General features: G+C 42.8%; 1 protein-coding gene and 1 non-coding gene across 3 annotated transcripts; one reads left to right on the forward strand and one right to left on the reverse strand.

The window, feature by feature from the left end:
- Nucleotides 1–12,141: 12,141 nt before the first annotated feature.
- KCNK10 (potassium two pore domain channel subfamily K member 10) lies at nt 12,142–101,679 on the reverse strand. Of its 2 annotated transcripts, XM_057731951.1 has the most exons (8): nt 101,547–101,679; nt 84,392–84,726; nt 61,293–61,410; nt 50,663–50,823; nt 21,366–21,552; nt 17,171–17,313; nt 14,716–15,339; nt 13,958–13,972 (listed from the first exon to the last, which is right to left on the reverse strand). In XM_057731951.1, exons 2-7 carry the CDS (start codon nt 84,614–84,616, stop codon nt 14,719–14,721), a joined length of 1,455 nt encoding a protein of 484 aa, XP_057587934.1. In that variant the 5' UTR covers nt 84,617–84,726; nt 101,547–101,679; the 3' UTR covers nt 13,958–13,972; nt 14,716–14,718. The 2 variants fall into 2 exon arrangements, with proteins under 2 accessions (XP_057587933.1, XP_057587934.1); XM_057731950.1 differs by having other exon boundaries at nt 12,142–15,339.
- TRNAQ-UUG (transfer RNA glutamine (anticodon UUG)) lies at nt 73,559–73,630 on the forward strand. Its single transcript has one exon. It is a non-coding gene; the product is annotated as a tRNA-Gln (tRNA).
- Nucleotides 101,680–136,160: the final 34,481 nt, after the last annotated feature.

The raw sequence follows: 136,160 nt of genomic DNA on the forward strand, positions 1-136,160 counted from the left end.
GTGGGTGGGTAGAATATGTGTGCCTGGGTAGGTCTGGAGCTCAGTTCTGTGACCTGGCTTGGCCATGAGGCTATCCGGATCCCTCTCTCTGCACAGGGGACACCAAGTTCTGCCCCCATCCACCTTCCTCTTTCCCTGAGGGAGCAGACAAACTCTGCTCAGCCCCACCCTCCCACCCACCCAGGCAGGAAGGGGATAGAAAACAGGAGCTTGGATGAGGGTGCTCTTCGCCTCTAGTTAGAGAAAGCCACCGACCCCGTCCCATTCCCAAAAAAGAGATTGTCCAGTCCGAGGCCCTGCACAGATATAAAGTGTTTCTAGCATAGGAATCTTCTACAAATCTTCTGTTCCTATCTTTGAAAAGAGATGATACAGGTTCAAAACAAGAAGATTCATTTAAGACAGAAGAAAAGTGTTTAGGTATGCAAGAAATACTGAAGCCCTTCATTTTCTGTAAATCAATATCATTTCAGTTTCAAGATCCATCCTACCAGGAATGTAGGAAATTTCTACTTGTGTTGATGGTTTGGGCTGGGATCCTGGGACCCTGCATCTGCCCACAGCGCCCCTGGCCCTTCCTGCAGGGCTGCCCCGGGACTCCTCTGCTGAAGCCCGTCATGCTGTGTCCCATCCCTTCTGTGTGGGACCCCAGATTTCTCTCTGCTCTGTCCCTAACCTAAGGAAATGTCTTTTGACTTGGGGAAGCCTCTTTCCCAACCCTGCATTCTGAGTCACTGTGCTTCCTGTTAAATGAAATCCTCCTGTGGGTCTGGCTTATGAAATAAAGAGGCAAGGAATCCCGTTGCCATTGTATTCCTCCCTGGAGGAAATGAAGCCAGGACCCAGGAGCTGCTCTCAATGTGAGACAAGAGGGAGGGGGAAACACAGGGAGAAGGGTGAGAAGCTGCTATACTGTGTGTTCCTCAGTCACACTTGCTTTCAGAAGGAGTTACAATTCCTGTTGTAATTGGTGACCGGTAGTGCTTATCTTCTGTTCTTCTTTTAAGTTTGGCTTAGAGTTTGTGATTTATTTCAGAAAAGGTGTTACAACGAAGTAATCATAAGTGAAGATTCATTTGTGGTATCCTCAGGACAAATGGATCAATCCTAAATATTATTATGTAGAATTATGACTGGGAGCCATTCATGTTCCCACGTTCCCTAACCAGTCCTATTATGCCTTCTTTAAGATGCCACCTCTTACAGGAAGACTGCTTTGATTGTCATAGTATATGCTGATCCCCACGCTCTCTGAATTCCTAGCACTTTTGTGGTAATTCCTTGTACTTTTGAACAGAATCACATACACTCTTACTATGGTTCTTCCTCCAACCAGATTGCAGGATTTTACTGCCCCACACCACATGGTACAGGGCCTCTTAACTACAACATGGGATCCTTGAAGGTAGTGTTTTGTGGTGCCCTGTCACTCTCCCAGGCCCTCACACAGAGCCAGGCTCCATAAATATTTATTAAATGAATGGATGGATGGATGGATGGATGGATGGATGGATTGTACAGTCTTAACCAGTTACCATCACCATTAGCTATTTCTTCTTTTCTCCCCCTCAACAATAATTCAGTGGAGAAATCGTTTCAAATTTACATTCACTCATGGAAAGAAAGGAATGTCCCATTACCTTCTTCTTTCTATGGAATCAGACAACTACAGAATGTTGTTTAAGGCAGAGATTACTGCTCCACATAAAATGCTGAAACTTAAAGCCATAGATTATGCTAGCATTATGTGTACTTTTATTTCATATATTTGCAACTTATGCTGTTGATTCCAGAATGTTGGAATTCTCCAAGGTTCTTCATTTCAAAACAAATTTCTGATTTACTGAGGCCTTGCACTTGTTCTGTGCCTTAGGTGTCTTCTGCAGATGATTCAGTTTTGAGTCATTCATATAGACAGTTTGTTGATAACAGATTACAATATTGGAAAACATTTTAATGTTATCATATTCCAAGTGAGGAAAAAAATCTTTATTTATGCTGAATGATTCCAAGTGATGAATCCATAAATGACCTTTAAAATTCATTTACTAAACATAACTCTTTCAAATGGGTTGTGCGAGACATTTTTTAAAAATTTTTTTAGTTTTAGATTCTTGTAAATTACATTCTTGTAAATTAGATTCTTGTATTTTTACATTTATTTCCTAGAACGAGTTATACATAAAGGCAATGTGTGTTGACATGTGTGCTATCTCAAATTCACACAGCCATGCACGCACTAGCTTTTTAAAACTGAACAGTTTTGTGTTAAGTTTGTGTGCACCACAGTTTCCTGTGGTTGATGTAAATTCATAGGAGTGACGAGGGAAAAGTTGCCATTGGGGTCAGTCTTCTGTCTCTAGACATCTTCCAAGATACTTTCCATTTGCCTGGACCACTACGCTTTGCCCTGGGCTCCCCTCCCCTCACAGGTTACATCCCTCCAACCTCCCCTCTAGCTCACCCCAGATTTGGGCTCTCCTCCTCTGTTCCTACACTCCATAGAGGCCCTTACTCAACACTGTGGTTTTGGATTTGCTATTTATCCAACAAATAGCTTTGGATTTCCTACCACGTTCCAGCCACTGTGTCAGGCCCATGAAAACAAGGAGGGAAAGAGATCTTCCTCTAGGGGCTCTCGATATGGGGAAGATAGACAGTTACACAAATGGAGTGACTGTTGTTACCAAGGGATCACTGGAAGGCCATGTAGTCCAGTCCTGAAAAGGCAAGGAATTTTCTAGGAAACTGATCCCCACAGCACAGTGCCCAAGAAATAGAGTACCCATGAGACCCCTCTGGGATTATTAGGGCTAACTGGGGAGGAATTTGAGGGGCTGGCACCACACCAGGCAGCAGGGAAAGGCCAGAGGAACACTGTTTTATAGCTGTTGCTATGATTTATCCCAATGAGGCCAAGCAGAAAGACCTTTTCAATAAAAATATCAATAAACAAATAATAAAAAGTTAAAAAATAAAATTAAAAAAATAAAAATATCATATTTAGGTACTCTGGGGTTCTCTAAAAAAGGCAAGTCCAATTTACTATCATTCTGGGAAATTCTTAATCTTCAACCAAGGTATCTTGTTAACCTGTCCCTGTTTTCTGAGTGACTGATGCTACTCAACTCTAAATGCTGTACTCGTATGAGAGGATGTGGGTGAACGATGCCTTAGTATTATTCCGAAAATAGTTCTGGCCTCATGGACACCATGAGAGAATCTCAGGGATGTAAGAAGGTCACTGGACAGTACTTGGAGAACTACTAACCTTGAGTATGGTCTTAAAATGGATTCTGAGAATGCATGTGGATTAATAGGGGAGGAATTCTATGACTGATGAAAATACCTGTCTTGGGCATAGATGTAAGGAGTGGGGGCACATTTGCCATATATTTGACATCCCCACAAAACATAATTTCATATTTCCTAAGGTCATAGACATTCAAACTGTATCTATAGTAATAAGATTGGTTTTAAAATAAATATTCCTGGGAAGAGAGGTCACGGCAGTGGTGCTTCACACCTGATTCAGCCATTCTCTCAGCTGCTCCAGATACTGAGGGCCTACAGGCACATCAGAGCTGGAGCCATGCCAAGTCCCAGACACACCTGAGGTAACAGCACTGCCTGCAGGTTTCAACTGTGCTGTTTGCCTTCCTGGGAAACCCCACACTCAACCCACCTTGGGTGACCACCATCTTAGGAAGAAAAAAAAGTGCCATTTGTGAGCTGCCCTTTGGAGAGGTCCACATGGCAAAGAACTGAGGGGGGCCTCTCATACACAGTCCTTGAGGAACTGAGGCCTTCAGTCCAACAGCCCTCGAAGAACTGAACCCTGCCTGCAACCATATAGGAGCTTGCAAGAAGATCCTCCCCCAGTGGAGCCTTCAGACCTGAAACCTGGGAGGATTTGCATGAGTTTTAAGAAGGAAGAACCTCAGGCCAAACACCCAGTGGGACAGGAACACAATCCTGCCCATCCAAAGTTGGGGGAAAATGAGATGACAAAAAAATATGTCACAGATGAAGGAACAAGGTAAAAAAATACAAGACCAAATGAATGAAGAGGAAATAGGAAAATTGCCTGAAAAAGAATTCAGAGTAATGATAGTAAAAGATGATCCAAAATCTCAATAACAAAATGGAGAAAATACTAGAAACAGTTAATAAAGACTCAGAAGAACTAAAGAGCAAACAAACAGTAATAGATAACAAAATAACCGAAATTAAAATTACTCTAGACAGTATAAACAGCAGATTAACTGAGGCAGAAGAACGAATAAGTGAGTTGGAAGATAGAATGGGGGAAATAACTGCCACAGAGCAGAAAAGAGAAAAAAGAATAAAAAGAATGGAAGATAGTCTCAGAGACCTTGGTGATAACATTAAGCGCACCAACATTCGAATCATAGGCATCCCAGAAGAAGAAGAAAAAAAGAAAGAGTCTGAGAAAATATTTGAAGAGGTTATAGTGGAAAACTTCCCCAACACAGGAAAGGAAATAATTAATCAAGTCCAAGAAGCACAGAGAGTCCCATACAGAATAAACCCAAGGAGAAATAAATCAAGGCACATATTAATCAAACTAATGACAATTAAACACAAAGAAAAAATATTAAAAGCAGCAAGAGAAAAGCAACAAATAACATAAGGGAAAACCCATAAGGATAACAGCTGACCTTTCTGCAGAAACTCTGCAGAAACTCTGCAGGCCAGAGGGAGTGGCAGGATATACTGAAAACCCTGAAAGAGAAAAACCTACAGCCAAGAATACTCTACCCAGCATGAATCTCATTCAGATTTGACAGAGAAATCAAAAGCTTTACAGACAAGCAAAAGTTAAGAGAATTCAGCACCACCAAACCAGTCTTACAACAATTGCTAAAGGAATTTTTCTAAGCAGGAAACACAAGAGGAGAAAAAGACCTACAAAAACAAACCCAAAACAATTAAGAAAATGGTAATAGGAACATACATGTCAATAATTACCTTAAATGTAAATGCATTAAATGCTCCAACCAAAAGACACAGACTGGTTGAATGGATACAAAACAAGACCCTTACAAATGCTGTCTACAAGAAACGCACTTCAGACCAAGGGACACATATAGACTGAAAGTAAGGGGATGGAAAAAGATATTCCATGCAAATGGAAGTCAAAAGAAAGCTGGCATAGGAATACTCATATCAGACAAATTGGATTTTAAAGTAAAGAATATTACAAGAGACAAGGCAGGACACTACATAATGATCAAGGGATCCATCCAAGAAGAACATACAACAATTGTAAATATCTATGCACCCAGCATAGAAGTATCTCAATACATAAGGCAAATGCCTAACAGCCATAAAAGGGGAAATCAACAGTAGCACAATAATCCTAGGAGACTTTAACACCCCACTTACATCAATGGACAAATCATCCAAACAGAAAATAAATAAGGAAACTCAAGCTTTAAATGACACATTAGACCATCTTGACTTAACTGATATTTATAGCACATTCCATCCAAAAACTACAGAACACACTTTCTTCTCAAGTGCACACAGAACATTCTCCAGGATAGATCACATCTTGGGTCACAAATCAAGCCTCAGTAAATTCAAGAAAATTGAAATTGTATCAAGCATTTTCTCTGACTACAACTCCATGAGACTAGATATCAACTACTTGAAAAGAACTGTAAAAAATACAAACACAGGGAGGCTAAACAATATGCTATTAAACAACCAAGAAATCACTAAAGAAATCAAAGAGGAAATCAAAAAATGCCTAGAAACAAATGACAATGAAAACACAACAACCCAAAACCTATGGGATGCAGCAAAAGCAGTTCTAAGAGGGAAGTTTATAGCAATACAGTCCTACCTCAAGAAACAAGAAAAATATTGAATAAACAACCTAAACTTACACCTAAAACAATTAGAGAAAGAAGAACAAAAAAAAACCCAAAGTGAGCAGAAGGAAAGAAATCATAAAGATCAGCTCAGAAATAAATGAAAAAGAAATGAAGGAAACAATTGCAAAGATCAATAAAATTAAAAGCTGATTCCTTGAGAAGATAAACAAAACTGATAAACCATTAGCCAGACTCATCAGGAAAAAAAGGGAGAAGACGCAAATCAACAGAATTAGAGATGAAAAAGAAGTAACAACGGACACTACAGAAATACAAAAGATCATGAGAGACTACTACAAGCAACTATATGCCAATAAATTGGATAACCTGGAAGAAATGGATAAACTCTTAGAAAAGTACAATCTTCCAAGACTGAACCAGGAAGAAATAGAAAATATGAACAGACCAATCACAAGTACGGAAATTGAGACTGTGATTAAAAATCTCCCAACAAACAAAAGCCCAGGGCCAGATGGAGTCACAGGCGAAATCTATAAAACATTTCGAGAAGAGCTAACACCTATCCTTCTCAAACTCTTCCAAAATATAGCAGAAGGAGGAACACTCCCAAACTCATTCTATGAGGCCACCATCACCCTGATACCAAAACCAGGAAAAGATGTAACAAAAAAAGAAAATTACAGGCCAATATCACTGATGAATATAGATGCAAAAATCCTCAACAAAATACCAGCTAACAGAACCCAACAGCACATTAAAAAGATCATACATCATGATCAAGTGGGGTTTATCCCTGGAATGCAAGGATTCTTCAGTATACGCAAATCAATCAATGTGATACATCATATTAACAAATTGAAGGATAAAAATCATATGATAATCTCAATAGATGCAGAAAAAGCTTTTGACAAAATTCAACATCCATTTATGATAAAAACTCTCCAGAAAATGGGCATAGAAGGAAATTACCTCAACATAAGAAAAGCCATATATGACAAACCAACAGCCAACATTGTTCTAAATGGTGAAAAAATGAAAGCATTCCTTCTAAGAACAGGAACAAGACAAAGGTGGCCACTCGCACCATTATTATTCCACATAGTTTTGAAAGTTTTAGCCACAGCAATCAGAGAAGAAAATGAAATAAAAGGAATCCAGATTAGAAAAGAAGAAGTAAAACTGTTACTCTTGCAGATGACATGATATTATACATAGAAAACCCTAAAGATGCTACCAGAAAACTGCTAGTACTAATCGATGAATTTAGTAAAGTAGCAGGATACAAAATTAATGCACAGAAATCTCTTGCATTCCTATACACTAACAATGAAAGAGCAGAAAGAGAAATTATGGAAACTCTCCCATTAACCCTTGCAACGAAAAGAATAAAATACCTAGGAATAAACCTGTCTAAGGAGGCAAAAGATCTGTATGCAGAAAACTATAAGACACTGATAAAAGAAATCAAAGACGATACAAACAGATGGAGGGACATACCATATTCTTGGAATGGAAGAATCAATATTGTGAAAATGACTGTACTACCCAAAGTAATTTAGAGATTCAATGCAATCCCTATCAAATTACCACTGGCATTTTTCACAGAACTAGAACAAGAAATCTTATGATCTGTATGGAAATGCAAAAGACCCCAAATAGCCAAAGCAATCTTGGGAAGGAAACACGGAGTTGGTGGAATTAGGCTTCCTGACTTCAAACTATACTACAAGGCCACAGTGATCAAGACAGCATGGTACTGGCATAAAAACAGAAAGGTAGATCAATGGAACAGAATAGAGAACTCAGAGGTAAACCCACACACATATGGGCACCTTATCTTTGACAAAGGAGGCAAAAATATACAATGGAAAAAAGACAGCCTCTTCAATAAGTGGTGCTGGGAAAACTGGACAGCTACATGTAAAATAATGAAATTAGAACACTTCCTAACACCATACACAAAAAAAAACTCAAAATGGATTAAAAACCTGCACGTAAGGCCGGACACTATAAAAATCCTAGAGGAAAACATAGGCAGAACACTCTATGACATACATCAAAGCAAGATCCTTTTTGACCCATCTCCTAGAATAATGGAAATAAAATCAAGAATAAACAAATGGGACCTAATGAAACTTAAAAGCTTTTGCACAACAAAAGAAACCATAAACAAGACAAGAAGACAACCCTCAGAATGGGAGAAAATACTTGCCAACGAAGCAACAGACAAAGGATTAATCTCCAAAATTTACAAGCAACTCATGGAGCTTAATACCAAAAAAGCAAATAACCCAATCCACAAATGGGCGGAAGACCTAAATAGACATTTCTCCAAAGAAGACATACAGATGGCTAACAAACACATGAAAAGATGCTCAACATCACTAATCATTAGAGAAATGCAAGTCAAAGCCACAATGAGGTATCACCTCACACCGGTCAGAATGGTCGTCATCAAAAAATCTAGAAACAGTAAATGCTGGAGAGGGTGTGGAGAAAAGGGAACCCTCCTGCACTGTTGGTGGGAATGTAAGCTGGTACAGCCACTATGGGAAACAGTTTGGAGGTTCTTTAAAAAACTAAAAATGGACCTACCATATGACCCAGTAATCCCACTCCTAGGCATATACCCAGAGAAAAGCATAATCCCAAAAGAAACATGTACCATAATGTTCATTGCAACACTCTTTACAATAGCCAGGACATGGAAGCAACCTAAATGCCCATCAACAGATGAATGGATAAAGAGGATGTGACACATACATACAATGGAATATTACTCAGCCATAAAAAGGAATGAAGTTGAACTATATGTAATGAGGTGGATGGACCTAGAGACTGTCATACAGAGCAAAGTAAGCCAGAAAGAGAAAAACAAATACCGTATGCTAACTCAAATATATGGAATCTGAAGAAATGGCGCCGATTCACGTGGGTTGGAAGCATCTTATTCTCTCTGAGCCTCAAAGTCTGCAACTACAAAAGGAAGAAACCCAACTTGTTTCGTTTGGAAGACCAAAGGGCACATTTGTAAACTGCTTAGCAGAGTACCTGGTGCGTAACAGGTGCTCAGAAATGGTGGGTGTTTTATCTCTACCCATCACGACAAGCGCAGGTTTGGTAGACACATAGCAAGAGCAAAACCAAACAGGGCTGGAAATGCAGGCACCCAAGGAGTTGTCCATTTTATATTGGCAGGTTTGTCACAATGCCCAAATTCAGTGATATGCTGTCCAACCCCAGCAACATGCAACCAAGATCAGATAAAAGTAGGAAGGTGAAAGTAAATGTGCAGTAACCATAGTGGGTTAAGACTCTTCTTCCTGGGTTGCTGTGGGCTCCCCTGCCTGCAAGACAATGAGTTTCCATCAGCTCTGCCCTGATGAATGCCAGCCAGGCAGGAAGCCTGTCCCCAGACGACCCGTGGTCCTGAGCGTACATAGTTCCCATCCCAGCCTCTGTGACCACATTTGGCCCCACAAAAGAAAGGAAAACAGGAGAGACATTGGATTGGGTCTTCCAGAAGGTCTTTGTTGCAATTTTCTCCATCATTAAAAAAAAATACATCATCAAATAAAGACAATAGCAGCACAGCTTATTGAAATGTTACAAGCAAAGTTGCTTTTGTACTTTTCCTAAGAACATTACGAAATTCCCTCCTCCCCCCACCCTGCATTATTTTCCGTAAAATGCCTTTTTTTTTTTAGAAAGCACCATGAAATCCTACAGAGAGAAAAATAGGTAAAACACCTTCACACATGGGTTTATCGTTGTCACGGGGTCCCCTGCCTGTGACTCTGGGATGGGTAAGAGGCCAGAGACTGGCATGTGCGTTGGTTTGCATATCGCTTCTAGGCACCACTGCAAGTTCTCACTTCAAGCTCCACACCCTGATGGCAGAGTGGAGGCTTCCCAGTTGTCCTGGACAGCAAAGACTGCTGTATACATGGAGTGGGCACGCTCTCGATGAGTTTTGTGGCTTTTGGGGTTTTTTGTAATGCACAGGGAACTATTTGAGATTTTTCACTTAAGAACTGAGAACAGAAAGATTCCAAAGCTCTTAGGCACCTGTGAAAACGATCATTTTCGGTAAAATCAGAGACACCTCTTACTTCTCATTGCCACTGCACTGACGTCACCTGACTTGGGGACCTCCCTCGGAGGACTGAGGTTTCCGTGGACTGTGGGCGGGGTGGTGAAGTACATACAAAGTAGCTGGTTCCCTGTGCAAGGATAGAGGACAATACTTTATTTACAGTCCTGGAATCAACAAGCTGTTCCAGAGTTTCCATACACAGAAATCACAGCACCCACGAATCCAAATTAAAGTCACCTTTGTTTCAGAGAGTTGCCATGTTTACCTCCTAAGGCCATTACTAACTAGCTCCCACACTCTACCACCAGGAGCTCCCTCTGCTCACGCAACCCCTGTCTTTGCACACAACTGCATCATAACCGTGAGAAAGAGTAACGCACACCGCCCCCCCCCCAAAAAAAAAATTAGTGGGATGCAGGAAGCAGAGACATGAAATGCAGTACTGGCTTTTTTTAATCTTTTTTTTTTTTTTTTAGAGAGTCTCTGCAACATTTGTATTTCTGTGCCTTTCCTATGGTCCAGAAACCACAGTACATATTGGAATGGTCTGCATTCTTACCAAACACAGTGAGTAAAATTCTGCCCTACCCAAATTCTGGCCACATTCTCACTAACCCCCAAAACCACGCATACAAATATATGAGCAGCATCAACTCAACCAGGAACTATCACCTCAAAGGGAGGTAAGGGTTGATTTGCTAATGTCTAGTACAGCTAGCACTTTCAACATGGAAGGGTCCCCACAGAACCCAAAGCAGCCATTTCCTGTGTGTGTGTGTGTGTGTGTGTGTGTGTGTGTGTGTGTGTGTGTGTGTGTGTGTGTAGGGGTCTGAGTAAGAAATATCTGTCTATTGTACATGAAGTCATAAAGTAATCAAAGGGCACCTTTACTACCATTGACTGCAAATAGCAACAGCTTACAATTCTTTAGTCTTAACACCATGCAAACAATACCCACATGGCATGAGTCCCCCAGGTGACAGTGTGCTATAAGGTGATGGAGTGAGCCTACACAGGGCACGGAACTAATCTGGACACCAGGCTCCCAAATACACCTGGTCTCCATCAGTCACCCAGAAAACAAATCCCAAAGGGCCAGAGACTAAGCTCTCATCTTCGCCTAAAATAAGTGAGGCCCATTAGTCAGTATTTACAAGTCCAGCTAATAATGTTCTTAGTAAGTTTAATTAACTTGTGGACCAGGGAGTGTTTGGTCAGAGAACCGCAGAACTAGAATGGACCTTAACGATTCTCTGTGTTCCACTCTCTTGATGTGCTGACGAGGTAACAGAGATGTAGGCAAGGGAAACCTCCAGATCATTTCAGCACTCAATTACCAGGAGAAACAATGGACACTGCCTACTGAAGACACTGCCCCTGTGCTCTACCCATTGTGCAAAGTCAACACGTTTTCTCCAGGTTGATGGTGGGGCAGGGAGTGCAGGTTGGAAGGGCAGGGCTGTGCTGATGCGTGTGTAGAATCTGTAGCAGCTTTGCCTTATCCATGCGAATTCTAGGCATTCCTTGGCTCCACCTTAAAAAGGTAACTTTCAAGCAATTCCAAAACAACTGGCCTCCCCCCAAATCTTAGCTTGTACACACAAAGCTGAGTCCAACCTCTTAGGCACTCTCAGCTTCTCCTCTGGAGCACATTATAGCTTGTCAAACACTCTGGCCACCTAACTAACGGATCAGTCTCCACGAAGGGAGCGCTCTTCTTCGATTTTACTCGTCAGGGCCTCAGCCCCATTTGTGCTCGGAACTCCCAGGCAAGGGCTATTTTCGATCCCTCAGTATTACTGTGATTTGACTCTTCTGGGGGAACGTCAGACAACGCTCTGTTCTGTTTGGTAAAGTGTGCAGCTTAGAGCTTTGAATTGTCTTATTCGAGCTGTATGCCGAGTTCCTGCAAGATAAGCAAGTAAAGTGCAAAAGCGTGCTTTCAAAGGGCATTTTTAACAATACAGAAAAGGTGCCACATAGAGCATTCCCAAAACTAAGATCAAAATAGTGTCCAATGAACATCTGCAAGGGCAACACGTTAGGCCATGTTTACACAAAGACTTCCTACCATGTTGGTAGTAAAGATCATCTTCCCACCTCCGTGTGCTGTGTCCACGAAACTAGAAAGACACACACTCACAAACACACTCACACTCACAAGGGTGCATGAACGGACACTGTAGCAACGTTGAAAGCAGACTTTGGTCAAGCAGACTTTGAATACCAGCTCTACCACCTTCTTGCTGTGTGCTCTTAGTAAGTTAGTCACTTAGCTTCCCTGAGCCTTCATATCATTATCTGTATAATGGGTTTGCAAACACTTCCCGCAGAGTGCTGCTGGGAGGTTTCAGTGAGCCCATGCCCATAAAGTGCCTCATCTAGTGCCTGGCCCACGGAAGCCACTAGATAAATGACAGGGAAGCCTCTTGGCCAGATCTGTCTATAGGGTCTAGAATTTTAACCCACTGTGATAAAGAAGGTACCGAGTAACGGGGGTGGAAACCGAAATGAATGAGATCCTTGGACAGTTTAATCAGGAAGCTTTTAACTTGACAATGAGAAAGTCCCGGTTACCTACCAATTTCTTAAAACACATTTTATGTCAGGCTGGAATGATCCCCATAGTAAGAACCAATGCCTACACACGCATATACATCGTCTCCGAAGTGTCTATTCATTACTATGTGGACACAGGATGTCACCAGTGAGCCATAGCCCCATGGAGGCATTAACCCAAACCTACCTCAGACAGGAGAGGCTGCATCAAACTTGATTCTTATCTGGTTCCTTCCAAAAGCAATGCCAAAACTTTAACTAGAGCCTAAAATGGGGAGGGGGGGCGGGGGCAGTAGACAAAGGGGATGACTACATGTGCTCTAGACAAGGCAAAGCTCTGCATTTTGAGGAAATGGGCAGGAAGAGGTCTGCCATGGTACCAGTAGTCAAGGATGTGGTAGGTATAATTTTCCCTGGAAGTCCAGAAAGCATCAGATGGTTTCCGGAAGTTTCTGCTAGTCCCATGATCTTCTGATAATTCCACTCTGTGTATTAGTTATGTGACATCCCCACCATGGCACTGAGCCTTGGAGGCCCACAACCAGCAACTTCCCAGTGTTGCCAGGTCCAAATGCTTAAGCATGTGGCACACATAGCTAAGTCTGAACCAATATAATGGCCAGCCAACTCTGAAAAAGGCCGAGGCACACACAGGATGCTTGGCCTAGTACATATTTTTCCCTTTCTGATCAAAATCCACTTTGACTCCTCCTCTCCAAACCTATGATTAGCCAGCCATTCCCCGACTTTCCTTCACCAAAGTTCCAACCTCATGGAGCAGTCATAATTATCACCACGTGTAGGTTACTGCTTGCCTAGAGACAATTGATCCTAATGGTGGTCCAATTTTAGTGACTAGCAGGTGCGAGTAAAGAAACGAGCAAAGGAAAAGGAGTAATGCTTTCAGAATAAAGGAACACCCAAACATAAAAGTGAAATCTTTCAAATACTTCTTTTAAGTGTTATTTTTTTTAAACGGCAATAATGGCACTTAAGCTGCAAGCAATGAAAACAATTCAATCTTCTTGTACAAGGGTTGGTTGAGGGATTCATTTTCCTTTTGTTTGCAGACAGCAAGATTGGACCTCGTGTCACTATGTCTACCCTAAGACACCCAAAGGGACAAGAAGCCCTGAGATGGAATGATGCCATGGTCCTCCCTGGTATGTCTCAGACATGCAGGATGTCTATTTTTATAAAAATTTAGGATCAGCTAGACAGAACAGCAAGCCACCGGCATCATGCAAGGCAATAGTTTTGGTATTTTTCCCCCTCTTATCAAAACAAATTGTAACAGAAGTTCCACTAGAAAAGTGAACATGAACATTTCAAAAACCAGTTTGTTTTCACCATTGCACCCACTGAGGAAAATGCATGATTTCTGCCTGTAACCATGCAGCGGCTGAGGTTGAGTTTTCACCAATGCTTGCAAGTTCGTTTGGACTACCTGCGCCTATGAGAAAGACAAAATTCAGTAGGCTTCTGTCATTGGTTAAGGTGATATCCACAGTGTGATGTGTTTTTTTATTTACTTTTTTTCTTCTGTAATGAGGAAAGCAATTGCACCTTTCATATGTGTGCTCTGATCTGCTTCCAACAAATCCCAGGTGCTCTCGGGTCCCAAGGACATTCATTTGGAGCTTAGAAACACTAGGTATGCACTGAACGGTTTGTATCAAAATTGGAGCTCAGAGCAACATTCCAAAATGTCCACTCTAACCCAAGTTACAAGAACCAGCTCACCCCCCCAATCCGGTCCCCTTCTGTGTGCGCACTTATCACTAACTGTAGGTTCCGGGAAATGACTCCGTGTAAAAGACACACCTGTTCCTTTCAGACGGCTGGTCTAAGGAATAGCTGCCCTTTTCAAGCCGCCAAAGCGGGGCGGCGCTGCACTGGGGCACAGCATCACCTGGACGTGCCCTTGACCTTTGCGGCCATGATCGCCTATGCCTGCGAAGGCTCCCTGGGTGTCCTGCGGTCGTGATCGAAAGTGAAGTCCTTGTTCTTTGATTCCTTTTGGCAGAGCAAGCTTTCCCAGTCGTTTATGGCACAGTGAAATATATTCTTCAATGCTATGTAATTTCGGACTAACGAGAAGTCTTGTTTTAAGGCACGTGTCTCAGGGTGAATATTAAAAACAAAACAAAACAAAAAACAAAACCCACAACGCTCGGTCAAGTCCAACGTCCTTACCGTTTAGTTTCTGTCTTCAAGTAATGCGTTGTTCTCACGCTCCCTGTCTTTGGTGTCCGTGGAGAACACCCCGTTCTCCACCTCGGCCTGCGGCTGGATGTAGTCAGTCAACATGGCCGTGCTGGAGTGGTCCGAGTTACACACCTTTTCCGTCTCCTCCTCTTTCTTCTCCTCATCCAGGGAGTAATTCCGGAAGGTCTTGTAGATCTTCTGAACGTCCTCGGGCAAGGTCTTTCTGATGTCCTTGTTTTTCCTCTTGGTGAGTCTGGAGGTGGACCCGAACTTGTTAATGATGTTGTCCTCAGAGGCCCCCTGCCCGTGTTTGTTGAGCTGCTCCGACCCCTGCAGGCGCAGGTTGTTGGGCCGGTTGTTGATGCTCTCCTGGGACGACGCCTTGAAGCGGCCCGTGTCCAGCGCGGCGAAGACGGAGCGCTTCTCGGGGGAGAGCATGTCGAGCGAGTGCGCCCTCTGGTCCAGGCCCAGGCGCCGGCGCTCCATGCTGCGGATGGTGGCCGCGCGCTGCAGCTTGTCGTGAATCTCCACGCTCAGCCGCCGCCGCGTCTCCCGGAACTCGGCCGTCACGTTGGCCTTCCACTCGGCCGCGTGCGCCTTGATTTCACCCACCTGGCGGAGAGACAGAACCACAACCGCGCGCTGAGACATTCTCCTCCGCCCCATCGTTTCCCCTACCCTCCATCCCCACCCGCGCCCGCAGCCCTCGGGTACCCCCGAGGGAAGGAGGCCAGGAGGTGGTGGTCGCGCATCCGCCCAGCGGGAGGTCCAGGATGCTACTTCTGCCCTCGCCCTTCCTGCCGCCTAGACACCCATCTCAGAATGGCTCGGGGAGGCACACGTGCTGGGGAACCTGACTGGAGGCTTGGGATCTGGAGACGGTGCCTGAAGGAGAGGCGTTTGGCATTCCGGGGCAGAGATCAATATTTGGATTTGGAAAGGCCTGAGTTCCCATTGTTTCTGGCCCCTTTCTAATGGTCTGGACCCATTTCTCCGGCATAATTCTGGGGCAGTCGTGTCTAGCTCACAGTGTTTTTCCTGTTATGTGAGGCAGACATGCGTCTAGCTCGGTCCTGGGCACCAAGCCGGTGTTCAGCAGGTCCTTTGCCCTTCCCTGTCCTTCCAAGACCTCTATCTGGGTAAGGTGACCCATCTGTCCCAGTTAGCCTGGGAATGTCCCAGTTTTAAAAGAAAAAGTCCTCAGTCCTGGGGACACTGGTCGAGACGGTCACCCTATATATGGGCCGTGCTATGGCCTTGTGCTACCTGGCTTACCCTGGTTCAAGAAGACCCTCCAGGGCACCTGGTAACCAAATTTCCCCAGTCAGGGTGGGGGAAGGGAGCGTGTTCTGCCAAAGCCCACAAAACATACTTCCTTAGAGTGACGTTTTCCGTGAGGACCAATACCAAATCTCTGGGCTCTTTTTCAGCAGGGCTATTAGTACAAGTCTCATGCTTTCCCCTACAGATGAGTAACTTGGATTTTTGCACTGAGGAACATCGGTATTTATGTTGCTGCTTTCTCTCTTATTATAGCTGATTTTCAGCAGGTCTGTTAGCTATCTGGGGAATCAGACCGGAGAATGCCTTGACATTGTTTATGCAAGCCAGGAACATTAAACCGTTGCACCCAGGAATGATACGGGAGATGTCTGCATTCAACAACGCTCTCCCGGCACCTTCCGCATTGAATGGCTGCATTCTGGGAAGGGAACAGTCACCCTTAAAGAGGCTGTCCCTCTTTCTGTTTCTTTGGGTTTTATCTGCTTTCCTTCTCTTTACTTTGCCCTCTTTCTTTCTTATCACTTTTCCTCTCTTTCCAGATGAACTACGTGGATTTAAAACAAAAAACAAAAAAAAACAAAATCTGTATCTTTCTTCCTTATGCCTTCCTTTTCTTGCCTCTGTGTAGGTTTCCATGCACATTTACTTGAGGAAGGAAAGGCTGTGTGCCCCTGGCCACAGAAATATACTTGTTTCTACAGATCTGACAACCAGGAGGGGGCATAAGTGAAAGGGACCCCTTAAGTTCACTTCTCCATGGCCAGCCATGGTTCAGTAACTTCAGTCCCACACAGAATTGAGAAAAATTCACATATTTGCTGATTGGGGGCAATTGCACACCTCCTCAACTATCATCTACCTCTGCTGACTATGCCTGGTTTTTTTTTTTCTTTTTTAAAAATAAGTTGTTATTTACTAGTCTTTCCAGGAGCTGTGGTGGGGAGTCATCAGATTTTCTCACCTGCCAAAAAAGGATCCAGAAATAACTGCTATTTCATTTAACGTGGCATTTAAAATGATTCAAGGATTCAAAACAAGGAAGCCTAGGAGCCTTCCTTTTAGTAGGACCCAGTCTAGCCCATAGAATAGAGACAGGTAATTCTTAACAGGAGCTAATCTGATCTCAGGAACATTCACAGAATCTGGAAGGGGGTCCTACCTCTTCTTTTGTCTTTTTGGACAGAACCCGTAGCCAATCTCCAATCATACTGAGGACAGCTGCAAAGTAGGCAAGGCCAACAAGGATCCAAAACCACACTAGGGGCTTATACCACTCCCGGTAATTGATGCCAGCATTTCCCCCTGAAAACAACCAAACGTTACTTTAACCAGGACCTAGCATATGGTCTTTGCAGAGCAAACATATTCCAGTCCACGTAGCAGAGATGTTGTCCGTCACCATCTAACAGTCAGCTATTAGGCCTGCTGTATACACGATGTGACATGGGTGGGAGGGCAAGGAAAAGACTTGTCTCTTGCCTAAAGGAGTCTGACCTGTGGCTTAACTTCCTTTGACTCTTGACCACTAACCGTAATACTTGTAACAAAAAATATGTTGGTGGCCAACTTGATCCACCTAGTCTAAACCTGAGCTTGACGATGAATGACTTGAATTAGAAGACAACAGAAAGTTCTTAAAAAAAAAAAAAAAAGGAAGCAAGAAGACAACAGAGCAGCCCCAGCTGTCAAGTCTTTCTTAAACTGCCTTAAATTTAATAAAAATAAAATCTCATTAAATAATCCCAAATGGTTTAGAACTCTTGGAACCATGTCTTTCTTAAGCACATATGCATTTACCAAGAGATGAGTAGATGTATGTAAGTAAAATTAGACTTAATGGTATTCCTGAGACTTGGACCCAAGCAATAGTGATTTAATGCTAACCAAGGGATGTTGTTTATGTGATGCTAATCCACAGGGTCAATTAGACTGAGTAATTAGAATTACCGTGGGCTAGAATGAAAAGGGACTTTCAAGGCCAGCTAGTTCAATCCCTTTATTTTACAAATAAGGATTACAGTAAAAATCCATCAAACCAAATTGACTAGTTGCCTGACTGCATTGACTGGCTGTTCCATTGAAAGGCCCAGTCATTTATTCCAAGTAATTAGCTTATTTATTCTAGGCCTCCTACACACACTGCCAAAGGTAGCCATGCAAAAGAGCTTCCAAGCCCAGCCCCCTCTCCTAAAGAAGTCAGGAATCTCCATGAAATAACTCTCAGCCTTGCTGTCACTCTGCGAGATGTCGTTGCCCAATGATGCAGGCAGGTGGCCATTTCTGACAGCCGACATTAGCCATGGATTGGTCATTATGGTACCACATGGTGAGTGATCACTGGGCTTTCCCACTGGGTCATGGTTATAGCCTCATCTAGCATCCTTGAATCCATACTGAGCTCTTATGGTATCAATAATACCTCCCAAAGGCAGCTGGGCAGGCACTGTGGCTTTTGGCTCTTTTCAGTGTGACCAAACCCACTTTGCAATGCAGCCCGAGAGGTCTCCACAGCTACCGCCACTTCTTAAAATCAGAATTCCAAAATTTTGCTAAAGGTCTGTGCGGCAGACCCCCCTCAGTTTGGTTTAGCTGCCTTGTTTTTCCCTTTCAGACAACTCTCCCCACTCAGCTTTCTCTAGGATACAGTTTGAGTTTCTGCAACATTAAGTGGGTTTTGAGGTTCATTTCATCTCTGCGCTAGGAGGGAAAACTCTGCAGCTTTCTCCTTGGAGCTATCTAAAAGTAAATATTTACCGTAACAAGTCACCATGACCCAAAAAAGACTGGCACTAGGGCACACTAGCGAACAAGGCTGTAAACGCCCTTCTGCCTGTTCCTTTATCCGCTGCTAGTCTGGATTTCAGAACTCAGTGTGTACTCCCAGTCAGGGTTCAAAATGCTTGTAATGCTGTTAGAGTGTCCTAAAGTGAGTCAGCCACAGAGTAAACCAGCACTTAATCCTGCACAGTGATTGATATTCTGATTATATTTCTGAACTGATGCCATGTCAAATCACAGCAACCATCAGCTCTTGTTAATGTATCTTTTTAAATGACGGGCATCCTTCCCTTTCGCTCTTAGAGTATTGCCAAAAGGTTGTGACGCGCTTCCAGTGTTCTAAGGCATGCATTCTTCAGAGTGGTCTATGTAAGCTCTGGAAACTGCAGCTTAGAAGGGCCTGGTCCAATTGCAGTCAGCAGCATGAATTATAGAAGACCCGAGTCTGCGGAGACTTCAGGACAAAGGCTCTGTAATCAGCAGTAAGTAAGGGAATTAAAACAGTGCTATGCAGGGAACAATGCTCAATATTCTGCAATAACCTAAATGGGAAAAGAATGAAAAAGAAAAGATATATGTATATGAATAACTGAATCACTTTGCTGCACACATGAAACTAGTACAACATTGTAAATCAACTATACTCCAATAAAAATTTTTAAAAATTAAAATTGTTCTAATTTTTTTTAAAAAAGAAAGGTACTCTGTGGGAAACTATTTACATGCACAACCACTGTTATCAAAAACCCATGCGAAAACATGTCGATGTTTCTCTCACCCAATTACAACAAAAATACTTTAAAACATTTTAAAAGTTCTATGTGTTTATCTGTAGATTTGGCCATTTGCTTCATTAAAATCTTCCATTGCTAAAGATCACTAAAAATAATAATAATAATAAAACAGTGCTATGCCTGTGACTGTGGAGGCCACACCCTTACCAGGTAAGGAAACATCAGGTCAAGTGCTCACAGCCCATGGTGGCTCATAAGGATAAAAAATTTAAGTCATAAGTGATTTTTAAAAATCTCACTAAATTAATTCCCAGTGCTGTGCTATTTATTTGTGCCCCAGATTAACAGATTGAACGGAGCGATTGGTTAGAGAGCAGGGTTTGCCACAAGTGTCCTCCAGAAGACAGTCCTCCAGACAGGCCAGTGTTTGCACAGGGGGCTCTGTGGCACAACAGAGTGCAAATGATGCTTTGGGGAACTTAGAGATGTTAGTGCAATAGCTCTAAACTGCAGCTGCCGCTACGTGTGTTTACCTGGGATTGGAACCTCAACTGAGTTTTCCCACAGTGCAGCTATAGGTGATGCTAAGGAACTGACTGGACAGTCGTTCCTCTTATTTTCCTCATTTCTCTGTGTGGTGTCTTTCCAGAGTTTCAGGCCTCTCATCAAACGGCATCAAGTGACCTCTTGGTCAAGTGGAGGAGATGCACAGTGGTTGAGCACTGTGCACAAGGAAAGATTGCTGGGTCCCAGGCCTCGGGCTCTCTGTAAACAATTTTTAATCACTTTGACTTTGCTGTTCTTAGTTCCTCACCAATAAAAAGGAAGAAAAAATTAAAACTATTTCTGCAAGTAGACTTCAGTCTTTATCTTCCCAGTTGGAATAGCTACAAAATCACTCCGGAATTAACCCAGAGACACCCATGCACCTGTTGACCAGCCTTCAACATCCTCTCCAGAATCTGCTGTTTTGCAGATTGCAGGAGAGGAGATCCCTGTCCTCTATAAATGTATAACTTATAATAGAGTTGTTTGGTCAGAGTGTTCACTTCTTGGAGTAGAAAATGATCAACTCTCTGACCACCTAGAACTATTCCATTAGGAAAGAGAACGATGGCCTCCTCCTCCTACTCCTGCCTTCCTACCACACTCAGAAAGCGGTATGTGTAAGAAGCCAGATCTCATCTCAGTTTTCATGCTTCCTGTCCCTTGATGAATCTGATGGTGGTTTTCTTTTGCTTCCTTAAGCACAGTTCATCGGCACTTGCTTTTACAATGAAGGCTACTGCTTCTATATACATTCATGCAGAATCCATTATAATGTTATATTACCTTGGAGCAGTTTTCAGCTCCTGGTAGTCACCTGGGTCTTAAGTCTTACATCTGGACATGCCCAGGACAACTTTTGCAGGGACAGTGGCTCCCACCTCAGCATCAGGAAGCTTAATCTGCAGGCCACTGCAGACTAAACTCTACCCTAATCTCTCCAGAGTTTCATATCTGCCACTTGCTAATATAGCGTTTATCAATGGATTCAAAGAACTTTAATACAATTCAGAAGTCCAAAACCCAAAGAGAAATTCATTCACTCATAGTTCATGTGGTGATGGGAACACTCTGCATCCTGGGGAGGGAGAGGCCGGCTTCCTCTCAAGGCAGCAGCCTGCTGCTGTTTACATCGCATAGGATCATGGGTTTGAAACAAGCCTGTGCACAGCAGCAGTGATGCTGAGCCTTTTTCATTTACTTCTCCCACATCTTTTCTCATGGTTTGGAAAAGCACTGCCAACAGAGTATTTTCCCCACCAGGGCCCCAGTGACTGGGATGCCCAGGGTGCTTACCTGCCACATAATCACCAAAGCCCACCGTGGTGAGAGTGACCACCACAAAGTAAATGGACTCCAGGGCCGTCCACCCCTCGATGTATTTGAAAATGACAGCAGGGATTGTCACAAACACAACACAGCCGGCCAAGATGAACAGGATAGTTGAGATGACCCGGATCTTGGTCTGACTCACTTGCTTTTTCTAAAGAACAGCAAAGAAGAAAGAAAGATAGGCAAGTCAGCTCCATCACCCTGTATTCAGAAGACAGAGGTAGAGAAAAAAAAACACCAGTGGCTCTGAACCTTTCTTCGGTCATGGGCAGCTCTGTGAGAATCTGATGAAAGCTGTGGACCCTCTCCTAGAGAAATGCACATTCAGAAGTTTTCAGGGGGTGTACGGGTCCTTGGACAAGAGACGCCACTTAGCTCGCGCCTGGAATGACCTTTGCGTGGTTCCCTGACTGCAGCCGGAAAGCTGATTCTAACTTCCTCTCTATTTCCCAAGAACGGCTTGCTGCCATTTCTCACATGGTGTCACTGACCCTGCATTGTTCTTTCCACAGTGGTGGTGATGGATCTGCACCGGCTTTCCCTTGTGTCAAAGGGAACATGCTGGAGAAAATGGCTCCTGAGACAAGAAGGTTAGGATGAGAAGAAAGACACAGCTAACCCCACCCTCATTTGTGACAGCCTCCAGCCAGCTATCTGTGTGCTTCTTCACCTTCCTGCCCCCTGCCAAGGTTGTACACCTATAACACATTTTTTCTTTTAAAACACGTGTTTGAGGCAGTGCTGTGCTCATTGTGTTTGTTGGCTGTATTACCAGCAAAGGACAAGACAGGAGTCCAAGTTGAATAACAGGCTCACTGTCTAAAATGGATAATAGGGGCTTCATCTCAAGTCAGCTTCTGAAGGAGTCAGTAGTTGGGAAGTGAAAATACATTTAGAATGGAAACTACACTGACATCAGGGCAAAAGAATCATGCCCATGCAGTCCAGAGGCAGGCTGGAGGCACACTGGTGTCCTATTGAATGACACTCAAGACAACACTGGCATTGCCTCTAAACTGAATAATCCCTTAAGGTCTTCTCAAAGCTCCCAATTTACCATTGGAGACTGTCATCAGGGCACCCTAGCACCCTTACTGAATCAAAGCCACATACTACCATAAATATACATTTAACACCAGAGTGCCTGGTCCTTTGTACATTGCCTAGATTGAGTTTCTGCAAAAGTACACATTTAGGTCAATCGACATGGAAATCCTTACCATGTGATCTATTTTCTAGTCATTGCCTTCCAGTAAATTAGAGGGCAGAGGACCTCCAGAGTTTCTGAGAGAACTTTGCATTCATATACTTCATTTTACAGATGCAAAAACACGCCAAAAGAGGTAAGGAACTTGCATAAACTGCTGCTAATTAGAGGCAGAGCCGAGATGAGAATTCTGGTGTGATTAACTCTCAGTCCAGTGCGCAGTGATGGAAACTGCTTTTCAAATTACTCAACAATTCACCAGTTCAAAGCTGCCAGAGTCCTCTCCTAAGGAAAGAAACCAGACTAACCTCCATGAAGAACAGGCCATCCTGTTTCCCCTCTGGGAAACAAGACTAAGAATAAAAACTTGTCACTGGGCAATCTTGTCACCGTCCAGGAATTTCTAAGCTTCCATCACGGCAGGGACACCTCAGCCATGTTTTCCAGGACAGATATGGTCAAGAGAGAATCTTCTACAATCAACCATTCAGCTCAATCAGGAAATGCTAGCCAAGGAAATGACTACGTCTCCAAGATAGGAAGGTTGATTACAATTCTGCTTCTCTTCCTCCCATTCCCCTCTTCTTCCCTCTGACTTACGGACACAAAATCAGTACCACCTCTTCACTGGAAAAATGCCAAGGGACAAAAGGGGTGGGGAGGCTGCTCTCCTCTGTAATAATGCCTCCAAACCATCAGTCCTACCTGCCTGGGGTCCTGAGTCCCAGGTATGTTCAATGTGGTGAAATGGAGTGGGCAGTTAAATGACTAGGAATAGCAGTAGTGGAGAATATTTATTTGCACAAATCTCCATCAGCACTATTTACACTTCAGTTCCTGGGTCAGTATACTCCGCTAAATATTCATAGTAAAAGCTAAAGACATACAATTCTTAAAAAAAAAAAAAGGAGTCAAATTCTCTAACTCCTCAGAGAGTACTCAGTATACAAAGTGGGGAGAGGAAAAAATAAACTGATCATGCTTTTATATCATTCCCTCCCCATCTCCTCAGAAAAGCCATCAGAAAGAAAAGATAATTTATTGGTATTGTTGATACTGCATATGAAAATACCATTTTTTCCACAAATGAAAGTACTGTGACAAGATAAATTACCTGAGAACCACAAGGAATGTTTTACCCATTTCAAGAATTTCCAAATTGGATATTATAGGACTTTGAGGGGGCAGTTAAGGCCCCTCTGAGAATCCAGGAACTTAGTTATTATTAGCCTAGTTTTGTTTGTAAACATGTACAAAAATCCAAAGCCCAAAAGGAGATTTTACCATAGATCATTAAGTCAATCTAATTGCTGGCAATGGGAACATCATTTTCCCCCTCAATAAATCGTCCTCCTCAGATGCATAATGAAATTAAAGGGAATTAAATGTTTGCGAGACACTCGTTAAGTCAGAAATGAGGATGTGAATGCAACTGCAATCCAAATGAGGTTGAGGTTGGCAAAGGAGAGCAGCACGTACGTAGGAAGCTGGAGACATTCCCAGGCTCCAGGCGGTGGGCAGGAGGGAAGACAGCACAGGACAGCATTTCTTGGGTAGCGGAGAGGGACATGCGTAACAGAGGCTAGATGGTGGAAGCTTAACTGCATTACCTGTTGGAGAGTTTATCTGCAAGGTAAACACTTCACCACTGTTCACTGCCCAAGCCAACCAATGTGTCCCTGGGCTGCTTCCTCCAGACATCCTAGGGTGATGCTCAGAGAATCCTTGGGGAATTTAGTCATCAGAGTATTTTAGGGACTTATGAAATCAAGTGTCTTGCAGGCGTGTGTGTGTGTAGGCGTATAAAACTGCATATACCCATACCTCACTATAAAAGGAAGAGATATGGGCGTAAGGTTTTGGCAATATCTGTTATTCTGGATACTCATGTTTTTGCTGCCCTCTAGACACTTTAAAAAAAAAAAAAAGACAGTTGCCTTAATTGAACATTTTAAACTAGCTTTCAAGCTGGAACCACAAACTCGTCATCCAGTGATCTTTGGGCTTCTTATCCCCAGTAGCTCTGCACCCATTCACTACTACTGTAAAATAATGGTTGAGAACTTGGTGTCTAGGGACAGCCTGCCTGAGACACATCCCATCCCCACTGCTAAATGACTGAGTGACCTTGGGCAAGTTTCTCAACTTCTCTGTGCACCAGTTTCTTCCTCTAAAAATGGAGATAAGAGAAACCACTCATAAGATTGTTTGGAAGATTAAGTGTGTAAAAACTCAGCACAGTGCCAGCTAAGTGCGCAATGATTGTTCAAGTCTTTCCTTAGATGCAGACAGTCCCCAATTTAACGCTGCCCTCTGCTACTGAGGAATGTTCCCTCACGTCTGGCTTAAGATAATCTTTGTCTAGCTTCTGGTGGTCACTGCTGGTTTTCCCTTCCTGGATACATTCTCTCATATAATTACCTCCTTTTCAATAAGAGGTTTTTCATTGTCCCTCAGTTCTTCTGTGCTGGCTGTGGATTGAGTTCTCAGACAGTCTCAGCTCCCAATCTTGGAAGCTTTTTTATTTGCCTTTCAATTAGTTTCCCCCCAGTTTTTCATCATCCTTCGGAAACTGACAAGAATTGCAGGTAATGTTTGCGTTGTCAGGAACCAGCTGCAGAGGGTCCCTAAAAGGCACGGCCCTTGCGTTCCTTGAACTGTATCCCCCCCACCTCCCCCACCACTTAAAGAGTCAAGCTGTGTTTCCACAGTGGGGTTGCTAGGCAAAATCCCATTGCTTATTTACCATTACATAGAGCAGCTAGCAAAAAGCTATGTGAGAGCCCAGATCTGACTGAGCTAATGTGTTTTAGGCTAACAAAATTATCTGGGAAGAGATGATTTGATACAATATTTGGGTAGAAGTGATAGAATAGTTGTATATATCTATCCAAATCTTGTTTTCACACTTTGTTGATTAGAATCGCTGGTGTGGTTTTCCCTTCTCCTTATGCAAATGGTATTATGCAAAACTATTTCCCGTGTCGGATTGGCACTCACTGTAGGAATTTTTGAGGAACTCAAACCCCACCTCCTGTAGAGTTCTTTTAGTTGTCAAAATTATGTGCAATTATTCCAAAGAACAAAATACACTTCATAAACAGGAGGCAGGGGAGCCAGCTCTACGAACTCCCCTTCGAGAGAGGATGTACGTGCCGACAATTCCACGGCATTTACTTGTCTCAGACCTCAGAGGGCTCAGCCACACATCCAATGCCCATTAAGCACAGTGGCCTTCCCGTGTTCACTTACTTCCACAATCTTAGCAAGCAAGTATATTTCTATTCACTTGTGGGCTATTTATTTTTTATTTTTTACCCCTCTCTAACATCTATTCTTCTTTTCACTTTTATATGATTTCTTAGAATTCTGAGATTAGCAATCCAGATTTTTGTGTCTGGCTGAGAAACTGTTTATTTGCCGTGATTTTTAGCCGGGACACTGGAGATTTTATTCCATAAAAAAGATACGGCAGTAAAAACCCTAGGACGGGAGCTAGACATGCAGAACTCTAGTTTATGGTTCAGTTTTGTTTTGTTGAAATGCAAACACATCACCATGGTAATACAACTGAACTGAGAATGATTTCTCAAAATGAAAAGATAATAGGAGCTGCCTCACAAAAGAGTTGACTCTATTTTCTGATATTATTATGTTGTCCACAAAGATTTCTTTTTTAAAAGTCCAGTTCCAACTAATGGTTTCAACATCACAACAACCATATAATACCAGCAATTCTATAAACTATGAGAAGAGCTTTTAAACACCATTTGCCTACAATCTCCAAGGCAGAGATACTATAAACACACATTAGTAAGAACCGTGCAGTAAAATCTCCATGGAGCCTACAGAAAATGTCCTACTCAAAAGCGGGATAGTATCCATACCAAAAAAAAAAAAGAAAGAAAAGAAAAAAAATGGATACCAATTATACAAATAGATAGTATCTACACACACACACACACACACACACAAGTTATATCGAGCATCTGACTCTGAGCCACACTGCAGCAGCCAAGAGATTTTTGGCCAGTTCAGTGCTTTGCTGGTATCACCATGCAAAGTTTTCGAAAAAGCTTGTGGTATATACAATTAAGTTGTTTTTATTGCTGAAATGCTAATATAGGTGCAGCTGGGATGGATAAAAACGAAAATCCAGAAATAATAAAAATTCTCAGCTGTTTCACTCCAGGAACACTTTAATTAAAATCTTTGAAAGTTTTCTGTTCGAAAATTCTGTGGCTTTTAACATTTGAAGATAAGACTCCATCGGAACACAAGATTTTGCACTCAAAATTCAACCAGGTGATGCATTCAGCACATAATTATTAAGAACCTTTTCCATGTCAGGGGTTGTTCTAGTTGCAAGGGACACAGCAGTTAGAAAAAAAGAGAAGCTTCCTCATGCACATAAACTTCCTCCTGCATCAAGTTGGCTAGGGCAGGGTGAGAACAGCCGAGTCGACGGCTTAAAACAGTCTTTGTGGCGCTGTCCATGGTGCCCAGACCTGGTCTGACCATTGCAGGCAAAGTTACTACCTAATGACATCCCAGTGATTGAAAGCATCACCTGGTAGAAAAGAAAGGAATATTCTTATAGCTATTATAAGCGGAACACAAAAGTGTGCCACCTGTAATAGATCTTTGAATCTGTGTTAGCTTAGAACTCAGAAACTATGTCCCAGAAATCAAAACAACACACAAGTGATCACACCAGGGTAGGAAACACCCAGCTGTAACCCTGGCTGAAGGACGATCTTTCTCTTTAACTGAGGTATGAAAGGCAAGCATGAGAAGGAGAGGAGGATGGGGACACCTCTTGATGAGCCACATTAACAGAATAACTCCTGGCAACCGTGATAGATGCCACACCCAGCTGCACACTTATCCAAATTCTAAATTCATTTAACCCAGATTTCAGCAGCAAAATGAACAATGTTCCCACCCAGAAATGCCCTCTCCACCATCATTCACACAAGCATAAAATAATAATGCTACAGTAACAATGCTACAGACAGCTGAAAGGTAGACTCACTTTTCTCCCTCCCTTGACTAACGAGGGTTCAAGGTCATTGTTCATTGGCCAAGCAGTCCACAATAGTCAAGACACAAGAGCCGCTGAGTAGAATAAATGTTCCTTCCCATCCCTGATGCTTTCTCCCTTGTTCTTGGGACTCCACTCACTGTAACACACAGATCTCTCTCCAGCCTCTGACTTGGATGCAAGAACTGAGAACTCAGCCTCTTCCTCTCTTCTTCCTTTTGGGAACAAGCTGCCCTCAAGAAGTACCCCCTTGTGATCTCCTAATTCTCAGGTTGTATCAGGAAACCCATTTTTCCACAGGTATAAGCCAAGTTCTCCCGTGTTGAGGGGACACAGTAACATTAGGTTTCAACCTGTCATCTCCTTTGTCTTATTTCTCAATTGGTACATACCTTGGGTGGCAAAGAGGGGATGCTATTTGGTTCTTTCAAAGACCCCAATCATCTCAACTCTGGTACCACGTTTGTTTGTTTTTTAATTTTGGCAATAGCTCAATAATTATTCCACTATTGGCAGGGAGAAGGAGGTCAGACCACATACTGTGGGGCAAGTTCTTTTCAGTGGAAGGCAAATTCCCTTCTTTAGATTATGGGCCTCACCAGGAACACATGTAACAAAAAGGGAAAAGAAAGAGTGAGATGACAGTGAGGTTCTTGCTAAGAATGCTCTCCTAAAGGAAGATGAGGAATGAGGAAAGTCATTACAGAAGACCAGTCCTGGCTGGAGCTGTCTAGGAGAGAAAAGAACCTTGTCCAGGGACTAGGGGGCAGGTTTGGTGGGGGTGAGGGTGGGGACCACTGATCATAATGCAGCCGCCTAATACATCTGCCCCACTGTGGCTTATCAAGAAGCTGTTTACTCTTTCTTGTCCTTCCTGGCATCTCTTAGCCATGTCACTGTTGGCTGGAACCAGCATCCAAGAGCACCCAGGAAGTCTGGGAGAGAAGAAAGCCTTCAAATGCCCTCACCTTGCGTAGGAGTAGCCCAGAGAGAAGGCATTTGTGAGCTTCTGGTGGGCTTCCTGGAATGACTGTTTACATGTCTAGGAATCAAGATAAGTGACAAACAAGCATATATTTTCTGTGCCCTTATTTATCTTGCCTAATGAAAGATTTGAAGAAAGCCCCCAAGGTCAGCCAGATTTACATCAACAGCGAAAAAGAACATCTGGATATTATTGAGTCAATAGCTGTAAAATTTCCTAGGTTTTATTGCGGAAGTGGTGAGCAACCCCCTTCCCAATGGTTACACCCTTTCTTTCCTTCTTTGTTTCTTTTTAGACAAATACTTTTTAATGAAAGTCCATGGGGATGCTCGTCCACATAAGACTATAAAGAATAATGAAATAAGCATTAAGAAGTCACATAGGGAAGAGATGTGTGAACTAGAAGAGGAAAAGGGCAGTGAGAAGCAAGAAAAATTAAGAAAGCCTTTGAGAAGGATGAGCATGACTGAGAAAAAGATTTCAGGTTATAGAAAGCAGAGATGGAACAATGGTTTGATAGTTCTGGGGAGGTATAAGAAGGCTTTCAGTTGGACTTGTACCACTCCGTTTGAGAGACAAAGAAAACAGAGAGAGAAAAGAAAGAGATTATGCTTGAACTTTCTAGTTAGACTGGAAACAGAGAAGTTTAAATAAGAAAGTCACCCAGAAATAAATCTAAAACTAGGAAGCTCTGCATTGAGAGAACTTGACAGAAGCATCCAGAACTGAGAAATTTTCTTTAGCAAATTTCCCAAGCTGTGAGTGAAGTCGAATTCTCTAACTTTTCTATTCTTTCACTTAATAAGCATTTATCAGGCACTACTCTCCATCAATTACACAGCTAAATCCCCGGGTGAGCAAAATAGAAGGACCCCCAGTCTCACAGAGCTAGTGGGGGCAAGACAAACATTAAACAATCACACCAGCAAACACGTCATCACAGCTTGAGAGATGTGCTATGAAAGGGAAAGAATTCTCTGAATGAGAGAGTATAATAGGAAGAACTGATGACATGGTTTGCCTGCTCTGTTCTCCCATATATATTGCCCATACATATGTAGTACCTCAAGATTCACCCACAGTAGTAAAGGGGGTTATTGCAAATGATTCAAGGCAGGAGACTGGTACTGGCGAGAAGCAACCCTGCAAGGAGGCCAAGGAGGTATTTCAATTGGTTCCTGCTCCTGACAAAGTTTTCATTGGTAGTTTCACAGCAGAGTCATCCACGGTGGGTATCTCAACATCCTGATAGATTTGTCCTCTTTGTATCTTACTCATATTTTATACCGCTGCCTCAAGGACGTTTCATGTTCCAAGTGTGCATGCATTGTGGGCAAATAAATCCATAATTCATCTATGTTTATTCATCTATCATTCCTCCACGATTATTAGAGAGTAGCGTTGCTCTTTAATTTGATTAGAATGGATTTCATTAGAATGTGGATTTGATTAGACATGACTGACAGAAGCCTATTTGTATTAATAAATGAACACACACAGTAAATGTCTCTATTGTTAGTTAATTGGCATTTTTTTTCCTTTTAAGAGAATTAAGTTATATACAAACCCTTTAATGGAGCTTAATGTAATGACTAAAGTATACCTTCATCTTTCATGAAATGACTTGGCTGTTTAGCTATGCAAATGATAACAGGTGTGGACATCACGTGCTCCATAAGATAAAGTAGTAAATAGTGGTCCATTCTTAGGCAGGGGTTGTGTCTCTGCAGATAATAATTTCTTTAGAAAAATTCTCTCTTTAAGATATAATTTTAGATGGCTTCAATCCTGCAAAGTGTTCAGCAGAGACGCATGCTTTATTTGAACAGTTCTCCACAGGGGACCAAAAACAGAGACCCCAAAGACAATTTTTTTTAAAGACATCCAGGCCTCCTGATGTTCTCCTCGTGTTGAAAAAAGACAAGAAAATGGCCTTGGGCCCACCCTGGTGACACACAGCCTGCACTGTGCTGTTCATGACCATCGTGATGCTGTTGAAGGCCAACTAACCACCCTATTACCATGTTGTGATGGAAGCAGACCACAGGTCATGACCACTTTAGAGGACGCTGCTCATTCCTTTTTGTCTGCCCAACATCTGAACCCCCTTCTTTGGTTTGGTGGAAGACAGAGACCTCCTTCCAGCACAGAAGCTGAAGAATGCCAGCTACGCACTTTCCCAGCCTCCCTACTACAAGGACACAAGCATGCAACCCAGGCTCCCCAACCAGAGAGACATAAGTCAGACTTTGAACCAGGCACTAGCGAGCAGATGTGGCAGAGCGGATCATGAAGTGTTCATCTGACGGTTTTCTGTGTTTTCCTCTCTCTCTTTTCTCTCTCTGGCATCCCAAAGGCCATTCCTAAATGAGGGGTGAAGATTCTCAGAGGCATCTTACAGAACCACTTCTTTGTCTCCCAGAGACCTGGTAAGACTTGGCTAGAGATGGAGATAGAGAGGGGGCAGAATGGCCACTCAGCCTGGAGAGGAAGGAAGGGGGCAGGGATTGAGTCTTCCTAGGGTCTTCCAAGCCAATCCCCCAGTGTGCAGGACCAGAGGCAGAGAGGAGGGGATTCGATGCAGAGCTCTCCCCTACGGTGGGCACCACCTGCTCAACCACCTGTGCACAGTCCACCTCTCATGAGTCCTGGATCCCCCTAAGTCTCTTCAACAAAGACTGAGGGACTAGGACACTGAGCAGGGTAGAGATATGAAGGGAGAACCTTGCCCCTGATCAAGATGAAGTTGAGTAGAACGAGATGGGAGCTTCCACGGTGGAGGGGGGAAAGAAGGGGGTAGGCAGCAGGGAGCACACCACTGGTGTTATATAAAGAAACATGGACCATGTTGACTCCATTGCAGGACTGGTGGCCCCAACGGGGGTCACAAGGGTGGTTCTAGTAGCAGCATCCAGGGTCCAGAATCAGTGGGGTCAGAAGGGCTGGCTGCTGTCGGTGCCAGGCAGACACGGCAATGGCTTCTTTTGGGTCTAATTCTATGGGTCGTTGTTCTTGACTTGGTACCTTCCAAGCATAGGCTTCCATCCATCTCAGGGATTCGATAGCTATACAATAGCCTCTACATTTTTTATCTTTTTTTGCTTAAATTAGCCATAGTTGATTTCTCTTGATTCAGCTAAACTGGTACTCCTGGAGGTCAGGGTAAACTGGTTTCAGCCACTTGGAGGAAGGTCAAGGGCAGAGCCCCACAGAGCCCTGGAATTCTGGCCTCCAAGAAAAGCCAGAACTATAACCAGATGTGATTTAACTGCTTTGGGTAATATCTCTCCGACATTCCTAAATTGTCAGAAAAGTTTTCTTAAAAATTGCAGCTAGTTTTGACTGTGGTATAGAAGGGGCTCTATCCATTCCCAGGATGAAAGGTGATAGAGACAGTGGTGCCAGCCTCCTCCCCAGAGCAGGAGCAAGTACCAACTGAGGCAGAGGGGTCGGCCACCTGCAGGAGGGGACCAGGAGCACTGCTCAGAGGGGTCTGTGGTTAGAGGAAAGACTGGTAATCCGGAGGAGCTGATGCAGAGGACACAGGCTGTGGCCAGGACAGACATGGGCACACATGAGTGACAACTCCTGAAAGTATTACAAGAAAAGAGAGCTGGGAGGGGCCTGCTGCAGTGCCAATAGAGCAGCAGGCATGGGGGCTACACATAGATGCAGAGAGTACAGTTATCAACCTGTAAATGGTGGATCTCTTTGGACAATGGATTTTCTTTTTTTCTTTAATTAATTTATTTATTTATTGGCTACATTGGATCTTTGTTGCTGAGCACAGGCTTTCTCTATTTGCAGAGAGCTGGGGCTGCTTTTCATTGTGGTATGCAGGCTCCTCATTGCAGTGGCTTCTCTTCTTGCAGAGCTCAGGCTCTAGGTGCGTGGGCTTCAGTAGTTGTGGCTCATGGGCTCTAGAGCGCAGGCTCAATAGTTGTGGCGCACAGGCTTAGTTGCTCCGCGGCACGTGGGATCTTCCCAGGCCAGGACTCGAACCCGTGTCCCCTGCATTGGCAGGCAGATTCTTAACCACTGTGTCACCAGGGAAGTCCCTGAACAATGGATTTTCATGTGATTTTTTTTCTCCTTTGTACCCTTCTGTGTTTCCAAAGTCTCTACAATGACTTGTAATCTTTGCAATGAAAGAAAAGGAGGAGAGGTGGAGAGAACGAGGGGGAGAGGGATAGGGGAAGAAAAGGGGAAGAGAGAAAGTGACACTGTGGTCACAAACACAGCAATAGTTCCCCAGAGAAACAGCACAAAGCCCTGGAAAACCATGTAGTTTGTCTTCCTTTCTTTTGGGAAGGGGGTGACGACCAGGCCTTTGAGGGAAAACTAGAGAGAGAAGGAAAAGTAGCTGTTCCCCATGGTAAAGCAAGAGCGGTGGGCCTTGTCTGAGACTTCAGAATCCCAGGGCCAGTTGCCAGAGGTGGCAGTGGAAGCTGTGAGGACAGGGCCTTGTTCCAATTCAGTAATTGCATCCTGCCTGTTGGCCATGCCTCCCCCTCTCCCTCCAGAATGCGGTAATCCCCTTCCTGAGCAAAGCTGTTGGGGAGCCCCCGCTGTTGGCAAGCACAAGCCGTCCTTCTGCATCTTGTCTATAGCTCTAGTTATTTTTGCAGCTTACTCTCCAAAGGGACTGGATCATTTATTGGTGCTCAACCACTGCACCATTCCATGCTTCTATGTCTTTTTTAAAGGTCATTTCATCTGCTAGGATGCTCTTCCCCTGTTTATCTTTGGCAAACTCCCATCCATTCCACAAAAGACAATTCTGACATTACCTCCTGCAGGAAGCCTCTGCCTTGTCAGTTACTGTGTCCTCTTCCCTGCCATTTCCATTCCTTGCAATTCACCCCGAATTGCCATCTGCCTGCATGTGTGCCTCCCTCACTTTGCATCCCATTTGCTCTGCACAGTGTGTTTTTCTACACTTGCTCCCTCTTTCTTAGCACCTGGAGGAAACATGAGAGCAACTGCTTAAAGGAAACTATCCTATGAAGGAAATAAAACTATTCATCCAGCAAGAGACAAGCTCTCAGAAGTTTCTAATGTAGATTGCTGGTAAGAGTATATATGACAGGCACAGGCAATGAACACACACACACATGCACACAAGACATTTTTGTTGAATTGAATTGAATATTAATAGCATGGGAATTGCCTTAAGGCAAGAGTCTTGACATTTGAACATGGCCATTTATACGAGAATAGAAACTATATATCTATTTTCTGAACACTACACAGGAGCTTCTGGGAAGTTTTTTTTATAACCCCATTTGGTTTACAACACCCTAGGAGGCAACTGGTAAATCTGTGGGGGTGTTTGTGGCTGTCACAGTTGGAGGGGACCTCCTGGCACGTAGAAGGTGGGGACAAGAATGTTTAGGCATCTTGTAATACAAGAGTTAGTGTCACAAATCAGAGGATTACCCCAAATTTAGTGTGACTTTTGAACAACCCACTGAGAAATATTCCTGTCTGTATAATTACCTGAGCTGAGAATGTAACTCCCTTTTAGGTATACACATACACACACACACACACATTTTTTGCACAGTTTTATTATGGGCTGAATTTTATAAGAATATGACTCCAACATAAATTGCAAGAAGGCTGAATTTTGATTGGTTGGAACCTTGCCAAGAACTCTTCTCCATCTTGGAAAACCACATCACTGGCAGGAAAGTCCCTTGTGGCAGCTTAGTCACTGATATGACACGCCTGGACCAGCCTCTGCATCCTACACGTAGATGCAATGGTCTCACCACTTCAGTACGTCTCCTAGGGATTCATGACCAAGCACCTATTCCAAAAGCATGATTATTTTATTATAAATTACCTTCCTTTTATTTCTCCTGCATCTTGTAGCTAGAAAATGGAGTGTAGGTAAGTTGTACTACCTATGAAATTCGTTTCCATGTAGTAAAGGGGCAGTAATATACAGTTGCCCTAAAAGAGGGTATCACAGAGGTGAGAACCACTGAGAAAGTTAACTGTACATCATATTTGAGGTTGACTTGAGAAGTCTGTAAAATCTTACAGGTCTCCCCTGATGACATAAAAGTCTGAGATAAAAGTCCATGTGCAGGGCTTCTCTGGTGGCACAGTGGTTAAGAATCTGCCTGCCAATGCAGGAGACGTGGGTTCGATCCCTGGTCCAGAAAGATCCCACATGCCGCAGAGCAACTAAGCCCGTGTGCCACAACTACTGAGCCCCCGTGCTGCAACTGCTGAAGCCCACCTGCCTGGAGCCCATGCTCCGCAATGAGAGGCCACCACACTGAGAGGCCCACACATCGCAACAAACAGTAGCCCTCACTCACCACAACTAGAGAAAAGCCCACACACAGCAACAAAGACCCAACACAGCCAAAAAAAAAGAAGTCTACGTGCAAAAACCATTAACAGGGGACAGCTCCCCTAGCAGACTGCCCTTTCATCAAAATAATTGCATCTCACCATTTTTTGGTTTTTTCCATTGACATTTATTTGCATGCCATACTACTTTTGATCTCAAGGGCATTTTCTGTATCAGAATGTGTGAGGTCATGTCTGGTAATACTCACTCACTCCTTCCCCAGGCGTGGGTGCCAGATCCTGCACTGGAGACTGTGCTGAACAGGCAGACAGACCTGCCCTCACAGGACTGATGAGGGTGGCAAGAATCAAACACGAAATGCAGATTCAAGGAGATGAATGTTACCTGGGCAGGTAAGGTGCTACAGGAGTACAAGGTGCTGACCTCATTGAGAATTCAGAAGACCCTCCCTGAAGAGCTGACATTTCTGCTAAGAGCAGGAGGAAGATGGCACAGTGTTTGAAGCACCATAAATATCACATGCAAAAATCTGGAGATGAAAGAAGGTAGCACTTCAGTGCAAACACACAGGCCCTTTGAATTTCCACTGTGAAAGCAGAGATTTCTCCCCAAACATGATCACCAATGATCTTACTCTAAGAAAGAATGTTAACTGTGAAAAGCTTTAAAAAAATTTTTTTAATAATTTTTTGAAGCATAATTGACCTACAGCATTTGTATTAGTTTCAGATCCACAATATAGTGATTTGATGTTTCTATGTTACAAAATGACCACCACCATAAGTCTAGTTACCATCTGTCACCATACAAAGATATTCCAATATTATTGACTATGTCCCCTGTGCTGTACATTTCATCTCCATGACTCATTTATCTTGTAACCAGAATTCTGTACCCTTAATTTCCCACACCTACTACATTCATTTTTTAAAAATTCAACAAATATGAAATTTTCACAAAGTCTGGGTGGTGAGTTCATTTTTCTGTTGTTTCCCTAATAATGGGAGAGAATCTGAATTCAAGACATCTCTAAAAATATTATTAAAGCTAAAGGCATGTGATCATTTTTTTAAAAACTAGAAAAGAGACAGAAAGCAACGTGCCCATTTTTCAGGCAGGGAGCAGTCTCATCCACCCTCCAACTACCCCCTGGAGATACTCCCAGAAGCAGGTGTCACATGTTTATCTGGCCATCTGGACAGGTCTTCTTCCTCCTCTTCCCTGGAGAAAAAGTTGACAAGCCTCCAAAGGGGAGGCAGAAGAGAAAGACACCTACCAGAAATAAAGAATCAAAGGGCTAAGGACAACTGAGACTTTTTTAAAGAGCAGCAGAGGCAAGAAGTAAACAGCGATGTCAGGAAAAGGATGGAAGCCAAAAAGAAAGTGGTAATAACACTCCCAGAGCACCATATGGCACTTAGATGGCATGCATTTCATTTCAAATGTTGATATTTGCTTTCTTGTTAGGTTTGGTGCCAACTCTGTTACCGTCCTTGATAAAATTCATAAAAAAAAAAAATCACACAGAAGCTTCTGTGTCCTATCCTTAAAATCACACATCAGTTCCTTTGCTTTTTTTTTTTAACTGCATGCTCTAGATTCCTGTTTCTAATTGTTCAAACTAAAGTGCAAAGCATTGATCAAATCAGAAGGGAACGTCCTAGTGACTGATACAAGATGCCCGTCACATTCGTTTGTGCCTATTCAACAGTGAAACAGAAGCTGGGGGAGGGAAGAATGTGAACGGGGAGACAGCCAAGTATTAATGATCGCAATCTAACATGAGCCCTTCAACCATTTCCCAGGCTCAGGTAGAAATATTGTCGATGCTGTTTACAGTAAAATTCATTTCTGCCAAGGAATGGAAAAAAACTAACCCAAGGGACATTGCTCAGTCTAAGCAGAGCCATGGTGGCAAGAACACAGTACTAAACACCAGCACAATATTTGAGGAGCCAGGTATCTTTGGGGAGGAAAGTCTTGGAACTCTTTGATGCTTTATAAAAAAATATTTACGGGCCTGTGTGTTCAAGACCTAGTAAGAGCACATGCAATCTGAGAGGCAACCAGCATGTAGCTAAAATAAATTCTTTTTCATTCTTCGACCTTCCTTTCATCAGCATCTATCTTTGTGGTGGTATATCACAGACACATCCCCATAAGCAGTTGCAGCCAGTGAAACGCGGCTGAGAATGAAATGTACAACCTCCCCCCTCGCTCAGATGGGACGGTAGCGGCACTCAGACCTTCTGGATTCTTCCTTTGCTGAATCATGGCCAGTGCATCTTCTCCTCCCAAGGCAATGACTGATGATTGGAGCTCTGTCCCAGGCCCCAGCCCTCCTGCCCATCAGATTCCCTCTGCTACTGACTTTCTGCTGCTCCTCCATTTCTAGCCCCACCCACCTCCACATCCATTCCTGGAAGGGTAGCACTGAAGTCCGCATTAGTGAGCATCTCTTCTTCAGTCAGGTTTGTTGGGGGTGATGCATAGCCTACACCCTGGGTGTATGGAAAGGAATCTGGTTCATTTCTCTCTCCTCTCCAACCAATTCACCATCAATACGTGTTTACTGAATGTCTCTAAAGCACTTAGCACTGAGCAGGTACCAGAGGGGTACAGAAAAAGAAAGACAGAGGGAAATTCCCTGGCAGTCCAGTGGTTAGGACTCCACGCTTCCACTGCAGGGTACCGAGGTTCAAGCCCTGCTCAGGGAACTAAGATAATGCCAGCCACAACGCTCAACCAAAAAGAAAAGAAAAAGAAAGGCAGAGTATCCTTTAGCTTCAAAGCCCTTATGTTTTACTTAAAAAGAACAATCCAGGGACTTCCCTGGGGTCCAGTGGTAAAGAATCTGCCTTCCAATGCAGGGGATGCGAGTTCGATCCCTGGTCAGGCAATTAAGATTCCCACATGCCATGGGGCAACTAAGCCTGCACACCACAACTACTGAGCTCATGCGCCGCAACAACAAAGGCTGCATGCTGCAACTAGAGAAGAGAAAACCCACAAACCACAACTAGAGAGAAGCCCGCTCACCGCAACAAAAGACCCGGCACGCCTCGATGAAGATCCTGCATGCCGCAACTAAGACACAATGCAGCCAAAAAATTCACGAGGCCCTCCCCTGGGCTCCCGAAGCTAACAATGTGCTTTTCATGACAGTGAATAGCATTTATTAAGTGCTAACTGAATGCTAAGCATTGTTCTCACGCATCAACTAAGGGCCCAAAGAAGTAGCTACTATTTTTATCCCCATTTTTCAAATAAAGAAATGGAAGCACAGTCTGGGGTCACACGGCTGGTAAGTGATAGATCAGGACTTATGCACTGAGACCATGCGACTTCCAAGGCCCCTTCCCTAGCCCTGGTCTCACTATGGACATTGGTCTTCAAACATGTCTGTTTTCTCTTTGGGAGAAGGGACTGTCTTTGTTTATTGCCACGTACCCCCATGGTGTTGAGAACACAGAAGACGTTACCGTATTTGATAACTGCTTATGAAGTCGACCTGGGGAGAGGTGTGAAGGAGCACCCACAATGGGGAGCTGGAGAGCGAATCGTTAGGAGGCGAAGAAAGGATTTCAGAGCAGCAGCAAGGCCAGGTGGAAACCAGGTGTTACCAGCATGCGAGGCCCTGGTTGGCCGGGCAGTGAGCCACCCTCTCTCCCAGAGGCTCTGGTGCAGGGCCAGAGCTGAGAAAGCAGAGTGGGAATAAGCACGGGGATACAGCTGGGGGGGCCGGGGGCGGGGCGGAGGGCAGGTGTAAGAGGGAGGCAGGGCCCAAGGCACAGCCTCTGCACTTTGCCCCCCGTTTAACAGAATGACAGCCTTGGAGCTGCCCCGATTTAAGAGGACAATCAGATAGCAAGTTACCAAATGTTGTCTTTAAAGGCCCACAGAAGTTGAAGAAAAAAAAGAAAGAAAAGAACAAGTGCTGGTGAGGATGTGGAGAAATTGGAACCCTTGTGCACTGCGCGTGGGAATGTAAAATAGAGCAGTTCCTCAAAAAATAAAACACAGAATTCCCATGTGCTCCAGCAATCCCATTTCTGGCATATACCCAAAGGAATTAAAATCAGGGATTTGAACAGATACGTGTATATCCATGTTCACAGCAACATTGTTCACAGTTGCCAAAAGGTAAAGCAACCCAAGGGCCCATTGAGAGACAGAGGAAGAGATAAACAAAACGTGGTCTATATGTACAGTGGGGCACATTCAGCCTTAAAAAGGAAGGAAATGCCAACACAGGCCACAACATGCATGAACCCTTAAAGACAGTACAATAAGTGAAATAAACCAGGAAACGACAAGTACTGCCTGAGTCCATTTATATGAGTATCGAGTGCAGCCAAATTCATAGAGACAGAAGGTAGAGCAGAGGTTGGCAGGGGCTGGGGGTTGGAGGAGTTACTGTGTAATGGACAAAGGGTTTCAGTCTGGGAAGGTGAAGAAGTTGCAGAGATGGATGGTGGTGATGGTTGCACAACAGTGTGAATGTACTTAATGCCACTGAACTGTGCATTTAAAAATGGTTAAAATCGTAAACTTTATGTTACGTATATTTTACCACAATAGAACAAAATAGGCATAAAGAAAAAGCTGAAGCAAGCTCTAAAGTATCCAACAAACCCCTGGGGTCACCTTGAATGAAGAGACCCTCATTGAAACAGTGACTATGGCCAGGACAAAAACATTAATTCCATGGAAATAGTGCTGATTTGAAAAGCCAGGCGTTGCTCTGTACTTTTGTACTCAACATTTCTGAGTATGGGAATCCCTTTGGAACATTAAAAAACAATCCTCAGTCCTCACACAATAACAGGATTTTTGGTACCCGTTAATTGTGAAACATACAAAAAAATAAAAAGGTACTATGAATCCAGAAATCATATTTTTAAATGAACTTAAGTGAACTATTGATGAGTACACCTCTACGTATATTTGGGAAAGAGTAGTACATGTATAAAGGAGACATTATTTATTCTATCTCCTGGTAATGCTTAATGCACAAAATGATTCTCTGATCCTTTAAAATAGCAGCTCAGGCCCCTAGGGACCCACCACCCACAGGGTGAGAACCACAGCTCTATCCTAACAAGAGACTAAAACTCAGCAGTAAACTTCCAAGATATAGAGCAAAACCATTAAGTCAAAAATGCTATGATGCACAAATGCAGCTCTTCTCAGAAAACTCAGCCACCTCAGCTCACCAAGAATCTCGGCTTAGAGCTGTGTGTTCCTCTTATTGTCAACATCAAGTGGGTTGTACACAGCGGAGAAACGAACAGAAGAGTGGAGAACACAGTCTGCCTGGTAACTCCCCTCACAGAGGTGGGCCCAAACCAGTCAGCCGTCAGGACAGTACAACCCCACTTTCACATTATAAATCACACAGCAGACACGAGCAAGGGGGCATTTCAGTCCTAGATTAATCTCCAGGAGAAGAGAATCCCCAGAAAGAGATGTTTGCCAATAAGAAGCCAAATTAAGGAGCTAGAGCAGGTGTAGAGAGAAGAATCCAAGGCAATGGTCCAATTCAGAGTATGCGTGGTGGAATGAATTGGGAGATTGGGGTTGACATGAGAATCTACAAGGGTGAGTCAAAAATTATCCGCACTCCAGCTCTTTTGGCCACAGTCTTATCAGAGCTTTCCATTCAAGGCTACTGTCTCCCCAGTCACTGCTGTGCAGGTGTGAATGTGTTACATCAGTTCATTTCTAACTGCGATGTGAACAAAAGGGATGCCCCACTTGTGATTTGCATGAAAAAAGGGCAGCGTGCAGTGATTTGTTTTTTGTGGTCTGAGGGTATACCCGGCGCCATTATTTACTGAAGACTTTGTGCACAGTATGGAGAAAGTGTTTTGTCATGAAGAAGTGTGTATGAATGGATAGAGAAGTTCAAGGAAGGTCGCACAAGTGTTAGCCATCAAGAAGGAGCTGGACTCCCGTCCATGTGAAGAGATGAAGATAGCAGTGCATTTGTGGCTCGCAGCTCAGCCTAAACCATTTTTTAATGAGGGAATACAAAAGCGTGTTGACAGACGGACAAAGTGTATTGAAAAGCAAGGAGATTATGTCAAAACGATGTATTTGTCTTTTCTAAAAGTTAATTAAATTCTACAGCCAGAGTGTGTACAATTTTTGACTCACCCTCGTACTATGTAGCACAGGAAACTCTACTCAATGCTCTGCAGTGACCTAAATGAGAAGGAAATCTAAAAAAGAGGGGATATGTGTATATGTATAACTGATTCACTTTGCTGTACAGCAGAAACTAACACAACATTGTAAAGCAACTATACTCCAACAGATGAGATAGGGCTGGAAAACTAAGACCCTTTGAGAGCAGATAAAGACAGGGCCAATGTCAGCTTTTTTCTCAACTGGCCACATTTGTCTGCCCTCAGGTCTTACTACAACTTTCATGAAAGACTCTTCTGAACCATCAGATGCTATCCCTACCTTACAAGAAAGAGAAGGAAGAAGTACAGTGGAAAAACTAAGTCTATGCATATATGCTGGGTCAGGGAGATCTGGTTTGGAATTTCTGCTGTCACTTATGGGCTTGGTGACCTTGGATAGTTCACAGAACCAGTCCAAGCTTCCCAATCTCATAAAATTAAGACGGCAAGAATGGTCCTTGGAGAGGGTTGCTGTACAGTGTACTCTAGGTAAAGCCCACAACCCAGCATCTGGCATATAGTAAATCCTCAAACAGATGAGCAACTTATCTCCAGACTTCCATACTGTGTCCCAGAATACTCAGTCTGCTTCAACCAAATCCCAATGGACAAAAGACAAATCCAAGTCTCCCTACAAAAATCCTACATACAGAAGTTTATAGGTGAATGCCCCTCCCGAAGAAACAATCAGATTCCCAGAAGTTACCCGTGATCAAAGTTTGCCAGAAAAAAAAAGCTACCTTAAAAATATTTAAATGGTAAATGCTATCCAGGCAGTATTTTAAGTAGTTATATTTTAGGCAGATTTGATAGCCTTGCTATTTACAAGAAACAGTGAAGATGCATTTTAAAGGCCATTAAAACCTTCCATGGTGATCTCAGATGGCAAAGGAAACACCAAAAGGACACTGGCCAGTTATCAAAGATAGACAAGAAAGAGGAAGACTCATACATTAGATTAGTCCCCAGTGGGCTAGCTAGAGAGAGTGCTCAGATGGTTTGCCTGCTGAAGAATAGTGGAACCATCTATCTCTGTGTATATCATTCGAATCAAGTCCCCAGGCATGTTCCCTTATTGGTAAGAAATGATCCTATTCCCAGAGTATAACATTTCTAAAGCCCTCTTCCAGGACCCATCTTAGAGAAGAGAATTCTGAGTGGGAACGGCAGGGTGGAGACACCAGAGCTCCTGTGGAGCATTCAGCCAGGGGACCAGGGCATGCCCTTTGGGACCTGTGGCACAATTGACCCCTTAAATCCCAGCAGAGATATGTTTCTTAACCGGGGTGACTTTGCCCTCAAGGGGACATTTAGTAATGTCTGCAGACATTTTTGGCTGTCATACCAGAGACACTGATGACACTGGCATCTAGTGAATAGAGGCCAGGGAAGCTGCTAAACATCCTACAATGCACAGGACAGGTCCCATGACAATTACCCAGCCCAAAATGTCCATAGAGCTAAGGCTGAGCAAGCCTGCATGAGAGGAAGAAAGAAAAGAAGGACCATCATGGACAAACTGTGTCATGGCTGTCATTAAGAGATGCTGTGTAGTCTGTTTTGTGGATGTCACTTACATACTTTGTCCCAAGTGCACATCTGGGACAATATTCTTAAATTAATTCAGCTGTTCTGAACCTGGTTGAGAAAGCTTTAAAAATATTTGCCTTCTGTGCATTTAAAAACAATTATCTCACAACCCCCTTCTAGCCCCTTAGGGGAAGTAAGAAAGCAATTATTCACATTAAAACCAAGGTCTTATCTCTGACCAAAATAAACTCACATTATCCATGTAACATTAGTCCTACTGGGTTATTTCTCAGGAATGTTTAATATGGTATGCACTAGTGGGGGCATGTCATAGCGGCAGACAGACACCCATACACCCACACAAACACACGCAGACCCTCGGGCACTCTCAGCACCCCACCTGGCCCTCCCCTGCCGTCAGCTATTTAGGCAAGATGCTGGTGTGTATACCTGGTACCCCAATGAACTTTTCCAGCAATACTAGGAAATTGTAGCTGAACCCACAGGGTTGAGAATAGCACCCAGTTTCCAAAACAAGGGCTTTTATCTTTTTGAAATAATAATTATTTTGTTAACCCCATTGCTCTTGGGGACTAGCTCAAAGACACCCTGTGAGAAACAGAAGTCTGCTGCTAAGAGTGTTCTTCAAAATCTTTCCTTGACTCATGTCAGGCACATGGTAGAGGCTTCTAGGAGTCCTTGGCTTTCACCACCAGCCCCTTCCTGCCATCCAAAGGGATTGATTAGCCTACTAATTGAACACCATTACCATACTGAGATTGTCACACCCTGTTGTAAGCATTTGGCGGGTTCTAAAGTCCCCATGTAACAGGGAAGATCCAAATCTGACTACATGTTGGATCTGTTTCCTTTCCTTTAACCTTTGCTTCCCATTGCTTTTGTTCACTAAAAGGATACTGTCTATACATAATGGCCTGCCTCAGGGAACCCTGTCCCTCTGCCTGAATGTTAAACCAAAGTGCCTTTGTTCAGAGAAACATCCAGGCCCTGTACATTTGTGGATGGCTGCAAGAAAGAAGAAATTAACACATCTCCTCTCACCGAGGCTGGCCATTCCAGGGGATATTTGCAAAACTTGTGGCCTTTTTACTGTACTTCCTCAACTCCTCCCACTCTCTGTGCTATAAAAGAAACTGGCATCCAGACCCCATAAGGTGGTTTTTTTAGAGACACTAGTCTGCCATCTTCTCCGTATTCCTTGCCTCAACACCTTGTCTCCGATTTATTGGCCTGTCGTGTGGTGGGCAGAGCTGAGCTTGGACTTGGTAACACCCAAGTTATCACAGCACCAATAAGCCTAGGGTAATGTGAGTAGGGTGGGCTTGGACTCGGTAACACCCAAGTTAACACAGCACCCTTAAGCCTAGGGTAACATGTTATTATTTGTCAGCTACACCCAGGCGGCTTTGGTTCCAAAGGCAAATACACATTTCTGCTGTATCCTTGGGAGAGAGGCCAAAGAAGAAAAAAAGTTTCCCTTGGTTTTAGAGGCAATACCAGAAAGCCTACTGATTAGCCGGATAAAAAAAGGCAGCTGCTTCCTACCAGAGGACAAAGTCTAGCTCAGAGCAAGAAAATGGGATCCAGTCCAAAATCTGACCAGGTTTCCTATAGTATGCTATCAGGCAATAGTTAGCCCAACCTAGCAAAATAGCCAGCCCACAGCAGGGGAGGGAGAGGCTGCCCACCTTCAAAATCTTCTTTGGAACCCAAGGTCAGCCCTGCTCAATCCCAAGTAATTATCCTTCCTTGCTAACTGCCCAGATGTTCTGCTGGAAACCTAGGAGGAATTATTTTTACTTTATGTTATATAAATACTTATAAATAATCCCAAGTCCAGGCTCACTCACTCAATTCACTGTGTGATTTTCTTTTTTTTTTTTTTTTATACATGTATCCCCATATCCCCTCCCTCCCACAACTCCTTCCCACCCTCCCTGTCCTGGTGCTATGTGATTTTAGGCCAGTCACTTAACAAATCACGGGCTCCATTTTTGTTGGATGCGATGTGAGTTTCACTGGAGATGCATTTCCCCAAAGAGCGATCCACAGGCACATGTGTCTAAATCCCAAGGATGCTTGTCACCCTAGAGTGGGGCCAACAGGTAGTCCCAGGGAATCTGCACATGATATGGCTAGTACTCAGCAATTTTCCCATCTCCTCTGCTTCCTGAAGATAAAACAATGCATTCCAGGCCCTCTTAGCAGTTGGGCAGTGCAGTGTGACTTGTTTAGGCCAGTGGGCTATACTGGAGGCCAAAGCTCTGAAAAGCCCTGTCATGCCCTTCCCCTAAATAACCCCTAACGTCTGAAGGATTGCCCAGGCAGCAGCAGACCTGGCGGGGGTAACAGTAAGCTGGTAGTGTTTGTAACCATCATATAAGTTAGCCTCCTCTCACTGAGTCAAGGATCCCAAAGCCTCCCACGTGACGTAAGAGGGAGAGAGGGCAGCGTCACTGTGAGTGGTCTGTGTGGCTGGCAGTTGACTGACACTGTGGCAGATGCTGTCATTTGCTTACCCCAACTTCTCCTCTGCTACCAGAATTTTAACTTTGTTCATCACGGGTAAGAGATGAAACATGATTCCTCTGTGCCTGGGGGGTTCTGAAAAGTTAGCAGACATCAGAATCACCTGGAAAGCCTGGCAGACACAGATTGCTCGGCCCCAGCTTCTCTAAGAATTTCCATTTCTAACAAGTTCCCAGAGGATGCTGCTGCAGCTGGTCCAGGGACCACATGTTGAGAACCCCTGGTCTAAATCCATTCACCCCCTTCTCCTTTGTCAGTGACTCACTTTCCTAACTTCCCTGAAGGTAGGAATGGTCATGTGACCCAGTTCTGGTCAATAAGACAGAAGAGGAAGTCTGCAGGGTAACTTCTGGGGAAGATTTTGCTCCAATAAAAGGAGTCCTTTTTGTCTTACCTTAAATGTGGTTGAGTGATCAGAGGAAGACAAATACTGTACAGTATCACTTACATGTGGAATCTAAAAAATACAACAAACTCGTGAATATAACAAAAAAGAAACAGACTCAGATACAGAGAACAAATTCGTAGTTACCAGTGGGAAGAGGGATGGGGCAGGGGAAATACAGGGGTGGGGGATTAAGATCATTTTATCATGTAAAAAATAAATAAGCTACAAGGATATATTGTACAATACAGGGGACATAACCAATATTTTATTATACCTATAAATGGAGTATAACCTTTAAAAAATGTGAATCACTATATTGTACACCTGCAACTTATATAGTACGGTATATCAACTACACCTCAATATAAATACATACATACATACATACATATTAAATAAATAAATAAATAAAAACACGCTGTTGGGTCCTGAGGCAGCCATCTTGCAAACCATGCGGTGACAAGCCTGAGGATGCAAAGCTAACGTGCCGAGGAGAGCAGAGCAGAAGGAAAACAAGCCTGGGTGTACGAGTGTGATATTGTGATTGAGAATAAGAAATATGTATTTGGTCTTGGTCTTTCATGGCACAGAGCTCCTAAAACCCTTGGTATTTCCTGTGAGGAGAGCCATAAAGGTTCTTTTGTTATGTTAATGAGGTCGCTCTGGGGTCACCTAAGGGTAGGGGTTGGTTACCAGGGAAACCAACCAGGAATAGAGGGCTGGAACTTTCAGTCGCACCCCTACCCCACCTCCAACCCCCAGTTTCCAGGGAGGGGAGAGGGGCTAGAACTTGACTCTACCACCCGTGGCCAACGATTGAATCAAGCAGGCCTATGTGATGAAACCTCCATAAAAACTCAAAAAGGAGGAGGTTCAGAGAGCTTTCAGGTTGGTGAAACAGAACACTCCACATGCCACCATGCCAGGCCCCACATTCCCATTGTTCTGGACCTCGCCCTGTGTATCTCTTCATCTCAATTTTGATTCATATCCTTAAATATCCCGTGTGATAAACCAGTCATCTAGTGAGTAAGCTGGTTCCTGAGTTCCATGAGCCACTTTAACAAATTAATTTAGCCCAAGGAAGGAAGGTGTTGTGGGAACCTCTGATTTATAGTCATTCATCAGAAAGCACAGGTAACAAGCTGCACTTGCAACTGGCATCTAAAATGGAAGGCAGGCTTGTGGGACTGAGTCCTTAACCTGTGGGATCTGATGCTAATTCCAGGTAGATAGTGTCAGAATTGAGTTGAATTATAGGACACCGAGCTGGTGGCATGGGAAAGAATCCACCCATTGGAACTAGCACCAGAATCCTTAACTTGTCATTGGGAAAAGGATGCACAAACCTGAAACAACCTTCCCCAGGCTTCTTGCTATGGGAGATAAGTAAGTGTCGAACTCTGAATCCACTGTAAATCAGTGCTGGGGTCAATGTCCGTTTTCATATTCCACGTAGAAGGACTCCAGCTAAAGTAATGCTCCAGACCTCTACCCCAGCTGCTCAGCCAGACAGTGACTTACCCAGTGGACTCAGCAGAAGGGATTGAGCTCCCTCAGCTCAGCCCCTTTCTTCCCTTGTTTGAAACCTTCTGCCTCAGAGAGCTGCACTCTGTTTTGCGCTCTACGATCAGGTCAGTGGAGCAGACCCTGCCCTCACTGAGGAGGCCTGTGCTACCAACGACCAAGATGATATGGGAGGCAGATTTTCTAAAACGGCCAAAGAAGATGCCCCACCTTAATCCCCAGAACCTGTGATATGATGAGCGATCACTCCCATGACTCTGTTATGTTGTAGGGCACAGTTCACGTTAAGATAGTGAGATTATCCACCTGGGCATGATCTAATCACATGAGCCCTTAAAAGTATAGTGCTTTCTCCAGCTGACGGGAAAGCACAGAGGGGAAGTCATAGAGTTAGAAGAAGGACTCCATGCTGGCTTTGAAGATGGAGCGGCCCTGTGCCAAGGAATGTATGCAGCATCATGGAAGGTGAGAATGGCCCCAACCTGACAACCAGAAGGGAAACTGGACTCTCAGTCCTACAACCCAGGGAACTATTCTTTGCCAAGATCTGAATGAGTGTGGAAGCAGATTCTTCCCCATATCTAGAGCCCATCCTGGTCTATACCTTAATTTTACCCTTTGATATCCTGATCACAGAACTGTGGCCAAACCTGCCCAGACATTTTACCTACACAACTATGACATAATAAATGAGCATTGCTTTAAGTGTCTACACTTTTACTAATTTGTTACACAGCAATAGAAAACTAATACAGCAGGGAAATCCTTCTAATTCAGGGTGAAGATGGTTAGTAAGTCCTTCTGGCATCAAAGCTAAAGCTACATTCTCTGATGAGCTTATCAGCAATAAAACTGACTTTTTAATCTCCATCTGACTCCTGTGTCTATTTCTCACTTAGTTCTTAACTCCAGAGGGGAAAAAGAGTTTTCATTTATTCACTCCATAAAAACCCCAGTAGTCGGGTATTCAGGAATGCTTTTGGCATTTCTACATAATACAATAAGTCTCCACAATTCTTTAAAATGAGACTCAGACCTGGAATGGGATAGAAGAAACCAAATCATGTCACCTCAGAATATAGGCACCTAGATTTTATATTTTATCTTTACTCCACTAAAAATCCTCTCTTCCCAAGAGCTGAGAGAAAACACAAGAGATGAAGGGAAAGGCTTAATCATTGAGCAGGTGAAAAAAAATAATCCTTCCTCATCGGAACTAAAAATTCACAACCCCACACTTTGTTGGTTTGTACAATTTTCAGTTCTCAAATAATCACCTAAGAGTAACTGGCCTTTTAGCTGCAGTTTAAATGAAAAGCAACGAGCAAAGAGCTGTAGTTTAAATGAAAAGCAAAGATTTTCTACCAAAACTGCATGCAGCAAGCAAACTACTGCAGAATCAGTTGTTTACAGTTTCAGGAAGTGTACTCATATTCCTCCTGGAACTCAGACACCCCTTCCACAGCCCCCTCCAACATTTTGCAAATGCATACATCGTGTTCTGCCAATTTGGTAATATACCGCCGCTCCCTACTAAAAGATTCCTAGTCTTTGATGGCATTTCAAGGAACTGAGAGGGCCATCAGCATAAAAATGAAACGTGAGATTGAGAAGGCTCTGTCCCAGAGTCCTGTAAACTATCCATCTGAGAGGCAGCTTTAAGGGGAAAGAGGACAGTCCTCTCTACTTGCAGCCCAAAATTCACTAGGGGAACGAAGTCCCCAAATTCGGTAGCAGATGTCAAAATGATTTGCAACCTCTTCCCGCATTTAGAATACAGTAACCAAATTTTATTTTTGCTAAAGGGGGATTTCAAAAGCTTGTAGTCCAATCTTTTCTTTCTACAAATAAACTATCTAGAGACTCTATATAAAAATAAAAAGACCAGATCAGTCATTTCTCCATTTGACTCCTGTTCTCCTGAATGTTCAATCCGCCAGATTCATTTTTCTCTAACTCGGAAGCCATGAGGCCATGGCTAAAAGGGTACCTCTGAGGAGTTCAAAACAGCTCCTGGAGATGAGGTTGCCATGTCTGGTTTAGGGAGATCTGAGCATCAGAGAAGCACAGAAGCTGAGCACTGATGGTTTCCATGGTGACCATGGAGCCCAGGTGCATGCTCTAATGAGGCTGGCTGGCCAGCAAGCATTTCAGGGCAAAGGTTGTGGGACGTTCCAGGAAAATCCCCATGCCACCCAGCTACTCATGAAATTCGACTGGGTGGCTAGCCTGCCAAAAAGTGCTTCTTTCAGGAGACAGACACACAGCAGCACTGAACTCTGTGTCTGGCCCTGTGCCAAGATCTTTTCCATACATTATTTCATTTAATCCATCACCAAGACCTTACAAAGTAAATACAAATTCCATCCCATTTTGGCAATGAGTAAACTGAGGCAGCTCACCGAAGATCACTGAGCTTACAGATGTTGGCTCTAAGCCAGCTCTAGTGCATTATTCCTCCACTCAACCCTACCAGAATTTCTGAAACTGCTCAAGGGGAGAGCTCCCTTGTTCTTCTAAAGAGAAGTTTATGTCCTGATTTCTTGTCTCAGAGGAGAAAACAAGTGCAGCCTTAGAGCTTACCACTGATCTATCTTTGCCCTTCATTGCCAGATTCTGAAAAAGACCTCAAATTGTCATTTTTAAATATGAAGTCATCATAAGAAATAATTCCCTGAAGAAGGTTTGAAAGACTTGAGAATTAGGTCAAAAATGAGAAAGAGAGAAGAAATGACCTTACACCTAAGCAAAACAAGTGTTCTGTTACATCATATGAATGGGTGTGAGCTAAAGGGCGTTGGGAACCCCAGTCCAATCACATCTACTCCATGTCTGTCACTGATGCCAGGAATGCCATCTCTAGTAAATAAATTCCTTGAGTTGAGATTTTTGTCCCTTGTTTAAAGGTGAGTATTCTCAAGAGGAAAAACTCATTAAGGCAATATCAATCATCAACACCTTAGTATGAATTAGTATGTTAGTGTCCTATCGCTGAGGGAGCACTCAGCAGTGGGAGAAGAGAGAGGGAGGGGCCACGAGGAGACAGATACAAAGCACAAAGCAATGTCTGGAAAATGCAGAAAATTCTAGAAGCTGTCTTAGAAACCAGGATCAGCCTGAAAACGCTGTGCCTGGAAATAAAACAGAGTGAAGAAGCTCCGATAACAAAATGGACGCAGTTATAATTCTCTACTTTATTGCCAACACACCAAGGAACCATCCTCCATCTTTAATAAGAAACTGCATATGCCTCACCTCTTCAGAAAATCTGTGTTGGCAAATCAATACTTAACCTTCTTGTTGTGATTCCAGGAAGACCAAAAAGAGACGAGAGTTTAGGCACAGTACCTGTGACTACCATGGGCCAAAATAAAAAATACAACCATAACATTAAACTATTCCATTAAAAGTGATCATGGTACAATAACACCCTGGCAATTCCTTCTGGCTCCTGTCTGGCTAAAGCCAATTGGATCACAGAGGTTAGGGTTTACACAGATGCAGTACTCACTCGAAAGACCTTCTCCACTCTTGCAATGCTTTTCCCGAAGATGGTTCCCAGTTGGTCTCCAATTCCAGCCAATAAGAAACCAAAGAGTGGAATTCCAAAGATGGCGTATAAAATACAAAAGATTTTGCCTCCTTCAGTGCTTGGAGCAATATTCCCATACCCTGGCGAGAAATATTAAAAAGAGAGAGGGAGAGTGGTGAGGTGACAGAGAAATTAGAGCACTGAACCAAAGAATCCAGACTTCTCAAAGGGTTTCTCCATCCCACTCACCCCCCCACCCCTGCCAACTTCATGAGTTTTGGGAGCAGAACTTCATTTCAAAGCCCCTATAAAATTCAGAACACTGTTTCATTGCTTCTCTTCCTTCTCTCCCTGTAAATAGTTTCCAAAGGATCCAGGTTTCCAGGATCTTACTGTATTTCGTTAGATGACATTTTAGGAAATGTATGATCACCCAGAATTGCATTTCTGATGGAAAATGGTACCCCCCATTTCAGAAACATCAAACATCTAGAATGTGTCTGGTTTAGGGACACTGAACACCTGAGAAAGGTTCACCATTGGCTTTTTTAGATTTCAAAAGAGCTTCTCCCTTACAGCCTCATCCCATGGCCACGCCCCCCACCCCCGACAGACTGTGGTTGTCTCCAGCATTTGCCTTCTTAGAGTGATGGGTGCTCCACGTGAAAGAGGATGTGTGGTCTAGTACAAATCCAGAAAGGACGCATGGATCATACCGCCCCACTCTGGGAAGCCTGAAAACAGTAAAGAGTAGAGGAGGGAAGACTTTGTGCTCTTTCTCACACTGACAGTGATGTTTAGCTCTGCCCCGATCTCTTTTTCTCTTTCCTGGGAACTCCACATCTTCTGAATCCTGCCTCTCCTTCCACCTACTTCTTGCACCAAGGATTATTAGGTGCTAAATAAATGTTTGTTGGTGGAATGGATGTTTAAATACAAAAGAATCCTTTTACAGCCAGGCTCTATTCATATGTTATGTCAAATAGTGCTTTTTAAAAGACCACCATCTGCATTCTCAAGAATTCTGCAATTATGTAAGTAACTTGTGTCTTGTAAGTATTTGGCTTTCTTTGTATGACGGGACTGAAGAAAGTAGTGCTGGAAGAAAAAGTCTTATAGCATTAGCACAAATTATACAGAGATGAGACTCTAAATTACGTGTTACTCACTTTCATGCCAATGAGTGCTGCAATATTATGTTAACTAGTGTCTAGATAGTCACCTAACTATTCTCCCATATAGGGCAACTCATGTGGAGACTATTTCTAAATCCATGCAAGAGGTGAGTTACTGGGCTCATGGGTTATTGACATTTGCGGGATGCAACACAGTAAAGATAATGTTGATGGCTAGGCCATCATTCATCCTCCTATGGGCCTGGAGAACTCACTGCTGCTTTCTGCCTTTGGGTGATGAGTCACCTGGTTATTTTCCTTTTCAATTTTCCAGTCAGAATCATTCAAACCTCTTATCACAAATCATCTAAATTATAGCTTCTATTTCTTAAATGACTGTTCAGACAAGCCTTTCAAAGCTTGCATTTCTTTTACTCACCATGATTTTTATTTAATTGTGCAAAACAAAACAAAACAAAACAAAAAGCCTCTCAGAACTTTTTTCAGGTGTTTTCAGGAACTTGGACAAAATCATTCTGTAATCATTTCCCTCTAGAATAACCTGATGTCCACTAACATAGCCCTATTAAAAAAGGAATAAACATGCCTATACGGCTCCGCTTTATGCAAGATTATGGTGACTCCTGGAAATACTCTGGTAATTTGTGGAAACATTTATGACTCTTGCTTGACTGTCTCATAATTGCCTGATTACTATCCATGGAATATAGGTTTTCTTTTAGTCTGAATGTCTCAGAAAGAAGCACCCTGCAGACACAGGCAGACTCTGAACCTGCTGAACAGGCATCGTATTTGCCCTAACAAGTGCTGCACCGCCTTCGTCCAGCTTTTAGAGAGGCTCTGCCCTACCACGTGGGTAAGGACTGTACTCAGGGGACATTCCAGTGTCATCTAAGAGCGTGAGAGAAAAGTGGGAAGATGAGGCTTCAATCCAATACCACCTCCTTCTACCTGGCTGGTGTTAGACTCACTTAACGTCTCCAACCCTAGTGTTGCAGAGGTTCAAGGAATATGTGGGGAAAATCAGTCAACTGCAAAGTACTATACCAATGCAAAGTAGTAGTAGCAGTATTACAATCATCTCCTTATTTGTTCGGTGTTTCGCAGATGACACTAAAATAAAATTAGAGCAAAGTTTTTGGGCACTAGTGAAGTAATATTCAAATAAGTATTTAAATAAGGCCATCACTTCACATCGGACATAAAGTAACTGCCGTTCTTGAGTAATTCTGTAGTGTGTGTGTGTGTGTGTGTGTGTGTGTGTGTGTGTGTGTGTCCCCTGCTTCTGATGAACTATATGGAGAGACTGTTCTCCGGTTTGACCCTCAACCCTGTTACTCTGAGAAAATTCCAGAAGTTACATTTTAGAGCTTTGCTCCAAGGCAACAGGAGGGCCATATTCCTGGATTTTTGCCTCTTTTGGTACTGGGCCTGCTAGAATTCCCTGCCCATCCTTCCAGAAGGCTTGATACTGTAGTAAGGTAAAACGGTGGCTCTAGAACGCGAGACTGCAGGGATTCCTGTTCTGATTCTTCCACTTACTAACTCAGATCTTGGGCAATTTACCTTTCTGCCTCGCTTTCCTCGTCTGAATGACAGGGGTACTAAGAACCCCTACCTTACAGCTTAAAGAGTTAGATGTGAAGCGTGAGTAACTCGTGGAGATGAAATACAGGAGAAACATAAGGCCAAGAGTAAGCCTTCAGTAAGGATCCACAATTATCATCTGGCCCCCCGTTTTCTGTGGGAAGGAATCCCTTCTAAGCGATGTGTCTCCAGGAAAACTTCCTATTTTCCCTCTGGAAACTCCTGTATTGTCCCACAGCACCAGGACAAAGGACAAAATGCCTGTGCCCCAGGCTGGACTGACTCAATGGCTTGGGTGGGCCCACAGGAGGATTTGGGGTGTGGGTATCTTGGGGGCAGCAAAGCCTGGGACGTGAGAGGCAGCTGGTCAGGCAGAACTAGCCCAGGACATTAGCACTGGATTTCATAAAGCAGAAGTCCCAGGAGCTCCTCCACCAACTGGCTTCTGGTGACTTTTGGCAAGAGACGACCAGCCCAGTGAGAACACTCTGTCGTGAACGAGAAGGACCATGGCAGTGATTAGGTCTGGTCATCCCTGGCTAGAAAACAGCCCAAGTTCTTTCCGAAAAGAAAGCTGGTGTTTAAAGAGGACTTAAGCCTGAGTAGTGCACACGGAACGCTTGCATTTGTTGTTTACGTGCTAAAGTCAAATCTTGGCCAAACCACGTGCTGTTCAGCTCTGGTATTTGGTTGAGGGTATATGTTCTCAAAACAGACTGTCTGTGCATTTACAGGTGTGTGGCCTGTGCAGTCATATGCGACCCCACACTTAGAAGGGCCCCATGCTTAATTTAATGCTCTGCTGTTGCCCTTTTTTTTTTAGGAAGAGCTTTTTTTTTTTAATTAATTAATTAATTAATTTTTATTGGCTGCGTTTGGTCTTCATTGCAGTGCGCAGGCTTCTTATTGCGGTGGCTTCTCTGTTGCAGGGCACGGGCTCTAGGCGCACGGGCTTCAATTGTGGTGCTTGGGCTTAGTTGCTCCATGCCATGTGGGATCTTCCTGAACCAGGGCTCGAACCCATGTCCCCTGCATTGGGAGGCAGATTCTTAAGCACTGCGCCACCAGAGAAGCCCTGCTGTTGCCATTTTGACATTCTTAATCTTTTTTTTAACAAGAGACTGAATTTTCAGTTTGCACAGCACCTCATGCCTTATGTAGCGGGTCCAGGTGGATAAAGCTAGGCTCCAAGGCTTACCAACCTTGAGATGCTGAACAGGTTACTTAACATTTCTGGGTCTCGGTCTTCTCATTAGTAAAATGAGGCAAATAACAGTACCACCTCATGCAGTTAATGTGAAACTAAGTGAGATAATGCATGTAGAGCACAGTTCCTGGCATCTAGTAAGCACCCAATAAGTTACAGCCACAATGACTGCTATTTCCAAAACCATGAGCTAAACATCCAATCCAAGTTCTGGTCAAGCAGGAATAGCTGCCTTGGTACCCTGGCAGGTACAATTCTGAACTGAGGCTACCAGGCAAGGAGCACAGCTGCTGACTAACTTCTGGGACCTGATGAGGGACATTCTAGGATGTGGGTAGAGTTAAGTGACTTAATCCAAAAATGCCTCAAATGGGGACTTCCCTGGTAGTTCAGCAGCTAAGACTCCGTGCTTCCACTGCAGGCGGCATCCCTGGCCAGGGAAATAAGATCCTGCACGTCACGTGGCACAGCTAAACCAAAAAGATGCCTCAAAGATGAAATCTAATTGCATTCCATAGCTGTTGGTTCTGAGAACTCAATCATTTTCTGCCCTTCCACAAGTGATGGTTTGCGGGAAAGAATCTGCAAATAGGAGTATCATTCCTCCAGCTTAGAAAAGCTAATTGCTGGAGACCCACCAGCAGAGTCAACAATTGAGGCAGGTGCGGCTTTCTCACATCAGAATTAGTTACTGAGAAAGGGGACAGGGTGCAGAGTGACCTCCACAAAGACAGAGTCTAATCTTCTTCTGGTGTGGCTCCTGGTTTGGAAAAGAGCCTGAATGTTCTCCTTTTTGCCATATACTTGTAGATCTTTCTGCATATCTCAGCACAAGAAAATCTTGTTAAAAAAAAAGTGTTTCGATATCTTCAGATAAAAGAGACCTCTGATATTGAGTAGTACCACTGCTTTTCAGGAAAAGACTATTATTCCTAAGATCTCTCTATACACATTCTAAATAATGAGCACATTTTTTTCTGTCTGAACCTCATGTGGCTCAGGAGAGCCTTTCTGGAAAGCAATTTGGCAAGCCTTTAAAAGGTCCACGCCCTTTGACATAGCAATCCCTGGGGAATCTTTCCAAGGAAACAACCAGAGATGAAGATCACCGTTCATGAACTAAGATTTTCATCGTGATGTTACGCTATCACGAAAGTAAAAACCTCTTAAGCCTCCAACAACATGTGATTACAGTGTTGATAGCAGATCCAACGGAACCCATCAAAGATTATGTTTTTCAAAGAACCTTAGTAATACGGGGAAATGTTTACAGAATTATGTCGCACATTATGTGAGCTCAAGCAAGCACGCTAATGTCTGTGTATTTCACAAATAATGAAAAAGGAAGGAACAGGAAGCTACTACAAAACACCTTCCTTCAGATTTTGGGAAAGGTCCCTGTCCTTTGCCTAGATATGACACAGTGCCCTGCCTCTCACTATAGAGGCAACAGCATCTCAGGTTGCCAGAACACCAGCATATGAACCTAGGGGCTCATCCAATAGGAAGTTCTGTGTAAGACTTTAAATCAAGAGCAAGTAGCCCAAAGAGGGTGAGAGATGGCAGCTGCAGTGGCCAGCAGGGTCAGGCACTGTCTGTGAGGTCAGAGGATACTTACTAGCCCTCTGTCATCTCTGAGTCATAAGTGTGCATTGGTTAGGATTTTTCAGTCATAGGTGAGATAAAACCCAATGCACACTCGCTTAAACAAAATAAGAAATGTACAGACCCCAGTAAACAGCAGGATATTTAACGTTTATTTCTTAATTCTTCATGGGTAGCTTCATCCCAAGCTCAAAGGATGCAAGCTGGACCCCACTTAGCACTCCTCTTTCATTACTCTGCTTCTTTACTGTTAGCAGAAAAACCTATGGAGGGAAGAAAATGAATGGCAGGGTCCTAGTCTTATCTTTTTCCCGATTTACCTCCAGTAAGAAAGAGAAGTCACTTCCTCCAAAGCTCAAGCAAAAGCCCGGGAATCAACTTGCTTATTGGTCTAATCCAGATCTCACGTCCGTCTCTGAACTCAGGACTGTGGCCATGCACATGCAAGGCACTGAATTTCTTTTTTTTTTTATGGTTCTAATTTAATTTTAATTCACATTTTTTAATTTAAGTATAGTTGATTTATAATGTTAACACTTTCCGCTGTTCAGCAAAGTGATTCAGTTATACACATATACACATTCTTTTTTTCATATTCTTTTCCATTATGGTTTACCGTAGGCTAGTGAATATAGCTCCCTATGCTATACAGAAGGACCTTGTTTCTTATCCATTCTATATATAATAGCTTGTATCTACTAACCCCAAATTCCCAATCCATCCCTGCCCCACCCCCTCTCCCTTGGCAACCACAAGTTTGTTCTCTAAGTCTGTGAGTCTGTTTCTGTTTCGTAGATAGGTTCATTTGTGTCGTGTATTAGATTCCACATATAAGTGACATCATATATGGTATTTGTCTTTCTGACTTACTTCACTTAGTCTGATAACCTCTAGGTCCATCCATGTTGCTGCAAATGGCATTATTTTGTTCTTTTTTATGGCTGAGTAGTATTCTATTATATATATGTACTACATCTTCCTCATTCATTCACCTGTCGATGGACATCTAGATTGTTTCCATGTCTTGGCTATTGTAAATAGAAGGCACTGTAATTCTTAGTCTAGACAAGGTGGTTCTTCCCCTATGGTCTGGGCGCCAACTGTGGGGAAGGGGACCATAGGGGAAACGGTTATTAGGACAAGAGTGAATAAGTGAATGGGTGCCAAGCAGCAGAAAGTGAGTCATTTGCACAAACTCAAAGATTCCAGTGTAGGCACATTAAGAAGGGCAGAAGATGTTATATATCAAATGCTCCTCATTAGGTGGATGGAACCACTATTCCTCAGTTACATAACGTCATGTGGGTCAATGAACCCATACGTTCAATAAACCAAGCCCTCAGGATCCTAACAAGTTAACATGATAAATCAGTGCACATCCCAGTGCAGCTATAGTGTTTTTTGGTACATCATACAGGCCACTAATGTAGCCATTCTATAAAAATACGAATATTAGAATTTTCTTTTTTCTTTAATGTACACTAATGTCTCATGGGTCCAATACTAGATACTGGAGTACACTTTCCAAAATGTACTTCTTGAAGTGGCCTAAACTTTCTCAATTTTAATTATTTTACTATAAATCCCCCTGAAACACATGACACATTTCCCCAACTTAATAACCAGACCATGGAACACAATCTAACCTGACATTGGTCTCCTCTGATCTACTACAGCGATGCCCTCAGGGGATGCTGAGGTGTATAGCACTTTTTGCCATTACACCAAATGATGCCATGTCATCCTGCGTCCTTTGTTGGATGCTGTGGGATTGAGGAGGAATATGACCTAATCTGGTCTGGAGTGTCTGAAAGGCTTCTAGGCCCCAGACTCACTAGTGTAATGCACACCTCTTCTACTTGTAATAGTTGACCTTCATGTATTTGCAGATTTGCAAGTGTGAACCTAGTACATCATATAATTAGATTAAGAGGCTTTCTAAAATGGAATGACAATTCTCTCTCATTCTAGTTTTCTTACTGCACATAACTTTCTTGATTGCACCAATGTAAAAATAACTCAGGTCCTAAAGATGAGATCTATAACCATAAACAAAAACCCGTGCCTCTAAAACAACCCTTAGCTTCTGAAATTTGTGACAATAGGAAGTCAATCATCAAAGATGCATCCCCCAAAAAAGGCATACTCTACAACAGCAAAAAGTAAGGGAGAGGGAAAAAACTCCCCAGAAGGCATAGCTGGGCCTCATAAAGCTATGAGATTTGAAAGATTTGAGCTATGAGAGAAATTTCCTCCCAAACAGTGTAAACAAATGTTAACGAAAGGATTCTCCCGCTTCAAGGGCAGAAGAGTCTCCCACTGTCTGTCCATCATTGCTATGAACCAGTGACTGTTGTGTGTCTCCCATTCTTCTGAATGAGAATTTTCACTGTAGTGTGACTTCACTACTAAATGAGGGCAGATAACTCTCAAACTCATTTCCATCAGAGTTGGGAATGGGATGCAATCTACAGAGTCCATCACATATGTAAGGATTACCAAAAGAAGCTGAGACTGCACAGCAGTAATATGGAAAAAAAACAAAGAGAAGAAGTACAGAGAAAAATGAGAGGGTCCATAGGTGGCAAATCTCAGGAAGTGTCAGCAAAAATCCAACTATGAAAGTGAGGATCTCACCTTGAACTTCACAAAAGATATCCCTATATGTACCAAGTATGGAATACAGGGTGAAGAGGGAGAGCAGCAGAAGCCCCCCTAAATTTGATCTAGTCCAGAAAAACAGAAGAGGCAGAGCTATACAGAGAATAACACAGAGGAGCCATATTTGAAGGAAGCACTCTGTCTCTTTGGCAGCAGAAAAGAGGAGAGTCTTGGCATGTGCTACCAGAAAGGCTACCTGCTTCTCCCTGCTCTCCTCTCCCCAGCCCCAAGGAAATGTTCAATAGAGAGCTGGTCCAGGAACATCCAGTTTGTTTGGCATCAAGTATGTGAAAAAGGAACTGGCCCAGCATAAATATAAAGCTTCCATTTTTAAAAAATGTGAGAGAACAGCAAAACTTACCAACGAATGAAAGACACTCAGCAGAAAAATGTTGCCCCAACCAGACAAAAATTGTAAACCACTATGAAGTAATCACCTCTGAGAATCATCACAGAAAAACCACAAAGATGCAGAAAATCAGGGAGGAAATGATGAGATGACAAGTGCAGGTGAAATGTGAGCTGAGCTAATAGAATTCAGGGGAAAAATAGGAAAGAAAAAAGTCCCCTAATGATCACAAAAATGAAAATAAAATTGGAAGAAGCACCTGGCAAAGTAAGCACTGTTTAAAAAAAAACAGAAAAAAGAGAAGAGAGGATAATATCAACAAGTTGAATACCAAATTTTAAAGATAAAAAGTAGAGGGAAAACACTAGACATAGAAGACAAGCAAAGAAGTGATGATAGATGTATAATTGGAATCCGCAAAGAACAGAACCAAAACCATAGAGCAGAGAAAATGTTTAAAAATAACAATCAAGAAAACTTTCCTGAAATAAAAGGGACAAAACCTGGTAGTGTTATCAGATGAAAGATAAAGAAATAATCTTTTGAGTAGCTGAGCAAAAAGATAAAGTCACTTATAAAAGGGAAAAAAAATGAGCTGGCATCAGGTTTCTCCATAGCAACATAAACATCAGGAGAAAGTGGAGTAACACCAACAAGATCCTTAAAAAAGAACATGTGAGTCAAGGATTTCATTTCCAGCCAAACTGCCCTTCAAATGTAAGGCTAACATTTGAACAAAACAAGAACCCAGGGAATATTGCTCCCAGGAGCCACTCTTAAGGCAACTACTTGAAGATGAGATTCAGCCAAGCAAGTGATAATGGCAAAAACCATGGCAAACCCATGATGAAAACCAGGGCTAGAGATGAACACTGACAATATTTAATTGTAGAACTATGACTAAAACAAATGGGAGTACCCAGATAGCAGAACAGAATGTGAAATATATACCCTGACGTTACAGGATGATACGAGTAATAATTGTCAGAAGAAGAGGAAAAGAAGTTGAGATGCTGAGTAAGTTCCCTGACTGCATTATACATAATAGCTGAGAGCCAAGAGTTATTATTTAAAGTAGGCAAATCATCTAATAGAAACCTAAGTATATTTAATAATGAATAAGTAAACATTAAAAGGATGGTGTCAACAAAAATTGCATGGTGGAGAAAGAGATGTCATCACCCACAACAGGGAACTAAGAGATACTGTTTAAAGATTATAATTATAAAGTTAACCCCTATGACAAATCATTTAACCCCCACAACAAAAATACAAAACTCCCCAAGTATCAGAAAAAAGACACACACAAATACAATAAGACAAAAATTGGTGCAGGAAGGAAGTAGTCATAGCTCACTTTATGATCAGTTGTGAAGAGCATTTACCTAGCAAAATAATGCAATTATTCGCATTCACTTTTGATCTAATTAAACTATATTGGGAAGGAAGGAGGACATGAAGAGAGCCCTTCTACAGTGGGGCAGGGAGGAAGAAAGAGAACTAATTCCTCATCTTCCACAATGGGAAGTTCAGAAATAATCTTTAAAATAAAATTCAGGAAGTGCAATACAAATGTGATATTTAAAGACATGGAGATGAATATCAAAATAAGCAAAAGAGATGAAAGGAGTTGCCCAAGGGGAAGTGAAAAAAGGGGAGAGGGGCAGAGACTGCTTTTTACATAACAAACTTTGTAGAACAGTTTGCTTGTTTCATGTATAACTTCAATAAAAAGTACACTTTTTTTAAACAAATCTGAGCTCAACTGAGCAATCGGAGTTCAACTGACCAATTCAGAGGTTCATTTTTCACTCTAATCTTTCCATGAGGTCCTTTCAAATGAAAGATTCCCTAGTCTTTCATTCTGAAAAAATGAAATTCTTCATTCTGCTCTGCCTTTTATTGAAAGCCACCATACAAGTACCGCATTAAGTTGACAGGGTTTCATAAGCCTCCTTTGAACCTCCAGCTGCCATGTATTCTTTGAGGACAGAATGTTGATTTTAGCGCCATTTTACTCAAGAGGGCTTGCAGAGGAAAAGATACTTGAAAACACATTGATACCTATGGTGGTGATGACAGTTCCAGCAAAGAAAAAGGCACTTCCAAGGTCCCAGTGACTGCTGTTGTTGGAAGAGTTTCCTATTGGGCTTACTCCTGCGTTGTCAGCATCGAGAGCGTGCTGCAAGGAAAGTGAGAAAACACGAGATTCAGTTTAAAAGTTTACCAAAAAATGATTTCCTTGCTCAAGAACCGTCAATGATCTATGGAGGACTGGTTAAGTGAATGAGGGTATAATCATAAGATGAAATACTGTTGTTAAAGAGAAAGGCACAGGCCCAAATGGCACCACTTGTGCTAAAGCCCATGGTACCAAACCTGCACTTAATATCTGACTTTACTGCAGTTTCAACCTTCCCCAGGAATGGGATCTTTTTTAATATTTATTCTTTTCTTTTAGTGAAGGATAGTTGATTTACCATATTGTGTTAGTTTCAGGTGTACAGCAAAGTGATTCAATTATTTTTTTCAGATTATATTCCATTCTAGGTTCTTACAAGATACTGAATATAGTCCCCTGTGCTATACAGTAAACCCTTGTGCTCATCTATTTTAGGTAGAGTAGCTTGTATCTGTATACTCCGAATTTGTCCCTCCCTCATTCTCTCTTCCCTTTGGTAACTATAAGTTTGTTTTCTATGTCTGTGAGTCTATTTCTGTCTTGTATATAGATTCATTTGTATTACCTTTATTTTAAATTTTTTTTTAATTTTATTATTATTATTATTATTATTATTTGGCTGCATTGGGTCTTTGTTGCTGCACACAGGTTTTCTCTAGCAGGGGTACTCTTCTTCATCATGGTGAGCCGGCTTCCCATTGCAGTGGTTTCTCTTGTTTCAGAGCACAGGCTCTAGGTGAGCAGGCTTCAGTAGTTGTGGCATGTGGGCTCCGTAGTGGTGGCTCGCAGCCTCTAGAGCACATGCTCAGTAGTTGTGGCACATGGGCTTAGCTGTTCTGCGCCATGTGGGATCTTCCCAGACCAGGGATGGAACCCATGTCCCCCACATGGGCATTTTTAACCACCATGCCACCAGGGAAGACACTGTGTTATCTTTAGATCCCACATATAAATGATATCATGTAAGTAACTTCAGTAAATATAGTATTTTCTAGGTCTATCCAGAAATGTAATCTTAATGAACCAATCTGAAATTTCCTAGTCAGCACCAGTGAGGTAATCTGTCTCATGGACCTGCTCCATCCCCCAGAAGAAGAAAGAGTGTGCATGATAAAACCCCTGCTATTCCTTCTCCCCAAAAGAAGAAGTCCTGACCTAAAAAATAATCCTTCCTTTTCTTTATATAAAAGCTCCATTGCCCCACTCTCTTCCTATAAAACCCTCCCATTTTGTACAACCCCTGAAAGCATCCCTCTAGCTGCTAGAAAGGACGCTACCCAACTCATAAATCATTGGATAAAACCAATTGGATCTTCAAATCTACTCGGTTGAATTTTGTTTTTTTTAACACTATACACCCACTTATTAAAATTAGAAAATTAGTTTTAAATGGGGGCAAAATCTAGACATATAGTATGTTGCCATTTATATGAAATTTGCAGGCATAGGATTTGCCCAATCCTGGCACAGGTTATACAGAACGTATACATCTTGTTGTGCCTATACATAGAAAGATGTCTAAGAGGATTGACACCCAAAGTTGTCACTCCTGGAAGGCAGGACTTCCATTCCTTTTCACTCTTCTCTTCTCCATTTCATTAGAATATTTTACATTGAGCTTGTTTCAGGAGTTAAGAGCTTGGGCTCCTGGGTCAGGCTGTCATGGCTCTGCTCGTTCTTCACCTCAGACCCTTGGGCAAGGTATTTTCACCTCTCTAAACCCAAATTTCCTCATTTGCAAACTGGGGATAATAGTACCTTCTCCCACAGAGTTGTTGTGAGGATGAAGTGAGATGCCTCATGCAATACGCCGAGTCCGATGCCCAGCACTAGGTCAGGGTTTAGCAAATAGTTGCCAACTGTGTGACTGTTATTTCACTGTCCCCCAACACACACACACACACACACACACACACACACACACACAACCTCCTTTTAAAAATAAATGACAATGGCTCCTCTCTGGGTACTGGATTTGGAATTCCATACACCTTAAAATTCCCGATGACTTGGCCAAACTGAAGCTCCAACCGCATCTCACACTATACTGTAAAAGCCTCCAGCCCTGGGCAGGACACTCTATGAGACATCCCCTCATACTTCTGGAACTTTGCTTTGCTCTCTCACAAAGGTGCCCATCCTTCGGGGTCTAATCTGGGCCCCACTTCATCCAGGAGGTTCAGTTTGTACCCCACATCCCCCACGGATGCCCCCATCCCAGGAATTATACTTCTGTACTATGTATATTCAACAGGCTTTGAATCACACGCTCCCCTGCTGAAAATTCTTCCCTCGTCTCAGCATGCACAGAATAAGGTGGAAAATTCCTCAGCAGCCTTTCCTGAGCTGGCCCTACCAAACTCTTTTCAGGCCGGGGAGAGGGTAGGAAGAGATTTCAACCAGGTGAGCTGTGGTGCGGAAGCGACAGGGAGGGGCTTCAGAGGGAGGTGACGGAGATATGAGCTACTTCTAGAGACTCCACTCCCTGGACAAAATTGTAATAACTCCATGTGAGTATTGCCAGGTACAATTAAATACTGAAATAGGATTACATTCATCCTAAATAATGCCCATTAAGCTTTGTTAAAACAGGCAGACAGTGGTGGCCACAAATTTGATTACAACTGAAAAAGTCAATAATTGTTAGTTACATTTTGCCTTCATCGATATGAGATATTTCAAACTCTTTAGACCAGGGATCAACCCTTTTCCGGAAAAGGCCGGACAGTAAATATTTTAGGCTTTGTGGGTCACATATCGTTTCTGTTGCATATTTTTCCTTTCTTTTCTTTTTGTAACCCTTTAAGTATGCATAACCCTTTCTGACGTAACTAGTGCATTGTACAAAAACAGGCTACTGAGTGGATTTGGCAACCCGCCTAGACAATTGACTGGACAAAAGAAAAAATCTCTTCTGTTTAAGCCTTAAGTTTATTCTTTCCTGCCTCTAAGAATATGAAAAATTATACCGGCCACTGTTTGTAACATAAACCCTGGCACCCCAGAATTTAAAATCCAGCTGCCTGGGATGTGTCTTTGCCCATGGTTTAAATCTGCCTAATCTATAAGGATCATTTATTCATTGGGGGCTATGAAATTCTCTGTTTTATTTATTTATTTTAATAGACATTATTTTTCTTTCTTTTTTCCTTTTTTTTTTTTTTTTTTTCTTTTTTTTGGCCGCGCCATGTGGCATGCAGGATCTTAGTTCCCTGACCAGGGATTGAACCCATGTCTCCTGCAGTGGAAGCTCAGTCTTAACCACTGAACCACCAGGGAAGTCCTTGCAATGCTCTGCTTTAGAAAGAAGACAGATGGCAAGCCCTTTCTGCTGGTAAAATATCCACTGTCACTACACTGTGAGTGCCATCAGACCAAACCACAGGCCTTAGCTAGTGTTTAATTAGTGTTTATATCCTTATTATCTATTCAGCTCTGATGGGCCCACCTGGAAATAATACCTCAGGGACAGCTCTAGGCCCCAATCACTTAGGGGGCCTTAAATCACACCATCAGTACTTAATATTTACAACTTCTATGAAGTTGCAAAAAGAGTTTGGGTTCAGTAGCGTCTCACTGTGCTGAGAACTGCACGTAAACAACCTAAGCAGACCCAGTGCTGTGAATAAAAATACAGATTTGCAGCAAAAACAAGCAGGGATAATTATCTGCTTCATCAAAAACTCCGAAGTAAGATTCCTTTTTCAAGTTTCTTTTCTTTGAATTATGCAATTTATAAATATTTAATGTTTACATATGTAACCCTCAAGGAAAGTGTCTATCGGTTGAAAGGAAAGGAAATTAACATTTGTTGAGTGTCTACACTGAGGCAGGTGCTTTAGAAGTGTTCTTCCATTTTATCCCTTCCGCAACTTGTGTGTTGTTACTCAATTTTATCCTTTCTACGACTTGCAAGAACTTAATATTAACCCCCTTTCGAGATAAGGAAACAGGCTCAGGAAAGTTAAGGAACTTGCCTGAGTTCAAACAGCCAGGAAGTGGAGAAGCCAGAATTCAAGCCCTGACTGGCCCAAAGCCACAATTTTGCCATTTCCTCTGCATATGGTACCCAGAACACACTCGTCCTCCCCTACCCCTGTGCTCACCTCCAGACAGAGATGAGGGAGAAGGCTTGTCATTGTCCAAGAATTTAGGCAGCAGGGACCTCACAGGCGTTCATTTCTTTTTTTTTTTTTTAATTGGCCACACCACACGGCATGCAGAATCTTAGTTCTCTGACCTGGGATCGAGCCCATGCCCCCTGTACTGGAAGCATGGAATCCTAACTACTGGACCAGCAGGAAAGTCCCCAGTGGCCATTTCTAATTAGACTACTTCCTTGAACATGTCAATGGAAGCACCAGACTTTATTTGGCTGCTGGAGCTGGTGAGAGCTTAATGCCTCAGCATTAAATTTTAAATTAAAACATACATTAAAATGGGGACAGGTTGATTCTATAGACTGAGAAGGAGGGAACAGAGAAAAGAGAGAGAAAGCCCTGAAAAAAGGAGAAAGAGAGGAAAGCAAAAAAGGCAAAGAAGCATCAGTTGAGCTCAGTTACAGCCATGCCCAAGAATTCTGAAAAGCAGGTTCCTCTAGCACCCAATTTTAACTTGCTTCATATCTGTGACGTAAATTCCTCTCTCGCACCCCCAAATCTTCAGTAAAGTGGGCTATACAAGCAAATACCTTGGGGAAGTGGGTTTATATATAAGGGTTGTTATGGGCACAGTGGGCCAGAACATGATTTAAAACCAGAAGTAAGAAGGAGAAAAAGAAGGACTCTCACAAGTCACCTAACCTCTTGGTAAAACTCACAGGATCCCCAACCCCAGGAATGAGGTTTGATTCCATTTAGATCTTATAGATCAGAAAGACTCCAGCAAACAAGCAGAATTAAAATGAATTAGCAAACTCGGGTTATATACCTACAGGGGAAACCCAGTAAAAGTGGACTTTTATCATTTGAATCAATAGCATCATTTTTAATTCAATATTTCTGATTGAATTCATAGTTCTAACATTATTCATTTTCTGAAGTATTTTCTAATAATCTTAACTGTTTGAACTCAAGGAAAGCCTTTTCAAATTAAATGCATTTGCTTTTAAGTGTTTTTTCTTTTTCCTCTCCATTCAGGCTGCAAAAGTGAAGATAAGTCAGCCCATTAGAAGTGTTCAAGCACGTAGATAATGAAATGATGAAACTGAGCAGTGTACCATTTAGCTTAAAGGATCAGTTATAGGGTAGAGGTTCAACCAACATCAGCATCATTTTAAGCCACAATCTCAGACTTAATGAGCACCATGTGTTCACTTACAAGTTCAACCACTACCAAGTTCAGAGAGGTCTTCTGAGGATCAAAAAGAAAAACTTATACTAGATGTGACATAAGAGTTTCAAGCTTCAGGGAAAGCATACTATAGATAACAGGGTATCACTTTAAAATTTAATTATACCCCTTTTTGAATTTCCTTTTTAGCCTATAAGTTAGAACTTCCAGTTCCCACCCAGTAAACGATTCATAAATGAATGTTTCATCAATAAGAAATGAGTGGACAAACTAAAGCAATAAATGTGGGCACATGATCTTCCCAGAGGTGTGAGAGGAAAGCAATTCATTTCTTTGTAATACAGACAAAGTAGCCCAACACAAAGAAATATAATGATTGTTCTATTTTAAAAAAATAAAAAAATAAAAAAGGAGGAGGAGGAAGAGGTGGTGACAGTGGTAAGATCTGAAAGAATCTGTTTCTAACTTATTTACAAAACAGAAACAGACTCACAGATCTTGAAATCAAATTTATGGTTACCAAAGGGGAAACGTAGGGGGAAGTGATAAATTAGGAGATTGGGATTAACATATACACACTCCTATATATAAAATATAATAGATAACTAACAAGGACCTACTGTCTTGCACAGGGAACTATACCCAACATTCTGTAATAACCTATATAGGAAAAGAATCTGGAAAAGAACGGAGATATATATATATATATATATATATATATGATTCACTTTGCTGTGCACCTGAAACTAACACAACATTGTAAATCAACTATTCTCCAATAAAAATTTAAAAAATTAAAATAGAATCTGTTTCTCACAGAGAGTAAAATGGTGATTGCAGGAGCTGGAGGGTGGGGAGGGGAGATATTGGTCAAAGGGTACAAACTTTCAGTTATAAGGTGAATGTGTTCTACGGATCTTAATGTAGCACATGGTGAATTGAGTTAATAATACTGTACTATATACTTGAAAGTTACTAAGAGAATAAATCTTAAATGTTCTAACCACAGAAAAGAAATGGTAATTATATGACATGATGGAGATGTTAGCTAATGCTATGGTGGTCACCATTTTGCAATACATAAGTATAGCAAATCAATACGTTGTACACCTTAAACTTCCACAATGTTGTACGTCAATTATATCTCAATAAAACTGGAAAATCGATAAAGAATCTCTTTCCTTCCTGCCTCCTCCATCCTCCCACCTCTCCCGCATTAGGAGCACCAGAAAGGTATAACAGAGACACTGAAGCCTCTCACAAAATGAGGCAGGTCTGAGGTTGATGTGAAGGAAGAGAAGGGGGTTAAAGGGCCCTCGAAGGCCCCCCACCAAGTTCCCCCGGTGCTGTCCTCCCACGAGCCAGCGCTGGGCTGCATAAATCACTGCTCTGAGCAGCACGAGGTACCATCATGAGTGTCAGTGCTACTCTGGGATGAATGATGGCCCACAGGGGCCACTAACTGTCTGTGGCTTTGCTCCTATGATCTGTGTGCTCGGTGAGATAATCTGTTTCTCTGTTTCCTCATGTGACACCAAAACGGAAGACCAACAAAGGTGGAGCAGGAATCACTCAGCTTGTCTGAGGTTGAAGAATGCAACTGATTTGGCATCATATGCACGGACACTAATAACCATGGTGATGGTTTGATTTACTGTCCAAACCAGGATACTTGCAGAGAGAGAGAGGGGGCTTTGTTCATGATTACGCGTGGACTGCAGGCCAGGCATGGGCCAGGACTTCTGATCCTTTTACTAACAGCTTACACCACAGGGACAAAAGGAAAGGACCTCATCTGAGGGCACAAAGGTGGCTCTAGGTCAACAACCTACACTCTCAAGAGGGCAGAGTCAGCAAAGGGATTTATGAAGATGATAGTTAGCCAGGGGTCAAGGCAAGAGGAGGGCAGGGGCATGGAAAGTGGCTTCATAAATGCACTCAGAGAGGGCATACTTTCAGCCATTAATGGACAGGAGGAAAGCCACAACCCCTGGGAGACAGAGAAAGGCAACCGGCAGACCACATTCATTACAACTCAAAAATGCCCCTAATGACTGAAAATCCCGACAACAGGGTAGCAGCATTTTCCCACCACCTCACACATTGCTGGGCCTCAGGTGAGAAGTGGAAGTAGGATATTACTTTGTTCGCCACAGTTGCTTTTTCCTTCTCCTGCTTCAGAAGTATTTCACGTATAAATATTTCCCAGCAGCAGAAGTGAATATGCTGGGGCTGAGGGAGGGGCTACTTTACATCCAAGTGCAAAGCCACATCATATACGTACTTCAAACAACAGTGGGAGGGCATCAGGGTGGAAACCTGGAGCCGTCCCCAGCAAGGCACGTCTTGATTCCAAGAAGACTTCACTTTGGTACAGGAAGAGAGAGAGTATAAGCACCTCACATTTCCTCTTGCAACAGAGAAAGTTCATGGATAAAGTGCAAATGTCTAGCCTGTGCAAGGTACTCAGCTTCTCTGAGCCTCTGTTTTCTCACTATAAAATGAGGGACCCTTCCTTTCAGGGTTGCTGTTGGAATTTTTTTTTAACATGTATATGACTTCAGGCAGTGTACCTTGTCATTTCATACGTAATGACATTAATAATAACAGGAATCCTGAGTACTTACCAGTACATAGATGAACTCAGTTAACCCTCATGGTGACCAGTGACATGGGCATCCCCATGGGACACGTGAGATGGATTCGCGGGTACTTTGCCCGCGGTCACACATCTGGTGCCTAGCAAGTGGATACTCAACATCGTCAACACGAAGATCAGCGTCCTAAATGCCAGAAAGGCAGCATCTCGCCACCAGCTGTGTTCTTCTTTCTCCCCATTCAGACCCTCTTAGCCCAGCTCCCTGCCTCTGGAGAGCAGGCTAGCTCCCCTCCAGGCTAGGACACCCCAAGTGTCTATGAGAAATCAAGGAAGAGGGGAACTGATGGACATGTGTCCTCACCTCCCACCCAGGCAGACGGCCAGTGTGGCAGTCAGACCCGTGCTGGCCCAAGTGGACCGGCCGTCCTAACAGACTCACCACTTCAGAGTCTCCCACAAATAAACAGTCACAAAAACTAGGCCAGGCCTTAAAAAGGCAAAGAGAGAAGCACCTTCAGTGCCATGCGGGATATGGTGATGGTGTTTATTTTCCTGCTGCCCTAAGTATCCAACTGTGCAAGTATTGGCCTTTCCTTGGGTCCTCGGGGCATCCAGACAAGCGGGCTTTCAGCAGAGATTTACAGCCTGGTTATAAGTGTAAAGTGAAGGCCACCTGCAGACTGGCCAGCTCAAGTGGAGAATTCGTTTGAAGGATAAGAGACAGAAACTCAGGATGAGCTAGACAGCACATCCAGAGCCTATGGTCTGAGCAAGCCAGCTTTCCTTGCTACCACTAGTCAATTCTCTGGGGAGAAAATCTTCTAAAACTCAGTTCCTTAGCACCTGGGTATACACTAATGACTAACCTAGCCAAGCATTGCTCTGTGGGACCAAGCCATATTAGGAGGAGCCCTTTTACCTTCCAAAGTGTGCCTTACAACATAGAATTGGTTTTCTCTCACTTTGACTGCATAGAAGGATGAAATAAGAGAAATTTTAAAGCATCAGGTCCACTAAGGAAGTGAAGATATATGTGTATGCTCTGATAAGATCAGTAAACTTTCAGAATAACTAACTGTCACCCTTTCCTCTCAGTTTGGACTCAATCTCTACAGACTGAAAAACAAATGTGCCAAGTGATGTTGAAAAATCACCTTGGTCCTGAGGAGAATGCTTGATGTATGCCTGGCTTTTCTGCACTTGAAATTATTCCTATCAAAGATGAGTCTAACGAATTTCTGGGAAAAAAATTTCTTACTGGGCTATAAAAGCAGCTCCAGGAATTCTGACTCACTGCCACGTGAGCTAAATCCAAGACAGCTATTCCTTCTATCGCCACTGCATCAGAGAGAGCTCGAAATTTAACAGATTAAGAACATCATGAAAAAGAGATGCTTCTGCTATCTTGTTTTCATCATAGCTCTTTACTTGGACTCTTTCTCACTCTTGAGTGCTGGATATTAATCCCAAATTAATATCTCATTTCCTGTGCCCCCTTAGAAAATGCGTCAGCACCTACTACCAGCACCTCTCTCTGGTGAGCACAATTTGATGTGTGGGCAGACAAGGAAGTAGAGCCAATCCCAGAGCCTTCGAAGAGAGCTCTAGAATACTCATAAAAATATTCATAGGAGTGGGGCTTCCCTGGTGGCGCACGGGTTAAGAATCCTGCCAGTTCAGCGGACACAGGTTTGAGTCCTGCTCTGGGAAGATCCCACATGCCGTGAAGCAGCGAAGCCCATGCACCACAACTACTGGGCCCACACACCACAACTACTGAAGCCCACACACCTAGAGCTCGTGCTCTGCAACAAGCGAAGCCACCCCAACGAGAAGCCTGGGCACCGCAACGAAAAGTAGCCCCCGCTCACCACAACTAGAGAAAGCCCACACGCAGCAACGAAGACCCAACACAGTCAATAAATTTTTTTTAAAAAATTCATAGGAGCCAGCATTTACAACATGCCTCCTTATCTGATTCAACCCTCACAAAAACCCTATAATAATAAACCCTATTATTATTCCCATTTTATAAATGAAACAACAGAAAGTAACTTGACCGCTCTGATAGTAGTTAGTAGGCAACAGAGCTGGGCATGGTTACACGTTCAGCCTTTAACTACGGCCTTCTCCTGTCTGTCCAGCTTGCAAACCTTTTTTCTAAAGCTCACCTATACCATCACTTTCTTCCACCTGAAGAGGGACAATATGGAAAAGAAGGAATTTGTACTTCTGATTTTCATTTTTCAAAGAACAAAAGGTTAAACCCTCCCTTCCTCAGTAAGGCTAACCCTCATCAACACGCCTTCTGTCTCTTCTGCCCATTTCTACCAAGAACAAAGGAAAAATATATGTTCTTAATAGAGAAGGAGAAGCAACTCTCGACTGCAGACCTGAACAATACATGGTGTACTGTGGTTTTAAATAGACTCTATTGACCCAGTTCATTCAGTACCTCACGTGAAGAGGCAAAGCCATGTTCCTCTAAAGCACAACCCACAGGTAATCAGTACTCTCCGTAATCTTCTCATAGGAGAATGAAGGTCCTTCTGGGGGTCCCACAGGTTGACTCAGAGACTTCTGCTCCGTGAATACGGGCCTGAGTGTTTCCTTATCTTCTAGCATCAGTCACGTTGGACTCTAACTAATCACCCAAGCCACGCCGGTCTCCCCCAGCAGGAGCAGAGCATGGTGATGGAAAGCACAGGTTCTGGAGCCAGACTGCTCGTGTCCATATCCCAGTTCTACCTGTCACTTAAGCTTCGGCAAACTACCTAACATCTTTGTTAGAAGAAACATCTAACACAGCCTCAGCTGCTTACCCCTACCTCAAAGGATCATTGTAAAGACTAAATGACTTAATAAAACAGGAAAAATTTAGAGCAGTGCCTGGCCACAGTAAACACCATGTGAGTGAGCTAGCGAGACAATGAATTCTGGACTTAAGCTTCTGGAGGACAGGGAGAAGGCATCTTGCATCACTTTTTATTTTATTTTTCTAACCATCAAAGTCTCACGCAGGACCTGCTTCATGACAGGCATTCAGCAAATATTAGTTATTGAAATGAATACATCTGATTACAAGTAATGAAAATAATTGTATGAGCCACACAACCCCAAAATCTTGTTAAATGAAACACAGTCACAGATGCAGAAAACAAACTTATGGTTACCAGGGGGCTGGGGGCAGGAGAGGGATGAATTGGAAGATTGGGATTGACATAAACACACTACTATGTATAAAACAGAAAACTAATAAGGATCTACTGTATGGCACAAGGAATCTACTCAGTGCTCTATAATGGCCTATACTGGAAAAGAATCAAAAAAAGAGTGGATATGTGTATATGTATAACTGATTCACTTTGCTGTATACCTGAAACTAACACAACATTGCAAATCAACTATACTCCAATAAAATTTTAAAAATAAAAAAAAATTTTTAAACTTATTAAATGAGATTTTCGCTTCACTTTCAACGAGAAGCAAACACATGCACATTTGTAGATAACTGTGGACATCATAGCATTCATGTCTGGGTTTTGTTTTATTTTTATGAGAATTTTTTTAGAACATTGACTCATTTGCAAATTCATTTTTCTAGTGTCACGCCAATTTGCCATTAGCTCTTTAATTTCTGGCTTAAAAGCTTTAGATCTTCTCCACTAAACAGTGATGGAATAACAACCCCAGGGATAAAAACAATAATAATAATGAAGTGGGAGCCTGTAGAGACAGGCCAGGGGCTGCAGGCCCGATCTTGCACACACTGAACAATCTTCTGCGTGACCGCTTTGCTGGAGAAAGGACACTGCCTCTGACTTCGGGGCAACAGCCGAGGGAGTTTCTTCAACTCGCCAGAGCTGCATCTTTGGGCACAAAGATGCCGACCTTGCACTCACCAGAGGTCACCTGCTGCCTCGGCTGTGGTCCAAACTTCCTGCACAAAAGGCCACTTGGAAGAAGGGAGGGCCCAGGGCAGGGAAGGAGAAGGCTTATCTGGCTTTGCACTCACTCACAGCAGGGATTTCCACCAGCTGCTGAATGGACGTCTCAGGTGCCATCCTTTCCTTCAAATCATTACATTCCCAAATACCTAAAACTTTAGGGCCATAGACACCAAGGGAATCTGCTCATGCATAAAGAACACGGAAGAAGTACTCCTGACAACTAGACCGAAAGGAGAGGTCTTCTAGCACATAGACACAAAATCACTTTCTGCTTTGCTCCTATGAAGGTTCTAAATGAAAGGGAAATTCCCTGGCAGTCCAGTGGTTAGGACTCGGCACTTTGACTGCCGTGGCCCAGGTTCAATCCCTGGTCAGGGAACTAAAATCCTGCAAGCTGCCGGTGTGGCCAAAATAAAATAAAATAAAATGGCTCTTGGTCTCCAAACAAGATATACAAGCACCATTCATTCGTTCCTCAAACTGTAGGCATCTTCTATGGGCCAGCCACTGTGCCAGGGATATAGGGATAAAAGACACAGACTCAACCTCAAAAAGCTCACTATCCTGGGAGAGAGACAGATGAGAAAATGATGCCTAGCCAATAGAGTCTAATAAGCATAGAGGCAAATGTGTGTTTGATGCTACCGGGCCAAGCAGGGCACTACCCACCATGGAGGGTCCATGAAGCCTTCTTCCAGGCCTTGACTTTTGGCACCTCTGAGTATAAATCAGTTCAGAAATCCGGAGCAGGACACTTAGCAAAGTGCCATAGTTGGCACTCCATACATGTTTAGCTGATGAATGGATGAATGAATGACTAAAACCCAGCTCACAACTACTGCTGCTGTGCTCTGAGTTTCTGTGAGGGACCAAAATGGCAATGGACTGGTTGATTGGATCACGTCACCCTGCTGCTTGAAACAGCCAGAGCTTCCCAGTGCTCTTAGGATAAAATCCAACATCAGGCCCTGCAGGGTTTTGCCCCTGCCTGTCTCCAACCTAAATGCCTACCAATGTCCCCTTGCTAACGGACCTCTGCCACCCACACCCCCCTTCTCTCAAGTTCCCAGATATCCCAGCATCCTTCCACCGCAGGGGCCTGACACTCAGCTCCCTCTGCCCAGAACCCCTGTCCTACTACTGCCCACGTGCCTCACAGCCCCAGCTCCCTCGCCTTTGCAGCATTCATCTGGTTTTATTGACACTTCTCTGTGTGATTACATGCATAAGGTTTGCCTGTCCCACTACCAATCAGTAGAATGACCACACAATTTATCTTCCAAACCAGGACACTATTGAGAGGAAAAAGGGAGCTGTTCACAATTGTTCCAGATCCACAAAAGCTGGGGTGTTTGGCCATCCTAGCTGTAAGCTCCAAGACACTGGGACCATATCTGCCTTTTAGTCACCATCATGTCCCCAGTATTTAGCATCAATAAACGTGTCGAATTAATGAAAGAATGAGTGAGTAAGCAAGTGAATGAGGGAGTGGCTTGGGGCTTGGCAGAAGAGAATGGTAAATGTCACAGCCTTGGGAAATATTCATGGGTCATGCAAATTAACCAACATCTCCTGCTTGTGGAGAGAAAGTTTGACAGCTCGAGATCTCTGGCCTTCCCCTTATCTGCAGAATAGCAGCTTCGGTCCCCATGACAACATCAAAGGTCCATGCCCAGGACCACAGCATTGTACCCAGTCCTCTCCTGCAGCCGCCCATATCTCAGATTAACTCCTCCTCCACCAGTGAAATAAGTCACTATACTAAAGGTCTACCGTCTAGCACCTGGCTCTGGTACGGATGTCCTCTGTATGTTGGAAGGGTTATAAATCCAGGGGAGAAGGAAGAGGGGGCTCTGTGTCAGAAGACAAGCACTGATTTTCAGGAAGGAGCTTCCCCATCCTGTGGTTTAAGTGGATTTTCCCTTAGTCAGGAAGAATTTGTCCTGATGCAATTACACATTCTCCACCCTCATTGTGTCAAGCCAAGGATAGGGCCTGATGAGGAGAGCGTGGAGTCTGGAGTCAGAGCATCCAGATTCCAGGCCCACTTTTGCCACTAGCTAGTTGTGAGGACTTAACCAGGGCACCTAGCCTCAGTAAACAGGGGCAGTAACAGAGGCTACCCCTTGGGACAATGGGGAGTGAAAACAAGGCTCAGGAACACACGTAAACTTCCTGGCCCTGAGGCTGCACCCAGTCAGGACTTAATCAACGGTGTCAAATAGTATCCATCAAATACAGCTTGAGGCCCCAGGACTGAGCAAAGGATCCGAGACTCTAACCATTTATTAGCAAAGGATAGAAAGCTCTAAGCGATCATAAAGTGAAAACCAGTGGCAAAGATCCTACTCATTAACATAAAAAGTCCCTGAACCGGTGAAGGCGGGGGAGACACAGCAGGACGAGAAGGAGCCCCACCCTAGAGGTTCCCACTTCCAGGAAATTCCAGCCCCAGCCCATCGCAGGCAGTGGAAAGCTTCCGCCTTTCTTCAGACAAAGAAGCCAGCATAAGCCCATCCTCACGAAGGTTCTGAGGATGAAGCAACTTGCCCAGGCAAGGACTGAAGTATGCCAGGGGCAAAAGTCAGCCTTCTAGACAGCAAGGTAACCTGCTCACTGGGAAGCAGCGGCGGGTGGGGGGCCGGGGGGAGGAGGTGGGGGGGGAGCAATTCACACAAGCTGCCCCCAAGATGCTCTCCAGTGAGAGAGGAATCTTTCTTGCTTGTGCTACAACCGAAAAACTCCCATGTCTTCCCTGCGGGCACCTCATCCAACACTAAACCCACTCCCACAAAACACGCGCCCCTTCAGCGGGTCAATTACCAGGAGAAACTGCAGCCCCGTGACCACACCAGTCACACGGAAGACACTCAACGTCTTTAAATGTCTAAGAAGTCACAGCCTGAAAAGTGACCATTACAGATCCTCACCCACGCAGGCGGAAGCCTTCTTCCCTCCCCTGTCAGTCAGTGAAGCCGTCTCATGATTTTGTCCCTTGAGGATTACAGAGGATGAAGGTTTTATTGCTCTCTCCAAGATGAGTCACGAGGGAAGTTTCTGAAAGAACTGTATCGGGGCAGGGAAGTAAGTAATTGTGGCATGTGAGAGCATGGAGGATAAAGAAGTTCTTGGGATGGAGTGACTGTCTCATCAAGCTGGTAGAAGCTGCGACTTCAAAAACCTATTCAATGTATTCGATTCCACAGCCAAAGAAACGCAAGCACTCCAGGTGTGCCTATCATTGTCTGTTCAGTTCCGTTCCCTGCACATCACTGTGGAGATGAAAGCTAGAATGGGGAAAGGAAACAGTGTTTCCTAAATGCCAACCCTATGCTGGGCACCCTGCTGGGCACTTTATGTGGGTTCTCTCACTCTCCTCCCAATATTCCAAACGAAGAGGGACTGCCATCCCCATAATAGGAAAAGTAGCCTTAGGTTTAACAGGGTTAAAGACCAAGTCTAGGACTTTCCTGGTGGCGCAGTGGTGAAGAATCCACCTGCCAGTGCAGGGGACACGGGTTCGATCCCTGGTCGGGGAAGATCCCACATGCCGCGGAGCAACTAAGCCTGTGAGCCACAACTACTGAGCCCACACGCTGCAAGTACTGAAGCCCATGTGCCTAGAGTCCGTGGTCCACAACAAGAGAAGCCACCGCAGTAAGAAGCCCACGACTGCAATGAAGAGTAGCCCCCGCTCTCTGCAAATACAGAAAGCCTGAGTGCAGCAACGAAGACCCAATGCAGCCAATAAATAAAAAATAAAATAAATTAAAAAAAAAAAAGACCAAGTCTATATGACTCCAATGCCCATGTTATTTCCCCTCCTTGACACCCCCTTCTTTGAAAACACAACAGTCCATGTTTGGAGTGCTATAGTACCATGTCTGCCCACATTTCCCTAGAAATTTCTCCTTCTCCCTCCAGTCTTTTCCTTGGAGTAAAACCTTTAAGAAAAGGCTCGGAGGTAGTGTAGGGGATACTGATTGTTGACACAAGTGAGCAGGCTAACACAGTGGTTAGACGTGTGGGCTCTGGAGTCTGGCATCCCAAGGCTCAAATCCCAGTTTAACCACCTATCGGCTGTGTGGCCTTGGGCGAATTACTTAATTTCTTAGAATTTATTTGCTTGTCCATGAAATTGAATGATGACGATAGATCGCACCTGTAGGTTTGTTGCAGGGGTTGAATGAATTAAAGGATTGAACCACTTAGAACATGCCTAGAGGAAAGTAAACAACCAATAAGTGGTAGCTGTTTTTTATTATTACAACAGCTCTGCAAGAAATCTCCCGATTACTGTCATCTGCAGACTCTCTCACGGAGTCTCAAGGGTAAGATTCCAGAGATGGATGGGTCCTCTGTGTCCTCTGTGGACTGAAGTGCTGAGGCCCAGCTCGGGTTAATCAGCTTGCCCCAGGGCACCAAACCAGAAGATAGACGGGCCTCACTGAGGGATAAATAGCAGTTGGACTCAGAGAATGCAGACCCTTTCACTCACACTCTGGAGTCATTGGTCATCCCATTGTGTGGGTGACCCACTCCTTGGGGCTGCCTGAGCCTTCTGGATCCCTGAGGTTCTCCAAGATGTGTCTCAAACCACACAGAGGAACAGTCAGGGGGCATAGAGACCGTGGGGGCAGCCCCAGTGTCTACTTAATAGATCCGAGGCCAAGCGTCCCCACCAAAGCTGGGGACAAAGATGATTATCTAGGCGGGGGGGGTAAGTCCTCTAAATGAAATAGACAACTGCTCGGTTGCTTCCCTGGGCTCAAGCCACCGCGACACAGCAAAGAGTGTTTAACAGCCCAACTCAGCCCTCACGGGAGTCATTTCTGCGGAGGGGACTTTACACTTCAACGGTCAGAGCAAATCAAGAACATTTGTCAAGAGATTAGAAATTTAGGATTTGTAGCCCCAAAGGGCATTTCAGGAGCTTCTTTCTCTTTTTCCTTAGCAGGACCCCAGCACACATGTAATGTAGGGGCTTTCTGCCCCCCATAGCAGATGCTGCTGAAATAACAACAGAAGTCACCCTGGGGCCCCTTAATGAGACAGGGTGAGAGCTCCGTGACCCCAACTAGGTAGGGTCTATGAGCCCCATGCCAGCCTGAAGAAGCTACAGAAGACAGACCTTCACCCTTCACCTTCTCAATAAAGATTTCTTGGCGTCTATGTCTCTCAGGGAGGGATTTAAGGCAGGAGATAGATGGGTCCCAGGCTGAGCAGCTGGAGTTCGTCCCCTGTGGACGGATACTCCAAGATGAAGATAATAGCAGGAGGATAACAGGAGAGGCTGAGCCCTGCCCAGATAAAATATACAGACGACATATTTCTCATTGTCAAGGTCAAGGAGACCTTCCTGACTACACATCTACGCAGAAAGTCTTTGGAGGTCCAAAAGGGAGCTATGTCAACCTACCCACAGGCCTCTTCTCTGGAAACCAGCTTGGCTGAGAGATGCACGCGCACACATGGGAGGACGCTGAGATGTATCAAACACGGACTCAGAACCAGGCAAAGCAAGGTGATTGGCCAAAGGAAACCCGGAAGAAATGCCCCCTGTGAGTGATTTAAACTACGCGGCTCTCTGGGTCTACCCATGTGTCTATCCACACGTACTCTTTTTCCCCCTAATAAATACTTTGTTTCACTAAAGAATAATGATATGATAATAATAATAATACCTATTTAGGGGCTTTCTAAATTTCTTTTTTCCTGTCTTCCCTAACAAAGAAATAGTAGCGATCACAATAGCTCAAAGTAATTGAGCTTTTTTGTTTAATCTTCTGACCTCCCTGAAAGGTGGACACTATTATCATAATCATTATTTTACAGAGGGAAGCTGAGGCCTGGGGTGATTCCCTTTCTCACGCAGGTCACACAGCCCACGAGCGGAAAAAAGGTTTAACGTGGGAAGGTTAACTCCAGAGCATGGGTGATGGCCAGGCTGCGCTGCCCACGTGGCCTCTGTCTGAACAGGCAGGGATGTGCGGCACAGGGCAGGCACCCCAGACATCTTTGCTGAATGGGACACGAGTCGTTTTCAAGCTTTCTTCGTCAGACTCTCTTAAACATGGCCCCTTCACTGTGTCTCAGCATGGCCTACCGATGTGGTCCCAACACTCTTCCAAACTGGTGTTCTTTCCTCCAATCCTACATCCTCATTGCTTTCCATCGTGTCACTACCTTCTTAAATCTTTTCAGTGACTCCCCACTTCCCACAGCACAAAGCCCAAACTCCCTGGCAAGGCTCTCTAGGCACCTCTCAAATCCAGCCCCCGCCCCATCCCAACCTCATCTCCCACCATCTCCCCGACACCTCTCAGTTCAAGGTGCATGGACCCCCTGCAGCTCCCTCAACGGGCCCCACAAGCCAGTGGGATGCCCTTCAGGTGGGAACTGAATGAACCCCTCCCACATTCCATGTTTCTGTTCCCATGCGTGGTGTTTAAGAGAAGGGGATAGTGGTCAGACCGCCCAGGAGTAAATCCGAGATCCTCCACTCACTAATCACATGCCCTTGAGTGTGTAACTTCACCTTCTCCCCGCCTCAGTTTCCTCCTCTGTAAGTGGCAAAAAAGACTATCCTCATATAATCATTGCAGGGACAGAAGGAGATAAACTGCCATGAAATCTTGTCTGACCTCTGTTTTCCTCACTAAGGGTCCCACTGTTCACATACATCACATGCATCACTCCACTCCAGCGATTGTCAAAAACAAGATATAACAGATGCTGGCAAGAATGTGCAGAAAAGGGAACCACTGTGCACTGTTGATGGGATTGGAAACTGGTGCAGCCACTAAGGAAAACAGTATGAAGTTTCCTCAAAAAATTAAAAATAGAACTACCATATGATCCAGCAATTCCACTTCTGGGAATACATCCAAACAAAAATACTAACTTGAAAAGATATTTGCGCCCCCATGTTCATAGCAGCATTTACAGTGGATAAGACATGGAAAGAACCTGAGTGGCCATCGACAGATGAATGGATAAAGAAGCTGTAAGATATATACATAGTTTTATATAGTTATATTATATATACATATATATATATATAAATGGAATATTATTCAGCCATTAAAACATGAAGGAATCCTGCCATTTCCAAAAACATGGATGGACCTTGAGGACATTATGCTAAGTGAAATAAGTCAGATGGAGAGAGAGAAATGCTGTGCGATTTCACTTATATGTGAAGTGTTTAAAAAAAAAAACTCATAAGAAAAAAGATCAGAGATGGGGTCAGGTGGGGAAGGGGAGTTGGAGGAAGGTGGTGGAGAGGTACAAACTTCCAGTTATAAGTAAGTCCTCGAGAGGTAGTGTACAACTTTATAGTTAATGCTGCTGTATGGTATATATGAAAGCTGTTAGGAGAGTAAATCTAAGAGTTCTCACCACAAGGAAAAAAGTTTTTTTCTCTTTATTGTATCTATATGAGATGACGGATGCTAACTCAACTTTTTGCAGTAATCATTTCATATGAAATGTTCAATCCATTATACTAAACACCTTAAACGTTTACAGTGGCATATGTCAATTATATCTCAATAAAACTGGGGGAAACAATAGCTCCATTCCAATGGATTCTAGCTTTTGGTTTACCTGCCTCTTCCTCCAGCGTTTCTCAATCTATTGCCTCGTGAGACTGGATAATTCTTTGTGATGAGTGGCTCTGCTGGGCATGGTTGGATGTCGAGCAGCTTCCTTGGCCTGCCCACTAGGTGTCTGTAGCATCTCTCCAGTTGTGACCATCACAGATGCATCCAGGCATTGTCAGATGCCCCTGGAAGCAACCCCGCTCTCCATTAAGAACCACAGCTTGAAATTCTGAGCTCCTTAAATAATACTATAAACAGCAGCAGCAACAATAGCTGTCTTGCTTTAAGTGCTCACCACGTGCCAAGCACAGTTCAAAGCCCTTCTCATAAATTATAGAACTTAATCCTCTCAATACCCTAAGGGTGAGGGATTTTAGGCACATTTTATTGATAAAGAAATGGAATCACAGAGAGGTTTGTGACCTGCTCAAGGTGTATATTATCCTCATCTTTTCTATCCCCAATACCTAGCGTGTTACCTGACACAACAGAAGAATGCATAGATGAATTAACTAATGAGACAGTCTTCCCCATAACAACATCTGGGTCAGGGATGGTGACCCATCTGTCTCCTCTGCAGTCCCATGGTACTCCATGAAAGTGATTTAAGTCTTTGGAAAATCTCTCCCCAGCTATGGCACTTTTAAGGTATCCAGGCATTTCACAGAGGTTAAGCTGTTCCAGGTACTCTGTTTTTATTATTAATAATATGAATTACACCTTCCAGATTAGCTTTATGAGGGGTTCACTCAATCCAGCCAAGAGTCCTGACACTACCAGATAAATACCATTGACCTAATTTTTTATACTATCAGCCAGATACAACAATATAAATATCAGTGAGATACAATAATACTATTTTTCCAGCTTAGAACACACAACACTGAAAACCCTTCCAAATACTGTGTTTCTTATGAAACTACATACAGTGCTTCTCAGAGGCACAGAGTGAGAGGATGCTCCCTGGTCCAAAAGTGTGAACACTTTCATCCTATGAAGGAATCAGTGAACTGAAGGGTGAATCATAATAATTTGATTCTTGATTGACACAGGTTCAGCATTTTTAACTGCTTAATCTACAAAAACTGTAGGTAAACACAAGTATAAATCCTGACATCATAGTAGATGGAGATCTTAAAAGTATCCCATGTCCAGGACTGATAGTCAATGGGTATAAAGGGGGAAAAAAGAAATGCTTGCTCTTAAAGAGCAAGGAACTCCAATGCCTTTTGACTATGTGAAAATTCTGGAAAGTGTTGAAGCTAAAGCAAATGTTTAAGAGAGAGATAAGCTTATGATAAAGTAAGAAATACTTAAAGGCCTGTAGATTCATTGGGCAAGGCAGGATAGAGCCAGGCAGACCTCACTTTGAATCCCAGCTCTATCACGTTGGTGGTTGGAAAGCTACTCAACCTCTTTTAGCAACAGTTTCTTTACCAGTAAAATGGGTATAATTATACCAACTTAGAAGGTTGTTGGAGAGATTAAATGAGATGATGGGAAGAAGGGGCCTAGCTCATAACAGGTGCCTAATAAAGGGTAGATGTTTAATTGTCATAAAAATGATCTCAAGGGCGTGCACACACACACACCCACACACTCATTTCACAGAGAAATCTTTGAGGTCAAAGGATGGGTCTTAACAGCAACACCAGAACTACAATCCCTACACTCTGTCATCCTGTCCTTCATTCTGGCCTCTGAATTCTTTCCTGAAGGAGAAGGCCAAAGAACGGGCAGCAGAGAAATACTGAATTAATAAATGAATGCATGAATAAGCTCAGATATCTCATGGCATCACCAGTGTTATAGATTTAGTTTGATAGCTCATCCCAAAAGCATTTCTTTATTGGGTAATAATTAGATGTAAACCATGCAGAGACTACACATGGATGCAAAGATAATAAGACATGATCCCTTTCCTCAAGATCTCACTAAGGAAAGGAAATTCAGGCACAAGTCCAGATTCAATTCAGAACACGCATTAGGTTATTACACATATTGCAACTAAATAAAAAGGATCTCATCACGTATCACCTTACTTAAAATTACTTTAGAATTGTTTCCTCCATTCTTTATGCCATTATGAGCCTTAAATCTGGCACACATTAGTGACAGATTGCTAGCATTTTACCATGATAGGAAAAAAAAAAAAAGACAAGGCCATCTAAGAAAGAGTGATATGAAACGCTGCCCCTTGGCTTTTAGAATTGTAAGGTTTTATTTTTTAATAAAAATTGTAGGACATAGGTATTCCCAAGGAAAAAAAATGTATATTTCTATTAAGCTAAAAGTCAAGTCAGATTACAGAAACTAATTTAAAAGATTACAACTGCTATGAAGGGGCCTGATCACAAGTAGCCTCAGAATTCCCCTACCCTATCAGTGTAGATGGAAATAAGTAAATAAATACACCAGCCCAGACTTGCAAATCCTACAGAATCCTGATTTGTAGTAGCCATTAGAATTTAATGCTGGTAATCCCAGAGCCAGAAGGAATTGTGAAAGCTGTCTTTTGCATCCCTCTGCCTTCCAAACTTTAGAACCCCCAGAAAGATGGGACTCTTCCTTTGCATCCATAAACATCACCGCCTCCCACCACTACTCCTCATGGTTCAGGAGGGCGTGTAGAATGGAAACCAAACTTCAGCCTTGGAGGCTGTCACCCTGCCTCACCCTCAAGGTGAAGCTCATCAACTGGGCTCTCAACCACTTCCCTTTCCCCTTCCTGGGACTCGGTCCTCTCCACCTTTTGCTTAATTCTCAAGCCTCCTATTTCACTTCCTCCTATTACACTACCTTAGATGACTCCCTGTCTCCCACATCCCTTCCCAGCCTCACTTCACCCCTGCCAAGACCACCCCACCCCTGCTTCCTCTGCCTAGCTTCTATAGGTGGGAGCCCAAAGTTCTCTGCCTCCATTTTTTTGTGAATGTTTTTTTCCCTAATATCCACGGCATGGAAGGGCTTTAGCACAGTGCCTGACACACAGCAAGTGTTCAAAAACAGCAACCTTGATTATCACTGTTACTCTTATCATTATTTCCACCTCACAAAGCCACCAAAGCCTGTTTCAAGTCACTAACAGCCTCACCATCCCACATCTGGTGACCTTTTCTCTGCTCCATTCTCATTCACCTTAGACAGGTTACTACATCCTTGCTTGTTTAAATTCATTCTTTCTTTGGCCATCCTCTTACCCCAGCATCTCACACAGACTTAAAAGTTAATCAGCAGACATAAGTGGCCTTGAACCTGAAAATCCAAAGCCCTTTGCCTGCTGCTGCCTCTGGCCACCACATCCAAAAGCAGGTGATGCAGAGCACACCCTGCTCCTACATTGTACGTGTGACCCCTCTTCCCCTATATTGTCACATTGTCACAGGTCTCCACTCAAATGTCACCTCCCAGAGAGGACCTCCTTGACCATCAGGAGCATCTCAACCAAAGGCAAAGCTCAGTGAGCCTGAAAGACAAAATCAACACCACCCTCTCCCCCCACAGGTGATTCTATGGTTGACTCTCTCCCTGCTCACCTGGATCAATGTCTCCAGCTCCTGTGGGCTCACACAGATATGATCCCGCAGGAATTCCGCCTTCTCCAAGGCAATAGTGTTCTTTTGGCTGCTCTCAAAGGGCTGTTCCAATGCCCGGAAGACGAGACCGCCTGTGACGAGGTAGACCACCACGACCACGAAGATGGCAACCACTGTTTTCCACTTCATGACGGTCTGCAGGCCCCCCTGGGAGGCACCTTCCATCCTGGCTACCACCGTGGCTCGGGAGGAGATGGAGAGGCGTGGGGCCGCGTAATGCCCGTTAGTGGCGCCCTTGGGCTGGCACACAGGGGGCGCTGCTGCAGGAACGGCCACTGAGAAACGGGGTGGGCGAGAGGGGGAAAGAGAGTGTGTTTATAAATACACAACCCAAAACTTGTCAGAAACAAAGCACAGATGTCTTTCTCAAGCCAGCTTTCCAATGTGAGGATTAAAAATTGGTTCACCAAGCCCGCAGTGAGGGAATTCAATCAGTTGCTAGGTTTTTGTTTGAATCCTAAAAAAATGAGCACCAGGAGTTCTAGTTTTTAAAGAAAGAAAATATTAATTGAGCCAGAAATGTTTATATTTCTCTACAAGGATCCAAATTTGAAAGCTGTGTCTCTGTTATTTCTCATTCATCTCCTCCCTTAGTTTCCTTGTTAAGTGATGTGTAAGACACACAACAAACCATCATATTTTAAAAAGAGACACACTGTCCAATTTGGAGAGGAAATAAGTAGAGGAAGGATACCCAGCAGAAGTGTCCAAGTGCTGAGGGCTAGGTGACACCAAGAGTATAGAAAAAATGAGTGTCTAGCAAGTTTAAAGTTCTTTTATCCAGGTCTACGGTCACAAAGCAAAAGAAGGGTGAGCCTGCTATAGGGAAAAGAGCAAAAATTAAACACAGTGACTCTTAGATCAAGATGGAGGAGTAGGAGGACATGGAACTCACCTCCCCCTACAAACACATCAAAAATACAACTACAGGTTGGGACCTCTGTCCCTGGGAGGGGACTCAGAGGAGAAGGGAGATTACACGGGTGGAGACTCTCCCTGAGAAGTGAGTGATTCAAGTTACATATTGGGTGCCCCAACCCTGGGGTCCTACAAAAAGAAGATGAGCCCCCTGGGGGGCTGGTGGGACTAATAGAAGGGCTGTGAGAAGCCTGGACTCCACTCAGGAGGGGCGTGCTTATGCTGGCTTGCTCCCAAAGCAGGAAGGAGAGGGCAAATTGAAACCAGGCAGGTGGCTGACTGGTTTCCCATTGCTGCCCCAGCGTGTACACCAGCCTGATTCAAGTGAACATTCCAGCCCTGCTTGCCTCACATCACAGCTCCACACTGGAATGAGAGCTGCATGACCAAGGAAGGACCCTAGTCATGAGACACTAAGGTAGCTCAAACCTGAAGCAGAGTCTGAGCAGAGTGGAGGTAGCCATTGCTATCACTTACACAAGTGGCGCATCAGAGGCAGTCCAGATCTCCGATGACAGCTGGACCACCACGGACTGTACCCCAGCCCTTACCAAGTGCCTGTGCCAGCTCTTCTTGCTCCAGAACTGTTCCACTCTAGAGGGACCATGCCAGTGCTGGGAGAGGGAGAGCACATACTTGAAGGGAACTGAGCTGGTTTGGAAGCCCAACCCTCAGGGTTTCTGCTCCAGCAACTTGGAACCTGACCCTGTCCCCCTATGGGGTGATGATGGACACTTACACAGAAGCTCCAGCTTACACCTGCTTCAGCCCTAGTCCCTCCATCTCCATTCCCACCTCCTACCAAGTTGATAGCTTCCAGCACAGCCTAAGGAAAGATATGACTTGCATTCACATCAAATCCAGCTCTCCCACCAAAGCCACTAGGCAGACACAAACTGTAAAGGAATGCTCCAGCATAAGGAGAAATAGGTAACTGCTTTACCTAATTTCACAAACACAGAGAAAGGTAAGGAAAATGAGAAGACAGAGGAATTTGTCTCAATTGAAAGACCGAGAGAAAACCCCTGAAAAAACAATTAATGAAACCAAAATAAACAATTTACCAAGTGAAAACTTCAAAGCATTAGTAATAAGAATACTAACTGAATTAGGTAAAAGAGTAGATGAACACAGTGAGAATTTTAACAAGAAACTAGAAAATGTAAAAAAGAACCAGCCAGAACCAAAGAATACAAAAACTGAAATGAAAGACACACTAGAAGGAATTAACAGCAGGCAAGGTGACACAGAGGAACACATAAGGGATCTGGAAGATAGAATAACAGAAATCGCCTAATCAGAACAGCAAAAAGAAAAATAAATTTTAAAACAAGAACAGTTTAAGAAATCTCTAGGATAACATCAAATATGCCAACATTTACATTATAGAGGGTCTACAAGGAGAAGAGACAGAGAAGGGGGTTGAAAACATATTTTATGAAATTATGACTGAAAAATCCCTAAATCTGAAGGAGGAAACATATCAACTACAGGAAGAACAGAGAGCATCAAACAAGATGAACCCAAACAAATCCACACCAAGATATGTCATAATTATCTTGATGTATCTTGGTGGCAAATTAAAATGGCAAAACTTAAAGAGAGAATTCTAAAGGCAGCAAGAGAAAAACAAAGAGTCATATACAAGGGACCCCCAGAAGGTTATTGGCTGATTTTTCTGCAGAAACTGTGCAGAACAGAAAGGAGTGTCATGATATATTTAAAATGCTAAAAGAGAAAAACCTGCAGCTTAGAACTCTCTATCCAGCAAGATTATCAATTAGAATTGAAGGAGAGAGAAAGAATTCCTCAGATTAGCAAAACCCAAAAGAGTTCATCAACACTAAACCAACCCTAAAAGAAATGTTAAACAGTCTTCTCTAAGTGGAAAAGAAAAGGCTACAACAAGAAGTATCTATAGGAAAGGAAAATCCCACTAGTAAAGGAAAATATATAGTAAAGGCTGAGGATCAACCACTTAAATAAGCTAGTATGAAAATTAAGACAAAAAAGTTGTAAAATCAAGTATAACTAAAATAATCAGTAAAGGGATAAACAGAAAGACATAAAATATTATGTCCAAAAAAATGTGGGAGGGACTTCCCTGGTGGTCCAATGGTTAAGACTCTGTGCTCCCAATGCAGGGGGCCCAGGTTCAATCCCTCATCAGGGAACTAGGTCCCACATGCTGCAACTAAGAGTTGCATGCCACAGCTAAAGATCCTGCATGCTACAGCTAAAGATCCCACATGTCACAACAAGGATCCCACACACAACAGTGAAGATTCTGCATGCCACAATGAAGATCCTGCATGCCACAACTAAGACCCAGTGCAGCCAAATAAATAAATTAATTAACAATTTTTTTAAATGTGGGAGAGAGAAGTACAATAAAAAAAATGTAGATCTTTTAGAATGTGTTTAAACTTGAAGGACTACCTATTTAAAACAAATTGATACAGGTATAGGTCAACATACATGAACCCCATGATAACAAAAAGTCAAATCCTACACAAAAACAAGAGATAAAGCAACACAAGCATGCCACTAAAGAAAATCATCAAACAAGCAAAGGAACTAAAAGAAGAAGAAAAGAACAAAGAGAAACTATAAAAACAACCAGAAAACAAGTAACAAAATGACAATAAGTATATACCCATCAGTACTTTAAATGACAATGGACTAAATGCTCCAATCAAAAGACATAGGGCAGAACACACATTCTTTTCAAGTGCACATGGAACAATCTCCAGGATAGGTCACATACCAGGCCACAAAACAAGTCTCAACAAATTTAAAAGGATAGAAATCATATCAAGCATTTTTTCCAACCATAAAAAGTACAAAACTAGAAATCAATTACAGAAAGAAAAATGGGGAAAGCACAAATCCATGGAGACTAAACAACATGCTACTAAAAAATTAATAGGTCAATGAAGAAATCAAAAAGGAAATCATAAAATACCCCAAAACAAATTAAAATGGAAACACAGTTTTCCAAAATCTCCAGGATGCAGCAAAAGCAGTTCTAAGAGAGAAGTTTATAGCAATACAGGCCTCAAGAATCAAGAAAAATCTCAAATAGACAACCTAACCTTCCACCTAAAGAAATTTTAAAAAGAAGAACAAACAAAGCCTAAAGTCAGCAGAAGGAAGGAAATAATACAGATCAGAGAGGAAATAAATAAAATAGAGACAAAAATATAATAGAAAAATCAATGAAACCAAGAGTTGTTTCTTTGAAAAAAATAAACAAAATTGATAAAACTTTAGCGAGGCTCATGAAGAAGAAAAGAGAGAAGACCCAAACAAACAAAGTAAGAAAGGAAAGAGGAGACTCCCTCTTGCAAGAGCACCAGAATTACAACTAACTGCTGAGCAATCATCGACAGAAAGACACTGGAACTCACCAAAAAAGACACCCCACATCCAGAGACAAAGGAGAAGCCACAATGAGATGGTAGGAGGGCCGCAATCACCTTAAAATCAAATCCCATAAATGCTGGGTGGGTGACCACAAACTGGAGAACAGTTATACTGCAGAAGTCCACCCACTAAAGTGAGGGTTCAGAGCCCCACGTCAGGCTTCCCAACCTGGGAGTCCAGCAACAGGAGGAGGAATCCCCAGAGAATCAGACTTTGAAAGCCAGCGGCATTTGATTGCAGGACCTCCACAGGACTGAGGGAAACAGAGACTCCACTCTTGGAGGGCACACAAAAAATGTGCTCACCAGGACCCAGGGGAAGGAGCAGTGACCCCATAGGAGACCGAACCAGACCCACCTGCTAGTGTTGGGGGGTTGCCTGCAGAGGTGGGGGGCAGCTGTGGCTCACCAAGGAGACGGGGGCACTGGCAGCAGGGGTTCTGAGAAGTGCTCATTGGTGTGAGCCCTCCCAGAGTCCAACATTAGCCCCACCAAAGAGCCTGTAAGCTCCAGTGCTAGGTAGCCTCAGGCCAAACAACCAACAGGCTGGGAACACAGCACCACCCATTAGCAGACAAGCAGATTAAAGTTTTACTGAGCTCCACCCATCATATCAGATTAAAGTCTTACTGAGCTCCACCCACCCAGCCCTACCAACCATCAGTCCCTCCCATCAGGAAGCACCCATGAGCCTCCTAGATAGCTTCCTCCACAAGAGGGCAGACAGCAGTATCAAACAGTATCAGCAGTATTTCGTCTTGTGGAACTGAAAACCACAGCCACAGAAAGATAGAGAAAATGAAAAAGCAGAGGACTTTGTACCAGACGAAAGGACAGGATAAAACCCCAGAAAAACAACTAAATGAAGAGGAGATGGGCACCCTTCCAGAAAAAGAATTCAGAATAATGATAGTGAAGATGATCCAGGACTTTGAAAAAAGACTGGATGCAAAGATCAAAAAGTTTGCCAAAGACCTAGAAGAATTAAAGAGCAAACAAACAGAGATATGCAACACAATAACGGAAATGAACAATACACTAGAAGGAACCAATAGCAGATTAACTGAGGGAGAAGGGCGAATAAGTGACCTGGAAGACAGAATGGTGATAATCACTGATGCAGAAAAGAATAAAGAAAAAAGAATGAAAAGAACTGAAGACAGCCTAAGAGATCTCTGGGACAATGTTAAACACACCAACGTTCACATTATAGGGGTCCCAGAAGGAGACGAGAGAGAGAAAGGACCTGAGAAGATATTGGAAGAGATTCTAGTTGAAAACTTCCCTAACATGGGAAAAGAAATAGCTACCCAAGTCCAGGAAGTGCAGAGAGTCCCAGGCAGGATAAACCCAAGGAGAAACACATCAAGACATATAGTAGTCAAACTGACAAAAATTAAAGGCAGAGAAATGTTATTAAAAGCAACATGGGAAAAATGACAAATAATATACAAGGGAACTCCCATAAGGTTAACAGCTGATTTCTCAGCAGAAACTCTGCAAGCCAGAAGGGAGTGGCACGATATATTTCAAGTGATGAAAGGGAAGAACTTACAACCAAGAATACTCTACCCAGCAAGGATCTCATTCAGATTCAACAGAGAAATCAAAAGCTTTGCAGACAAGCAACAGCTAAGAGAATTCAGCACCACCAAACCAGCCCTACAACAAATGCTAAAGGAACTTCTCTAAGCGGAAAACATAAGAGAAGAAAAAGACCTACAGAAACAACAACAAAACAATTAAGAAAATGGTAATAGGAACATACATATTGATAATTACCTTGAATGTAAATGGACTAAATGCACCAACCAAATGACACAGACTGGCTGAATGGATACAAAAACAAGACCCATATATATGCTGTCTACAAGAGACCCACTTCAGACCTAGAGACACATACAGACTGAAGGTGAGGGGATGGAAAAAGATATTCTATGCAAATGGAAATCAAAAGAAAGCTGGAGTAGCAATAGTCATATCAGATAAAATAGACTTTAAAATAAAAAATGTTACAAGAGACAAGAAAGGACATTACATAAAGATCAAGGGATCAATCCAAGAAGAGGAGATAACAATTATAAATATATATGCACCCAATATAGGAACACCTCAATACATAAGGCTAATGCTAACAACTATGAAAGAGGAAATGCAAGGCAGAAATAGAGACACAGGTGTAGAGAACAAACACATGGACACCAAGTGGGGAAAGCGGGGAGGGTTGGGGGGGAATGAACTGGGAGATTGGGACACCAAATTGTACACTCTAAATATATGCTGTTTATTGTCTGTTAACTGTATCTCAATAAAAGTTCTTAAAAAAAAAAAGGAAAGAGGAGAAACAACAGATGATACTACAGAGATGCAACAAATCATAAAAGAATACTATAAACAGTTATACGCCAAAAAATTGGACAACCTAGAAGAAATGGACACATTTCTAGAAATATACACCCTGCCAAGACTGAGTAGGAAGAAAAAGACAACATGAAAAGACCAATCACTAGAAGTAAGATTGAATTTGTAATTTAAAAAAAAAAAAAAACTCCCAGCAAACAAAAGTCCAGGATGGGATGGCTTAACAGAGGAATTCTGCCAAACATAAACAAGACCTAACACCTTTCCTTCTCAAAATATTCCCCCCAAAATTGAAGAGGATGGAACACTCTCAAATTCATTCTATGAAACCACCATTACCCTGATACCAAAACCAGATAAAGATACTACAAAAAAAGAAAATTACAGGCCAATATCTCTGATGAATACAGGTGTAAAAATCCTCAACAAAATAGCAAACCAAATCCAACAATACATAAAAAGGATCATACACCATGATTGAGCTGGTTTTATTCCAGGATCACAAGGATGGTTCAACATTTGAAAATCAATCAATGTGATACACTGCATTAACAAAAGGAAAGATAAAAATCACATGATCACCTCAATAGATGCAGAAAAAGCATTTGACAAAATTCAATATCCATTCATATAAAAACCCTCATCAAAGTGGGGAGAGGGGGACATATCTCAACATAATAAAGGCCATTTATGACAAACTCACAACCAGCATAATACTCAACAGTGAAAAGCTGAAAGCCTTCCCACTAAATTCAGGAAGAAGACAAGGATGCCCACTCTCTCCACTTACATTTAACATAGTATTGGAAGTCCTAGTCACAGCAGTCAGACAGGAAAAAGAAATAAAAGGTATTCAAATTGGAAGGGAAGAGGTAAAATTGTCACTATTTGCAGATGACATGATACTCCATATAGAGGAACCTAAAGTCTCCATACATAAAAACTACTAAAACTGATAAATGAATTCAGCAAGGTTGCAGGATATAAGGTTAACACACAGAAATCTGTTGTGTTTCTATACACTAATTAGGAAATATCAGAAAGAAAGTTTTTAAAAATCCCATTTAAAATCACATAAAAAATACCTAGGGAAAAAAAAAACACCTAGGAATAAACTTAACCAAGGACGTGAAAGACCTATACCATGAAAACTATAAAACACTGATGAAGGAAACTGAAGATGATTCAAAGAAATGGAAAGATATCCCATGCTCTTGGATTGAAAGAATTAATATTGTTAAAATGTCCACCCAAAGCAATCTACAGATTTAATGCAATCCCTATCAAAATGCCAGGAGCATTTTTCACAGAACTAAAACAAATAATCCTAAATGTTATATGGAACCACAAAAGACCCCAGATTGCTGATGCAACCTTGAGAAAAAAGAACAAAGCTGGAAGTATCATGCTCCATGACTTCAGACTATACTGCAAAGCTACAATAATTAAGACAGCACGGTACTGGCACAAAAACAAACACATAGATCATTGGAACAGAATAGAGAGCCCAAAAATAAACCCATGCACTTATGGTCAATTAATCTACGACAAAGGAGGCAAGAATATACAATGGAGAAAAGACAGTCTCTTCAATGAATGGTGCTGGGAAAAGTGGATAGCTTCATGCAAAAGAATCAGATTAGAACATTTCATCACATCATATACAAAAATAAACTCAAAATGCATTAAAGACCTAAATTTAAGTCCTGAAACCATAAAACCAGAAGAGAACATAGGCAGAACACTCTTTGACTTAAACTTTAGCAATATTTTTTGGATCTGCCTCCTAAGGTAAAAGAAATAAAAGCAAAAACAAACAAATGTGACCTAATTAAACATAAAAGCTTTTGCATAGCAAAGGCAACCATCAACAAAACAAAAAGACAACCTGATGAATGGGAGAAAAATTTGCAAATGATATGATTGAAAAGCGGTTAATATCCAAAATATATACACAGCTCATACAACTCAAAAAACTCAATTAAAAATGGACAGAAGAGCTGAATAGATATTTTTCCAATGAAGGTATACAGATGATCAACCAATCCATTAAAATATCCTCAATATCATTAATCATCAGAGAAATGCAAATCAAAACCACAAGATATCATCTCACACCTGCTAAAATGGCTATCATCAAAAAGTCTATATTGAGAAGAAGCGGGAGAGTAGTACAGACATATATATACTACCAACTGTAAAATAGTCAGTGGGAAGTTGTTGTATAACAAAGGGAGTCCAACTCGAGGATGGAAGATGCCTTAGAGGACTGGGGCAGGGAGGGTGGGGGGGAATCGAGGGGGGGGCGTCAAGGAAGGGAGGGAATATGGGGATATGTGTATAAAAACAGTTGATTGAACCTGGTGTACCCCCCAAAAAAAAATAAAATAAAATAATAATAAAAAAAAAAAAAAAAAAAAAAAAAAAAAAGTCTATATTGGGACTTTCCTGGCAGTCCAGTGGTTAGGACTTTGCCTTCCAATGCAGTGGGTGTGGGTTCAGTCCCTGGTTGGGGAGCTAAGATCCCACGTGCCTTGTGGCCAAAAAACCAAAACATAGAACAGAAGCAATGTTGTAACAAATTCAATAAAGACTTTAAAAATGGTCCACATCAAAAAGATCTTTAAAAATGTCTACAAATAATATATGTTGGCAAGGATGTGGAGAAAAGGGAACCCTAGTACACTGTTGGTGGGATTGTAAATTAGTGTAGCCACTGTGGAAAACAGTATGGAAGTTCCTCAAAAAACTAAAAACAGAATGACCGTATGATCTAGCAATTCCATTGCTGGGTATATACCTGAAAAAACCAAAAACACTATTTCAAAAAGATACACGCACCCCAATGTTCATAGCCATATTATTTACAGCAGCCAAGATATGGAAGCAACCTGTGTCCACCAACAGATGAATGGATAAAGATGTGGTATATATACACAATGGAATATTACTCAGCCATAAAAAACAATGAAATTTTGCCATGTGCAACAACATGGATGGATTTGGAGAGTATTATGCTTAGTGAAATAAGTCAGACAGAGAAGGACAAATACTCTACGATATCACTTATATGCGGAAGCTAAGAAAAAATACTAGTGAATATAACAAAAGAGAAGCAGACTCACAGATACAGAGAACAAATTAGTGGTAATTGGTAGAGCAAGGGAAGGGGCGTGAGGGGCAAGATAGCAGTATTGGATTAAGAGGTACAAACTACCATGTATAAAGTAAATAAGCTACAGGGATATATTGTGTAGCACAGGGAATATAGCCAATATTTTATAGTAACTATAAATGGATAACTATAATAACCTTTAAAATTTGTGAATCACTGTGTTGGTACACCTAAAACTTATATAATACTGTAAATCAACTATAGTTCAATAAAAAATTTTCATTGGCTTAACATAATAAATAAATAAACAACAAGGATATATTGTACAGTCCAGGGAAATATAGCCATTTTTTGTAATAACTTTAAATGGAGTATAACCTATAAAAATATTGAATCAGTATGTTGTACACCTGAAACTAATATAATATTGTAAATCAACTACAACTGAAAAAAATCAGAGTAAAGAAACTTTGGGTTCCTGACAACTACTAAAGGTGAGGAGAAAGAAACGTGGTCATAATGAGGGAAGGAATCAGAATGTTTTATGCCAACTAACTTGGTTTCCTGAAAAAATTAGAATAATAAAATAGACCTTAAATGTATTTCCCAATAGAAAATGCGCTGACAGATGTAATCACTCCCGATCTATTAATGATAGAATTTTTCTTCTACCTCCCTCAAATAAGCAGTCATTGGAAAAGAAATTTCCCCTGGTTTGAACACAGCGAATTCTCAAAGGTCCCTGCTCTCCGTAAGAGCAATTCCATTACTTTGGAGGTAAATGCTTTAAGGTGGGGATTTTTCTGGACCCGCAGGAAGTTCAGGATGGTGTCACACACAGAGTGATATCACACATGTCAGAAAACTGCCTGGTGCGCAATGAATAGCCATTTCCCTTCACTTTTGTTCTCCCTTTATAATACTAATGCTTATTATGGCCTCTGTCAAGGTGAGGCGTGGCTGTTGCGTAAATAAAGTATTAGGAGATGACAAACCTAATTACCTAAGCAAGGCAAACAATCCCACTCGTGAGTTAAACGGCTCTATCTCTGCCTTGGGGAACTTTGCGGTAAATAAAAGTTCAGGAATGTCACTCCTCGCTCAAAACACCAAAAACCCTGACAACACCTGCTCAGAGCGTGGCCACCTGGAAGGATCTAAGTTTGTAAGGTCTGCCTTTCCTCAAAATCAGCTTTTCTCTTTGGAAACCAAGCTGAATGAGCATCAGCTTTTTATCGTATATTATTCTATCAAATAAATCAGTAAATGTTACATTTCCTTCTGACCTACATGAACACAGAACTCTCCGGAATCTCTCTGACCAAAAGACTTACAAATTAGAATCAGCACCTTGGGCATTATGTTCTTGCTAATCTTCCCTAAAGAACATTCAGGTTCCTACTTGCCCTTGTTGATACAGAGAAGTCTAGCCTTGCCCAGGGCTGCTTTCTTTCACCTTTGTCCTCGCTTCCCATTCATTCGCCCTCTTCACTGTATCTCAATCCCTTGTGCTTCTCATCATCGCCATGGCCACCAGCCTCATTCAGGTCACCATCACATCCTGCCTGATCCAATCCAACAGCCTCATAAGTGACCTCCTTGCTTCCACTTTCACCCACTCTCTGACCCATAAGTCTGGGGTTAAATACCACCTCTAGAAGCACCTCCTGGGGCTTCCCTGGTAGCACAGTGGTTAAGAATCTGCCTGCCAATGCAGGGGACACGGGTCCAATCCCTGGTCCAGGAATATCCCACATGCCGCGGAGGAACTAAGCCCGAGTGCCACAACTACTGAGCCTGAGCTCTACAGCCCGTGAGCCACAACTAACGAGCCCACGCTCCGCAACTACTGAAGCCCACGTGCCTACAGCCTGTGTTCCGCAACAAGAGAAGCCACTGCAAAGGGAAGCCTGTGCACCACAATGAAGAGTAGCCTCCACTCTCTGCAACTGCAGAAAGCCTGCACGCAGCAACGAAGACCCAACGCAGCCAATAAATAAAAATAAACAAATAAATAAATTTATTAAAAAAAAGAAGCACCTCCTCCCCTTTCCCCTGCTCCCTCTGTGGTCAGCAAAACAATAACCCCCAAAGATGTCCATATCCTCATCCCTGGGACCTATGACTGGATTATCTTACATGGCAAAAGGAATTTTGCAGATATGATTAAGGATCTTGAGTTGGGGAGATTATCCTGGATTATCTGGGGACCCAATGTCATCACAAATGTCTTTATAAGAGGAACGCAGGAGGGTCAGAGAAAGAAATGGATGTGAGGACAGAAGCAGAGGTCCGAGTGATGTGCCATGAGACAAGCTGGAAAAGACAAGGAACAGATTCTCCCCTAGAGCCTCCAAAAGGATCGAGCCTTGCCTAGACCTTAATTTCAGCCCAGTAAAACAGATTTTGAACTTCTGACCTCCAGAACCATAATATAATAAATTTGTGTTGTTTTAAGCCACTAAGTTTGTGGCAATTTGTTACAACAACCACAGGAAACTAACACACCCCCACTAAATTAGGTCTCCCTTGGTCCCCACTCTGCACTATGCTGTTAACAGAACCTGTTTGCTAGTTATTCAACTTAAAGCTCCAGGAGGGCAGGCACCGTGTCGACGTCCTCACCTCTGTACCCCAGAATCCTGCACAGTGCCTGCCACACAGTGGAAGGCCAATCATTGATGGCTGATTAAAAGAATCTTCCAATGAAAAATGGACGCAGAAAGAAATGTTGGTACATCCAAATCACAACTACAATGTGGATGGCGGGGTCATAGGGAAAATAACTTGACATTCCAGCAACACTGAACAGGTCGTGCATCACAGCAGTGCCCTCTTCACACCTCCACACCTTCACCTGTGTTCCCTCTGCCAGCACCCCCCTCCCCACCCTCATCTGCCTCCTCAGTCTCAGCTCCAAGCTGCCTCCTCTGTGAAGCCATCCTGGACTGTCCAGGCAGACTCGACATGACCGTCTCCCCACAAGCCTCTAAAGTCAGAGTCAGAAGGCTTGGCTTTTCATCACTGGATCTCCATTTCTTGGCACAGTGCCTGGCAAAGAGCAAATATTTGTTTTCTATTGTTGATGGTGACTCCTTTGGACTATAAACAAAAGTCCTATCAGAATCATCACCACCCTGTCAGCATCACCACCACCCTCAAGAGCAAGCATTTACTTAGCATCAACTGAGGCTGTGCTACAGTGGGGATAAGACATGGTCCCTCCCAGCTTCGCAGGGTTGACACTCTACTTAGTGAACATACTCCACAGCATCAGGTAACAAACAATAGCATGAAGCCTCTTTGGGTGACAAATGATGGCCCTGAGCGTGGAAATAAGTTTCCTTCACTGACCTGCATCACAGATGTTTCCAGGGCTTCTAGCATCCTGAGGCTGGGCAGAATTGGGCTTGAGAAAGGTCTTTCCGGGCCAGTTCCTGGTGCCACTGTACTAAGAGACTGTGCCTGGGAGCAGAGTCTGAACAGAATCCACCAATCCCTGAGTTTCCAAAACACCAGGAACAAAAACCGGAGGGTTTCGATCCCAAATCCACCAGTGTCTGGGTGACCTTGAAACCGCCACTGAGTTTCTCTGTTTCCTTATCTGCAAAATGTGAATAACAATGGCCACTATTTTTTTAAACCCCACAAGGTTCTTGGGAACAGCAAGCCAGGCTGACTTACTGATTGGAATATATTTGTAGATATCAGGAGTACTGGCAGAGACCTCAGAATGTTACAAAACCTTTTGTGCATTGGATGGAAAATGGAGTTGGTTGCCTTAGCAAAGATGACTGCACATTCAATGGCCAGAAAAGGACTGGATTTGTGTCTTTTTCTTAACTTGGGTGAGTTTACAAAGGATGTTTTAAATAATCCATTTCTTCTGCTCAGAAACAACAGTTGCTCTCACTCTAATACTAAGTTGCCTTGTGACCTGGGATCTGCCACTGGCGCTCTCTGTGCCTGGAGCCACTACAGCAGCAAAATCGGCTGATGGTGGTGGTGGTGGTGGTGGTGCTGGTGGTGGTGATAGGAGTTCCTGCCCTTACTGCACACTCACTTTGTGCCATCACTCTGATAAACACTTTGTTTACATCGCTGCATTTGGTCCTCACCACAAGCTATTATCTCCCCTGTGGGAGTCCAGGTCCTCCCAGAAGCAGATGTGAAGAGGGGATTCAATGTGCATGGATTTTATTAAGGGAAGCGCAGTCAGGAGGGAAGGACAGCCAGCAGACTGTGAGTCTGACCCCATTGATGGAGAGCGGGAAGGAAGGGTGGGTGTGGGAGTCCTAGACCACCTGCAGCCTAAGAAGGCTCAGCACGCCCGTCAAGGAGTTCTTGAGCCAGAGTCAGTCATCTGAGGAGTCCCGTGTCTCCCAGGAGAGGCCTGCTTTAGGGTCCCTGCTGCCCTTGGCCACTAGCTGGAAGCAGCCCATGGTAAACGTGTCCGCCACGGATAACAAAGCAGCAGTCAGGCTCTTGCTCAGTTATACTCCCTCCAGCTGGAGGCCTACGTGGTGCACACTTGCTCATGGCCACCACACATGCCCACTTCACAGACTAAGAAATTGAGACCCAGAGAGCTTAAAGGACTAAGCCCAGGTCAGATGGCCAGAAACTGGTGGAGCCAGGATTAAATTTAGAATAACCTGACCTTAAATTAGTTCTCCTCTGGAGCGTAGGAACAGAAAACTAGGAAAAAAAGAAACTCCAGGTAGAAAGAGCCCTTTCATCTAAAATGTGTCCATAATGGATGAGTCATACCATAATGGCCTATTGGACTTCACGACCCCAACAGGAAAGGGTTTGGCAGCAAAAGCGCTGCTAAGACTTGATGAGAAGGAAAATGTTGAAAGACAATAATTTTCATTTTATGTAAAATAGATGGCTAGTGGGAAGCTGCTGCATAACACCGGGAGATCAACTCGATGATGGGTGATGACTTAGAGGGCTGGGATAGGGAGGGCCGGAGGGAGTTGCAGGAGGGAGGGGATATGGAGATATATGTATAAATACAGCTGATTCACTTTACTGTACAGCAAAAACTGACACAACAGTGTAAAGCAGTTATATTCCAATAAAAAGCTTTAAAAAAATAATTTTCATTTTAAAATGTTTCCTCACAAACAGTAGCCCATTCCATTTTTTACCTAAATGTGGGTGGACATGGGGCCAGGTGTGGAAATTGTTTTTTTCTTGTTTGAACAAGTTCTTAGTAATTTTACATTATTCAGGCTTTCTCATGCCCTGTACACTTTACTGCATCAGCCATTTATACATTCAGTGAACAAACACGTGAGTTTGCAGGTACGATGCTTGGCACTGGGGACGTATATATGAATAAGACACATCCCTGCCTTCAGAGGTAGTGCGAGAGTTGACAAAGATCCGATGCAAGATCAAGTTTATCTTCACAAAGCCTGTGGTGGACAGTGGTCACTGTCTATCCCCCTGGACAGGTGAGGAACTGAGGCCAGGGGAGGTGACACTGACTAGCCTATCACAAGCTAGTAAGCAGTGGCGTCCTTGGATCCAGCTTCAGATCCCTAACCCCGAGTATCCCCACTCCTCCACATACCTGGAAAAAATGGCACCCACGGGATTCGGGGTCTCCTGGGAACGTGAAATGCAGCCACCTCGGAGGTACCACTGTCATACAACAATGTGACTCTGCCTATTGACCCACGCAAAGTACAGCTGTGACTGCAAAACACTGGCAAGAGGCAGGGAACGCTGGCCTCCCCTCCCCAACCACCGCCACACTCCCCAGGTCGGGAATTGTGTTAAAGCTGAGCCTGGAATCCCCAAAAGGCTTCCCTAGCTTGACCAGAGGGTGGGTGCTAGCAAAAGGGAAGGAGAGATGAGGAGGAGACCATTCCAACGGCAACAGCCCACGGTTGTCACAGCAGCTGGTTTCAGCCATGACCTGCCTCTAAAAAGAGCCGAGAGAATGCAGGTGCTCCTTCTGATTCCAGATACCCCACAGCTAAAGCTTGTTTTTCCTGTTTCCATGTGACAGCTTCGCATTAAACACGATCGAGCGGGTCCTGGTAAGAATGCAACAATGATCACTCTAACAGACTTTATTTTAAAGTCTAATTATTAGAGAAATACAAACCAAAGCTACAAAGAGGTATCACCTCACACCGGTAACAAACGCCATCATCAAAAAATCTACAAACAGTAAATGCTAGAGAAAAGGGAACCCTCCTACACTGTTGGTGGGAATGTAAATTCGTACAGTCACTATAGAGAATAGTATGGAGGCTACTTGAAAAACTAAAAATAGAGCTACCATATGAATATGAGCTACCTGGGGTTCCTCAGACTAGGACCAAACAGCACTCCCACTCCTGGGCATGCATCTGGAGAAAACTATAATTCCAAAAGATACACGCACATGCGCCCCAATGTTCACCTTGGCACTGTTTACAATAGCCAGGACATGGAAGCAACCTCAATGCCCATCAACAGATGAATGGCTAAAGAAGATGTGGTACATATATACAATGGGATGTTACTCAGCCATAAAAAAATGAAATAATGCCATTTGCAGCAACATGGATGGACCTAGAGATCGTCATACTGAGTGAAGTAAGTCAGACAGAGAAAGACAAATATCACGTGATATCGCTTATATGTGGAATGTAAAAAGGGGGTATAAATGAACTTTTCTACAAAATAGAAACAGACGTACAGATGTAGAAGACAAACATGACTACCAAGGAGTAAGGCGGGGGGGGGAGGGGATAAATTGGGAGATTAGGATTGACATATACACACTACTATATATAAAATAGATAACTAATAAGGACCTACTGTATAGCACAGGGAACACTACTCAATACTCTGTAATGACCTATACGGGGAAAGAAGCTAAAAAAAGAGTGGAGATATATATATGTATAACTGATTCACTTTGCTATACAGCAGAAACTAACACAACATTGTAAATCAACTATATTCCAATAAAGATTAAGAAAAAAAGAATGCAATGACAGTCTAGACACACTAAATAACCAAGCCGTGCCCCCAAAATGCCACCACAGACAAAGCTCTCCCGTTAGGTTTAATCATCACCCTCTCCTCTAGCCCTCCCTAAAAACTTCAGGCTTTGTTTCCAGATGGAAGAGACCAAGGTATCGTGACATTTCTGGGAACCTGCTGAGACAGAGAGCCACGACAAGAGGAAGCGAGACTGAAAAGGGAGGAAGAAGGAGGTAAGAATGTGCTGTCCCCTTGACTCAGCTCTGTCCTCGCCTCCTCTCACCTGAATCGCTGGCACAGCCTCCGGTCCCGCCCCTCTTAAATGCATCCTCCACATCCTCCAGGGGGCCTCTCCAAGGTGTGGATCTGATCACATCCACCTCGTACTCAAGCTCCACCGCAGGCACCACGGAGCTTCAGAAGAACACTCAGGCTCCGTGGCTTGCAGCAAGACTCCCTTCCAAGACCCGGTGCCTGCAGGTCTCCCCACCCTCACCGGCTGCCACACCCCACACGCAACCTTTGCCCCAGCCAAATCCAGCAGCACCCAGGCCCCTGCACGCAGAGCCCAGAGGAACAAGTCTTGCTTCCCAGATTCCTTTCTCCTCCCTACTTTTTATCTAGCCAACTGCTCCTCAAACTTCAAAACTAACTTTATGTATCACCACCTCCAAGAAGTCCTCCCTGACTGCCCACCCCCCAGTACAATCAGATGCCCTTCCTCTTGAGACTTTCTCTATGTCTCAATGTGGAGCTTAGCACAGTGCCTACAGCTGGAAGACTCCTAGTTACAATTCGCTCATTCCTGAATTCATCCATCCATCCATCCATGAATCTGTCTTATGCCAGCATTTATGATATCAAGTTTGCACACGTGCCCAAAGGCAAGTTGGACTGCAGAGTTCATTGAATCCGGTGCTAGTGGTTGTTGTTGTTTTCCCACAGACAGACATCCTGAGTCAAGGTGTTAAAAGTTCTCAGAAAGCAAAGAGTCCAAGGAAAGCTCTCCATGGCTTGTTCAATTGCCGGGGAGGACCAGAAGGGAGACAAAGAAGTAACTCACTTCACTGTGCTCCAAATGCTCAGTTCTGAGCTTTTTTATTCTCCTCACAAAGGGCTAGAAGGTTCTCTTTTACTCCTGGGTGCAAAATATTTTGGAGGTTAAAAAAAAAAATCTGTTGAATGGCATGAGTCACCCTGGTGAGTCACCTCTCTGGTAGCAGGCAGGCAGAATTTCCCTCCAGCCTGCCTTCCTAGGGTTCCTCTGACTAGGACCAAACAGCATAAATTTGGGATTGAGGACCCGAAAGCTGAAGCCCTGCCCCAGGAGTGCACCCCCGGCCTGAGAAGAAAACAAAGGTCGCTGGGTTTATTTGGGGTTCACTGACTTCCTTCTCAGAACTAGTAAACAAACGGTTTCTCCTGATCTTCCCCAAATCTCTTGCTGTATGTATAAGCCAAGGGCATGGCACAAAGTCAGAGGTCTTCACCAGCAGACAGGGCCTGGAGAATGAGGCTCTTGGCAGGGTGGCCTCCGCTCAGGCAGGAGCTGAAGGGATGGATCGGAGGGGGTCAGAGACAAGGGCTGTTTAAGGAAGTAAAATCCATGGGTCCTAGTGATTGACAGAAAGTGAGAAGTGTAGAGATGGCAGGGTCCGGGATGACAGCCAAGCACCTGGGTGTTCTCCGGGACAGAAGAGGCAGGAGGCTTGGGTTTGCAGCTTCTGTGGCACAGCCAGGTGGCCATATCCAGTAGACATTAGGCTTAAGGGACTGGAACTCGGGGCAAAATCTAACTGGAAGCCTAGGTTTGAGAGTGATGAGAATATAGGTGGTATTGGAGCCACAGGACTGTATGAAACGGCCCAGAAGGAGATGCAGAATGAGAAGAGAGTAAAAGATGGTGCTCAAGGGAGCAAGAGATAGCAGAGAAAGAACTAGAAAGAATGAGAGAGCAAAGGGGGAGCACCAGGGCGTGCCTTCCTAGACATCAAAGGTGGTCAGTCTTATTCCATTCCACTCCCAGTATCACTCCCAAGGCCTGGCCCATGAGGAGTCTCAGTGTGTTTTATGAACTGATTACTGTCTCATAGGATTATCTCGCTGCTTATTAATGGCCTTCTCATAGACCATTTTTCTCTCCCTGGCTTCCAGGAAACTCTGTTCAACAGAACCTGTGCTCCAGAATTCCTGGGCATTATAGGTTACTCCTGGTAGCAGGCAAGATGCTTTTATTGCTGCAGTGAAATGAACTATCATTTATGCACACAAGCACAAAGGGCCCAGAACTAGAGCTACTTCTTGTACGTGCTGAACAGGTCAGAACAGCCCCGGCATTTCCCACAGGTCTGCTCATCTTTCGGGATCCAGGGCTGTCTACCTTCTGATCCTCCCAACGGACCCAGACTCTGCCATATTGGAGAGATGGACTCATTTGTCTTGACTCCACAGTCAAGGCTGAAAGTTGCACAGCCAGGCTGGGGTCCTTTTGTTCCAAAATGCTTCACGAATAACATATGTTGTCTCCTGCCCTGAGTTTTCCCTCCACAATTTAAATTAGCTAGAGCACTTTTAAAAGGAAAGCTTTTTTTCCTCTCCCTTTGGGAATAAAAATAATACAAACAGCTGCAGTTCCCAAAATATCTCCTTTACCCTGGGGCTAAGTGTTTTATATCCTATTGTCAGGACCCATTCCTTCAAGACAGGTTTGCTTTTCCCACGTGTCGTGTCAAAAGCAGTTACCTCTCCTGCAGCTCTCTGCAGGGGACCCCTCCCAACCAATCTGGAGCCAAGTGATCCTTCTAAAATTCCAATCTAGCTGCTTCTTAAACCCCACAATTACAATCCCATGACTCTTTACACGGCCTCAGGGTGCATGTTACCTTGCCAGCCCTACCTCGGCCTCCACACTCAGTCCTCCTACCTCAGTAAACTCCCTTCAGTATCAGCAGTCACAAACACATAGATCCTGAGTAGCTGTATTCATTTCACTAATTATTTTTACAGATCCACAGTAGAAAGGAACACCGAAAAAACAGTGTTAATCCATTAGGGAGAAAGAGTCTGTGACTTACATCCATAGCCATGCTATCGCCGAGTTCTCTAACCTTAGGAAATCTGTTCATTGGGTCCCTCCCCATGATGGTGACAGAGGTGTCTACAGCTACCTTGATAAATTCCATATTTATCAGAGCATAAAATACATTGAAATGATAAGTGTGCTAATGTTTTACAATGACGATAAAGGGCTATTTAGAAACTTGATGTGTCATTCATTCACTTATTCAGCCAATACATACCAACTTTGTGCCAGGAATAGTACCAAACTCTACACTCAGAGTTCAGGCTGCTAAGCCACCATTCACCAGGAAACTGAAGGGATCAATTCTTTTGAAAAGTGCAAGGCCAGTGAAGCCTCCCTGTAGTTTCAGTCTCTCTTCTACTTTCTACTTCCCTTGATCCAATCTTCCCTTCCTCTCCCATTCCAAACCTTTCCAAAGATATTGCTGGACCTCCTGCTGCAGAATTGAAGACCTCCCCTACTTCCTCCATATTCTTCCCTGACACTTGGGCTTCCCCTGAGGATGCTGCCCTCTAAGGGTGGCATGCAGATAGAGGTTGCTCAATCTCCCTCACCCACAACATCAGGGCCAAGCTGTGCCAGAAAACCAATACTCCACACTCCTGCCAAAGCCCTTGTTCCTTTGAGACATAAGTCCTATGGCTCCTCCACTTCCTACTCTTCTTCACAGCTGTCAGTGGTAGACCTGACTTCTCCCCTGGATTCCCTGAGGCCTTCCACCATCCAGGTCCTGCTTTCCTCCTGAATAATTTTAATGTCCCACAGAGAACCCACTCAATACAGAGGCCTCCCATTTCCCTAATTTCAGCACCATTACCATCTCCATTCCACTTCAACCACTGACTTAGGTCAGGTTTCCCAGAAGCAGATCCCGAGATGAAAATTGGTTTGTAAGCAATTTATTTAAGCATTGCTCCCAGGAGGGCCCGCAAGGAAGTAGGGAAGCAGGAAGCGCGAAGAAGCCAAGCAAAGGTCTGATTCTAGATAAAGCCCCCAGTCTCTATCTGAGCCCATGTGGGCTCTGCAGCAAAAATTGCAACCCGGTGTTTGCCTTGCCCTAGTCAAGGGAGCTAGGCTTTCATTCCTGTGACCAGAAACTGGTTACAGAAAACTCTAGGGAAAACAAACACCCTGGAACCTCCTGAAAAGAGGCACCAGTAAATGGAGGGAAGTCCTCTGAAAAAGGCTGTGCGTATGTGCTCCAAGGGGAGAAGAACACAGACTCTGGAGGATGGGTGCGCAAGCCCAGGAAAATGCTCGTGGAGCACCGACAGCATCCACTACCACTGCCTCCTCCTGTGGCCACATCCTGAACCTCATCAGGGGAGAAATGTTCCCGCCTCACAAGTATTCAGTTAAGGAAACCCACTGCTGACTTGCGCATCCAATTCTTCCGCTCTCTCCCTTCATTACTCCCCCACCACATCCTGCCTGTACTCTCCTGCCCTCTCTCCTGCCCTCCTCATGTTCTCTTTGTTCCTGCCGCACTCAGCTTAGACTCCAGGTTCAGCACCACACCCTTCAGCTCACAGACTCAACTCCCTTCCCTTCTGTCCTTTCCTGGAGCTACCTGGAAATGGCCTCTTTCTAGATTATTCCTTTTCTCTGCACAGGGTCTTCATCCAGGCTGCTGAACGCTGCCAGGGAAACAGAACAGGCTTGGGGATTGCTGTCATTCTAAATCCAGACTGTCCTTACTCACCTGGCCCTCACTGCCACATGGCAAGCTGCCCTGCTTCCTGCTTAGGGATGGCAGTCAGGATACATGTCATGAAGATATTCAGGTGTATCTTACTATAAACAAACCTGGAATTGTATATGCAAATCCCTCTGCAAGATGGATATTTACTTTCCAAAAGGATTTCCTGCAAAAAAGTATTTAAAAAGCGAGTTCTGTGTGCCTCCAAAATGGGCCTTGTTTCACGGTTATTTATTTTTAAGAACAAACAGTTTATGTAGAATGAGGTATGCCCTCACTTTGCCCTTCTCTCAGGGTCATCAAGATGGAGTCTCAACGCCCCAGTATGTTCTGCTTTGCAAGCAGCCTTAGCCGTCTTTACTCGCCAATGTAGCTGCTCAGTGCACCCTGTTCATTTCATCATTACTAAAACCTCCTACAGAAAAACGTATGTGGAAAAAAAATTTTAGATGGTTCTTCCTTCACTGTGCCTACTAAGTCACAAAAAAAGAATGAGATCTGTCGAAGGGAGAAAACCATTTCTACAAAACACCCTACAAAATGGCTCTGCATTTCAGCATCGCCCTCTGGATAATTTCCTCTAAAGCGGCTCCTGTAATGCAGTATCAGTGCTGCTGACATCAGCAACATTTCTGTGATTTACTGCAAATGCAGTTCTCAGAGGCTGGGAGTAAGCGAGGGTGAGAGGAAGAGAGAAACCTGAAAGGGAAAAGAATTAGTCCTCAAGAGGCTAGGGAGACAGCAACACAGAAAATGTACCAATCCAGTTCTCTGAAGAAGTGTTTTGAAATATTCTTAATAGCTCTAATTAGTGAAGTCTTCAAGGAATCAGCAGACTTACTGAAAAATTGGGGGAGGAGATCTTTAAAATGTGAGGAAGGGAATCTCCAATAAACCTAACAACACCTAGCTTTGGGGGGACAAAGTGGGGTCTGATAAAGGCAAGAATCAGTGCTGCCAGGGAAATCCTAAGGCTAAATCAGCCTCCAGGGGAATTAGCCACATCAAAGAGCTGCTAAACGTAGGTTGGACCTTCTTGCTAGACCAACACCTCACTCCAGCCCAAAATATCTAGCGGGTAAATGCTGCCAGAGACCCTATGAACATGGACACTTCGGTCTCTTAACCATCCAGAGTCCCAATCCCAGTGCACATCATACAATAAGAGCTCAATTCATGTTCATGGAAAGGTTTCAACAAATGTTTCTCAAAGTCTGTTGTGCTTCGGGCACCAGAGGGCACAAGGTGATGGAGCAGAACCCTGCTGTCTAGGAGATAGCTGAAGTAAAAGGATGGATGAATTGGGTGGGGGGGGAGGGGGGTTATCTTCACTTCCACTCCCATGTCATTTAGAAAAGGGCTAGCACTCAAGGATCTAGAGAAGGTGTCCGAAATCTCAGAGAGCAGGGACTTCCCTGGTGGTGCGGTGTATATTACTCCATGCTCCCAATGCAGGGGGCCCAGGTTCAATCCCTGGTCAGGGAACTAGATCCCATACACATGCTGCAACAAAGAGTTCACATGCCACAACTAAGGAGCCTACATGCCACAACTAAGGAGCCCTGGAGCCGCAATTAAGGAGCCCGCCTGCCTCAACTAACACCCAGCACAACCAAATAAATAAAATATTTTTAAAATATTTTTAAAAATCTCAGAGAGCAAACATCCTTGTATGGATCACACAGAAATCTACCAAGGTGCCATGCTGGTCCATAAGCTGCTCCCCAAGAAGCAGGTCATAAAGCAAGGATGTAAAGACTTTGCTTCGACATCATTTTCAAGAGTTAAATTCCTCTTCCACACTACCACCTTCATATAGACCCTCAGACCCAAATCTGTTACCCAGGCAAACTCTCCATGTGATGAATCAGTCACAATTAAGCAGCCACTATAAACACATTTTCTTTCAAGGAACTGCCCAGTTATAAGAACCATGGGAGATTATTCAAAATCCTATGGCCAAACACAAATTAGATATTGAAAACTGGCACACAGTAGGGTTCAATAAATTAGTTTAGAATATAAGTACTGCATTTAGCTTGCCACGTATAGGAATGTTAACTGTGGATGCAAGATCCTCGTAAATGGTAAAGTTGGGGAAAACCACAAGAGAAAAAACCATTTTCATAGAGAGTTAAATCTAACCTTTGGGTTCTCAGGTTTTAACCAAGGAATAGAATCTTCATAGGAGAGACTGGTTCCAGATGGTGGAGTAGAAGGATGTGTGCTCACTCCTTCTTGTGAGAGCACCAGAATCACAGCTAACTGCTGAACAATTATTGACAGGAAGACACTGGAACTCACCAAAAAAGATACCCCACATCCAAAGATATAGGAGAAGCCACAATGAGATGGTAAGAGGGGCACAATTACAATAAAATCATACCCCATAACCACCGGGTAGGCGACTCACAAACTGGAGAACAATTAATACCACAGAAGCCCACTCACTCTAGTGAAGGTTTTGAGCTCCATATCAGGCTTCCCAACTTGGGATCCAGAAATGGGAGGAGGAATCCCCCGAGAAGTGGACTTTGAAGACCAGGGGTATTTGACTGCAGGACTTCAACAGGACTGGGGGAAACAGATACTCCACTCTTGGAGGGCACACACAAAGTCTTGTGTGCACCAGGACCCAGAGGAAAGAGCAATGACCCTATAGGAGACTGAACCAGACCTACCTGCTAGTGTTGGAGGGTCTCCTGCAGAGGCAGGGGTTGGCTGTGGCTCACTGTGGGGACAAGGACACTGGCAGCAGAAGTTCTGGGAAGTACTCATTGGCATGAGCCCTCCTGGAGTCTGCCATTAACCCTACCAAAGAGCCTGTAGGCTCCAGAGCTGGGTCACCTCAGGCCAAACAACCAACAAGGAGGGAACACAGCCCACCCATCAGCAGACAAGTGGATTAAAGTTTTACTGAGCTCTGCCCACCAGAGCAATACTCAGCTCTACCCACCACCAATTCGTGCCATCAGAAAGCATGCACAAGCCTCTTAGATAGCCTCATCCACCAGAGGGCAGACAGCAGAAGCAAGAATAAATACAATCCTGCAGCCTGCAGAATGAAAACCACAATCACAGAAAGATACATAAAATGAAAAAGCAGAGGATTATGTCTCAGATGAAGGAACAAGATAAAACCCCAGAGAAACAACTAAATGAAGTGGAGATAGGAAACCTTCCAGAAAAAGAATTCAGAATAATGACAGTGAAGATGATCCAGGACCTTGGGAAAAGGATGGAGGCAAGGGTCAAGAAAATGAAAGAAATGTTTATCAAAGACCTGAAGAATTAAAGAACAAACAAAGCTGAACAATACAATAACTGAAATGAAAAACACACTAGAAGGAATCAACACAATAACTGAGGCAGAAGAATGGATAAGTGACCTACAAGACAGAAAGGTGGAAATCACTGCCATGGAACAGAATAAAGAAAAAAGAATGAAAAGAAATAAAGACAGCCTAAGAGACCTCTGGGACAATATTACATGCACCAACATTCACATTATAGGGGTCCCAGAAGGAAAAGAGAAAGAAAAAGGACCCAAGAAAATATTTGAAGAGATTATAGTCAAAAACTTCCCTAACATGGGAAAAGAAATAGCCACCCAAGTCCAGGAAGCACAGAGAGTCCCAGGCAGGATAAACCCAAGGATAAATACATTGAGACACATTGTAATCAAAATGACAAAAATTAAAGACAAAGAAAAATTTTTAAAAGCAACAAAGGAAAAATGACAAATAACAAACAAGGGAACTTCCATAAGGTTATCAGCTGATTTCTCAGCAGAAACTCTGCAAGCCTGAAGGGAGTGGCATAATATATTTAAAGTGATGAAAGGGAAGAACCTACAACCAAGAATACTCTTCCTGACAAGGCTCTCATTCAGATTTGACAGAGAAATCAAAAGCTTTACAGACACACAAAAGCTAAGAGAATTTAGCACCACCAGACCAGATTTGCAACAAATGCTAAAGGAACTCCTCTAGGTCATAAAAAGAGGGGCAACTTAAAACAACCTTGTACATATATAGACTGCTATATCAAAACCTCATGGGAACAGCAAACCCCAACACTACAATAGATACACACACAAAAAAGAAAAAGCAACACAAACACAACACTAAAGATGGTCATCAAACCACAACAGAAGAGAACAAAAGAGGAAGAAAAGAAAAAAGACCTACAAAAACAAACCCAAAACAATTAAGAAAATGCCAATAGGAACACACACATCAATAATTACCTTAAATGCAAATGGATTAAATGCACCAACCAAAAGACACAGACAGGCTGAATGGATACAAAAACAAGACCCGTATATATGCTGTCTACAAGAGACCCACCTTGGATCTAGGGACACATACAGACTGAAAGTGAGAGGAAGGAAGAAGATATTCCATGCAAATGGAAACCAAAAGGAAGCTGGAGTAGCAATACTCATATCAGAGAAAATAGACTTAAAAATAAAGACTGTTATAAGAGACAAAGAAGGACACTACATAACAATCAAGGGATCAATCCAAGAAGAAGACATAAAAATTGTAAATATATATGCACCCAACATGGGAGCACCTCAATATGTAAGGCAAATACTAACAACCATAAAGGGAGAAATCAACTGAAACATGATAATAGTGGGGGACTTTAACACCCCACTTTCGTCAATGGACAGATTATCCAGACAGAAAATCAATAAGGAAACACAGGCCTTAAATAACACATTAGACCAGATGGACTTGATATTTATAGAGCACTCCATCCAAAAGCAAAAGAATACACATTCTTCTCAAGTGCACACAGAACATTATCCTGGATTGACCACATCCTGAGCCACAAAGCAAGCCTCAGTAAATTTAAGAAAATTGCAATCATATCAAGCATCTTTTCTGACCACAACACTATTAGATTAGAAATAAACTACAAGAAAAAACTATTAAAAAAAACACAAACACATGGAAGCTAAACAATATGCTACTAAACAACCAATGGATCACTGAAGAAATCAAAGAGGAAGTCAAAAAATTCCTAGAGACAAATGAAAATGAAGGCACAATGATCCAAAACCTATGGGATGCAGCAAAAGCAGTCCTAAGAGGAAAGTTTACAGCAATACACTCTTACCTCAGGAAATGAGAAAAATCTCAAATAAACAACCTAAACTTACCCCTAAAACAACTAGAGAAAGAAGAACAAACAAAACCCAAAGTTAGTAGAAGGAAAGAAATAATAAAGACCAGAGCAGAAATAAATGAAATAGATACAAAGAAGACAATAGCAAAGACCAATGAAACTAAAAGCTGGTTCTTTGAAAAGACAAACAAAATCAATAAATCTTTAGCCAGACTCACCAAGGAAAAAAGGGATAGGACTCCAGTCAATAAAACTAGAAATGAAAAAGGAGAAGTTACAACAGACACCACAGAAATGCAAAGGATCATAAGAGACTACTACAAGCAACTGCATGCCAATAAAATGGACAACCTGAAGGAAATGGACAAATTCATGGAAAGGTGCAGTCTCCCAAGCCTGAATCAGGAAGAAATAGAAAATATGAATGGACAAATCACAAGCACTGAAATTGAAACTGTGATTAAAAAGCTCCCAACAAACTAAAGTCCAGGACCTGATGGCTTCACAGACAAGTTCTACCAAACATTTTGAGAAGGGTTAACACCTATCCTTCTGAAACTAAGAGCTAAATCCTATCCAAAAAATTTCAGAGGAAGGAAAACTCCCAAACTCATTCTATGAGGCCACCATCACCCTGATACCAAAACCAGGCAAAAAATACCACTAAAAAAGAAAATTACAGGCCAATATTACTGATGAGCATAGATGCAAAAATCCTTGACAAAATACTAACAGTTCGAACCCAACAATACATTAAAAGAATCATACACCACAATCAAGTGGGATTTATCCCAGGGATGCAAGAATTTTTCAATATCCACAAATCAATCGATATGAAACAACACATCAACAAATTGAAGACTAAAAACCATATGACCATCTCAATAGATGCAGAAAAAGCTTTTGACAAAATTCAACACCAATTAATGATAAAAAACTCTCCAGAAAGTTGGCATAGAGGGAACCTACCTCAACATAATAAAGGCCATATATGACACACCTACAGCTAGCATCATAGTCAATGGTGAAAAGCTGAAAGCATTTCCTCTAAGATCAGTAACGAGACACTCAACATAGTTTTGGAAGTCCTAGCTATAGAAATCAGAGAAGAAAAAGAAATAAAAGGAATCCAAGTTGGAAAAGAAGCTAAACTGTCACTGTTTGCAGATGACATGATACCGTACATAGAAAATCTACCAGAAAACTACGAGAGCTCATCAGTGAATTTGGTAAAGTTGCAGGCTACAAAATTAATACACAGAAATCTGTTGCATTTCTATACACTAAAAATGAAAGATCAGAAAGAGAAATTCAAGAAACAATCCCATTTATGATTGCATCAAAAAGAATAAAATATTAGGAATAAATCTACCTAAGGAGACAAAAGACCTGTACTTCAAAAACTATAAAATGCTGATGAAAGAAATTGAAGGAGACACAAAGAGATGGAAAGATATACCATGTTCTTGGATTGGGAGAATAAATATTATTAAAATGACTATACTACCAAGGCAATTTACAGATTCAATGCAATCTCTATCAAATTACCAATGGCATTTTTCACAGAACTAGAACAAAAAAATCTTAAAATTTGTATGGAGACACAAAAGACCCCAAATAGCCAAAGCAATCCTGAGAAAGAAAAATGGAGCTGGAGAAATCAGGCTCCTTGACTTCAGACTATAATACAAAGCTATAGTCATCAAACAGTAAGGTACTGGCACAAAAAAATAGAACTATAGAGCGATAGAACAGGATAGAAAGCCCAGAAATAAATCCATGCACCTAAGGTCAATCAATCTATGACAAAGGAGATGAGACTATACAATGGTGGAAAGACAGTCTCTTCAACAAATGGTGCTGGGAAAATTGGACAGCTATATGTAAAAAAATGAAATTAGATCATTCTTTAACACCATACACAAAAATAAGTTCAAAATGGATTAAAGACCTAAATGTGACACTATAAAACTCCCAGAGAAAAACATAGGCAGAACACTCTCTGACATAAATCACAGTAAGATCTTTTCCAATCTGTCTCCCAGAGTAATGGAAATAAAAACAAAAATAAACAAATGGGACCTAATTAAACTCAAAACCTTTTGCACAGCAAAGGGAACCATAAACAAAATGTAAAGACAACCCACAGATTAGGAGAAAATATTTGCAAATGATGTGACTGACAAGGGATTAGTCTCCAAAATTTGCAAACTCGTGCAGCTTAATATCATCAAAACAAACAACCCAATCAAAAAATGGGTAGAAGACCTAAATAGACATTTTTCCTAGGAAGACATATGGATGGCCAAGAGGCACATGAAAAGATGTTCAACATCACTAATGATTAGAGACGTGCAGACCAAAACTACAATGAGGTATCACCTCACACCAGTCAGAATCACTATCATCAAAAAATCCACAAACAATGCTGGAGAGGGTGTGAAGAGACAGGAACCCTCCTTCGCTGTTGGTGGGAATGTAAACTGGTACAGCCACTATGGAGAACAGTATGGAGGTTCCTTAAAAAAGTAAAAACAGAGGTACCATATGACCCCAGAATCCCACTCCTGGTCATTTATCCAGAGAAAAACATGATCCGAAAGGATACTTGCACCCCAATGTTCATTGCAGCACTGTTTACGACAGCCAAGACATGGAAGCAACCTAAATGTCCACTGACAGAGGAATGGATAAAGAAGATGTGGTACATACATACAACAGAATGTTAGTCATAAAAAACAATGAAATAATGCCATTTGCAGCAACATGGATGGACCTAGAGATTGCCATGCTGAGTGAAGTAAGTCAGACAAAGAAAGAGAAATATCATATGACAGCGCTTATATGCAGAATCTAAAAAGAAAAGATACAAATGAATATATTTACAAAACAGAAATGGACTCAGAGATTTAGAGAATGAACTTATGGTTACCAGCAGGGGAAGGGTGGAGGGAAGGGATAGTTAGGGAGTTTGGGATGGACACGTACACACTGCTATATTTAAAAAGGATAACCAACCAGGACCTACTGTATAGCACAGGGAACTCTGCTCAATGTTATGTGGGCAGCTTGGATGGGAGGGGAGTCTGGGGGAGAATAGACACATGTATGTATCTGTTGTATGGCTGAGTCACTTTGCTGGGCACCTGAAACTATCACAACATTGTTAATCAGCTATACTCCAATATAAATAAAAAGTTTTTTAAATAAATAAAATAAATAATTAAAAAATAAAAATTTTTAAAAGAATCTTCATAGAAAATCATCGCTAACATTTAATTTGTCATGCACTTTGGGTCAGCCTGTACTTAATTGCTTTGAAATTGCCTCTGAAGAGGTCATTTGAAATACAGTCTTGTGGTTATGTCTCCTCCACCTCCTAGAAGGAGAAAGGAAGGCAGAGAAATTGGCCAGAGCAATTAAAATAGTGAATGGCTCAGCCCGGCTGTCTTGGAATTCGTGGGCATTTCTAAGAGTTCCCTGCCATTTAAAGATTGTTAACGGCCCCTGAGAAGCCAGATGCATTTAAGCTGCTGTAATTTCGAGGTACCGACCTCAGCAGAGCCATACGCTCCACAGCCACAGGGCTTATGTAGGTTAGGTCCTGAAGTACCTGGTTCCCCAAGCACAGCCAAGAGTGCCACACCGCTTAATTCACTGAGAACTTCCATGTGAAGTCCATTCCATGGCGTTCTCTACATAGCATCACAAGTACAGGGGTCATTTTTTTCCATTCAAATATCACTGTCAGGGCTTCCCTGGTGGCGCAGTGGTTAAGAATCCACCTGGCAATGCAGGGAACACAGGTTCAAGCCCTGGTCCGGGAAGATCCCACATGCCATGCCCGTGTGCCACAACTACTGAGCCTGCGCTCTAGAGCCCATGAGCCACAACTACTGAGCCCACATGCCACAACTACTGAAGCCCACACCTAGAGCCCATGCTCTTGAAGAGAAGCCACTGCAATAAGAAGCCCGCACACCGTCACAGAGAGTAGCCCCCACTCACCACAACTAGAGAAAGCCCATGCACAGCAACAAAGACCCAACACAGCCAAAAATAATAAATAAATAAATAAATATATAAATAAATAAATAAATATTTTTTAAAAGAGCTTAACTTTCAAAAAAATCATTGTCAGCTAAGTTTTCCCATAACACATAATTCAGTTTTCTCTGAAACCAGCATTTGATGAGTGCTTACTAAGTACAGTACACAACCTGCACAGCTGTGCACGGCAGCCCCATCTCTCAAGGCCTGCTTCAGCTCTGTTTAGTTTGCAATCTCCCTACAATTTGGACATGAGCTGGAAATGTTCTTGTGCCTGAAATTTCACATTTCCTTTTATCACAAGTGAACGATTACTGGATGCATCTACAAAACTCTGCAGTCTGTTAAAAGAAGAGGGTGATCATCACATTTTAAGGTTATTTTTAAAATCACTTTCCATGAAGAAAACCCAATATGAAAAAGCAAAGTGAAAAAAAAGATCACAATATGATCATTCTTTATGGGACATATTGACATACTACATCAGTCAGGATAATCTAACAGACAGATGATCTAAATCAAACTGAACTTTTAAAAAATGGAATAAACTCTTTCTCTCTTTTCTGTGACTTTTGGTTTTATGCATTTGTGCTTGCATGGGCACTTTAAAGGTTATTTTCTACAGCAGATGGTACTACAGATTTTGCCAGCAGAAGAGATTTTAACTAGTGACTGAGCTCTTGAGCCTGAAGTTAGAATGACAGTGATACGGCTTACAGACCAAACCTTTAAACCAAAAATATACAAGAGCAGTGAGGAAGAGATCAGAGGTGTTCAAACTTTTAGAACAAAACTTTTCCTTCAAAGGGTTTTGTTCTAAAAGTTTGAATTTTGAGTGGAAACTCAATTGAATGAAATTTAAACTTTAAGTGGAAATTATAGATTTAGGTACAAAATTTCATTTGAAGGAAGGAGTCAGTCAGAGAAACCTAACAGATGTAAGATATAAATCAAACTGAACTTTCCTTTAAATGGAAGGGTCTTGTTCTCAAAGTTTGAATTTTGAGTGGAAATTCAGTTGAGTTGAATAAAATTCAAACTTTAAGTGGAAATACATAGATATAGATGTAAAATTCCATTCACAGGGAGAATTTTGTTCTAAAAATCTGAATGACTCTGATCTGTTCCACACTGCTCTTGGATATTATGTGTTGTATTATATATTACAAATACAATATATTAAATATATTAAATTATATCATTATATATTGCATTGTGCATAATATAATAAAATATAATATAATATATCTCAAGGCAGGCCAAATGGTTGGGATTTAGGGCACTAGATTCATACAAGCTTAACCTCCTTCTCAATCCCTGCACTGGGTCCCCAGACCTCCTTGGGACCCAGAAGATTCATGTAACACAATTGGAAACCAAAAACCTGGAGGAAAGAATCAGGAAAAAGAGCACCAAAGAGAATATCCAGAACTTGGGTTCTAGTCCCAGTGTTGCACCAACCAGCCCTGCCACCTTCATCTACTATGGGAGCAGAAGACCTGGGTACAAATGCCAACTTTTCACTTAACCTCTCTGCTACTCTCTCCCTTACCTGTAAAAGGGATACAGTAGGGACTTCCCTGGTGGCGCAGTGGTTAAGATTCCGACTGCCAATGGAGGGGACACAGGTTCGATCCCTGGTTCGCGAAGATCCCACATGTGGTGCGCCACGACTACTGAGCCTGTGTGCCACAACTACTGAAGCCCACACGCCTAGAGCCCATGCTCAGCAACAAGAGAAGCCACCACAATGAGAGGCCTGCACACCACAACGAAGAGTAGCCCCTGCTTGCCACAACTAGAGAAAGCCTGCGTGCAGCAAAGACCCAATGCAGCCAATAAATAAATAAATAAATAAACAAATTTATTTTTTTTAAAAAGGGGGATACAGTTACCTGCCTCATTGGATTACATGCAAATAAATGATATACTCACAGGGTGCTAAGTATCTAATGATCACTGGTGATCATATTTAATTACTAGATAAGGTCTATAGAACGAGAAATGTGTTCCTGAACACTGAGTGTAATGCTAACTGAATATGTTTGCATTAAACTCATTTTGTGTCGTTTTGACTACTTTTATTGTAACTCTCATCAGGGACTGTCACTGCTCCCTCTCCAGAGACTACTTAATTGAAAGCCAGTAGGATTCAGCTTCACCTTTTAGCCTGTTGGTTTCCTGTGGTATCTCCAGTTGCCCCCATGGCAATTAGCAGAGTCCAGCACAAAATCAGCATTCCATCAGGGTTTCTTAAATGAAAGACAGCTTACCAGGCCTAATGAGTCATCCTTTGAATTCCAACACAACTTAGGTCAAGGGTGGTCAAGTCCCTTAATAGATAGAGGAGACCTTGACTTTGGAGCAAGTCCAAAATTTAGAAATGTATCAGATCCTTTAAGCCAGTCAGCCTCATAATCAGCCCCCCAGTTAAGTCTCAAGCCTGACTGTATTTTTTCTTTTTTCTTTTCTCTTTTTCTTCCAGTTAGGAAGGTTTTAATTGCAAGTAACAAAATCTGACTTAGATTTCAATACAGGGGATTTTAAGAAACATATTTACATGTAATATAAATAGATATCTCAGATGTCTGGAGTTGGGGGGCTGAAAGTCTTGGTTCAGTGTTTTAGTGGAAGCAGCCTCGGTTTTTATATTCCAGTTTGGCTCTCTCATGGTTGCAATACGGCTTCACAGGCAGAGCTTAGGTCCCATTCAAAAATGGGAAAAGAGAGGTGGAAGCCAGTCACACTGTATAAAGAGCAGAAGTTTTCTGAGAAATCCCAGCAGACTTTAGTTTCACATCCTTGTTCAAAGTTGTGACTCAAGGCCTTCCTAGCTGCAAAGAATGCTGGAGAAATGATCGTTCACATGTTCCAGCCCCTATGTAGTCAAGGGAGAAGGGGTTGGAAAAGGTGTTGAGTATATTAGCCCCCAGTGAGGCCTCATAGATGCGCTCCCAAATCTTATTCCAAAAGGAGTTAATCTATATAATTAATATATTGTCTCCAAAATATACTATGGAAAGTTTCAAACATGTCCAAAAGTACAGACAGTGATATAATATATATCCATGAACCCATAACCCATCTTCAATAAATATTAACTCATGGCCAATACGGCTTCATGTATATCTTTACCATGAAAAATATCTCTGGATATTTTAAAGCAAATCCTAGACATTGTATCATTTTATCCATAAATATTTCAGTATATGTCTCCAACAGTTAAGGACTATTTTAAAAAAGAAAATATACCCATATTACCACTATCACCCCAAAATTAAATTAACAAAAATTTCTTAATATTATCAAATATTTAGTTTATATTTATATTTTTCCAATTACCTCATCATTTTTAACAGTTTGTTTGAATCAAGATATAATGTTGTAGGACTTCCCTGGTGGTGCAGCGGTTAAGAATCCGCCTGCCAATGCAGGGGACACGGGTTTGATCCCTGGTCCAGGAAGATCCCACATGCCACAGAGCAAGTAAGCCCATGTGCCACAACTACTAAGCCTGCGCTCTAGAGCCCGCAAGCCACAACTATTGAGCCCACATGCCACAACTACTGAAGCCTACACCTAGAGCCTGTGCTCCACAAGAGAAGCCACCACAATGAGAACCCTGGGCACTGCAACGAAGAGTAGCATGCAGCCAATAAATAGATAAATAAATAAATATTTTTTAAAAAATAAGAGTTTGAAAAATATATATAATGTTGCCTTTTCTCTATAGAATTAACTATTAATTATTTTGTTCATGATTTTAGAAAAATTTTAAATTAATATATTTAACACTTGTTTTTTTGGGTTTTTTTTTTTCCCCTCTCATTGTAGAGAAATGCCTATGCCCTTAATTTATTATGGCAGCAGGTTTGACCTCCTGTACAAAAAGAATCACACACTACAGGCTCTACTGGCTTTGAGTATTTCTTCCTAAAGTCCAGTTTGAAAGTTGAGAGATTGGAAATTAGGTATATTCCTTTGAGGCAGCTCTGTGCATTGTCTTAGACTAAAGCTCTACGTAAACTTCCAAGCTTGGGAATGACTTGCAGCATGTGTTGGGGTGGTAGCAGAGATGCAAGGCCATTTCTAGAGCCCGCTCAGCCTTGCAAGTTTGTTTATTCAAAATCAACAGTTAGGGGAGGCCTTTCCAAGTATGACTCAAAGTCCAGAAGCCATAAATGAAGAGACTAATAAATTTGAGTCCATAAAAATAAAACACTTGTATATGGAAAGAAAGAAAACATCAAAACATAAAGAAGTTTAAAGACAAATGACCAATTAGGGGAAAATGTGCACCTCATATCAGAGACAAAGGGCATTCATCAGGCAAGAGATGATGGTGCTTGCACTGGGGTGGTATCGTGGGGACAGAGTAAAGTGAATTGACTCAGGATATATAGTGGAAGTGGAGCCAACAGGGTTTGCTGATGGGTTGAAGTAAGGACATGAGGGGGAGAGCAAAAAAGGGATCAATTCTAGAAAAATTGTTGGAAAATAGGCACGTCTCCAAATAAGAGAAAAAAAGATGTAAGAAACAGTGGATTAACTGTTCCCCTATGAGTAACAGGAACATAAAAGTTCAGTGAGTATACTGAAATACTTAGCCCTAGGAGATGGCCTTGCCATCCCAGGTCATGGACAAAGGGTAGAGTCAGGTATTTGCCGTGTAGGAGACAATCGTTCTGGAGTTAGGCATCCTGTATGAGGGTTCTGACTCTGCCCTTTTCTACCTATGTGATCCTGGGCTAACTTGCCAACTAGGTAGAATGGGTTTAATAATACCCTAATCATGAGTTTGTTCCAGAGTATAGGTATAGACTTTTCTTAAGCTTCCTGATTATGTAAAATTTACCTGGGGATCTATATCAACTGACAGCTTGGTAAAAAAAAAAAAACAAGTACTGTATTTATAGATTTAGGATTCTCTGCCTGAACATTACTAAATAAAAACTTTTTTCTCTACCTTTCCAAGCAGGACTGCTTAGAATAGTCATTTGTCAGGGAACTTGCATGATGATATGTTTACATCTTTAATGCCAATTCTAATTATCTCAATGTCAATCTTTTCTTAACTGTGAAAGACTAAGCAACCTCCATGGTGGGAAATATCAGACCTCTCTCTATTTAAAAACAGCTTTACTGAGGTTTAAGTTACATGCGATAAATTGCACTTATTTAAAGTTTACAATTTGATAAATAGACATATGTATACACCCTGAAACCATCACCACAATTAAAACAATGAACATATCCATTGCCCCCATAAGTTTCTTTCTGCCTCTTCGTAATTATTCTAGCTCACCTCTCTCCATCTCACCCCTCCGACTATATTTTTTTTACAACTGGCCACAACATCTCCCTTCCCACAGTCTTCTCACTATGTGACTCTGATATTCCTCCCTTGTGAAGTTGGAATCTATGCTCCCTTTCCTGGAACCTGGACAGGCTTGTGACTAAGGCAGAAGGGATGCTATGGGACCTCCAAAGCCATCATAAAAGATCACAGCACTTCTTCCCAGTTCTCATGGGACACTCACTGTTGGAACCCAGCTGCCATGCTGGGAGGAAGCTCAAACTAGGCCACGTGGAGAGACCACAGGGAGTGGTCCTGTGTAGGTGTTCCAGCCAACAGCCAAGCTAAGATCCCAGCTGAGAGTCAGCAGCAACTGCTAGTCACGTGGACAAAGATGCTTCTGGCTGATTCTAGGCCCCACCACCATCCTCTTGCCATCAACACCTGTAGCCTTTGAGTCTTCCCAGGCGAGGCTGCAGACTTCGTGGAGTAAAGTCATCCCTATGAGGTCCTGTCTGATTTTCCAAACCACAGAGTCTGTGAGCAAAACAAAATGTTCGTTTCATGCCATTAAGTTGGGGTGGTTTGTTATACAGCCCAAGCGACAGAAAGCAGTTTTAATTCATATTACAGAAGAGGAATTGCTTGTAAAATTGAACCATGGCAAAAACCAGGGACAGAACCCAAGCATCCTATACATTAACCAATAAACAAGTTGAAACAAGGATTCTAAAATAACACTCATTATATATAACACACCTTACTCTTCCATCTGTTGAATGCATTATATACAGAGCAAATAGTAACATTCAAATCATTACCATTTATTGAGTGATTATGTACCAAGCACCACTCCAGATACTTTACATGTATTAACTCATTTAAAATTACTCTATGAAGTAAGTACCAGTATTACCCATTTTACAGATGAGCAAACAAAGCACAGAAGGAATAGTAAGAGGCAGGGCTGGGATTTAGTTTTGTTTTGGTTTGTTTTGGTTTGGTTTGGTTTGGTTTGGTTTGGTTTGGTTTTGGCTACAAAGCTTGCAGGATCTTAGTTCCCTGACCAGGGATGAAACCCAGGCCCACAGCAGTGAAAACATGGAGTCCTAACCACTGGACCGCCAGGGAATTCCCAGGGCTGGGATGTGAATCCAGCAATCTGATTCCAGAGTGGAAACCAGACGGCAATGCACTTAGGGATGCTTCTCAAGCCTTATGCCATGAAAAATACTATACGTGAAGCAACTGGCACAGCGCTCAGTATGTAGTCAACACAATGAATACTACTTCCTTCCTTCCCCACCACCAACAATTTAGATGACACATTTTCTAAACCAAAAATGATGCTCTTCTTAAGCCAAATGGACACCTCTCACATTTTGTTTCACACCTTGTTCATATGATTGATGATTTCTACATCTTCATCCCCAGCCCTGACCTTTATCCAGGACTTATGGATTTAACTGTCTATTCAATCTGGCCAACTCTTCCTTCCAAGAATATCCTGATTTCCACCACTTCTCTGTACCCCGACCCCGTTACCTGGTCCAAGCTGCACAACAGCATCCTAAACAGTCAGCCTCTTTCTCTGCTGGCCCTGCTCCCACCCACTCACCACACCACAGCCCACAGTCCGGGAGACTTCTTTCTAAAATGTAAATTCAACCCCACCACTCCCTTGCTTAGAACCCTCCTGAGGATTCCCGTTACCCTTCAACGAGCATCCACCTCCCTCCCTGCCTCTCTCTCCAACCCCACCTCCTACCTCAACATCGTCCAGCCTCACTGGTCCTCCAGTTTTTTCCAAGCTAGCTCCCACCTCTGGGACCTCCCAGCTGCTGAGCCCTTTGGATGGAACATGCTTGCCCCGATCCCAGCAGGGCAGCTCCTTCTCAATGCTCCAGGCCCTGCTCGATGCTACCACCCCACTGCAGAAAGGCTACTCTCCACTCTCAGGGCCACTCACTCGCCCATTGCCTCACCTTATTTTCTTCATAGCTGAAATTATATTCTGTACTTATTTGCTTGGCTATGGTGTGTCTCCCCCATAGGAGTATAAACTCCCCACCTAGATTAGTGCCTGCTGCATCACAGATGTTCAATAAATATCTGTTGGATAAAATGAATGAATCCGTTTACTGGACTATAAACCCCTGGCAGTCAGGGAAGAGTAATTATTCATCTTTGTATGCAAAGTTCTGAACCCAATGTCTTTCCCACAACTGATAGAGAAAGAAAGAAAGAAAGAAAAAGAAAGAAAGAAAGAAAGAAAGAAAGAAAGAAAGAAAGAAAGGAAGGAAGGAAGGAAGGAAGGAAGGAAGGAAGGAAGGAAGGGAGGATGGGGAAGGAAGAAAGAGAGAGAGAGAGAAAGAAAGAAAGAAAAAGAAAGAAAGAAAGGGTTACGGAGGGAGAGTAAGTGAGAGAGGCGGGTATAGAGAGAGGGAGGGAGAGAGTAGAAGAGAGGGAGGCAAGGAGGGAAGGAGGAAAGACAGCCACAATATGCCACTGAATTTTTCTGATCTGTGATTTTACACATGTAAAGCCTTACAAATATCCCCAAATTAAGTCCCACACAGTGTGCATTTAACCAGTCATCATTATTGAAAAATAATTACTCAAAATCGAGACTGTCTTAAAAAGTCAGAATGCATGGATGCCCTAAGTCTGTCTGCCGTAATTTAACAAGCTTTTTTTCTTATTAGCCAATCTGTGAACGTGTCTAAAATGATGTTACATCTCCTAAGCTCAAGGGTGTAGTCAAACGGGTGGAGACGGTGTTGTCCTGGGAGGAAAACAAGAAGGGTAAAAATCCAAACCCCACTCCGCACAGCCTGCTCACCTGCAGGAAAAAATCCAGGGACGTGCACATATGTTGTCATCGCAGCTCAGAGCTGGGGCAGGGGGGTGGAAGACGACAGCAGTTTCTGCTTTCATGTCATCAGCCCATCCCAGACTCTGGGTAGACCCTGTAACCTTCTCCTTCCTCTCCTTGTCCGACCAGGGTCTGACTCGCCCCAGGGGAGCTGACGCTGCTCAACTCAGCAGCTGGTTTGGGCATTTTAACCCCACTTAATCCGGAGGCCAACCTTCACCTCTGCCCTTCACATAAATTTTCCATTTCCACTGAAGGAAATTCTGGCAAAGATCAAGAATAATGTGGCCTTTAGTATTCAAATGTTTCCCTTCAGATGCACCTAAATGTACCTTCTTTTGCCCTTTAAAACCACCAGGTGGTTTCCACATGAATCACTAAAGAGAAATTCACTGGCTCTTCCTTTTCTATTCACACACTACCTCAGCTTGAGGCAGGACCCCTTGAGCCCGATGTTAAATTATCCTGGGGAGGATCAGTTCAGCGAGATGATTAACACATGCTATTAGATTCTCCTGAAGACAAGGCAACATTTACCCAAAGGTCAGGGCCATGAACTTGCAGCTTTGGACCATAGTGAGGATGGGAGAGATGTAGTATCTTCCTCCCCTGGGAGCTCTGCCTGCAGGCCCTAGATCACAGCCACTTGTGTGCTCTGCTCTCCTGCAGCTGGTCAACCTTTATTCAAATGTGCAACTGAGAGCCAGAGGTGTACTCATGCATCCTTCCAGGGGCATATGTAGTACAGTGATTAATTGTACAAGCTTAGAATCAGACAAAACGGGGCTCATGTCATTAGCTCTCGGATGATTAACTAACAGGTATTAGCTATTAGTGGCTTTTAGAAAAAGTACTTAAACTTTCTAAACCTTCTTATCCTTAAAATGGGAATAACACCTTTCCTTTAATGCTATGATGAGACTTCAGCAAGATAACTCACTTAAAGTGCCTCACATAATACCTAGTATACAGTAAATACTCAATAAATGTCAACTAGTATGATTATCACTATCATCATCATCCTATATCTATTTTAGCATAAACATTGTATCTTATTCATTTTTTTATGCCCAGCACTAAGCAGAGGATCTGACACACTGTGGATACTTAAAGGATAATTTTTTTTTTTTTAATTTATTTTTTACTTTTTTTTTTTTTTTTTTTTTTTTTAATGGCGCACGGGCTTAGTTGCTCCGTGGCATGTGGAATCTTCCCAGAGCAGGGCTCGAACCCATGTCTCCTGCCTTGGCAGGCGGATTCTTTACCACTGCGCCATCCAGGAAGTCCCATTAAAGGATAATTTTTAAATAATTGGTGTGGTAGGCAGAAAATGACCATTAGGTTTCATGGATGTATATTATGTCCAAATTTATCAAGTTGTACACTTTAAAATGTGTAGTTTATTGTATATCAGTTGTACCTCAAGAAAGCAGTTTTTTCTTAAGTTTTTATCAAAAAAGAAAAGAAAAAGACCATTAAGTGTGTCTATGCCCTAATCCCTGTGAATATTTACCTTACGTGACAAAGGGATTCTGCAGATGTGATTAAGTTAAGGATATTAATATGGGGAGATTACTCTTGATTGTCTGAATGGGCACAATGTAACTACAAGGTTCTTATACGAGGGAGGCCGGGAGGCCAGGAGGCTATATGAAAATGAAAGCAAAGGTCAGAATGACGCAGGAACGGGCCAAGGAATGTGGGCAGCCTCTAGGGGTTGCAAAAGGCAAGGAGAGAATTCTTCCTTAGAGCCTCCAGAAGGAACACAGCCCTGCTGACAGCTTGATTTTAGCCCCATAGAAGCCATTTCAGAAGTCTGACCTGCAGAATGATATGATAGTAAATTTGTCTTGTTTTAAACCATCCAGTTTGTGGTCATTTGTTACAGCAGCAAGTACTATCAGTGACATGTACAGGCTGCTTGCTCTGGGCCAGGCACTGTGTATGTCTCTCTTTTCTGTTTATTGAAGTATACTTTATTTACAACATTGTGTTAGTTTCAGGTGTACAGCTAAGTGATTCAGTTATATATATATGCATGTATATATGTATATTCTTAGTCAGATTCTTTTCTCATATATGTTATTACAAAATATTGAGCAGAGTTCCCTGTGCTATATAGGAGGTCCTTCCTGTTTACCTATTTTATATATAGTAGTGTGTATATGTTATTCCCCAAAACCTAATTTATCCCTCCCCTCCACCTTCTCCCTTTGGTGATGTGTTCGTCTCTTATATGCTTTCATTAAGCCTCACCACAGTCCAGGATGCAGGTGCCACTCTACTATGAGCAGAGAACAAAGCCTTTACAGAAAACACTTAACAGAAAATTCTTGCTGACTTTCCTACAGGAACAAGGCCCTAAGTTGCATGGACACAAGAAAACGGCAAAATCAGTTCTGCACGTTGGTTGGGCAGTTGCTATTTTCAGAGCCAGAAGCAGATCTTTCCTTTAACCAAAAGGGCGCCCACCAAGCCAGTGCATATGGAAGCTTCTCAGTCAGTGTCAGGAGACCCAGGAGGCAGGTGCTCACCCTGCAGAACTGTGCCCCAGAAGGCGTCCGCTGCTGCAGCCTGACAGGGGGTCCTCTGCAGCCGAAACGGGCGGCACCGGGATGCTCTTCAGTCCCACACAACATGCACACACTGTTTTTTTTCACCAAAAAGTCATGAGCAGGACAAACACTGCAGGACCGTGAGGAGTGGGAAACTCTTGGCACTCTGGACACCGAGGCTGGCCCTCCGGCACAATAGTTTCACTGTGCACAGCTGCCAGCTTTGAGCACCTGCCCGCCCTCTGCCCCACCGGCCACCCTGCGTGCCACATCTGCTTTATGTAACAGACTGCCCTGCAAGCTTTTATTGGAAGAAATGGTTTCTCTGCCACAAGGCAATGTTAAGTGTGGCCTTTCCTGTGGTCTCAGGGTTTATATCGAGGCCCCAAGCACTTAGCTAGGCAGAAATTGATAAGATGAGGTCAAGCTAGTTCAGAAACCACCGGCCACCTCCGACCCATATAAGAGAGTTCTCATTGGAATAAAGGCATTTCTTAGTAGGAAAAAACATAGCGTTGGGAAGCACTGGGGCAAAGGGGCAGCAAGAGAAGTGCTCAGAGAGATCTGGGTGGTTGGCAGAAGAGGGTCCCGGGAGCTTGCCCCCCTACCCCAGCTGGGTGCTTGCTGAGCTGCAAACGTCACAGGTCTGCCTTGCACAGTTTCAAGAGTATGAGACATCTGTTAGAATTCAAGCCTTCTGTATTAATTGCAGGACCCCAGAATACACGTGAATGGTGCCCCCTGGAGGTGTGCAACGAGAGCCCTGAGAAAACCAGACCTGGGTTCCCAGAGTTTGGCCTGTAATGGCTGGTTGAGGACAGTTCGGCAGCACGAAGATGCTCAGGGCCAAGTGGGCACTGGGATGGGGGGAGGGGGGGTAGCTAGCTTAGAGCCTCCAGAAAAAGGCCTTCCTCAAGAAGCCTATCCACTTGAGAAAGGAAACAGTGTACTCAGGGCAGATGCTGAAGGGGGGCAGAGCGGGGGACCATTCAGGGAGGGCATCACTCACTCACATCTGCAGCAGGAAAGCTGAGAGGCCTTCCCTGGCCTGGCAGGGGTAGGGGCGGGAGGAGGGTAGCCACGAGCTCACAAAAGCTCTTGAATGCCTGTGAGCCAGAGGGGAGGTATCCCACGGCTACAGATCAGCTAAGTAAGACTTTTGCCTTCTCATCATCCCTCTCCCTGTCACCTTACTCAGGAGGAGCCAGAGCAGCAAAGCAGGCAGGGAAGGAGCGCGGATGAGGAAAAGAGGAGAGCAAACAAGGCCATTCGTGTCCACTTCTGGTTTGTGGCATCTCAGGCCAGACCTGACCTGCAGGAAAAGGAGAGCTTTGAATTGAAGGAGGGACTGATGCTTGGGTTTATATTAAACTGGACTTTTTAAGACCAGGAAATAATTTTATTCTATTCTATTCTATTCTATTCTATTCTATTCTATTCTATTCTATTCTATTCTATTCTTTCTGTTCAGTGCCTGGAAAAGCTGTGGGATATTTCTGGGATATGATCCAGGTTGGCCAAACAGAACAAGTGTGAAGGCAGCAGTTGAAGATGAAGAGAAGCCATTTTCTGTCTGTACTCCCAAGTCCAACCCATTCAATATACGGATTATACAGCTTTAAAAAAAAAAAAAAAAAAAAACTAAAAGTGCTGCAGCCACCCCTTCTTTCTACGGATTCATATGTCCATTAATTTACACTTCCAGTCCTACCCTCTAAATTCCAGACTCCTATCTCCAACTGTCTAGTTGAAATTTCCACTCAAATATCTGACAGGCTTTCCAAATCCCACAGAGCCAAAAATAGCACAGTTGATTAAAAATTAATAATAACAAAATAAAAGAAAAGTCCTCAAGTCAGGCTTCAGTGGTACCATATCTCAAAAAATGGTACCACTGTTCTCCCAAGCTGCTCTGTCCACAAACCTGGGAGTCATGTTTGTCTTTTGCTTATAACCCTCCACACATCCGTCAGCAACCCCTGTGGATTTCATCTCCAGAGTATAAATCAAACCTGTGCACCCCCTCCATCTCAACTGCCACTCTCTTTATCCAAGCGGCCATGATTCCCTGCCTGGACTTCAAATAATCTCCCCACTAGTGTTTCAGCTTCCATTCTTATCTGCCCTCTCTCCCCATTGCATCCTGGGCCAGCCATGTTGTAGCGAAATTACCCTGATTTTTTTTTTTTTTTTTTCTGCTCTGCTTGGCTTGCAGGATCTTAGTTCCCTGACCAGGGATTGAACCCCCACCCACGACAGTGAAAGCCAGGAGTCCTAACCACTGGACTGCCAGGGAATTCCCCACCCTGACTGTTTTTAACTAAGGCAATCACCAGAGCCCAAATCTCAGCCTCTGTGCTGGCTTTGCTGGGCTTCACTCTGAGCCCATAGGCCTGAAGCACATGACCCAGGCCAAGCCAATCAGTACATTTGATCCCTGCCCTCCTCCACCATGATTGGTTAAAAGATGAGTATCTGACCCTGTACAGACCAATCAGGACCAAGAAAATTCAGATGCACGCCTTTTGTTTGAGCCTTAGAGAATTTAGCTTGCTTTTTCCTGAAGGGTATGAAGCTGGAAGGATGAAGCCCAGGAGCCTGTGGCAGCCATCTTAGAACCACCCAGAAGGAACCTGCCCAAGAACAGAGCAATGCAAAGAAGACAAAACAGGGAGTTTCCCAGCGGTCAGTGCCTAGGACTCAGCGCTTTCACTTCCATGGCCCTGAGTTCAATCCCTGGTCGGGGAACTGCGATCCTGCAAGCCGAGTGGTGTGGCAAAGAAATAATAATGAATTTTTTAAAAAAAAATTTTAATAAACAATAAAAAAAGACAAAACAGGAAATGGAGAAACGGTCCTGGACACATTTAGTCTGGAGCCCTAGATTGAGCTCTGCCTAGACTGCTCAGTTGTGAGACTCAGTAATCCCTTTTGAGCTGGATTCCATTGGGGCCAGGCTCTCTGTCATCTGCAATAGAAATTATCCTAGCAGATACATCAGCTTATCCAGCAGCTGTGTTTATGCCCATGAAGCTCAGCTCTGCATCAATCCTGACATCCAAATGGCCTCATATCCAGTGCGTGGGCAAAGCCCACAAGAGGTTGTGACTGGTCGCCACAGCACCAATTCCAGCCTCAGCAGCACCATTAGCATCAAATCCTGACCTGAAAAATGACTGGCCTTTTCTTTTTCCACCTAAACTTAGTAAGCAACTTCAAGGACACTGTCCCAACTTTCCCCTCTTAGTGTATCAATACTGTTGCTTTCTACCCTTAGGAAACATTTAAATACGGTCACCCATGAGCCTGTATAGGTTATAAATTTCTCACTATGCATTCATTAATATTCTCATTCAGAGTACTCTGAATCTCTTCAATATATTTTTATGTGTGCTTTCTCATTGGTTTGTTCTTACACTGGAAACTAAAAGACAGGGAGCAAGCCTCTTTGCAGGACACCTCACACAAGGCAAAGAGTCGTTAGGTACTTAAGAAATGTTTACTGATGACAAAGGCGGTAGTGACAAGAATGATATTGTTTGTGTTGCGTGCAACATTAGAAAAATGAGTGTTCTGACCATTCAGTGGAGATAGTTCCTCTATATCACTAAATATCTACTTTGTTCTGTCACACCTGTGAGAATAAATTAGAAGAGTATTAGAATAAATACTCTTAGGCAAACAACTTCAAATTCTTCCTAGTTCCCAGATCCAAATAGCTACTCTTGGCGTTTGAAAGAATGGACTCTTTCTGATAACATATAAAATTCTTCTTGGCTATTCAATAGTTCTCAGTAAAATAGCACAGTAATTTTAAGTAATGAACCAAAACATGTAGATCTATGAGATCTACATGGAATCTAAATCTAAAAGGAATCCATTAACGACGGAATATCTCCACAAACACTAAAAACATAATTAGAATTATTAATCAGCCCCCAACTATGGACAGTGAGCTCATCTCTGCAGCAAACTTCTCTTGGGATCATGAGCTTTATTAAAATACCCATCACTGAGTTCTGGAATCTTAGCTACAACAGCACTTTTGCTCTTTGGGGGTTTGATTAGAGTAAAGTAACAAATTCTTGAAGCTCAGCACTTAACTCATCAAGCTATCAAGTACTTCCCTGGGCCTGCTGGGCATCTGTCCCCTCCCAACCTGGACCAGTCCATGCACCTGGGCTACAGCACATGGGGAAGTTACCATCACATTGGTAGAATTCTGCTCAGTGGCCCTAATTTTGCATTCTGATGCTACTATACATCATTGTCCATGTACTACTCTGACCCTGGTTGGCTTCTGGGACCTCTCATGACCGGACATAAATTCGCTGCATGTTCTGAGACTTTGGAGGCCGTGCAGCATATTGAAGTGGAGTAGACGTTAATGCTCCATAGATAAAAGCCTGAATCTCAGTTCTACCATTTACTACCTGTGTGATGCTGGGCAAGTCACTCACCCTCTCTGAGCCTCAGTTTCACACATGAAACAAGGATAACAGTGATGCTCCACGAATACATATCTCACAGGATTGTTATTTTTTAAACAGTGTATTTGATTCAAAATCACAATGTAATATCACCTCACACTGTTAGGATGTCTATCATCAAAAAGACAAGAGACAACAAATGCTGGTGAGGATATAAAGAAAAGGGAACCCTTCCTCTCTGTTGGTGGGGACGTAATGTGGTGCAGCCGCTATGGAAGCCAGCGTGGAAGTTCCTCAAAAAATTAAAAATAGAACTATCATATGATCCAGCAATCCCACTTTTGGAATATATTCAAAGAAAATAAAATCACTATCTTGAAGAGATATCTGTACTCTCATGTTCATTGCAGCTTTGTTCATAATAGCCAAGGTATGGAAACAACTTGTGTCCATCAATGGAATAATGGATAAAGAAAATGTGACATAAAAGATATACAGGTAAAGATACACTAACCTTTAAAAAGAAGGACAGCCTGACATTTGCAACAATGTGTATGAACCTAGAAGGCATTATGCTAATTGAAATAAGCCAGACATGGAAAGATACTGCATGGTATCACTTATAGATGAAATAAAATTTTTAAAAAGTAAAACTCAGAACAGAGTAGAATGGTGGTTGGTAGGGGGTGGGGGAAATACTGAGAGGCTGTCGAAAGGGCACAAGGATATAAGATAAATAAGGTTTGATCTCGCCTATAACATGGTGACTATATTTGATGATATTGTACTGTATAATTGAAATTTGCTAAGAAAGTAGAACTTAAGTGTTCTCACACACAGAAAAGGTAAATATGCGAGCAGATGGATGTCTTAATTAATGGTGGGAATCCTTTCACAATATATACATATATCAAATCATCACATTGTACATTTTAAATATATTACAATTTGATTTGTCAACTATATCTCAGTAAAACCAAAAAAAAAAAAATTGCCTATTTCAAATGGGCAATAATTAAGACACTTGATAAATGGAATGTCTCGATAAATGTTGCTGCTGTGCTTGTAACTTCCCTGTTCACTTAACCATCATCAGGTACACATTGACCCTAGCCTCTCTCGGTGAGAGTTCCTGTCTCTCCCATGCTATAGCTCTAAGTGCCATTTCTCATTCCTCTGGCTCTGTTCTGTCTGGCAGTCATGCTGCACTGGATTTATGTAGCAGACCAGAAAAGGGGAGAAGATGCAGAAACACGAGCATTGGAGAATTTCTCTCCATCCTGCTGTTACTGCTTTTGCAGCTTGAACCCCTGGCTCTCCATAAACCTTCTGACTCTTCTCTCTTAGATATGGACATCTGGGCATCTGAGTTCCGGCATCCCTGAATCAGCTTCAAAGCCTAAAACTAGAGGCTTAACCTTAGTACTGAACTCCAAATGGGGCCATAATAGTGGTCAAAGCATGGTATCAGTAAAAGCTTTGTGTAAACATCTTCTATCAAATCTAATACACCATCGACTACAAAATGCATCATTATTTTATGTACTTCTAAAAAATTAATATCACCAATAAATGATTACATATCTTTGGTAGTCAGACACATTCCGATTTCAGATATGTTATATAATAAAAAAAAAAAGCATCCTAGAATTAATGCTGTACAACAGAGCATTTCTCTTGGAGAAACATCAAAAAGTACAAAACATGGTTTTTGTCTGTATTTTCAAGAGTCCCGCCCAGAGCCTGGCAGACAGTAAATATACGTTTGTTGAATGAATAAGTATATGCCTGGATGAATGCATTTCCTAACAGCAACATTATCATAAATGAATGCATTTCCTAATAGCTGCATTATAATGAGGTTCTATCATTTTAAAAGAAAATTTGATGCAATAGGAAAATCAAGCTAAAAATTAAATACATCATTTCACCAAATCTTTCACTGAAATTCATTGAAAAAATAAACAAACTTCACTCTGAACAGTTTGTTGCCTGTTCAGCAAAATGGAGACCTAGATACAGTAATAGATTTAAAAGTTTATTGTCTAGCTAATAGCCAATTTTAAGGTAGACACTACTTTTAAGTGTGCAGTATCTGCAACCATAAAACATAAGGCCTGTTCAGAAACATCTGGCACCATCCTAAGGGCACACTTTGGGTTCCTATCAGCCAGGAGACAGCATTGGCATCTTTGATAACTGGGAATACAGATCCACTTCACAGTGCCTTTTCCTTTCCCCTGTACGGCTGAATTGGCTATAGACTCCCTGGAACTTGACCAACCCCTGCGTAGTGATGGGGATGAGGGCAAGTGAGTCAGGTTCCCTACGCAGTTCCCATTAGAAGGATTCAGCCTCCACTTCCTGTCCACAGCAGTTCCCAATAGTTACTTTGCCGTATTCGTTGCAATTAAAATTGGCGCATTCTATTCTGGGTACTACAGCGACAGGCATTATACAAAATAGATAAAATAACAGGAACTATGGAAGCAAAGACTGAATGAAAAGAGATGGATTTTGGAGTCTCATAAATTTAAAAGGTTCTCCAGGAAATTTTCCGGTGACAGTTGCCACCAGCATCAGTGAATCACCCTTCTCTTGCTCTGCAGAGGAACGTCAGATTCCAAACTCTGCTCTTGTTAAGCCTTCATCTGCTGTTTGCTTAAACACATGCATATTAGACTCCTCTCTATGTAGAGGCAGAGCTGCATCCACAGCCACTGGACATCAGATCCTTGTCAGGTGGAAAACAAGCAATAGGAAGAGAAGAATCCTGTCATGTAAGTTTCCCTAGCCATAGGGAGATTGCAGGGGAAATGACTATTATACAGATAAAAATGAGTCACTCAAAGGACTTATCACAGAATACGGTGAGTCAGTTTCCCAGGACATGTTACCCATGTACAAGCCAAGAGGGAAAATGTCCTTTTTCAGTGCTGACCTAAATGCCTCTAGAATCCACACCTAAATCACACAGCTATTTCTCCTTGTGTGTACTTACAGAGAAAATAAAAGGAATTAACAGAGCCTGGACTGCTTCTGCTCTTTCACAGCAAAGTATTTTCTATAGGATACCTCCTCCCCCTCCCCCATACGTACTAGAATTGCAATTATCGTCTTCTTTTCCCGACATTCAATCAATATTTCCCAATATCCCATACCTCGTGGATGACACTGCTCTCCTTGCAATTTGAGAGAAATGATTGACTCCACTATGCCAATGACCTCTGTACTGACCCTCTGTTTAGACCTTTCTTCTTCACTTCCCCACTGGTTCCTCTGGCCCAGACCTCTGTTACGGTGACCGTTCAGGACATCATCATTTCTCACCCAGATTACTGCAGTTTCTTCCCAACAGTCTCCAGCTTGCTGTTATTCTGCCCTCCAGTTGAGATGCGTTTAGTTTTTTCATAAGGTGCAACTTATCACATGTCATAGCCTTCAACAGCTCCCACCTACAGAAATAAGTCCATGCTCAGCCCAGCATCTAAGGGGCCTGCAAGACCCCAACCAGGTTTTCCACCTCCATCTCCCCAGGTTCCCACAAAACAAATGAAGACTTGCCCTTCTCCCAAACAAATGCCTCAATTTTCCTTTTTGATGCTTTGTTGATGCCCTTCCTTCTGCAAGACCCCCTCCATCACTGCCTTTTACATCATCTCATCCTTTAAAGTCCACCTGAAATGCCACATCTTCTGGAAAGTCTTTCCTGGTCCCCAGAGCTGGCTCTGAACTCTTCCTTTCACAAGCCCCGAGCATACTCTTTTACAGTCCTTACCCCTACTCTGCCTCCCACTTCATCCTTTGGTTTATCCCTCCCTAAAACACTGTACTCTCCTTCATAGTCGCAAAAACATCAGGTAGTATCTGGAAAACACTTGCTGGAGTGAAAGGGATTTGAGGAGCGCTCAGCCAGCCTGGTTCCAGAGTGTTGCGCAGTTGACAGAGATGATTTCAAATGGTATAATTAAAAGCTGTTCCACATGGCTGGGATTAGGTTCATCAAGCCTACATCTCACCTTCTTATTGGTATGGCATTCTCTCCCTGCTTCCCTCCAAATCCATTAAGAGTAAAGACTGTATGCAATTCATATTTTTATCTCCTCCAGCCAGTAGTTTGTACAAGGTAAGTATTTAATAAATGTAGGTTAAATTCCATTTATTCAATTCCATCATGTCACAACTAGAGAACTGTAATACCCTGAGAGTTCCCAAAAGCATAGCACATAAACCATTGGTGGTAAATAAGATGACCTTAAGTGACACACAGAAGAAATCTTTCTAATGGCCATGGGTTTACTATAATGTGCATTAGAAAAAATATAACTAGTATATAATACCTACGATTTTATAGGTACTATTTATTGCTTGGAGTAGGGCTAAATTTAATTTTTAAATGAGGGTCTCAGTTTAAAAATATTAACTAAACAGTGGTAGATATTACTGCTTAAGGCAAAGCTAAATTTAAGTTTTTAAAAGTGAAATCTACTTACAGAAAAATATTAAGTAAATAGTGATACTGATGATATTTAAATATGGCAATAAAATATTAAAAAGCAAAGGTGACATAGGAAAGACTGAAATTAAGAAATCTTGCCCTAACTAGTATTTCCAGTTTGAATCTGGTTTCCTCTCAAATGTCCTACACCCACTTCAAGATTAATCCCTTACAAATATTCCTTCATATCACATCGGGTCTCAGAAACCCCAAGTAGCTCCCCACGACCAGCCACATCCACCTCCTCTACTGACAGTTCTCACTTCTCTAATCCTCTTTTCCAAACCCACCTCTGATCCCTCTTCAGGGAGTCTCCACCCATCCTGCCCCTTGGGCAAATCTTGCACTTGGGCAAATCCTACAAATGTGCACCATCTTGCTTGTGCTTAGAACATTCTCCCTCACCTTTCCTCTCCACCAATCCACATGCATCCCTTCCCCCTGTGTAATGGAAGTTCAAAATCATCTTTTTCTTACATCTCTTATTCCCATCCATCTCGTACCTCACATTCTTCATCCATTACAGTAAGGTTCTCACTTGTGACTTTGCATTCATCCACAAGTGTGTTTCATCACTCTGATTAGACTGTGAACTTGGCCAGGACCAAGGCTACGTCCTTAATGTTGTGTGAAGTCTTGGTCACCCTACAAGAGTGCTGAGCAAACCACAAGCAGTAAGTATATGTCTTATAATAAACCAAAAATAGACACATCCAGAAAACGTATAACACTGGGTGCTCTACCATCTTGTCAAACATGAACTTGGTTTAGAATGTGCTCACCCATAGCATCATCCAATTGAGGTTCTTAATGCATTCATCCCAAACACCGAGTTTTAACAACTCCCTGCACAATGAACCTGGATTTAACATTAGAATGCATCCTCGGGGTGTTTTTAATAAGGAAATCACTCTGTAGGGAAAAGGGAATTTTTGTACACCGTTGGTAGGAATGTAAATTGGTACAGCCACCATGGAAAACAGTGTGGACATTTCTCAAAACACTAAAAATAGAACTACCACATGACCGAGCAATTCCGCTCCTGGGTAAATATCCAAAAAAAACCCAAAACTAATTTGAAAGGGTACATGTACCCCAATGTTCATAGCAGCATTATTTACAACTGCCAACTATGGAAGCAATCTAAGTGTCCATCAACAGATGAATGAATAAGGAAGATGTGGTACATATATACAATGAAATACTACTCAGCCATAAAAAAAGAAAGAATGAAACTTTGCCATTTGAAACAACATGAATGGACATGGAGGGCATT

Source organism: Hippopotamus amphibius, chromosome 4 (genome assembly GCF_030028045.1).
Source record: "Hippopotamus amphibius kiboko isolate mHipAmp2 chromosome 4, mHipAmp2.hap2, whole genome shotgun sequence".
Classification (NCBI taxonomy): domain Eukaryota; kingdom Metazoa; phylum Chordata; class Mammalia; order Artiodactyla; family Hippopotamidae; genus Hippopotamus; species Hippopotamus amphibius.

Bases quoted from the DNA above. Each gene is read 5' to 3' on its own strand.
- KCNK10 (XM_057731950.1), bottom strand. From the start codon at position 84,616: ATGGAAGGTGCCTCCCAGGGGGGCCTGCAGACCGTCATGAAGTGGAAA. The intron at 50,824-61,292 runs GTATCAATGTGT...ATTTCTCGCCAG, and splicing joins AACTGTCATCACCACCATAG to GGTATGGGAATATTGCTCCA. The intron at 21,553-50,662 runs GTGAGTACTGCA...GCTGTTCTTTAG, and splicing joins GAGTGGAGAAGGTCTTTCGA to AAAAAGCAAGTGAGTCAGAC.